The sequence below is a fragment of the Eschrichtius robustus genome, chromosome 19, assembly GCF_028021215.1.
Source record: "Eschrichtius robustus isolate mEscRob2 chromosome 19, mEscRob2.pri, whole genome shotgun sequence".
Lineage (NCBI taxonomy): Eukaryota > Metazoa > Chordata > Mammalia > Artiodactyla > Eschrichtiidae > Eschrichtius > Eschrichtius robustus.
The window spans coordinates 5,142,281-5,280,660 of NC_090842.1; the positions used below are offsets into that span (position 1 = coordinate 5,142,281).

Below are 138,380 nucleotides of genomic sequence, written 5' to 3' on the forward strand. Positions count from 1 at the left end.
AATTTTTCTGCTTGTTTGAAAAATGTCATAATAAAAAGCTACAGGCACCTGGAGGGTGGCGGGAGCTGAGCCCCTAGCATGTGTTCCGCTCTGTAATCCCCCAACCAGAATATAAAACATCTGATCTCCTTGGAGGGCGATTCCTCCTCCAATAGAAAGGACTCAGCTGCCTGGCATTCAGAAGCAATGGCACATGCCTCCTTTGAAGCAGAGGCTTGTCCCTGACAATCCACAACTTCTGCAAACTGCCTGAGGACAGCCTCGCTTTCAGGAAGAGCTTGCATCTTTCACTGGGGATAATTACATCTTGAGCAATATTTTTAAACAGAAAGCTGAAGCAGCTGTCATTGGTCCAGCCATCTCTCTCCTTCCTTCCAGAAAAGGAAGGTGGAAAGGAGGTAGGAGGTGAGAGGGCAAACCTCCACTGGTGGTAGAGTTTTCTCTAGGACATCAGAATTCCAGGAGGATGCGAGGGAGGGAAGGCAGGCCCATGTAGAGACGGAGCTGGGCGTAACTGCAGGATTCACGGGTGACTGACAAAAAATTAGAGGTTCCGGGGCTGGAGTAGCTTTGAAAGCCTAGCCACTTCAAAGCCATTCACTGTGACAATCTAGTCCTGACTGGGGAGCCCAAGACTGAATCCAGCCCACTGACATGGCTTATTTGGTCCTCCACGTCAGTGGTAGTTTTAAAAAAACAACCCACTTCCAAAGATTAAACACAACATACATACTAAGGTACACACATCACTTGCACGGATTTAAAACACTGTGTAATCAGCCTCCAGAACCCTCTACGCCCCCACAGAGGCAATCGCTTTCCAGGCTTTTATCACCGTGGGTTAGTTTTTCCTGTTTCTGAATGTTCTGTCGATGGAATCACGCTGTATCTGCTCTTTTACGTCCGGCTCCATGCACTTACCATACTGGCTATGAGATGCTTTTGTGTTGTTGCACGTGGTTGTAGTGTGTACATCCTTGTTGCTGTACGGTATTCCGCTGTGGGGACACACGTGACTTATTTACCCACTCTCCTATTAGTGGGTGTTCCAGTTTGCCCCTGTTATAACAGCGCGGTGACAAGCGTCCTAACCCATGCCTTCTGGTGGACACCTGTGCGCGTTTCTCATGGGTATACACCTAGGAGAGGAATTGCTAGGTCAGCAGATGGGCACATGTTCAGCTCCACGGCGCTTTATAAATTTCTCATTAGTTGGCAACATTTAGAATTTGACAGATGTAGCATACAAATCAGGCTTACAGCTCTCCTTTCAAACTGTAAAGGTCCCACAATATGGCACCCACATTCCCTCTCTGTGAGCTGGGGTTTGGCTTCCCCCACCACCCCTGCCCAGCCTGCCTGATGCCATCCTCCTGGCTCCTGGAGGCACCTTGACTTTGGGACTCTTCAGTGGGAAACGATCCGAGTGTGCTTTTACTGCAAGTCCATGATGAAGATTACTGGGCTGCCTCGGTTTCAGCCGTGAGGTCATGCTGAGTGACCCCAGTGGTCCAAGGACCTTGATCAGGTCACTGCAGTGAGGGTGCTGATAAATGATCTCCTTCTTCCCAGATGGCGCCTCCTCCCGCCCTGGCACCAAGATGCCTTTTAAGTTAACTTTAAAAAGAAGTTTTTCAATCAATACATGTCCATGGTTTTTAGAAATAAAATAGTACACAATGATAGAGAGAAAAGGAAATTTCCCTCTTCTTCCACCTCTTCCCCAAACTCCTGGGTTTCCCTCCCCAGAGGCAACCCCAATTTCTAGATTTTACCCATTTTCAGAAATAACTGTTCTCTGCACACACACACACACACACACACACACACACACACACACACACACCTCTTGTCTATTTTCAAACAAACTAGTGCTTTCAGGGTCATCTGTTCCGCACCCTGAACTTTATGCACTGTGCTGGTCCTTCCACGTCAGTACATACAGATTCTCCTGGTTCTTTTTAACAGCGGAGTTAAAGCAAGAGTTTTCTCTTGCCTTTATGACTACCATTTATTTAGTCATAAATAAATGACCAGCCCCCTAATGAGGGCTATTTCAGTCATTTCCAATCTACTGTTATCCCAGACTATGCTGCAATGAATATCTTTATACAATTGTCTTTGCATACATATACAAGCATATCTGCCAAATAAATTCTTAGGCATGTGATTGTGGGTCAGAGGGCACCCACATTTCTTGTTTTGGTCAATAGTGCCAAATTGCCATTTAAAAGGGTGGTACCAGGGGAGTGGTCCAGTGGTCAGGACTCCGAGCTTCCACTGCAGGGGGCACGGGTTTGATCCCTGGTTGGGGAGCTAAGATCCCGCAAGCCATGCAGCCAAAAAAACAAAACAAAAAAACAAAAAGGATCGTGCCAATTTACACCGCTTCCAGCAGTATCCGAGTGAGTTACAGTGGGCTCTGAAAAACGCATATAATTTATCAGATTTCACTGATCTGGATGTGGCCCAGTCGCTGGGGTTTTTTGTAAGCTCCCCAGGGTGATGCTAGAATGTTCCAGGGTGGAGAGCTGCAGCTTTCATCACCAAAGGCTCCCCCAGGCCAGCGTAAAGTCTGTAGCCCTCGGCAAGGTAGAGAAGCACATCGTTTTTGATTCCCACCTGCCTCTCTGCCCTCTTGCATCACATACTTGCTGCCTGCCCATCGAGGCTTAACGGGGGGGGTCCTGCTTGGGGAGTGTTACCCTGGTCGCCTGGTGAACTGCGTGTGCTGTGATACACGGAGCCGAGGGGCACGGGCTTGCAAGAGCCGAGATGTTTTGTTGTCAGCACGAAGTCTAGTGATAGGAGTATTTACACCACAGTAATTGGCAAATGCTACAAATCAGCATTCCCCCCCCCCCCAGAAAGCCAGTTATTATCATTTAACAGCCCACCACCGTTTATTTGCCTCCTCTGCTCACTCATAACACGTTGGGATCTGCTCTTCTCATGCTCTGTTATCAGGAGGCTTGAGCTCCTGTAATAATACACGACAGTGACGATGAAAATAATAATTTCTTATGGAGCATTTCCTATGTGCCAGGCTCTGAAGTCGTGCTTCCGTGCATTTACTCACTCATGCCTTATACTAACCCTGTGAGGTAAGGACTATCATTACCCCATCTCTCCCGAGGCACAGAGAGGAAAGGTGACTTGCCCAAAGTCACACAGCCAGTGAGCGACAGCTGCAGCAGAGTAGATCTCAGTAAGTACTTGTTGCATGGATGGATGGATCTTAACTTCTGGAAGCAGGTGCTGGCAGGCCTGGCTGTGCAGACAAGGCAGGACCTCCTCCTCGACAAATTGCAAGTCTCTCTGATGACTGGTTTGTGACCTGCCTGCCCCTCCCCCAGTCAGGGTTTCTATTAGTTCGCTCTTGCTACTGTAGTAAATGCCACCAAATTAACAGCTTGAAATGGCACACATTTATTATTTCACAGTTCTGGAGGTCAAAAGTCCAAAATGGGTCTCACCGGGCCTAAAGATATCTACATCTTAATCTCCGGGACCTGCAAATATGTTACTGATGGGGCAAAAGGAACTCTGCAGATGTGATTAAGTTAAGGGTCTTAAAATTCAAAGAGTATCCTGGATTATCCAGCAGGCTCAATGTAATCACAAGGGTCCTTATAAGAGGGAGGCAGGAGAGTCAGGGAAGGAGATGTGAGGACAGAAGCAGAGGTCAGAGCAATGCAGCCACCAGCCAAGGAGTGTGGGCAGTCCCTAGGAACTGGAAACAGAGTCTCTCTCCAAGAGTCTCCAGCAGGAGTGCAGCCCTGACAAGGCATTGATTTTAGCCCCTAAGATCCACTTGGCACTTCTGGCCTCCAGAACTACAAGATAATACATGTGTTCTTTTAAGCCACTACATTTGTGTGTTTTGTTACAGCAGCCCTAGGAGACTCATTCATGGTCACAGGCCATCCCTTTATCAGAAAAATATGGCAGGTGGCAGTCTTTCAGAAGAGAACGAGGACGGGCTGGCGTAGGCTGTCCTGTATCCCAGACTTAGAAGAGGCTAGAAAGGGATGGGGGCCTGGCTACATTCTCTGATTAGCTGAGGTCAAGTGTACACAGCGGGGGAAATATTGTGGGCAGGAAGGCAGTGGCATTAAGTTAAAAGGGGATTAGGACTTTACCAAGCCCTGTGGAAGGACTCAGTTGAATGCCCTGGGCGAGGACACCAGGCTAAAGTCATAGGACCTATGCCTGGACAAAGTGACAGCGCTGATAGAAGGCACTGAGGCTGTGGAAAGCGCACTGGCCTGCCATTGGCTGGCCCTGCGAGCTCAGACTCTTTCCTTCCTTTTCTGGGTCTCTTGTGGGTGACTTGTTAAGATAATAATCATAATAACAGCAAGCACTTAAATGGGAATTGCTTGGCCCCAGACACTCTTCTTCTTCTTGCTTGCCTTATAAATGTAAATTGACATGTTCAATACCCATAACAAACCAATAGGTAGGTTCTATCATCTTTATTTCACAGATGAGGGAATCGAGGCACAGAGAGGTTAAGAAACTTGCTGAAGGTCACCCAGCAGGGACGTGGTAAATTCTTGATTGGAATCCATGCACTCCAGATCCAAAGAGAACTGAGAGGTAGGGGAACAGGTTGGGGGAGATTTGGCCAGAGATGTTAAATCGAGATAAGTAGTAAAGAGCTGGGGGAGGTGGGGAGACAGAGAGAGAGAGGAGGGGAAAAAGCCAGCAGGAGCTGGAAAGGTGATTTTGGTATCTCGTGTATGAGAGGTGCTGGAGCAGCTGTGAGGTCTGAGAGAGCTGGGGAGTCAGGTGAAGGGGGCAGAGCGTCTCCATCACTAACAGGCGTCCTGGGGTCTCTCGGAGTGGGCGGAGTGTGGTGACTGCGCCTTGCGGGGCCACAGCCATTATTTGGGTTACACTTATAGACGCACTATGGGAAACCGATCTGATTGAAGCTGCCATGGTGAGGCAGAATCTCATCCTTCCCTGCCCTCTTCTTTGTCATCCCCCCCCGCCGCCCCATTCCAGCCCCCTTGATCATTTGTGCAGGACCCTCAGGTTTCGGGCAATACCCTTGCAAAAGTGCCACCCTAGACCGGCTCCATTCCATCAGCTCCTCTGCTCCTGCCTGGATTCCTCCCACTGCCCGGGCTGCAGAAAGCCCACGGAGGTCCCCCAGCTCCTGCCACCCGCCTCCAGGTAGCTTCGGAAGACTCAGGCTTGGACTTCCTCACTTCCAGATCCTTGCACCAGAACCCGAAGTCTCTGTTAAGGGCACATTCCAACCAGCAAGGTGACTTGAGCAAGCCTCTTCCCTAGACCTCCAGGCCTCATCTGCAGAATGTAGCCGATAATAATGACCCCATTTTGGAAGCCAAGAGATTGGGCCTCAGAACCTCTTAAGAAAATCAGATAGAGCCAGTGAACACTGAGCGCCTACTTGAGAAGATGCTTTTGCAATTTTAGCCGTCGCCGCTTCCACTGTCCTCATTTGACCGGGGAGAAAACTGAGGCCCAGAGAGGTGAAGTGACTGCCCAAGGACACACAGCAAGGCAGTGCGGAGCTGAAGCCAGGACGCAGGCCCTAGAACTGGGCCTCTTCCTCTTTATCCCGACCATGCTGTCAAACCCACAGAAGGAGGCTGCCCTGTGCCTTCTGGCGTGACTCTCCCCAAACGCCCTCTCCTTCTCATATATTTTACAAACAAGGAAACTGAGGCTCAGAGGCACAAAGTCACCTGTCCAAGGCCACCCATCCACTTACATGGGAGCCAGAGATCCAGGTGTGTATGACTCCAAGCTCACACCCCTTCCCGGTCCATCACGCAGCCTCCGGGACTCCCACCCAGCGCTCGGATGCTGGGTTTCTCTGCACCTGTCCCAGGCCTGGGCTAGTTAAAAGCAGTTCCTCCTGCAGCCTCAACCTGAGCACCCCCCCATCATCAGCACATCCCGAGGAGCTTCCGGGATGCCACGGAGAGGTAGCTGCAGATGCCCCAGCCCTAAGTTGCCCTCCGCTCCTTCCGAGTTTTGCTCCTCCTTGGAAGGGAGGGCGGACAGCTGTCCTTGCCTTCCAGGCGGTTGGCAGAGCAGCGGCTGCTCCTGCCTGCTGCCTGGCTGATGGAGAGATTATTTCTAAGCCCTTCCCATCCCCCCACCCCCTCCTCTTGCAGGACCACGCTGGCTTTCCCGGTGGGACTTAGAGTGCAGAGTCCACCGCTGAAGCAGGACGGCTGGCCCGGCTCCCTCCCAGCACGAACCCCTCAGACCCTCACCTCTCATGGGGAAAAGGGATTCTGGGAAAGGGGATTGGAAAAAAACCCACCCCACTCCTCCTGGGCTTTTCTGCAGCTGCTGGAGAGAGAGCTGCAGCATGAACGGACTTCTGGTTTCTGAAGGAGGCAAGGAAAGGAAGGTTGAAAACTAACTCTTGCCAGAAACTGCTGTGTTCAGGCTTTTTCTTCTCTCCCCCTTCATCTTCACCACAAACCTGTCTCTTCCCTGGGCATCGAGACATGGGCTCCCCTTGCCCGGCAGAGAAACAGCTGGAAAGAGGCTCCCTGAGACAGGAGGGTGAGTTAAACTTCGGGGGAAGAAGTTAGTGCTTGCTGCAGTGGCGGGGGGCGCGGATTGCAGGGTGCCCTTAAACGTCCTTTGTCAAAGCACTGTTTTGAGTGAACACCTCTGGAAGGTTTGTGTGCTGGCTATTTCTGGGGGGCAGTGGGTTACAAAGTAGGGTTTGTGCAGTGAATTCAGAAAGAGCAGTTTGGGGGGTTCTAGAAAGAGCCCCCGGCTGGGAGACAGAGTCCCTGGTTGCATTGGGACTCGCTGTGTGACCTTGGATGAGTCACTTCAGCTCTCTGGCTCTGCGTCTTTTCACTTGGAAAACAAGAACGCTTGGGAAGCGGCTCCCCTGATTTCAAAATACTCTTCTTTCTGCAGGCTGCTCATCGTTCTCTGGCCGTACATTGTAAACGAAGTAATGCACGCAGAATAACAGACTATTGTGTGGTGAGCAAGTGTGAAATGCATCGGCTGTGATTCAACTCTTCGCTGTCTGCTGGAACCCAACTGGCTCTGAAATTGAGAGGAACTTTTATTTCCATTCAGCTGCTGAGTTTTTCTCTTGATTGGAGTGCATCTTGGAATGTAAGGTTATGGATGCTTTGGAAACAGCTCTGGCTAGAATGAATAGCACAGGAAACAGTTGTGGGAGGCTGAGGATGAGAAATATTGTGTATTGTGGCGATGATTTTTTTTAATGCATGGGCTAAATCTAAAACCTTTCCTGTAAGTCAAGCATCCCAAATAGGTCTGAAATGGAGAGAGCATTAGAGGCCCCTTCATTTCACAGATAACAAGACCGAAGCCCAGAGAGGGGGAGTAACTGACTCAAGGTCACACAGCAAGGTGGCTGAGGCAAGCACCCAATGAACACGGAGGAGTGCTCTCATTGATAGCAAAGTCCTCTAAGTGGGAAAGCAAATAAGAGGGCTCAGGTGATCGTTGTGGAGCTTCTCCTGGGAGTCAGACGCTGTGCCACATACAGTTCCTTGATACTTAACTTTTCTGGGCCTCAATTTCCTCATCTGCAGAATGGATGTACTAATGTCTACCTCATGGGGTTGTTGAGATGAGTTAACATAGGAGAGGCATGTGGGTCAGTGCCTGGCATGTCAGAAGCATCTAGAAGTGTTCTTAATATACACTTCACGTGTATTACTGCACATAACCCTCGCTGTGCCCAGTGGGGTGGGTACTCAAACTACCCCAGCTGTGCAGATGAAGCAAAGGGCTCAGAGAGGCTGAGAAACCTACCTGGGGTGGCAGTCCGTAAGGGATCGCAACCTGGCAGTGAACTTGACAAAGTTTTACCCTAAGCTCTATTTTCAACAACTGTACTTTGCAAAGTTGGGACAAGTCTTGTCATTGCCATAACAATGCTGAGATCAGAGAGGTTAAGCTACATGCCCAAGACCACACAGCCTGAAAGTGACACAGCTGTTCCAGGGAGATTCTTCTGAGATATAAATAAACGCTCCATCAGGGAAGGGATGTCATCATCATCTCTTTTTGTTCACTGAGATCCCAAGCGCATAGTAGGTGCTCAGTAAATCTGTGTTGGATGGAAGATTAAAAGAATAAATGATGCAGATGCAGTTGCAGGAAAGCAGACATGAGGAGATACTGTCTAGGACTCTGCCCTGAGGCTGATGTCTCCCCCGTTCTCTTGCTCTTGTCCCTTTCGGGCGCCAGGACGTCTTCGGTGATAGCCATGCCTTCCAGAGACAGGGGCCTGCATCCCGGCCACCATCACCTCGGCTCCTGCGGCCCTTTGAGTCAGTTCTTGCCACGCCCCGTGGAGCCCCCGTCCATCAAGGGCATTTACTACCGCAGGGCCCGGAAGCTGGGAGCGCAGGACGCCTCCTGGACGGCGGACCTGAAGAAGGAGATGCTGGTCAACGTAGGGGGCAAGCGGTACCTCCTTCCGTGGAGCACGCTGGACGAGTTTCCACTGAGCCGCCTGAGCAAACTCCGCTTCTGCCGGAGCCACGAGGAGATCGCGCAGCTCTGCGACGATTACGACGAGGGTAACCAAGAGTTCTTCTTTGACCGGAGCCCCAGCGCTTTCGGGGTGATCGTGAGCTTCCTGGCGGCAGGCAAGCTGGTCCTCCTCCAGGAGATGTGTGTGCTGTCCTTCCAGGAGGAGCTGACCTACTGGGGGATCGAAGAAGCCAACCTGGAGACGTGCTGCCTGCAGACACTGCTGAGGAAGCTGGACGAGGTGGCCGAGCTGCGCACGGAGGAGACGCTGCAGCGTCGGGCAGCCGGCCGCCCCGCCGTGCACACGTCCCGCGGGGCGCTCTTCAGGAACCGGCTGCGGGAGATGGTGGAGAACCCGCAGTCGGGGCTCCCCGGAAAGGTCTTTGCTTGTCTGTCCATCCTCTTCGTGGCCACCATGGCCGTCAGCCTGTGCGTTAGCACCATGCCGGACCTGAGGGCGGAGGAGGGCAAGGTGAGTGTTCCATCTCTCTACCGGGCATGGTGCCCGGGACCCGCGGCACTGAGGGCCCACGAAAACGTTTAATATCGTTGCAAACAACAAGGAAAGAGGGACTTCCCTGGCGATCCAGTGGTTAAGACTCTGCCCTTCCAATGCAGGGGGTGTGGGTTCGATCCCTGGTCAGGGAACTAAGATCCCACACTCCACACAACCGGAAAAGAAAGAAATATGATCCAGTGTGAATTGAGCTCGTTTTCAGACCAATGCAGTGGTAAAAGATAGTTTTATACATTTTTTTTTGAAGAAGGAAGCACATAAAGGGCACCCGTGAAAGTCATCAGGGGCCCTGCCTCTGATAGAGAGCGCCAGGCATTGACAAAGCCACCGTGGTCTTAGTGGGCTGAGCTGGCCCAGCCCGGCCTCTCCTGGCTCTGTGACCACTGGCGAATTGCTCCACCTCTCTGAGCCTCAGTTTCCTCTTCCGTAAGACAGCTGACATCACTATGAAGGTGTACACAGTCCATGCACCCATCGCATGTTAACTGAGCAGCTACTCTGTGCCAGGCACTAGACCAGGACCAGATTCCCTACCTCCTTAAGCCAACCTTCTCGTGGGCATCTCAGCTCCATTTGTCAGATGAATAAACTGAGGTTCAGGGCACTTAGCTTCCTTGGAGTAACCGAGTGAAGATGCCGATGATGGCAGAGACTCTCGGCCCTTGTTCCCGAGCCTCCCAATCAGTCCCACCAGATGGGGAGCTCACAGATGAGTTGATGTGGAAGTGACCCTGCCCCAGGAGGCCAGAGCAGAAACGTTTGCTTGCCCACTCCTGCCCTCTCTGTCCGGGAAGCTGTGGGAGACCGCCCACACCCCCCAGGGGGCCAGATGGTCTGAGAAATGAGATAAGAATCTAACATTTTGTTGGGAAGGTTATTGGAGAGCTTCAAACTGAGAACTGGATTGTTTCCTAAGTTAAAATGTTGCTCTATAGTCCTACATGGCTCCCCATCACCTAGCTTATGGAGCTTACGTTATAGCAGAGAGAGAGCCAATAAATAAAACATATACATAAGGCAGTGCAGGCTGTGTATGGTTTATAACTGGTGTCAGTTGACTTAAGTTCCCTTCTCTTAAACATATATCCCAGGGAGGATCAGAGAACTTTCCAGATAGAGAGGACTTAGATGGAGAACCAGCCATTGCTTCACACCCGGAGTAGGCCCTCAATAAATATTTGCTGACTAAAGTGTATCTTGTTCAACCTATTAGTATTTTGTCCTAAAGAAAACCACCCAAAATGTTTTGACTTTCAAACAGCTTTTTTCCGCATAGAGAGGGCTATAGCTCTAATTGTAGGCATTTTTTTTTCATTCTTTAGCACGAAATCATGTAATTTAATAGCCTGCTTGTTCACAGAAATATTTACATGTGGACTCTGCAGTAAAAAGATTAGGACAAAGTAAGGGGCCTCCGTCCCCTGTCCCCTAAGGGTGCCCTTGATCCCCTTTGCTGAGGAAGGACCCCTGGATTTTTCACAAGCCTGTTCCTCTTAGGGATGGATTTTCAGGGAGCCAGGATTTAGACTGTGCAGAGGGACAAGCTCTTTTCAAAGCCTAATGCTTTGAAAATTACCCAGGGTATGAACACAGGTTGGTGTGACAGGGACTTGGAAAATTAAATCAGAGGTGGGTAAGAGGCCCGCAGAACCGGGGAATCAGGCAGCCATTTCTCCTCGTGGGACGAGGGAGGTGATGCCCCCGGTCCAGTTGCAACCTCTGTGCAACTGTGAAGCCCCCCCTGGGTGTTCTGCCCAGAGAGGGGCTGGGAGATGCAGCCCTCCAAAAAAATGTGTGTCTATTTCGATGGTAATTGAGAGAGCCTGGAGGCCGAGGACCAGGCGGGCTTTGTTCTTTCAAACTGCGCCCTTACATTTACATAAAAAGACGATGTTCTTTCCCGGCCACACGTGCCTGGTATTTCGTATTTATCAGTCTGAAAGCAGCGATTCAGCACCGACTGCAAAGCTGGGCAGCTACTTCTGGGGACAGGAAGTGCCCAAGAGGCGTGAGGGTTCAAGTCATCCTGAGGGGATGTGCCTTGCAGAACACCTCCATCAGACACGGAAGAGGTGGCACGCAGGGTTGGAGAATTAGCACACCTGTGAAGAAAGTATTTTGCTTGCCCTTAATTCTTCTAGCTTCTTACAACAACATCCCTTGAGTAAACTTGGCAGTTGGGGTGCAAGGTCTGTGCCCGAGATTACAAATTAAAATGGAGGAGGCAGGAGGCATTGTGGACAGGAAAGACCAAACCAAGTGCCTAAGCACCTCCAGAAGCATTCAGACTCTGCTGGGTTCCCTGGGGGAGCTCAGCCCAGAAGGGATGAGAGAACTGATGCTTATTAAGTGCCCTTCAGGAGGCTGGCATTTGACAGGATGGACTTAATCCTTGTAACAGCTTTGGGAAGTGAATACCACTTCTACTCCCATTTTACAGATGAGGAAACTGAGGCTCAGGGAAGTTTTTTTATCACTTTCCTAAGCTCAAAGTTAGTAAGTGGCGGAGCCAAGATTTGAGCTCACCTCTGCCTGGCTCTAAAACCTGACCCCTTGCACCCCTTCTTCCAATGCTCGGCCCTCTACCTGTAGGCTAGACCCTCAGCCTCAGTGGCACTTAGCATTTCTAAGGCATCTGGACTTTGTGAAGTGCTTCTCTGTCTAGGGTAATGGTTCTGAGTGCCGACGCTCTGGGTTTGAATCTTGGCCTCACCCCTCATGAACTCAATGATCTCAGAAAAGTCACTTAACTTCTTTGAGCCTCAGTTTCCTTACCTGTAAAATGGGGATGCTATTAGCCCTTTCCTCAGGGGGTTATGGTGAGGATTAAAAGAGTAATTCATGTAAAGTGATTGGAACAAAGCCAACACACAGGAAGTGCTCAGAAAATGTTAGTCATCATCATTATTCACTTATCAGGTACTAGTTAACAGGAAGTCACCACAATCCTTTTATTCATTCATCAACAGTCACTGAGTGCCTACTAAGTCTATTCTTCTAGATGCTGCAGATAAGACAAATTTCTCACTTTCTTGGAGCTTATATCCTGAGCATCCCAGCTCCATTTTTTAAATTGAGGTGGAATTCACATAACATAAAATTAACCATCTTAGAGTGAACAATTCAGTGGCATTTAGCACGTTCTTAAGGTTGTGCAGCCAACACCCCTATCGAGTTCCAGTACATTTCCAAAAGAAAACCCTGGACCAATCAGGCAGCCGCTCCCCACCCCCACCCTCAGCCCCTGGCAACCACCAGTCTGCTTTCCGTCTCTGCGTCCCTATTCCAGACACTTCATATAATGGAATCACACAACATGTGGCCTTTTGTTTCTGGCTTCATTCACTCCACATAACGTGTTCAACGTTCATCTGTGTTGTAGCCTATGTCAGTACTACATTCCTTTTTAGGGCTGAGTAATATTCCACTGTCTGTAAATGCCACAATGTGTTTATCCATCCATCCAGTGGTGGATTCATCAGGTTCTTTGCTTCCCTCCGCCCGAGTCCTCTACCAGGGCTGTCACCCCTGCCATTTAGCCCTAGCACCCTTTCCTTGTAGCCCTTGCCTGGCCTCTCTGCTGGTCAGAGCACCTTGTCCCCCCTCTGGGGGAGTCAGAAGGTCACCAGGCAGCTACAGCTGAACACATGGTCCTTTTCTCTTGACCTTTTTCTTCCTCCTTACTGCTGCTACCTGGCTCTGCCCTCGGACGAGTCACTCTGTTTCTCTATGCCTCTATTTCCTCACCTATAAATGAGGATAATGACAGCACCTGCTCAGAGGGAGGCAACAGGACTGACGGTCTATTTATGATGTGCCGGCACAGAGCCAGCACTGGCTATTTTTACCCAACTTTGGGATTCGCTCATGCCCCTCCCACCTGCACATCTGCTTTGTTCCTCAAACTCTCTCCCAGGTCCGTGGGACCCCTGGGGACAAGCACAGGCACATGCTCTCACGTCGCCTCCTGTTCTAGCTTCTACTTCTGCCCAGAGGTTTGCTTGGGACTTCGGGGATGTTGCGAAGGGACACACTCTGGATCGCATCTGTGCAAAGTGCACTGGATGGGAGCAGAGCCTCGGTGACGGTTGGGGGTGGGATGGCGGGGCTCTGCTTCACCCATCCCCTTGTGCCCTGTGCTGTGCTTTCCGCGTCTCGCTGGGATGGGGAAGGAAGGAAGGCACAAAGAGATTTTTTTTTTTTTTACAGAGAGATTTTTAAAGACCAGGTGGAACCACTGGGGGCCCTTGATGGAACAATTCCCTCCTGGTGCGGGTGCAGCCCACCTTTGGGGCTGCAATTCCCTCCCACTCCTCCCCGCCTTTGATAAAAAGTCTCGTGCTGGAGCCAGTGTCTCCTCCTACCTGGCCCTTTCTTGGATCATGGATCAGCTCCATAGAGAACTGCCCGCTCTGTAGCTTCTCTGCGTTCAGTGACATTTGGTAATGGCTTTATGGAATTCTTCTTAACCTGTTTTGGGAGTTTGGTGGTGGTGGTGGGGGGGGGGGGTTCCCTGCCCCCTGCTGAGTCTCCCTATATCCCAGCCAACAAGCACTGTTCCCCATTTCCTGGATGGGCCCCCCTTTCCTGAGTATACATACTTCATGCTGTCCCTCCTGCCTCACCACACTGCCCTGGTCTCTGTGCGTCCAATTCCTAGCGCCCCCCTCAGAGCCCCCATGTGCCAGGGTTGGAGAGTCGGGGCGGCTAGGAAGAGGGAGCCAAGGGTAGGGGCGTGGCTGGGGAGGAGGGACGGCGGCTCAAGGCGAGGGGGACAAGGGAGAGGACCGTGGAAGCGGCCTGAAGGAGGGGAGGATGGTAGAGAGACCTGGCTCTCGGGGAGAGGCATGAGTCTGCACCACCAGGCACCGGGAGGGGGAGGACCGCGGCCAGCGCCAGAGGCACAAATGATGGATTTCACAGCCAGGAGGAAGGAGAGGGAGGGAGGTGGGTGGAACTGATGAATGGGGCAGTGGGACCAGCACTGAGCTAAGCGGGTAAGACGTGGCCGATTCCGGCCTCATTCCCAAAGAGGGAGGTGGCAGGCATTGCTGTGAGAGAGACAGAGGGTGCAAGGGAGACTCCAAGGTCAAGACTTTGGCCCCGAGTCCCTCCCAGATGGAACTTCTAGAACTGGCCCTCGCTGCACCTGCAGCCCATCTGCTGGACAGCCTGTCCGGATGGACCCTCAGGGACAATGGCTTTGTCCTCAGAGAGCCCTGGCCTCCCTCTGACCCCAGAGCCCTTCAGAGCAGCTCTGCTTTGGAGCTTCAGGAAAGGATGGGGCGAGGCTGTGGACCTCACTCCCTGCCTCACCCAGGCTGACTTGGCCACTCAGACTCAAACTCGAGTTTCTTTTTTATTAAGATATAATTCATACCCTCAAATTCAAGTGCACAAATCAGTGATTTTTAGTATACAGTAATGCAACCATCCCCACTAATTCCATAACATTTTCATCACCCTAAAAAGCAACACTGCACAAACTTCCAATTATTCCCCATCCCCCACCCCCATCCCACCAGCCCCAGGCAACTGCGAACATACTTTCTATCTTCATGAATTTGCCTTTTCTGGGCATTTTATAGATATGGAATCATACAATATATGGTCTTTATGTTGGCTTCTTTCACTGAGCATAAGGTTTTCAAGGCTCATCTGCTTTGTAGCACGTGTCAGGACTTCCTTTTTACGGCTGAATAATATTCCATCATATGGAGAGATCATATTTTGTTTATTCATTCATCCGTTGATGGGCATTTAGCTTGTTTCCACTTGTTGGCTGTTATCAATCACACTGCTGTGGACCTTCATGGACAAGTTTTTGTGTGGATGTGTGCTTTCAGTTCCTTCGGGTATATACCTAGGAGCGGAATTGCTTGGTCATATAGCAAATGTATGTTTAAGTTTTCTGAGGGACCACCCACCTGTTTTCCACAGCGGCTATACCACTTTACATTCCCACCAGCAATGTCTGGGAGGTTCCAAATTCTCCACATCCTCACCAACACTTGTTTTTCTTACTGTTGGTTTAATATATCATATTAGTTTCAGGTATACAACAGAGTGATTCAATATTTTTGTATCTTATACTCTATTTAAAGATATTATAAAATACTGGCTGTATTCCCTGTGCTGTACATTACATCCTTGTATCTTATTTATTCTATACCTAGTAGTCTGTACCACTTAATCCCCTTTTCCTAACACTTATTTTTTGTCCTTATAATCACAGCCATCCTAGTGAGTGTGGAGTGGTATCTCATTGTGGTGTTCATTTCCAACTCTGATATAAAAAAAATAAATAAAAACTTTCCCGGATGGAAAATTTGGGGCATTTACAAAGTAAATAGAATAATCTAATGAACCCCCAGTAAGTACCCATGTCTCAGCTTTCACAATTGTCCACAGTCTGCCATTCTGGTTCTCTCTCTCTCTCCACCCCCTCCCACCCGCAATCATTTAGCACCATGATCATTCATTTTATTTTTATTTTACAGTTTTATGGGTGAAATTTACATACACTGAAATGCACAAGTCTTAGCTGTCCAATGTAACAAATGGGGCACACCCACAGCCCTGTTTAATATGGAATATTCCCATCACCCCAGAATGTTCTTTCAGGTCCGTTTGTGGTCTTCCCTACCCCATCCAGAGGCAGCCACTCTTTTGGTGATTCTGTCCACCTCAGGTGAGTTTTGCCTGCTCTCGGACTTCACCTGGATGGAAACATCGCCCCACATCCGTCTGTGACGTTCGTCCATGCTCTCACGGCATTCACCCCTCCGGCCTTCCTGGGGCTGGTCACGTTCCTCTGCATTGCAGGAAGGAATCAGAGCACGCCTCATTCGCGGTGACAAGCCCCCCAGCGGGGCGACCAAGCATCCCGGTTTGCCCAGGACTGAGGGGAAGTTCTGGTGACCTGGGACTGTCTGTTGCTCAACCTGGAAAGTTCTGGGCAAACCAGGATGAGTCGTTCATCCTACCTACAGAATACAACCAGGAACTTCCTCAGAGAGAGAGTGACTTTTTTCTTTCCTTCCATTCTAGTTTTCTTCAAATATTGCCTGGCCTGGGAATTATTTTCTCAGCTCGAACCCCATAAACCCCTGCCATTCCAATGCCGGCCGCTAACAGGGCATTCCTCTGAGGACCAGTGCTGGGAGGTTGGTTTAGGATGCAGAGCGGAGCAGCAATGCAGGGGGTAACTCGGCAGAGCCCTTGTTGCCGGGCAGGGAGGTGGCCGGTGGGAGGTGGGTGGTGCGTGCCTGGAACATCCAAAAGCCAGCACCAGAGGCAAAGGGACGAAGGGCCCACAGAGCCTCCTCTGCCTCCCAGGAGTCACCTTCCTGAGCTATTGGGTCGCTGGTCTGGGAAGACTATTCCCAGGCCACACAAGGCTCTTACACCAAAGAAAAAACTCCCAGAATGTCAGTGATGAAAGAGGCCTTATCAAGAGAATCTGGCCCAGAGGCTGAAAAACTTCCAGGTGCCTCTGAGTCAACAGGAGGCCTTGCCAAAATGCAGATTCCTGGGCCTCACTCCAGGGCTTTCGTTTTGTGATGGGGGCCCCAGAATCCACATTTGTAATAAGCACTCTGGGGCACTCTGATGCAGGGCTTATGAATCAGCTTTGAGAAATACTGATTCTGTTCCACCCTCTTCATCAGAAACTAAAGCACAGAGAGCGGCAGTGACCACGGAAAAGTCACACAGCAAGTTTGTAGCAGGACTGGGGAATCAGGATCCAAAACTCCTGAGCCTTCCAGAATCCTGAAGCAAACCCCAGGCAGTCATGGCAAAGACCTCCAGTGTGTTGGAGAATTTCCTCAGCCTCCTGTAAAATCCAGGATAGGAGAAGGATAGTTACCCTTAAACAGACCAGGCAGGCTATGTCTGCAACCAGTGAATCATCTCATACGGGTAGCTACGATGTTTCATGTACCTGCAGATGCAGCAGCCTGCTAACTTCTTTACCTGCGTCATTTCCGTTTGTCTCAACCCTCCCGAGGCAGAGAACCAAGGGAGAGAGCTACCCAGCACTGCACCGGCAAATAGAGATCAGGATGGTCCAGCCTGTTTCTTTCTTCAAAGGCCAGACAAAAAGAATATTTCAGTTTAGTATTCCTGTGAGCCCAGGCACTGGAAATAATTTCTTTTTCCACGTCAGAGGTTTTTAATCCAAAGAAAACTGCGCTTGTCAACATCTTGCTTTTCACTCAATCAACTGGCTTTGGTCATTGGTTCACTCATCCGTCATAGATACAGATGATAGAGATATAGACACAGATGGAGACAATATAGAGATAGATGCAGATACAGATGAAGATGTAGATGTAATATTTAGAGTCAGGGTCTCAAATCTAGCTCCATATGAGAATCATTGATGGGGCTTCTGGAAAATTCTACCGCTCAGGCTAAAACCTAGATCAAGTAAATTAGAATCTCTGGTATCCCGACCTGGACATCAGGATTTTTCAAAGCCCCCCCAGGTGATTCTAACACGTGCAGTCAAGGCTGAGAACCACTGCACTAGACCAGAGCTTCTCCAACCTTATTGTGCACACAAATCATTGTTAAAATGCAGATTCTGGCTCCGCAGGGATGCCGTGGAGCCCAAGATTGCGTGTTTCTAACAAGCTCCCAGGGGAGTCTGATGCTTTAGGGTCCAGGGCACACTTTGAGTAGCAGAGGGGAAGTCTCTGTTGGGGGCAGGGGCAGGGGTGTGAATGACACAGTGAGGAACCCACTGGAGCCCCACCTGGCTGGGATCTCAGGAGGGAAATAGTTGCAATCTGCATCATAGGGTTGCCGGTGTCCTCCCGGCCTGCCCCAGGCTCCAAGCCCCCAGAAACCACGTCTGCTTCTCTAGTCCTTTACCTCCGGAGTCTAGCATGGGACCTGACACAAGGTGAGTCCTCCATGTAATTTTGTTGGATGAATGAATGCAGGATGGCGAGCAAAATAGTTACAAAACAGCGCATAATCTCTGGTAGACCATCTACTATGAATGTGAGCTCAGGCAAGTTATCTCAGTGCTCGGGACCATTTCCTGGGCCGTAAATGAAGCCGGGCTGCCTGCTCATGGCATCACTGTGGGGCTTAAGTGACAGCACCAGAGCAGTGCCTGGTACCCAAGAGGTGCTTATGTCATAAAGGAGAAACCTGGCTGCTCTAACCAAGAGGCCTCACGACAGAACAGCTTTCAACACAATAGAAGCTGGTTTCTCTCATAAAGAGGGAGCGAGGCGAGTGGGCAGCTCTCATTCTGACACCCAGATTTTTCCCACCATGATGCTCATCCTTCCCAGGGCGTTGGTCCGATCTGCTGGTTCCCAGCTGGGGCGCAGGGCCATCTGGGTTGTCCTGGCTCACAGGAAGGGGGGAAAGAGTGTGCAGGAACTCACGCCAACACTAAACTCCTGGAACTGGAGGTGGCATGCATCACCTCTGTTTATATTCTGTGGGTGGGGGCTTGGTTATGCGGCCATGCTTAGCTGCAAGGGAGGCTGGAAAAGTGGTCTCTGATCTAGCTGACTGGCCATGCGCACAGCCACTACTTGAGAACTATGTAAAAAGGGGGTTTTGGCAGATGACTAAGAGTCTACGACAGGGCTCTATCGATGTATAGATAAATGATAGATAGATAGATAGTATATAGAATATAGAGACCATATACTATACAAAGAATATATAGAGAATATATATTTAATGTTTAATATATGCTATACTTAATATATCAGTATATTGTGGTATGTATTATATAATATATATTACAGTAATATATTATGTGTATTATAAATATTAATATATTATATATTAGTACGTGTTGATATATTATTAATATATATTTAATATATAAAATATAGAGAGAATATATCTTTAGTACAGAGACTCTGCATATGGAATCGATATCGGTATCATTACAGATCGACGGCATTGCTTTTCAGTGTGCTTATTTCGCCATTTCCCACGCTGCTGCCCGGCCCCTCCCTACCCTGCGTTTTGTCGCCTCTCCAGGGGGAGTGCTCGCGTAAGTGTTACTCCATTTTCGTCGTGGAGACCGTCTGCGTGGCCTGGTTTTCCCTGGAGTTCTGCTTGCGGTTTGTCCAGGCCCAGAACAAGTGCCAGTTCTTCCAAGGGCCCCTGAACATCATCGACATCCTGGCCCTCTCCCCCTACTACGTGTCCCTCGCGGTGTCCGACGAGCCCCAGGCGGACGGCGCGAGGCCGAGGCGCAGCTCGTACCTGGAGAAGGCGGGACTGGCGCTGCGCGTGCTGCGGGCACTGCGCATTCTCTACGTGATGCGCCTCGCCCGCCACTCGCTGGGGCTGCAGACGCTGGGCCTCACGGTGCGCCGCTGCACGCGCGAGCTCGGCCTGCTCCTCCTCTTCCTCTGCGTAGCCATCACCCTCTTCGCTCCTCTGGTCTACGTGGCCGAGAATGAGTCCGGGCGAGCTCTGGAGTTCACCAGCATCCCGGCCTCCTATTGGTGGGCCGTCATCTCCATGACGACGGTGGGCTACGGAGACATGGTCCCGAGCAGCGTGCCGGGCCAGATGGTGGCCCTCAGCAGCATCCTGAGCGGCATCCTCATCATGGCCTTCCCGGCCACGTCCATCTTTCACATTTTCTCGCACTCCTACCTGGAGCTCAAGAAGGAGCAGGAGAGGCTGGAGGCTCGCTTCCGCCGCCTGCAGAACGCGGCCACGGCCAGTGAACGCGAACTCTTAAACGACGTCCAAGACCTGATCCTGGAGGGCCCTGCCTTGCCCATCGCATACATGTAACTCAAAATCCCCCCTGAATAGTCCAGATCTTCAGCCCATCGCCCTCGGCTTACACGAACTGGAGAACACCAGCACCTACATCATCCAGTGGTGTGTTTCTAGAGCTTGGGGGTCACTCCCAGAGCTAGGAGGGGCTTGAGGCCAAAGACGTTTGGTTGGGTGATTCTTGACCCTCCTGGCCACGACGTCCACGTCACTTGCCGTCTCCTCTCTCCCTGCCCCTCGCTGAGCACAAGCAAGTTCGCTTGCTGGGTTAGGTCTGTCTCCCTTTAATCTCGTTTCCTTCCCTGCAGAGTCTTCAACAACCCAGGCTAGGTTCCAGACACCTAGAGGACCAAGCCTACAGAATTCCATTCCTCCCCGAAGACCCTCTTTCCTGGGCCAACCCACCGCCAGGAACTGGAGGTTTCAGTCACTGCAAACCCTTCTGATCAGGTCTCTCCACCCAGCTCTACTGGGGGTTCTAGCCGGGGTCAGTTCTCCTACCGCTTACACCACCAATGGCATTTTTCTAATGCAGCTGCCTCCCCCCAGCTCTGGAAGCTCTTAGCCGAGAAGGCAGAGCTGGCCTCCACGTTAAGCCCCACAGTGGGGGATGGTGGCCTGCCACCCCTCCTGACGCACTTGGGACCTGGACAGGAGCGGCACTTGTCAGCACAGCAGGTCCTCCCTGGCCACGTGGGCTCTTGGTGAGACATCGTCCAATTATCCGGTCCTTGGCCTTGGCAGAGGCTACCTCTCACAGGGCACTGCATTGTCCCTTGAGAGAACCATTCCTGCAGCTGGTTCCTCCAGCACTGCGGGGACCTCGGCTTTCCACTCTCAGCTAAGCCACCACAGATGCAGCGTAGAAACGAGGGCAGACTTAGGATCTGCCCCTTGCCTGCTCCCCCCTCCCCCCCCGACCCCTTGATGCCAGAGAAGAGACGTCCTTGGCTGATATTTAAATGAATTCATTTGCTCATCCATTCATTCATTAACAGACCCGGCCCTTTGCATCCAGAGTAGGAGGCAGAGGTAGGACCAAGTCATTAGACATAAAAGCAGTGCATCCTGAGCAGAGGGGAAAGAGCGGTGCCTTCTGGGCAGTCGGCTCACGGACGGCTTCACAGAGACACAGGAAGGGGTTGAATGCGGAGGGCTGTTTGGGCTGTTTTGGGAGATGAAGCTGGAAAGGTGGGCTGGGATGAGATGCTGTGTAGTGGACTGGGACATTTCGGTAGATGGAGAGGAGATATCGCAGATGCTGGAGAAAGGGGTGATGTGAACGGACTGCAGGTGTGAATGATCATGATGGTGGGATGGGTTGCAGGAGGACCAGCTGGGAACAGGGAACAGTCGAGCAGTTCAGGCAAGCCATGAGGGCCTGCCTCCTCCACGTCATTAATCGTACAAGGTGGTGGCAGCCCTGGAGTCTCATCTTTTGTTCCCCAGCTGAGCACACCTGGGAGAGGCCTCGATGGCACCTCCCACCAGTGATTCGGCCGTGCACAGCTGCACACCGTCGGCTGTAAATCCGCTAAGAGCACGGGGTTGCAAATGGATGATGGAGAGAAGATCGTGGACCTGTGGATCTGATGTAGTTCACGTGTAAGCGGGTTAGCATTTCATCAGTGGGGACAACTTAACGTGCTGTTCATTCATTCCACTAGTATTTAGTGCAGGCCTACTATGTGCTGGGCACACGCCTTCCCCTGCCCTCAGTGCCAGGGTCAGTGTGGCCTCGGGCTCTGGCACAGGGGGCACCCACATCAGCATCTAGCTTCAAGCTGGCCTCGATCTCGTGGGGAGCCCTCGTTCCCTTTGACTTCTCTGGGTGCCCTCCCAGCTGACAGACACCCATGTCCCCGTCCCTCTAACCCCCCAAAAGTCAGCAGGGCACCCCCCAGTCCTTCCCATGCTATTCCACCAAATAGGCGCTTTGCATAGTGGCAAGGTGGCCAGTGTCACAAGGAAAAGCCCTACCCCCTAGAAAAGCCTCCTGTGACTTTAGCCCCTCTCTGTCAGTTTCAGGCATTGGGCTAGGTCTGTGGTTTTCCAGCTGGGGTCTCACGAAGACCCTCAGGGCTGCTGTGTGAGTGGAGACCTCTGAATCCCAAGGTGCAGCACTTGCAAATAATGATTTTTTTAAAAATGTGCAAATTTCTAGATACCCTCCCCCGTTTCAGTCATGTCCCCCACTGGGGGCGAGCTCACCCCAGATCAGGGAAGGCCTGGGACCCACATCAGGCCCCATATCGGTCCTTCTTCTTCTGATTGGAGACTTTTCTGTGCTGCGTGCCTGAGGCAATAACTCCCCACTCTGGCTCAGCCCATCCTGTGACTGGCTCCCACCCAGGCCTCTCCGTTTTCCTCTGTTTCCCATACCAGTCATCTGAACAAAATGTGCCAGGACTAAAAGAAAAATAGGTGAGCCCATCACCAACATTATGAGGCTCTATAACGTCTCAGTACATGCCCGGTGGAAATCCTTTACCAAGTTAGAAGTGGAAAATTGGAATTGATCGCTCACATGTGGGGCTTAATTAAAGCCTCTATTTTTTTCCTCCCTGCGACGTCCCGGGGGATGGGCCTCCTTGTGTTTAGCCTGGCAGAGCAGCCTTTCCTTCATGCTGATTGGGTGGGATGGGGATGACCAGCGAGTTGCTAGGCGGTCTCTTCATCCCCATTGGCTGAAAGGAGTCTTGCGAGTCCCAGAAGGGCTTGTTTTTCTCGGAGGCCAATGGGCATGACTGCAGCCAAAAGTCAAAATTTTCCAGCTGAAGGCAAAAGAGCAAAGGCCCCTTTACTTCAAGCTTATTTTCATGCGGCTCCCAGAGGCAACTTTAAAATGTTGGTTCAACACCTCTCTAGCCAGAGTTGAGCCCAAGTGAATTGAGGATGGATGGGTTAATTCTTCAACACAATGCAAGTGGGGCTCGACCCACTGACTCTATTTTCATAGCTTTTAGGACTGGAGAAATTGACACCTGGAAGGCCCATCAGAAGACAGCCGAAGCGGGTGGTTTCCATGAGGTGTCCATGAACGTCTGGAGATTATGTGTGTCTCAAAATGCACAGCTTTGAGAAAGGGTTCAATGATTTTATCAACCCTCAGGGAATCCATGACCCCTGAAAAAGGACAAGAAGTTAAGTAAATCAACTTCTGCATTTTAAGATGGAGCGACCAAGGCTCAGAGAGGGAAAGCCACCTACCCAAGGCCACACAGCATGTTCATTTAGTTAGATCCGAGCAGCCTGATTCCCAGCAGGACACTCTTTCTAGTATATTAGCTCTTAGGTTCATCTGAAACAGTGCCCAAGACCTCAAAGAAAATATTCAAGACAAGATTCTAACACTTTGCCATGCCACCCTGAACAGAGTAAGGAGGGTGGTCTTGGGGTCCCTGAATACCAACACTTAACCCTTTGTATAACATGGGCATGGAAATTGATTTCACTGGGCCTTCCTTTTCTCATTGATCCCGTGGAGAAGGTGGATGAGATGGTTGTTAAATTCCCTCCCAGCGTGGACAGTCTGGGATTCTGGAAGTTCATTGCTACAACTTATACGATGGAGAGAGAGGGGCAGGTAAGAAACGGGGAGAGAGGTGAGAAAGAAAAGCTGACCACAGTTCCTGACAATCCACAGAATTGCTCCCATAGCAAAAATCAGCAAGTAGTTCAAGTTTGAATAGGAGTTCATGAAGATCTCTGTGCACCTGCTGCCCGCCACCTGCCTACCCATCCACCTGGGTGCCTCACCCCAGTGCCTGGCTGCACGGCTCTACATGCCCCCTGCCCACCTCCCTCCAGTGGCGTTAAACTCCCTCCCTCCCGTTCTTCTTGTCGAAATGCTCATGATGGGCATCACTTGTTGAATGATTACTAGGCACCCCGCAATTGATTTTTTAACATTTTATTTGGGAAACATGTCAAACTGACCAGAAGTTGCAAAGAACAAAAACAGTACATAGACAACTCCAATACGCCTTTTAAGAAACATTTGGCCCCATTTGTTTTATCATTTGCTCTCTCTATTTTTTTATTATCTATATAGTATGCTTTTCTGGACCATTTGAGAATAGATGACTATATCATGGCACTTTGCTTTCAGAACTTTAGAAGGTAGTAACTGGAAAGCCTATCAGAAGACCATCGGTCCAAGGATTCCCAGCCAAGAGTTTCCACAAGGGGTTTGGGAATCTCTGGAGATGACACGAAACAAAGCACGTGTACGTTATGTGCATTTCAGAGTGCAGTGTTCAATGATTTCATCAGGTTCTCAAAGGAATCTATGACTCCTCCCCCAAGTAAAAGAATAGAAGCTCTAAGGTAAACCAACTCCATTTTAAGATGGAGAGCCCAAGGAGACCGGAAATACTTTGGTACGTAGATCCTAAGAATAAGGATATTCTCTTACAAAGCCATAATGCAGTTACCAATGTCAGCACATTTAACCCGGATGCAATATTTTAATCTAATCTACTGCCTGGTCCACTTTTGTCAGCTGACCTAATAATATCCTTTATAGACTTTCCCGTCTGGGACAGGGTCCAGCATAGGCTTGGAGGTTGCATTTCCTTGTCTTATCTCTTTAGCCTCCTGTGATCTGGATCTTTCCACAGCCTTTCTTCGACATAGATGACATGGAAATTTGGGGTGAGTATAGACCTCTCCTTATTTAGTAAAACATACCTCATTTTGTGCCCATCCCCTCTCCTTTTGCTTAGACTGAGGTTGTGCTTTCCTGGCCACACGCTATATCCGTGAGGTTGTGTCCCTCTCAGGGTATCACATCTGGGGGCGCCATCACCGGTGACATAGAAGCCCTTTATTTGGGAGGTGACCCCAGGAAGTGCTGGCAAGGGAGTGGAGAGTGAGAAAGAGAAAGAGAGCAGGAGAGTGGTGGCCGGGCCCAAGCATTCAAATAAGAAACAAAATTAACCCCTGCTCCCATGCAGGCCGGATAGAACATGCCAGATGGCCGGCAGTGCATGGACCCTTGGCACCTCGGTGAGGAGGAGAGAGGGTCCGCCTGGCAGGTGACCCCATCCCCGAGGCTCAGAGCAGGTCCTCACTCTCCAGCTGCCACGAGAAGGGGACAGTCCCTTGCCCTCCTGACCCTGCCAGCCTGGGAACCAACCGCCTGCCTCACAGATTCTCAGAGCTAAACGGTCCTTATGGTCACTGGGCCCAACCTGCCCCTTTTACGGGTGTGGACCCGGAGGCCCAGGAAGGGGACGTGATGGGGCAGGTCACACGGTCAGAGGCGGCAAAGCCAGGGCTGGCAGGCAGCACCCACAGCTCTGAGCCTCCTGACCCTCGCACAGCGCTGGGCTCATCCATCATTTGACATCTAACCAAGGGGCACCTCCGGGAACACAGTGTCAGTTAAAAATAAAACAAAGGGACGCCGCTGTCCCCACCAGCCCTGTGGCTCTGGGGCCGTCCGGAACAGCCTGGCTGAGGCTGCATGAGCCCAGCCTCCCTGGCCGCCAGCTCCAGGTGACGCGCAGAGAAGGCACATGACTTCCATAAATCACCTTTCCTGCAAGGGGGACAAAGGGAAAAAAGCATGAAATTGGGCGCCCTGAGCTGAAATTAGCCAATCTTGCTGTTCCAAAGGCTTCCATTGTACTCGGTCAATGACTGGCTTGAAATAAGATCCCCTGGGAAACTCAGCAATTTCACCTGGCGCCTTCCTAACTAAGCTTTCTGGGGCTCCCCCCCACCCCTTGCAACCCCTAGAGAAACATTAAACTGTACTAAGAAGCGATAAGTGGCTGCTCTGGTGTATTGGGGCAGGTCTAGCCTCGGAGACTGCTGGGGCTGACCTAGGGATGTCGGAGGAGGTCGGAGGGTCCCCCAGGTGATGGGTGGCAGGGGTCAGGGCTCACCAACCCCTGGGCTGTGGCCAAATCGGAAGTTGGAAGGGCAATGGTTAGTTTCTGGGGCAGTGTTTCTTAAATGCCTGCCATGTGCCAGGCATTGTTCTGTCAGCAAGGCAGATGCTCCTGTAGACCTGCGTAGAGGGGAAGAGTGGGGTAGAGAGGATAAGTCAAGAAGGAAATAAATAGGACAAGCAGAGCCTGTGATAAGTCCTAGAAGGGAAGAGGGCAGAGTGGCGATGGGACTAACCATACGTGGCACCAGCCCTGAGGAGGTCTTCCCTGGTTCTCCCAGATGTTTGGGTTCCCCCATAAGCAGACCCCGAGGCAAGGATTTACATGCAGGCAGTTTATCTGGGAGATGAACTGAGCCAACACTATACATTTTTAGGACACACCCACAAATATCACTTAGAAATATTTTGTTTCCAAGGACAGGAATCTCTAATCAGACTTCATTAAATAAGCAGACAAACAAAAGGAGACTTATTGGTTCTTATAACTGACAATACACAAGGAGTTCAGGTGGGGTTTAATCCACATTCTCTAGGTCTTTCTGAATGCTTCTACAGGTCAGCAAAAAAGAGCTCACAATAAAATGGAAATTTTCAAAATGTCTTCTAGAGCCGTATTTTAGAAAAGGGTTTCTGTTCTTTCCCTCTAACCCACTCCTGTAAAGAGAAGATACTATCATTCATTCATTTTACATTCAACGCTTGTTTGTTGGGCATGTTCTATGCGGGAGACCTCAAGGAGGGGATGGAGAGAAACAGACAACAGGCTGACCTCCGGGAGCTGGGAGCGGCCAGGCCCTATGACAGCCACCAACGATGACTGCTAACGTTGGGAACAGTGCTCGGCACACTTCTCAGTTCATCCCACCATGACCCTGCAGGCCACGCGTTTGTGACCGATTTCCCAGGTGGGGAAACTGAGGCTTGGAAAGGTGGAGTAGCCCCTCGGCCGCTGGGTCCACACCTGTGCTCAGCAGTGAAGACCACACACGGGGAGGGGCAGCACCGTGCAGGGGTCCAGGGCAGACCCCCGGAGCTTGGAGCTGCAGGGAAGGGAAGGTGGGCATGATGGCAAAGGCGTCGTGGAGGAAGCGGCATTTGAGCTGTGCCCGGCTGGGTTACGTCACCTCCCTGCTCAAATATGCTGTTGTTGGCAAAACTTCACCCAGAGGGGATAGGGCCAAGAAGACATTAACAGGCTCTCCGTTTCAGAAGCAGCCTTCATCGTCACCCTGCAATCATAAATAAGCTGAGTCAAAGGAACTGAGCGAATATTGTGTAATAGGGACTGTCCTGGGAGGGGAGGATTGGCCAGGCAGATTTATGCAACGTGGGGACAAATATTACTTACTGGGCAGAACACAGCAGAGTTAATGTCATTCTGAACAACTTGTTTACCCACTGATTATGTGATTAATGAATATCAAAAGGCTCGTTGCAGAGAACTGCCGTTTGGAATGGCTGGTATATTTCTGGATGTAGTCACCATCGCAGGACAAAAAGGAAATCAATTTAAATGCCCTCCAGGGGGGAAAAAATGTGTAATAAATGTGCTAATTAATAGGCTTGGCTGTTTTAAAAATCCTCTCCATCCCTGAAAAAAATAACCATGAGAGATCATTACTTCAAAGCTGGCCTAAGTTTGTTTTCTTTTAAATAACAACACTGGTGAATAACCTCGCTGTTTTCTCAGTTAAAGAAGAAGAAGAAGAAGAAAGAAACATCAGCGCTTACCTGGCTTTGGAGACCCTCCATCCGGATCCAAACTTCCCTCTGCCCTTCCTTTGCACATGCACATTCCTGGACACCTGTCCTGCCTTTGGCAGCCACTCCCACCTCCCCCAGCCCCTTTCCCGCCCTCTCCCAAGCCCGCCAGCCCGCAGCTCTTTCTCTCGATGGCAGAGGCTGCATCTCCCACCCTCGTGGCCGTTAGGAAAGAGCAGAGGAGAGATGGTCGGAGCCAGGAGGGAGCTCCTGGAACCATACGGTCCAGTCACGGTATAAAAGAGGTCGGGGGTTCTGTCCAAGGTCACAGAAGCAACTCCAGTGGCAGCCCAGGCGGTGAGTGGGATTGAGGGGCTTGGAAGTCAGGTGCCTGGACAGGCACCGCGGCTGCATCCTGACCCCGCGTGCTCTTCTGGAGGCTACCCAGCTTCACCTTGGGAGTTTTCTCACCAGTAAGCGGGGCAGCGATAGCATCTACCTCTTCGACATGACAGCATCTGTAAAGCCTCGGGTGCAGGGCCTCCAGAGCCTCTAGCCTGTCAGCTATTTCCTCTGCCACCACGTCCCTCCCACGTCCCCTCGTTGACAGCGGCACTGGTTGAAAGGGAGAGAGCACGGGCCCAGCGGACAGGCAGAGGGAAAGTCCAGTCTGAGGCCGGATGGGCTGGAGGAGAACAGGCCACCTGGGCTGGCCTTCCAGTTATTTCTCCAGATGAGTCGACCTGAGTGCACCGAGGTTAAGCGGCAGCCGAGGCCACACACACCCGGGGCCGGGAGGTGGCTTGCAGGGAGGGGATGCTATCTCAGGGCTCCATCACCTGCTCCGGCCTGGCCCAGCTTCCCAGCCCACCGGGGAGAGCAGTCTGTAGTTGTGAACCCTGAAACTGCTGGGGGAGCAGGGAGCGTCCGGCCACGGGGTGTGGGGCTGGGGGCTGGCGTGGTCCTCAAGCCCCCCCTGGCCCCAGGTCCCCAGACTTCAAAGCTGCCTGTACTCCTGCTCAGCGGGCCCTGCCCAGGCTGGGGTGGCGCCCAGGCCTGCAGGCCCGTGCGTGGGTGTGTGTGCACGTGCGCATGTGTGCACGTGTGCAGTGTACAGCATCTTCCCTCCACACCCAAGGTCCCGGGAGAGCCCGGTAGTCCCCACACACTCACTGCAGCCCCCCGAGGAGAAGGAAGGAGACCCGCCCACCTGGCCTGAGAGGCAGGCTAGGCAGCCCCCATCCGGCGGGCACAGGGGCTCGGGCGGTCACAGCCTCAGCCGGTGTGACAGCTGGGGCGGCCCGGAGAAAGCCTGGGCTCAGCTCTGCGTGAGCCTCCTGCTGGCGCCCAGCGCTACCCCACCCACTCGCGGGAACCCGGAGGACGTGGAGGGCAGGATCTGGGGCTGCCACCCGCCCGGGGCCCACCTCTCCTCCCAAAGCCACCCTTCCCGGCAGCGGCTGGGCCGACCCAGCTGCCTCTACGGGCCTCGTGGCTGCCACCTCCGGCCAGGTGGCACCCTTCTCCCCCTGCCCTGCCAGGCGAGCCCTGGGAAAGGAAGGAGACCAGGGAGGACACGCTCCCACACCCGCCGCCCGAGACACCACACCGCCGCCCCCAGGCGCGCAGGCTGGGCGACGACGCGGTGATTCTGTGAGGAGGGCTCCAGCCGAGCCCTGGCCACCACAGGGGCTTCTCCCTTCACAAACCGAGGGGCTACGGCTCCCCTCTTCCCCGCCAGAAAGCCGACAACACACGGAACCGCCAGAAACAGCTTCTTTATTCAAGCCCGAATATGCAGCCGCCCCACCTCTCCAGCACGCCAGGCCCTCCCTGCACCCCCAGCTTCACCCTGTGCCCCCGGGCGCCACCCTCCCCCGCCCCGCGCCCCCGCCCAGAAACGGCCCTCCTCCAGCGGGCTCCGCCTGGGCTCAGGGACCTCGGGCCCGGACGTCTGTTTCAGTCTCTGAACGTGCCCACCAGTGGCTTCGAGGGCCAGGCCCCCAGGCCCTGCTGGTCCAGGAGGACAGACAGCTGCTGGCGCGCCTCCTGGTAGGGCCCAGCCTAGGGCGGGAGATGAGCCGGTGGAGAGAGGATGCCTGCTGGGGGTGCAGGAGAAAGGGGGGCTGCGGGGCAGGGAAGCGGCTCACCTTGGCTGCCTCGTAGGTCTTCAAGGCCAGGAGGTGGGACTTCCCGAGAGCACGGGCAGTCTGGCGGAAGGCCCAGAGAAAGGCAGCCTTGCAGAGGCGGGACGGAGGCCCCAGGGCAGCACTGGGGATGGAGAGAAAGGGACCGAAGTTCGGGGGAGGGCAAGGGAGGACAAAACTAACAGGCCCGCTCCACGCCCCTCACACCACCTCCACGCCGTGACAATCCGGGGGGGTCACGGGGTGGGTCACATTACCGGTAAGAGGCTGGCGGCTAGATGCTCCCTCTTTCCCCATGGGCAGGGGGCCGGGGACCCCCACCGCCAGGCGCCCCTCCCGCCTCCCCTGGGCCCCGCTCACTAGGCCTTCACACGCCCGGTGGCCACATCCACCACCTCGACGTCAGGGTCCCCCAGGCTCCAGTTGAGGCTCAGGCCCTGGCAGGTGTTGGAGGGGGGGTCGGAGGGGGCCACTGAGGGCCCCTCAAACAGGTGCAGCGTGGTCCGGGTGTAGGGGGGCGGCAGGCACGGCCCCAAGGCCCTGTCGAGGCCGGGCCGGGCGTGGATGACCCTGTCCAGAGCCGGGGTGTTCTGGCAGGGGTCGGCTGCGGGGGCAGAAGGCCCAGGACGAGGCCTGAGTCTCCGCCACGCTCCCCGCCCTGCCCCAGCCCGCCTCAGCCCTCCCGCCCTCGGGCCTCACCCACGACCAGGCTGCTGGCGTAGACGGGGGGCAGGAAGTGGGCCAGCAGCGCACCGCCCAGCCCCAGGACGGCCCAGCGTGCCAGCTTGTCGCTGGCCGAGAGGCAGGCCACGTGGGTGTCGCGGAGCGCAGGGGCCACGTAGCAGACGGGCTTCAGCCGCCCCTGGATGTGGGCCTGCAGGCGGAGCAGGCGGCTGTGCGGGAGGCCGCCCTCCGAGGCTGGCGGGAGGCTGCAGAGGACGCGGGGCTCAGGGCCGCTCTCCCCACCCGCGCCCACACGGCCCTCCCCGGGCACGCCACGTACCAGATGTCGTGGGCAGCTCCCTTGGGGGTGTTGCTGATGTACAGGTGCAGGAAGATCCGGGGCTTGAGGGCGAAGGGGGGCCCGGACCCCGGCTGGGCGACCACCACAGACTGCTCCTTGCCCTTGGGGCCCCCCTGCGTGGCCAGCAGGAGCTGCCGGAACAGGAACCTGGGGGTGGAGGGAGCGGCAGCTGGGGTGGCCCGGCCCGCCCGGGGCGGCCGCAGAGGGTCCCCCCGACCCCTCACCTCAGCAGGGCCCGGCGGGCCACCACCAGCCCGTGGCAGTCGTGGAGCTGTCGGCCCGAGAAGTCCAGCCACCTGGCACAGCTGCCACTGCCGGTGCCGAGCGCCACCAGCTGGTAGATCTCCTTGGCGTGGCCCTGGGCGCCCGGGACCTCTGCGGGGAAGGGAGCAGAGATGACTAGACTGAAGCGAGAGGCCCAGGGGCCTTCCGAGGTGAGGGGCAGGGCAGCCCTACCTCTCTCCAGGATGACCGCGGCCACAGTCCCCTTGCAGGCCCAGTACCGCGAGCTCGCGTCCACCAGGCGGTCAAAGCCGGCGCTGACCACGGCCGCGCAGCGCTGCTCGTGGGTCAGGATGTTCTCTGCGGGTGAGGGAGACGGCGGAGGTGGGGGGCCCACAGGCCACGCCCCTCCCGTGCCAGGGGTCAGGTCAATGGGGGCCCACCTACCGATGCTCAGGGGGGCGAGTGGAGGCCGGCTGGGGGTCTTTGGGGTCTCTGGAAGACAGACAAGGGGCAGGCTGCCGTAGGGGCTGGGGTCTGCCCTCCTGTCCTGTGCCCTTCAGGAATCCAAGAAGTCCCACTGGCAAGCGGTGTATGTGTGTGTGTGGGGGGGGTCATCCTCCAGAAGCCGAAAGTTCCTGGGCTGCCCCCAGCAGTCCCTGTCCCCAGGGACTGCTAACGTCCTTCAAAGGACGTTAGGGCCGGGGTCAGCTCACACCGCCCCCCCCCCACCGCCCCAGCTCCCTGCGGACCGGGTCCTGATGCCCAGATGGTCTCCGCAGCGACTCACCCCTCCCCACACACATGCACCCGCCCCCGCCGGGGCTCAGGGCCCTGGGTCACCTGCCCCTGTACCTGGGCTCTCCAGCCGACGCTGGATGTAGTGGAGGGCAGACAGAGCTGCCTGCTGCTTGGCCTCTGGCTTATTGTAGGCGGTGCCCGCAGGGCAGACCACCCCATCCAGCTCCACGGACACAGAGAAGGGCAAGCAGGGGTCTGGGGAAGGAGGGGCTGAGAAGTAGCACCATGCACCTTATCCTCATCGTGGGCCCTTTCTAGAAGGGCCATGACACCTGCCAGTGAGGACGACAAGGAGACAGGCCTGCTGACCTCCACCCAGGCCACGCCCACTCAGAGTCCTCACTAGCCCCTCTGTAATAGGTCCCTATGACCCCACTTTACAGAGGGGGCACACAAAGGGCAGGTAGTGTGCCCAGGTGGTGCCAGGACCCACATCCAGGGCTACACTGTTCCCAGGATGAAGGTCCCCTGTCTTTCCCCAAACACATAGCTCTATTTCTTTTCTACATTTGAAAGGGTCATCTTCCAAACACTACCACTTCAGGTGTTACTTATGACACAACAGAGACAGATGAAAATCCTAGAACTGGGATCACTTGGTCAAAGGGCATAAATTTATTTCCGTTCGCGGTATTTACTGGCACCTGCTGCTAAACTGGTTGCCCAAAGGTCTCCCTTTTAGAAGAGAACCCACATTTCAGTACCCCTCCCTAGCACGGAGATTCACCTACTTTAAAAGGGCATCAAAAATGCCAACTAGGAGATGCAGAAGGAAGGCTAGCATCAGGAATCCACGGCAGCCAGCAGGGTGACAATTAAATCTGGCAACAATCATCAAAGGATGCTAGAACCACGAGGTGACGATGTTCTGGAGAGCAGGATAGTCACACCATCTGGAGATGCCCCCCTCGGATGACCGATGACACACCCAGGGGGAAGTGAAGACACCTGGCGGGCTCCACCCTAGTCAGGCCCTCCCATCTGACATCCCAGGGGTAGGACAAACAGATCTCAGGTCTGCTGGTGGGATGCACAGCCAGGGGCACGAGGTTTCTACAGGCGCTCCTGCTGGTTACGCATCACCTGAACCCAATCCTGAGGAAACAGACCCAAGCGAATGGAATTTCTACAGAACAACTGGCCCTTACTTTTCAAAGACATCAATGTCCTGAAGCCAGAGACACTCCGAGGAATGGTTCAGATGAAAGGAGATTAAAGCGGTGTAAGAGCTAATGTGGTAGGTCATGCTGGGTTGGGAAAAAATGGCCATTATTGTGACCAGTGGCAAAATTTGAATGTGAATGGTAATTAGCTAATAGGATCATATCAATGTTCAACTTCCAGAATTCGATCATTGTACTGCAATTATATAAGCCGATGTCCTTGTTCTTAGGAAATATATACTGAAGTGTTTAAGGAACAGTAAATCAGTGTTCAGATTGTGCACGACAAATTAACATGGATATTTATATATAAATATATACAAGGGAGGGAGACAGAGAGACATACACAAAGTAAGTGTGGCAAATGTGAACTGCAGAATCTGGGTGAAGAGTTTAGGGGAGCTCTTTTATACTATCCTTTGAAATTTTACCAAAATAAAAAATAAAAATGACTGAAAATATGCCTACGCATGTAAACAGTGGAAAGGGGGACCTTAGGCAGAAGGGAGGGGCAGTATTACCCAGTGGTTCAGCACAGGCTCTGAAAGCAGACTGCCCCCTCTCGGCTACGGCCTCTCTGGCCTCAGTCTCCCCATGTGTGAAGTGCTGGTAACGGTATTGTGCTCCCTCGAGGAATACTTGTGAGGACTCAGTGAGTTACTGTCTGAAGGCTTTCAAACAACACCTGGCCCATCATCCAGAACTCATGAACTTTAGCTAGCATCATTGCTGTTGAATCGATTGCCTTATTTCTGTATTCCTGATGCTCTGGCACTTGGGGATTTGATCCTGGAGAGACCGACCCTCCCAGGGCTAGCTAATTCCTGGACATAGCAAATGAGTCCCCTGCAAGCACGCCCTTTCATATAGAAACCAACGAATCCAGAGCTCACACCCCAACCACCAAACTCTCACACAAGCCAACACTCCCCATACCCTAAATCACCCCCCAGGTCAGGGACTAGACAACTAGGAACCAACCCCTAACCCCTAAACTTACTGTCTTGCCTTCCTCAATCCTAAACTTACTCTGCATTCCTACCCTGCCTCAACCATTCTGTCCCAAGAAAACCCCAATAAAGGCTCTGGGTTGTGCTCTCCCCTCTCCTCTACCTCCTGACCACCCCCATCCTTTCCCACATGGTCCGGCATGGCAAGCTGTGCCTCCTGTTTCTAGGGATCTGTATTTACTTCTTCCTTCACGGCAGTCATTCTCACGACTGCTGTCTTACCATACCTGATTAAAACAAATCCCGGGTAGATTTTTAATACATTATCTCTTTTTGAGCTGTTCCGTTGGGGTTCTCCTAGGAGGTTTTACAAATGCTCCCAAAAGCTTAAGGGATGATTCTCTTGCTGCCTCATGAGAAGCAGGGAATGTGCTGGCTTAAAGTTGGGAACCTGAATTTAGGACCTGGTGTATTGCTCTTGGGGAGGGCAGGGGGAGGATTGTAATGATTACATCTCTTTGCAGTGTTGCCATCATCAAGCTGTGTTTGATAATGTCTTTGACTTTGGGGCTGGCCCTCACTCAGGTATCTCCTCTCCAGTGCTGGCATGGCAACTCTAACTGTATGTAACTGGCCCTCAAAAAAGCCTGCTGAAAGGCTGGGGTAGCTTGAGGCAGGTCCTTTAACCAACCCAAGCTTCAGATGTGGCCATGACCTGCCAGTTAGAAATCTGATGTACCTGGTGCTCCTGGCACCACGCTGCTCACAGCAGGGCCTACCCTCGGGCACCAGGCTCAGGCCCAACTCACAGATCTCCTGCTTCATTTGGGGTCGGCCCAGGGCACACGGCCGTCCCAGCCTCCTGGGCCTCACCTGCTGTTTGGTCCTCTCGGAAGATCAGGGACACTCCCAGACTGGCCGCGCACTGAGTAAGCAAGGCCACGGCCCGGCCCGGTGGCGGGTCTTTGAGCTGCAGGCCCAGCTGTCTGGCCGCTGTCGGGAATTCCCCGGCGGGCCCTGCGGACGGAAAGGAGACCTTCGGGGACCCCCCCATCCTTCCCCTCGAGTCTTCCCGTGCCCGGGCTGCCCCCAGTTCCCGGGCACAGGCCCCCACCCCGGGCCCACCATGCCCCGTCGCCGAGGCCTGGAGCTGCCCGCCCTGCTCGGCGTCGTCCGAGTTGGGAGCGGGCGCGGTCTCCCAGGGGTCTTGGCCCAGGCTGGCCGAAGGCCTCCTGGGGCTGGGCCCGGGGCTGATCTGCAATGACGCCGCCAGGCGGGGCTTCCTGCGGGCCCCGGTGTCCGCGCTCAGGGCTGCGCTGGCCTGTGAAGCCATGGCCGGATGCGAGGACCCGAGAGGACAGTGGGCACGTTCCCACGTCACCCGCGCCCTTTTACACGCTACAGCGAGCTGGCGCGTGGGGAGCACGTGGCACGACAGACAGCGCATGGAGAGCTCCGCCTCCTACCTCGCTCCTAGCCAATGAGAGCCCATAAAGCTGTGGCCGACAGTGTGCCCAGCCAATGGGAAGGCCAGTCTCCCAGACCGTTGGATGTGGACTGAGTGGCCACCTGGCCAACAGCCTACCTCCGGGGGGCGGGGCTTCAGGTGGGAGGTGGGGATGGGGCACTGTGCACTCCCATTAGCTTCTTCTCGGCCCTTGCCTGGTACTGGGGAGGCAAAGATCAGGGGAGGGGTCTGGGGACCCAAGTCCAGCACCTCACCCCTGCTCCCGTCCTAGGATGCCTCCCAAATCACGCCACGTCATGCCAGCCTGCCCCCAGCTGCTTAACTGAGCCTGGCGGGGCCGTAGGGGCGGGGGCGTAGGGGCAGGGGGCGGAGGGGCAGGGGGCAGGGGGCGGAGGGGCAGGGGGAGGCGGAAAGTCGGTCCTCTTTCGATAAATGAAGGTGTTTTCAATTGCAGCAGCCCCACAGAATCTTTAGGACCTACATTTAAGAACTGTTCGCCGTAGGCCTTCCTGAAACCCACTGTAAGTGCTCCATGTGTGCTCTAGCTAAAATTACTCATTTGGTACCGTCCACCCATCCACCCCCCGATTTTTTTTTTTTTTTTCCCAGAAGGGATTTTGGGTTGGTTCCTAAAAATATCGCAAGACAACAATTCGTTAAGATGAGGGACTAGGGATGAAGGAGAGATAACAAAAATAAAACGAAGTTAGGGATGAAGACGAGTTACACATGGCCTGCTACGACGCAACACAGTTGCTTGAAGGGGTTGGAAATTTTCACAGTCTTGGAGCCAGTGAATGGGAAAAGGTGACCAATTTTTCAGTTTACAGTCTGTAAGCTTTGTCACTCTTTCTGCTGCTGCTGATTGCTACCTTTGGGTCTGAGAACACTAGCCAGGATTGGGGCAGTGTGGATACGGAGGCATAGGAGCAGCAGCTGGTAGAACCAGTAACATTTGACTCGGGAAGAGCAGCTGAGGGGAGCGGCATAGATTCAAACTCCCAAACGTTTCAAGGATTGGCATCAGGAATTATGGGGTTTTTTTCGTGTGTAGCCCAGAGAGCAGAATTATACCTAGTAGAGGGACAGCATAGCAGGTGTTCAGTAGTGGAATGATGGCTACACAAATCCACAAAGACTTCACCAGAGTCACCAAACCCAGAAACGTCACCAGCAGGAAACTGCACAAACAAATGGTGATATATTCAGACAATAGACTATTACTCAGTAATATTTTTTTTTAAATAAACAAGCTACTTTTGTGCTCACAATCACATATGTGTGTTGAGTGAAAGAAGCCAGACTAAAAAGACTATCTTTCACATGATGCTATTTATATAAAGTTCTGGAGCTGGCAAAATTAATCTGTGGTGATGAGTCAGAATCATGGTAATTTCTTCAAGGAGGTATTGACTGGCAAGTGGCACCAGGGAATTTTCTGGAGTGATGGAAATGTTCTCTGTCGTGATCTGGGTGGTGGTTATGTGGGTTTATATGTATGTAAGAACTTGATGAGTGTACACTTAAGACTTGTACACTTTACTGCATGTGAAGTATATATCAGTAACAAGAGGAAACCTGACAGCTTGTTTATAGAAAGGAAAGAAGGAAGGAGGAAATGGAATTGGCCTCCCCAAGCAGAAGCTGGATGGGTGATGTGAATAGTGATGTGGGAGGCAAAATAATGGTACCCCCAAGATGTCCACATCCTGATCGCCTCAGCCTATGACTATGTTACATCATATGGCAAGGGGAAATTACGGTTGCAGATGGAATTAAGGCTTCTAATCAGCTGAGTTTAAGAGAGGGAGATTATCTTGGATTATCTGGGTGGGCCCAATGTAATCACAAGGGTCCTTAAACCAGAAAGAGACTGAAGAGTCAAAATCAGAGAGATGGCCTTGTGAGAAAGATTCAACTGGCCATTGCTGCCTTTGAAGATGGAAGGGGGCCATGAGCCAAGGTGTGTAGGCAGCTTTCAGAGCTGAAAAAGGCAAAAAAAAAAAAAAAGAAGCCTCCCCACAGCCTTCAGAAAGGAACACGGCCCTACTGACACCCTGATTTTAGCCCAATGAGACCCATTTCAGGCTTCTGACCTCCAGAACTGTATGATGTTTTGTTGTCTAAAGCCACTAAGTTTGTGGTAATTTGTTACAACAGCAATAGGAAACTAGTATAAAAGGCCTTCAATTTTTTTGGCATACATACCCCTAAAATAATTTTGAAAGACTATGTATCCCCCAATTATTTAGTCACACGGAGTTACGAAAGGTGCAATTTCTAGTTTATTATATATTATAATCATCTTTCCAATATGTTTTCACCAAAACCGTGGAGATGCAGACTTAGCTTATTCCATTTATGAAAAACACTCTCCAAATGATTTAATCGTCAAAGCTTACTCTCATAGACAAAGCACTCAGCTAAAATGGAGTTACTTCTCATCAGAAACAGGCTGACTTAGCTTTTTCAATGTAAGTAAATGTGTTGATACTTTCTCAGAAGAGCCATCTCATTCATTACCTCTTCCATTGATTCAAATATGCATGAAGCATCTTCTAGCTGTTTGGGATAAGTCAGTGACCAACACAGACAGAAGAATCCCTGCCCTCGTAGAGGGACTTCTGGATTCTGTTTCTAAGGTAGCTGAGAAGGCTGACCTAGAGGTTGAAGTCTCAGTAACATCAAGTGTCACAGCCAGCAGTTTTCTTCCTTTTTCCTTTTCTTTTTAAAAAAGATTCTTTACTGAAGTATAACATACACGCAGAAAAGCGCACGGATCATTCAATGAATTTCCACACACGGCACAGAGCCATGTAACCAGCACTCAGATGAACGAACACAATACTGTCAGCCCCTGGGACTTCCCCGGCGGTCCAGCGGTGAAGACTCTGCTTCCACTACAGGGGGCATGGGTTCGATCCCTGGTTGGGGAACTAAGATCCCGCATGCCACGCAGCCAAAAATAATAATAACAATAATAAAAATAATAAAGAAAGAATTGAAAAAATATATAAACGGCCCCTCTCCTGAACCCTTCCATCACTACTTCTTACTGAGCCTGCTTTTCTTAGTCTTACGGGAACTTTCTCCTGCAGGGACTCTGCTTTTTGGAATAGCCCCCTTGTTCGGCACTCATCTCAGGCAACACTCCACAGAGGAGCAAAAAGCTCGAACCATCCGAAGCCAAGCACCTCCCAGATAAAATCTATATGGATGGAAGCCAAGAATTTGGAAATTGACTCTAATTTAAAGTAATGGTTCTCAAAGTGTGGTGCCTGGGCCAGCAACATCAGCCTCACTGGAAACTCATTAGAAATGCAAATTTGAGGGGGGGAGGGGAGGGTGGGACGAATTGGGAGATTAGGTTTGACATAAATACACTACCATGTGTAAAACAGGTAGCTAGTGGGAACCTGCTGTATATAGCACGGGGACCGCAGGTCGGTGCTCTGTGAAGACCTAGATGGGTGGGACGGGGGTGGGGGTGGGAGGGAGGTCCAAGAGAGAGAGGATATAGGTACACATATAGCTGATTCACTTCATTGTACAGCAGAAGCTAACACAACGTTGTAAAGCAATTTTACTCCAATTTAAAAAAAAAAGGAATTAAATTTAAAATAAGTAATATGTGGAATTCTAAAAAAAAAAAAAGCAGCATAAAGTTTGTAAGGAGAAAGTTTTTTTTCTGGGACTAAATTCTAAGAGGAATTCATTTAAATGAAAAAAAAGTTGAATAAAAAAAAAAAAGAAATGCAAATTCTTGGATCACATCCCAGACCTACTGAACCTGAAAACGCTGGGGGTGTGGTCCAGCAAATGGTTATAACAAGCCCTCCAGGGGATTCTGATGCACGCTCAGGTCTGAGAACTACTGGGCTGGATAAGGGTAATGTTTATGATCGCACAGTAGCTCTTAAAGATTGGCCCCCAGACAAGCAGTATCAGCGTCACCTGGGAACTCAGGAATACAAATTATCAGGCCCCACCCCGGACTCACTGCATCAGAAACTCTGTTTTAACACACCCTCCAGTTGATGCTGATGCATGCTAGAATCTGGGAACCAGTGCCTAAAGCTGTATTTGCCTGACTACTGGGAAAGCCTCATGCATTCCCAGCAGTACCTGTACTCCTATTTGGAAAGCCTGCTTCACAGGATATAAAGACAGTCAGTAGGATTCCTACTGACTAATAAAGTGCCTGGCTTATAGTAGGTGCTCAGTGTTTGTTGAGTGAATTAATGCAACAATCCTGTAAAGTAGGAAGTTAGTTAAGCAGAGGTGAGGTTCGCACGCCCGTCAACCTGGACTTCACTATTGGGATTTGAAGGCATTTGATTTCTACTGCCCACAGCGCCGCCTGCACTCGAATTCCCCCTCCGCCCGGGAGGTGGCGCTCTGGAGCGCCCGTGAGTCCAGGCTGGGAGGCGGGACTTCCTGCTTTCCAGGGAGCACTTCCGGCCCAGCCCAAGAGACGGGTAAACGCCGTTGTGGGGCGGTCCTGTCGAGGGCGCCGGAGCTAGGTTGCTCGGGCTACCTCGTGGCACGAGGGTCAGGCGAGCGTCACGCGGAGGTTCATTTCCCAGACGAGCACGGCACGGCCGGGGCCACGTAAGTGCGCGCGCCGCCCGGACGGGACAGAGAGGCAGGTCCCTCTGCTCAAGTCCACGGGCCCCAAGCTTTGTGGCTTTGGGACAAGTCGCCCAGGCTTTACAAAGTGGGTTATTGGCAGCCGCTGGCTCATGGAGTGGGGAGCGTCCCACCGATGTAAAGCGTGGTAGCAACAGCTGTCTGGCACACTGCGCTTGATGCGAGACCTCTGCTGTTGTTGTTGGGTTGAAATTCTGGGGCCTGGAGGTGGAGTGGGAAGAGGTGGATAGGGAGGGAGTGGGCGAGTAGATGTCTGAGGGGAAGGGCCGCCCGGATCCCCTCTCCCATCCCATTGCAGGCGCACTTTTTGTCGTGCCCGGCCTGGCATGAATGCAGACCCGACTGACTCTGCAGGCTTGGCGGTCTAAACGGGCCGGGAGAGCCCAGGGCGAGGGCGGGAAGTCGAGGCTGTCTTGTCTCGGGGCTTCTGTGAGGTTGTGGGCTCCACCAGTGCCTTCAGCCTGCCTGCGTTTGTTTGAGGCTGTTTGGTTCCTTTTTCCTCTCCTTCATTCATTCCTGGATTTGTTCCTTCAGTTTTTGTTTTTTTTGTTTTTAAAAAAAATTTTTAGATGTATTTATTCATTTATTTAATCTTTGGCTGCATTGGGTCTTCGTTGCTGCGCGCGGGTTTTTCTCTAGTTGTGGCGAGCGGGGGCTGCTCTTCGTTGCGGTGCGCGGGCTTCTCATTGCGGTGGCTTCTCTTGTTGCGGAGCACGGGCTCTAGGCGCGCGGGTTTCAGTAGTTGTGGCGCACGGGCTTCAGTAGTTGTGGCTCACGGGCTCTAGAGCACGGGCTCAGTAGTTGTGGCCCACGGGCTTAGTTACTCCATGGCATGTGGGATCTTCCCGGACCAGGGCTTGAACCCGTGTCCCATGCATTGGCAGGCGGACGCTTAACCACTGCGCCACCAGGGAAGCCCTGTTCCTTCAGTTTTTATGTACTGATTGTTACCACGTAGTAAGTACCAAGGCACTGGGGATAAAGTCTCTTCCCCATGGGGACTCTTAGAGCAGTTTGGAATTAAATAGCTTTGCCTTTAAATATCTAATCACGCATTGCAATGTGTGCTCTGGAGGAGGGATGCAGGGTGTTGTGGGATAGGATTGGGAGAACTGGGAGAGGCTTCCTGACTGAAAATCTGGAGGATGAGAAGGATTTTGTAGGTGGGTAGGAAGGGCAATGGTGTTCCTTTTAAGTGGAGAGATAGTGTGAAAGGGTCCTGCAGTGAAAAGACGCATTCCCGCCACTGTCCTCTCCTGCTACGGAAGAGAATGACAGCAACAGCCAGATGCCAGGAACTCAGAAATGAATCGGATACAGTTCCTGCTCCTGGAGAGCAGTCTCGAAGAAGAAATAAGGCTGTACCCATAAATCACAATTAGAATGAGGCTGACACATGCCCCAAGAAACACACATTCATTCAGTTGGCAAGTATTTACCGGCATTTACTGTGTGGTGGGCACTTTGCCAGGTGCCGAGGGTACATAGATGTCCGGAGGTTACAAACTGAATGGATACAATGCAGCTGCAGTTCCGAGGGGGAAAGTTTTTGCTTACTGAGACTCTAAGGCTGGTGTTTGCTTCTGGATGCATGGGAGAGTAGTGGTTCAGAACTTGGATTTTGAATCAGGGCAGGGATCAGGCTGTTGGCCTCCGACAAGTTGCTCTTTCCCGAGGCTCGGTTTTCTGAACTCCATAATCGGGGCAGAAGAATAAAACACATAGTGCCGTGTCTGGCAGATGCTGGCGCTCGGTAACTGAGCACTGCTCTTATTTTTGCAGGTAATAAAAAAGAGGGATGATATGGCTGTTTATTCTTCTGGAGCACTTTGTACTTACCAAAGCCCTTTGACATAAGTTTATTATTATTCAACACACAGTCAGTTCCTTTTTTTGGAAGGTACTGTACTTGACAGTGGGAAGGCAGACAGATAAGACTCGCCTCTGGCTTTGGGGAACTTGAGTTTGTCTTGGGAGCGTAGCGTAGAGTGTGGGGTGTGTAGTCTATGAACGTGTAATTATAATGTAATACATACGAGCATGCTGGAAGTGGACCCCTCGCCACCTGTCTGACTTCGGCCCGTTACTCACCTCCTAGTTCGTTCCATGGCTACCCAGTTGTTTCTCCCATACTTCCTGCCCCAGAACTTCTGCACTTGCTGTACCCTCTTCCCAGCAGCCTTGTCATTAGCTCAGGGTATGCCGAGCGCCACCTTCTTAACCGATGCTAAGACCACACCCCTCGGCCACCGCCATCCCCTCCCTCCTGGCTGGTTGGTTGGTTGGTTTTAACGTAGCACTTATTACTGTCAGGCATTAGGCGACATAGTCATTTGTTCTTTGTTATCTGCTTCCCCAAAGAAATTGTTCTCCTCTTAGGGCACTCTTCACCCTCCCAGGAGCCCCGGAAGTGGCTATCAGGTTCAGGTCTCTGAGGAAGGCCAGGGTGGCTCCTGTTTTCCAGGATGGACTTCCCCAGCTCCCTCCCTCCCTCGTTGTTTACGACTGGCCCCCTTGGTCTGAGCGATGTCCCTGACGTGTCCTTCATGTGCAGCTGGAGAGACGCGCTGACCCTGCCGGAGTCCCTGCCCCAAGGTCCTGAGGTGAGGATGGCAGGGAGAGCCTTGGTGGCTGCAGGGTGGGTGCTGTCCCTTGGCCCCCCTATCCTAGCATTCACACCAGTTGGCAGGAGTGCAGGGTTGGGTGGCATTGGCACAAATCTGCTAAGACACAGGCTGAGCCAGAATCCCCTCCTTTGGGGACCTAGGATGCCCTGCCAACCGCAGAGGATTTACTGAGCAGGAGCTGTTGGCCCCCGTCTTTTCTTCCTCTATTTGTTCAACAGATACTCACTGAACAGCCCCTACTATGTGCCAGGTGCCTTACCAGGCCCTGGGAATCCAGAGTGAGTAAGTCGGATGCGCTCCCTGCCCCATGGAACAGAGTTAGGTTGAGTGAGAATAGACAGTGAATAGACCAAAGGATAAAATCATTACAAAGTGAGAACAGCTCTGAGCGAAACCGAAAGGATGCCGAAACCGTACAGTAGGGGTGGGGTGAGGTGGGGAGGGGAGGGGAGATCTCCTGGGACACGAAGGACGCCGGCTCTTTCCCTGGAAGCCTAAGCCGTCTGGCTGCCACTTGGAGACAGGCTGGCTAAGGATTACGCCCCGGCAGAGGCAAGTGGGCGAGAAATTTAAAAGAGACACTGGCGTTGGGCGGGAGGGGCTCCCTTGACAAGGAAGGGCTTACATCAGACCTGCCCCTGCGGGAGCCTCGCTCCTCCGTCCCCAGGTGTGGAGCTGAGCTGTCTCAGGCCAGCCCCGCAGTGGGATGGAGCAGCCTGTGGGTGTCCCAAGTAAGTGACCACAAGGTCTCCTGAGTGTAAGTGAGGCTCAAAGGCCAGGGGCTCCTGCGAGAGCCTGTGCAGCCTGGAGGTCGAGAGCACAGACTGAAGTCAGACTGCCTGGGTTCACATCCCAGCCCTTCTCTTTAGTGGCTGCTGCCTGGGACAAGGGACGGCCTCGCTGTGCCTCCATTTTCTTCATCGTTAAAGTGACGATGACCGTCGTACCAGTTTGGCCGGTGCCTTGGGAGGATTGACTGAGTTAATAAAAGACAAGAGTGGGTGGCAGCGCCTGGCCCGGCGCACACTCACTGTTCTGTTGTGGCCACGGTTGTGTTTCCTCAGAACGCGGCGCCGCACGTGGCCAAGGGCCTGCTCTGGGAGCCGGACACCCCTGGGCCGCTGCCCTTGCTGCCTCCTGGTCCCGGTAAGGATCTCGGCCTTGGGGCCCCCTCCCAAGCTGCTCCCCGCTGCTCCTCTCCCCCAGCTCCCGCGCGAGGCCTTTCCTCTCCCTGGTGATTCTGCCCTACAGGGCCCTTGGCACCTCCAGGCACCTAGGACACCTGGTTCCATTTCCGGGCCCTTCCGCAGCCTCACTCTTCCCTCAGATCCCTGGGACCCCGGCGTGACTGCCCAGGATCTGCTTTTCCGGGGAGGTTACCAGTTCCGTAGACAGCCCCAAGCCGTGCTGGACGTTACTGAGCAGGTAAGCGGCCCCACGGTGCGCAGTGCCACGCGGCCGGGGCTGTGCCTAGTGACCTGGCCTCCTTTCCTCCTGCAGCTCAGCCGGTTCTTGTGGGACCATGGGGACGTAGCCTTTGCACCCCTGGGGAAGCTGATGCTGGAGAATTTCAAACTGGAGGGAGCACGGGTGAGTAACCCCTCGCCAGCCGGGAGAGGGGGCGCCCCACTTCCCGTCGGGGTAAGCCCTAGGGCACGTGAGCTTGACGAGGCCTCTCCACACAGGGCCGCTCTAAGAAGAAGACAGTGGTCAGCGTGAAGAGGCTGCTGCAGGACCTCGGTGGACACCAGCCCTGGGGGCAAGTGGCTAGTGAGACAGGACGGGATGGGTATGCCTAGCTGGTGGTGGGGCTGTGGAGGGAACCAGGGCCTGGATGCTGGTTTCCATCAAATTGCTTCCACACGCCCCGTGCAGTCACGAGCCACGCTGCCCCGTGCAGAGCTCCCAGCTGCACAGGCCGCATGAGGGAGAAAAGAACGGAAGCTCATGCACTACAGGCACGGCTGCATCCAGCTGTTCAGGTGTTAATAGGGCTTTTCATTTTCTCATCCTCTTGCCTCTGCTCGGCTTAATTCCTAGACAGGCTGCTTCCAGGTGGCAGCAAGGTGGTTTATGATTCCAGGGAAAGGGCTAGTGTCCTTCCTGAGGCGCCAGCACAAGTCCCGGGAGCGGTGTGGTCGGCTTGGCTGGGCTTGGGTGTCATGCCCATCGTGAGCCGATCCCTGTGGCTGGGCGATGGCGGACTCCACGTGGCCAGGCCTGGATCGTGTGACTGCAGCACAGGAATAGGGTGGGCTGGTTTCCCAGAGGAGGAAGTTCTAGGGTGATGAAGAATGCGTCTGCTACGCCTGGCCTCCCTCGGGATGGCACCCAGCCCTCCTCCCCATCAGCCACAGCCTGACCCTCCTCCTCCCGCCCCCAGCTGTCCCTGGGCTTACCTCAGCCACCGCCAGCGCCGGTTCTCCATCCTTGGGGGCCCGATCCTCAGCACGTCGGTGGCGAGCCTCCTGGGGGAGCTGCTGCACGAGGAGCTGGCCCTGCGGTGGGAGCAGCTGCTCCTGGACGACGCCTTCACTGGGGGCGCGCTGGCCTGGGTGCCCGGCAGGACGCCCAGGGCTGGGCAGCTGGTCTACCCCGCAGGAGGCGCCCTGGACAGGCTGTGTATCCTCCCTCGCTGGGCATGCTCTAGGGACAGGCGGGAAGTTGGGAGCCTTGAGTGGCCATAACGCGTGAACTTATCCTTAGCGAGATGCCCAGACTTCCAGAAGGTCAGCCTGACCCCAGGCAGTGAGCCCCGGGTTCTCGGAGGCCCTGGCCATATCCGGCTCCGGGGACCTGTCCGGCAGGTGGTGACCCGCACCGTGCAGGGAGAAGGTAAGGCCCATAGACACATCCCCCGTCCACTCACTGACCTGTTGCCTGACTCTGACCCTGACCCTGACCCTCTCCATCCCTCAGCTCTGCTGGCTGTCCGCTCTGACTACCACTGTGCCTTGTGGAAGGTCAGTAAGCAGGGGCAGCCGGCCCCTCTCCAGGTGTTGCAGGTCGAGAAGGGGGCCACAGGGATCAGCCTCAGGTGAGGGGCTCACTGAGGCTGGTCTGCGTGGAGATGGGCGTGGGAGAAGGGGGTGGCCTGGCATTCATCACGTGTGTGCCCTGTAGCCCTCACCTGCCTGGAGAGCTGGCCATCTGCAGCCGTTCCGGAGCCATCTGTCTGTGGACTCCCCAGGACGGGTAACGCCCCTTCCCCATAAAAACCCTCCACCCCAACCAGCGGCTCCCGCAGAACCCGGCCCATGTCCTGGACCCCAGGCCAGGTCACCCCAGTCTCCCCCCATCAGCCGGTCTCCCCACCATGGCTGGCCTGTCTCCCCAAGGCTGCAGCAAATCTACAAGGACCCCGAGACCCTTGTGTTCCGGGACCCCTCTCCCTGGCGTTGGGCAGACTTCACCGCCCACCCTCGAGTGCTGACTGTGGGTGATCGCACCGGAGTGAAGATGGTGGACACTCAGGTGAGGGGGCAGGGCAGGTCCATGGAGGGGATGGGATGGGGGGCCTCCCCCGAGCGGGCGTGATGAGCTGCAGGGCCAGCGAGCCCCGGGCCAGCTGCAGCAGGTGGCACCACAGATGGCGGACCGTGGGCTGGCTGACCTGGCCGTGTCCCCCAGGGCCCGCCGGGCTGTGGTCTGCTGCTTTTTCGTGGAGGGGCAGAAGCATCGTGCCAGAAAGGGGAGCGGGTCCTGCTCACCCAGTACCTGGGGGAGTGCAGCCCCGAGTGCCTGCACCCCACGCTCCACCTCATCTGCACCCAGGTGAGCGACACCTTCCCCTCCTCTCCGTCCTGCACCGTCTCAGGCGGTCACTGGAGACGGTCCTGGACAGCTGCTGGGGAAGGGGGAAGGGCATGGGCGTGGGGGGCAGTGGCCAGAGCTGGACAGTCCCCCCGTGTCCGGAAGGGGAGAGGAGGTCTGGCTCCACCCCGCCCCCTCAGGACCTTGGGTGTTAGTGGGTGTGTCTCGGGCGTATGTGCCAGGGTCAGGTGAGGTTGGGGGAGGCTGGGTGAAAGCCTCTCTCTCGAGAGCCCTTCTCCCAGCAAGGCCATCAGGACAGGGGACGGTGCCACCTGCTCGGGGGTGCCTCCTGTGCGGGGCTGGGCAGCTGAAGCTGGAGAGGCGGTCAGGGCCGGTCCCGGAGTGCTGAGACTTACCCTGAGAGCCACATGGGGCCCCGGAGGGGGCCACCCAGGGGGACCTGTCCCGTCCCTCTCTCCAACGCCTCAGTCACGTCCCCTCTGTCTTCTTCCTGGGCCCCCAGTTCTCGCTCTACCTGGTGGATGAGCGCCTCCCCTTGGTGCCCCTGCTGAAGTGGAACCACGGCCTCCCCTCCGCGCCCCTGCTGGCCCGGCTGCTGCCCCCGCCCCGCACAGGCCTCCCGCGGCCGCTGCTCCTGGCGGGCCAGGGTGGGGAGCTGCAGCTGCTGCACGTCGCAGGTGAGGGGCGGCTCGGGTGGGAGGCGGGCAGGAGGGCAGGCGGGGCCGGGCCCAGGCAGGGCCTCAGCTGTCTGTCCCTCCTCCAGGAGAGGGGGCCTCCACGCCCCGGCTGGCAGGGCCCCCCCAGTCTCTCCCTTCCAGGAGCGACTCCCTCTCTGCCTTCCCCCTGCTGGAGCCCAAGAGTCAGTGGCGGCTGCAGGAACGTCTGAAAGCACCAGCCATAGGTGCGCTGGGGCAGGGGAGTGGGTTTGAGGAGCCGCACCCGCACCAGGCTGTGGGGTCACGGTCCTTCCACCTCCAGGTCTGGCCGCCGCCATCCCACCCTCCGCTTCCACGCCGGTGCTGTCGCTCTTCCAACTTTCGGCGGCTGGAGACGTCTTCCACCAGCGCCTCCACCTCCAGGGAGAGCCCGGGCCTGACTCTCCTGCCCCCACGGCTTCCTGGACCCCCCAGGCCACTGCCTCCTGCAGCCGGTGGCTGAAGGCCCTGCTGGAGGTGCCCCCGGCTCCCCCCGTGTGGGCTGCACCCACCTTCTCCCACCGCCGCCTGCTGGGCTGCTTTGAGCCTCAGAAGGCAGAGGGCAAAGCGCCAGAGGGTCTTCGCACGGCCATGGCCAAAGGGCGTCTCCTGCAGCCGAGGGACCTGGGCTTGCTCCCCACGGAAGAGCGGGCCCCCGCCCCCGAGCCAGGCCCCGAGGACGAGCTCAGCGAGCGTTTGGAGGCAGCCTGGGAGGGCCAGGCGGCGGCCTGGTGGGAGAGGCAGCGGGGCAGCGGCTCGGGGCCCGGCAAACAGCCCAAGCGGCACAAGCGCCGGACTCAACTGTCCAGCACCTTCTCCTCACTCAGCGGCCGCTTAGACCTCTCAGACGCCGCCAGCCCCCCTCCCAGCCCAGAGCGGACACTGCCCGAGGCCAGGCCTCAGCCCCCAGTGACCCCGCCCTCCCAGGAGTCCACCCAGGAGCTGTGGGCCCGGGGCGTCCCCTCGGAGCGGCAGCAGACCCTCCGGGACTACATGGCTGAGCTGCCGCTCCGAGGGGACGCCCCGGGGGCTGCCTCTGTGCCTTCCTCGCAGACCTCCAGCGTCCGGGCCACCCCCTCCCGGCAGCGTGCAGCCGTCCGCTCCGGCCCTCAGCCGCACTGGAAGAAGCCCCGCATGGGCTTCTGACGCCCGGGGAAGCTGCCCCCCACCTCCAGGGAGCCCTTTGTCCTGGATAAGCTGTGCCTTTTGTGGTTGAAACGGGCTAGGGTGCAGACCTTCCTGCTTTTTGAAGGCCTTCGTGACTGCGGGAGACATTCAGAAGCGATTTGAGTCCACGTTGGAGGAAGGAGGACAAGGTAGTCGTTTCTCCTGTAGCTCGTGCTCCCAGGGGCACGTTGAGAAGTCCTGGGAGCCCCGTCCTGAAGGTCAGTGTCGCCAGGATCCCCTCCAGCCGACAGTGTCGTGCTGGAAAGCGGGGGCTCCAGGCGGCCGAGGGCTCCGCCACGCACGGGCCGCCGGGGGGGACGTGGCGAGTGACGGTGAAGTGAGCTGCCCAGCCTGCCGGTGCTCCGCTGCTGGGTGTTAGGTGTGTGCGTGTGTGAAGCGGTTTCTAGCACCATCTAACGTTTTGTAGAGGGAGGCACTTTGGACCCACGTTTAGGGGTTGAATAAACTTGTCACCTGAGCCTGGTTTTGAACGATCAAGTTTCTCAGGCTAGGCTGCGTCCCCTTACTTGGCTTTCGACGTTCAGCGCGTCAGGTTCGCTTCCTCCGCAGCTCTGTGGCTCCGGTGAAGAGTCTGCCCTCTTGCAGGGAAAACACCCCCTGGGAATGACACAGGGCCCTGGGGCGGGACCTAGGTTTCTGATCACACGTGAAGAGAGGAATGGTCCTTGTCTCGGGTACCTGATGAAGTGAATCACGTGTGACTCACCCACCGGACATCAAATAAGCCAATAACGTGGGGACTTGCGTGGGTGCTAGAATGTTTACAGTGCTCAAGGGAGACATTTACAGTTACATGGTTTATTCTGCAAATAACCAGGGGTTGTGTTAGGCTTTGAGAGCAGGGAGCACAGAGCCATCCACGTCCGGGGCCCTGCACGCCCTCAGTAACCGCAGCTCTTTGAAGGGAAGGGGAGCCCAGCCAAGGGGGTGACCTGCCCCTGCTGGGGGGTCAGGCGGGGGCCTGTCCCTGTTAGTCCAAGAGCAGAGGGGCTGCCTTGGGCTCAGTCCAGGCCAAATTCAACGTCGCCCCAGTCTTCTCTGGCCTTGGGCTCCGGGCACTCCTCAGGCTCCGTCTCAGACTGGACTTCATCCTTTTCAGGGCTGTTCCCTAAAGAGCCAGGAAATGGGTAACTCGGTGTTCTTGGGAAGTGCGGCCAGCCCTCACCCCTTCCCGCGTGCGGGCCTCGGGGCAGCCATGCAGGCTGGTGTTCAGCAAGAAGCCTGGCTGCCATCCGGTGTGGATTACAGCGGGCGTTGTCTGCGTTCAACAGCTCCGGAGTTGGATACCCGGAGGCACAAAGCTGAACACAGAGCTACCCCCAGTGCGCTTGTGACCAGCAAGCACTAGCCAGCTTCCCCCAAAGTGCCTCTCCCTGGTCATGGGCACAGGCCCCAGCGCCAGGCCGGCGGGCATGTCAGGGTGTGGCTTTACCGGTCCCACCCAGCCGGGCACTGTGGGCACCGTCTCCCCGCCTGCTGAAGCTCCCTTCCCGGCCAGCACCATCTCACAGTCATTCATCCTGGTCCTGGGCCTTCACGTGGAAGACCCACACCCTCCGGCCAGCTGTCACCCTTGTTTTGTCCCATATTCCCAGCTGCGGTATCACCGGTCCCCTCCTTCCCTCAGCAGCCTTGGTCTGGAAGGGCCAAGGATGGGGAAGGTCGGGGAGGGGGTCGGTCTGGCAGCTCGTTGGCCCCGGCCGACGACTTAGGAACGTGCTCTAGCGATTTCCGTGGTCTCTGGAGAGGTCGTGAGTGACCCCTCTGAGAACCCGGGTATTCCTAGGGCAAAGGCCCAGGTGGCCACCCGCTCTGGGTTTGGGTGGTCCACAGTCCATTTCCCCCTGAGAAGCTTTTGGCCCCTGTAGCCTTGAAAGTTAGTTGGGTGACACTACCTGGAGGGGAGGCCAGAAGCAGGTCCTCATCCCTGTCCTCGCTGCACGGGGCTGGCGCGGCTTCCCTTTCGCAGGCTGGGGGCCAGGGTGGTCGCCCTGAAGGCTCATCGTCGTCCAGCTCCTGGATCAGTGGGCGAGGGGCCTTGGTGTCTCTCCTGTGGGTTTCCAAGTCCCTCTCTGCTGCTGCTTTAAATATGCCTGTAAAGGGCGTCTCCGTCTCGGCCTTCCTGCAGGTGTCCTTGGAGACTGCGAATATATTGGAAAGGGTGTCTGTGGATGTGTTTTCCAGCACTGGGGGTGAGGTGTAGTCTAGTTCAGGGTCACTGTCGTCACTCAGGCTCGAGATGGCTGTAATCTTTGGAGAGCACATCTTCTGTTAAAAGAGAAAAGATGTATTTGAACATTTCTGTTTTCACCATAGTCTCTAAAATGCACAATGCTAATTCGGCTTTTTTATTCCATCACGCTGTGGGCCCGAGGGAGCACAGCACTCGCTGCTTGAAAATCCGGCCTCAGGATGGACACTCCTTGGCAGCCGTCTGTGAGCCCTGGAGACCACGGTGAGCTCTGCAGCCAGGTCTCCACTCCCTCCGGCCCTCGTCAGGTCTCCGTGTGGTACGGCCCTCGCCCACTCTGTTCCTGCTGCACCAACACCCTCCTGGGTCCCTGAACGGTTCATCTGTGAGCCTTGGCTTCTGACGGGCTCCGCCTTCACCCGGCCGCCTAGTCGTGCTTTGGAGGTCAGGCCCCCACGGAACTGTGGTCTCCTGTGTCTGTGTCCCTCCTTCGATGACGAGCTCCTGCCCTGAGATTACACCTTAGGCTTCCCTCTCCTTGGGCCCCCCGGGGATGGCCCACACTGGCTCTCAGTACCGCCAGAGGGAGGAGGGTCGGGTCACCTTGGGAGAGGTCCCTATAGGGCCTTCTATGCTCTCCTCCCTCCCTTCCCCTGCCCGTGTGTCGCTGTGGTGCGGACATTCACTAGATGAACATACGGATACATCAAAAGGATAGAAAAAATGTTCAGATAATTATGTGTACAGAACATGATTATTAAAAATCAGTGATAAAAGATCTGTTCAAAAAAACCAAAGCGGCTAGTGGTGAAGCCTCAGCAAGGGGAGCAACAGTAAACAGCCGCATTTCCTTAGGTGAGGCGAGAAGGCTTCAAGCACCAAGCACAAAGGGCTCGCAGCTTCCCGAGATACCGGGTCAGTGACGGGGCTGGAAGGGAAGGTGGGACTGGGGGGACGTGTGAGAGGTCACCTTGTGCTGGTCTCCCGGAGATCCGCCCGCATCCACGTCTTCCAAGTCAGGCAGGTCCTGGAAGAGAAGACGACCCCCGTCAGCAGGAGGGCACGCTCCCAGCGCCCGGTCCACGGGCCAGACGCGGCCGCACAGCCAACCAAGCCTGCGCTACGTGCTCCGAGTGTGGAGGGGCCCGCGGAGTGACCCAGGCCACTCAGGCCACGTGCACGCTCGAAACACACGCAGAGGCAACACCAGGCACCTGGATCTGATCGGTGAAAGAGATTTGCAAGGTGTGACATCTTTCAAAAATTTCCACCTCTTTCTCCACTTCACTTTGGTGTTACTCACCCAGTTCATCTGGGGGGAAACGTACCTCCTATACACAGATTTGTCTTAGGACTCTATGTGGCATAAAGCGAGTCTATTTTGGACCTCCCCCAAAGTAGGGGGGGCTTTTCTGTTTTGTGCTGTGTTTGGGGGTATCTTCATCTATAGCACCCCGTCCAGCGTGTGAGGCAGGCACAGTGTGTGGTTAGATGCCTGGGCTCTGGAGCCACACTGCCTGCGTTGCTACTCCTGCTCCATCGTTGCCTGTCTGTGTAGCCTTGGGCAAGTTGCTTAACCTCTCTGTTCTCAATTTCCTCATCTGTAAAATGGGGATGACAATGGTACCTACGTCTTAGAGTTATTGGAAGGGTTAAATCAGTCGATAACAAGATGTGTTTAAAATAGTGCCGGACAAAGAGGAAGAACAGTCAGTACTAGCTTAGCGTTGGGGTCCTGTATACGGTCAGTTATCAAATGTTAGGGAAGAATTGCCCACTTTTGTTCGTCATATGTATATGCAGGCCCAGAAAACCAGAAACCCACTCTGAATATTGGCTGTACTCAGTTGAACACTTGTTGAGCCACGTGAAATTGTGAGGTTGGGAATGAAACACCCGTGCGGGAGTTTATGGAAGAAGCGGGCGGGGGCAGGCGAAGCTGCGCGCACGGCTCGAACAGAAGGAGCTCACTCGTGGGCAGAGAGGCGGGCCGTCCTCCGGGCGAGCAGGGTGTGAGGCTACAGGTGGGGGGCACCGGCCCCCACCCCTCGCCCCACCAAAGCACCGTTCCCGGGGGTCATGGCAAAGTGTGTACGTCCCCGGAGACCCACTCCTGTGGGCACAGCATGTCAAACTGTTATCAGAGCGGAAGGGCTTCAGGGAGGAGGGCCATGCTCCGGGCCGTGATCAGTCCCAAGGTCAGGCGGCCCCTCACTGAACAAGCCCCAGGGGACGGGCCGCTGGACAGCCAGGCCAGGCCAGGGTGCAGGAGCAGCGAGAAGCCAGGAGGACGGGCAGCTGCCCACAGAGGATGAGGCTCTGACGATCAAGGGCAGCTTTCGCAACAGTTGTGTATACGGCCAGCCAGGCAGAGCTGCTTTCAGTGTAGCTTCTTTGGGGAAAACACGTCAAGAGTTTCGTAGACGTAGTTCAAGGGGACTCATCTGGGCCATCACTTCTCAGTCTTGAAGGTGCACAGGCACGGACCCCCCTGGGGGAGGGCTTATTAACTGCAGGTTCTGAGCAGTGGGTCTGGGGTGGGGCCCGGGGTTCTGCCTCCTAAGCAGCCCTCAGGGGAGACCATGCCTGCTGGCCCAAGGGCCACACTCTGGGCAGCGAGGATTTGGAAGTTTTGTGTCTGATCTGATACCGGCTGTACCGCAGGTACTTCTCTGCAGATGCACCAATTACGTACGTCGATGAAGAGCTTCTCCTTCGTCTCCAGTCGGATGGCTTCCAAGTCTTCAGCTCCACAGAGCTCTGTACCTGATGCACTTTCAGTGGCCACAGTCTGGGGAGCTGATTCTAAGGAACAACAAAGAGTTATATTAATCTTGGAGTTAGTTTCATACACGGTGGACAGACGGGCAAACCCGAGGTTAAGGCGATTCCAAGAGGAAGGACAAAACCCTCGGGTCTGAAAGCCTCCAGCCCCTGTGACAGGAGCTGCAAGAATCCCAGGTTAGGACAAGATTATGTCTGAAAGGAAAGGGAGACAGCTGCCCCCTTCCTGGAGCCTGGAGATGGAAGCACCAGCCAGGAATCCGTGAAGAATACGCAGGAACCTTGGAAAAGGCATGATTGATGGGCCAGGAGATGAAGAAAGAAAGGCCGTGGTGCCAAAGGCCAAGTTTCACAGCCCCTCCTGCTGCACGAGCGTCAGGGAGACCTGTGAAGTCACCGCAGGGTTGCCTGTGGAACGTGGAGTCCAGACGGGGCTTGTCTTCCTCCCCCAGGCCCCTCCTGTCCTGCCCTCTGCTTCCTCTCCAGTCTCCATGACTAGAGATGAATAGCCCCGCTCTGCTCATGACACGCTGGTCCGCTGTCTGCCCTGAGGACTGGCCGTGCCCAGTTTGACTCGAGAGCCACACTGGGGCACCCGTTTAGAATGAAACAAGGGGGACTTCCCTGGTGGCGCAGCGGTTAAGAATCCACCTGCCAGTGCAGGGGACACGGGTTCAATCCTTGGTCCGGGAAGATCCCACATGTCGCAGAGCAGCTAAGCCCGTGCACCACAACTACTGACCCTGCTCTCTAGAGCCCGCGAGCCGCAGCTACTGAACCCGCGTGCCGCAAGTACTGAAGCCCGCGCGCCTAGAGCCCATGCTCCGCAACAAGAGAAGCCACCGCAATGAGAAGCCCGTGCACCGCAACGAAGAGTAGCCCCCGCTCGCCACAACTGGAGAAAGCCCGCACGCAGCAACGAAGACCCAAAGCAGCCAAAAATCAATAAATAAAATAAAATAGGCAAAGTAGATAAATAGATGTTTAAAAAAAGAATGATATAAGGACGTGGGCAGGGGCTTCCGGGGCTGCTGTGGACGATCCCAGGCCCACCTCCCAGGCCCGGTTTGTCGTGGTCTCTTCCACTTGGCTGTGCCCATGGCTTCGCAGCTTCTAATTACGACAGCAGTCTGCTTCCCCTCCAACGAGCCCTTCCCCCGGACCCCTGTGTCCTGCTCGTGGCACCGTGGCGTCCAGCTTCCCAGCCAGCAGAAGCTTTAGTCCAGGCAGCTGCCAAGTCCCTTTGTTTCCTAAAACCTACCTGCTTAGGCTTTGTGTGCCGGGAAAAGGCGAGGCAGGGAAGAGACTACAGTTGTTGGGCGTGTTCCTTACGTTGCCTCATGTGATCCGTGGCAGAGACTGTTCCCACTTCGCAGGGGCTAGAACGGGCTCCGAGAGGTTTTGTGGCTTGCCTGAGGTGTCTCTGCTGGTTACGGGGCTGGACTTGGGTCTGACCTCAGGGTGTCTGTCTACCAAATTCGCTGCCTCACCTGTTCACGGTGTTTTAATGAAATACATGTGTCATTCTCTGTACCATTTTGGTGACCACTGGAAGGAAGCTAAGGCTCCTCTAGACAGAGTGTCATCAGATAGAGGTGGGACACGTGTGTCTCCGTGACGGTATGCGCTCCTATCACGTTTCCCCTGGTCCTGATACTTAGACTCAACATCGGGATGGGGAGCTATTCAAGCCTCCGAGCCCTGACTCGGTCCCCAGGCAGCCTTCCCTGGTTCCTGACTCCATGATGAGAGAGGATGAGCCCAGGAAACGCAGCAGAGCTGCTCGTACCGTTTATCTCCTAATTTCCTGCATCCTTCACTAGGCCTCGTGACTTGTAAGGAAAGACTGTGTGCCATGCAAGAAAGGTAAATGGAAAAGTGATTTTTTTTAAACAGATGGCTTTTATATTTAAATTTGCTTTCCTTGGGGTTGAGTAACTTGCGTGGAAGAGGGACCTCCTTGTTCTGACAGCCCAGCTCCCCTCTTGGGACTCAGGACACCCAGAGGGTTTAGCTCAGTAGGGAGGGGACTATGGGGGAGGGGTGGGCAGCAAAGGCCCTGGGGGCTTAAAAGCAGGGAGGATGGCAGTGAATCGAGGTAGAGACCAGCTTGGTCTCTGTGGGCAGATCTGGCTTCAGTTCTGCCCCCACTATCACGTGCTCTGTGACGTGGAGCAGGTTACGTCACCTCTCTGAGCCCCAGTTGCCAACTCAGTAACATGGGTTCATGGTGAGAGCACCTGATCGTGGGACTTTGGGGAGGCTGAGCTGGAAGTCATGGCCTTGGCTGACATGTTAGATAAACATCTGGCTGTGCCTCCCTCTTCTGACCTGCCGCAGGTTGCCAGCTCCTTGTTAAATGTGCCCCTCGTTCAGGAAGGCAATTGCTGGTTTCACTCACAGGAAACTGCTTCTAGGCTAGGTGCGGTTTCAAGGCAAAAAACTTACCGGAGGGGGAGTGAGGATGCAGGCAAAACCTTGTATCTGGATCTCAGGATACACGTGCCAACACCTACATCAGTAGTTCAGAGGATGCCCTTTTCCCCGTGTGTTTAATACATGATTAGTGTCCCTTTTAAATAATAAAACCTGTAACATCGCCATCTGTGGGAAGCTTGAGGAAAAACGTGACCCTTGTCTAGTAGAAATTCTCTTCCAGAAACCAAGGAGTGACCAGGCCTTGGAGGGTCTACAATCCCATCCAGCAAAGTGGTGCCAGGAGCCATAGAAAGCAGGGCTTCAGTGCCTCCCAAGGGAAATTAAATCAAGACAAGTCACGCTTCTCATAGATGCATTCCAGCCGCACGCAGTCTCATGGCAAAGTCAGAAGAGGAGCTGCGGCAGCCACCTGACAAGTATGAGTTGGGCATCAGAGGGATGCGCGGGGCATGTCCCCCTCCCCGGGAGCCTGTTCTCTCTGTGACTATGGCTGTTTAGATCCCACGCACTTTCCTGCTCCTTCCCTGCTCTCCGCCCACTGCTCCTGCCTCACCTGCTGGAACCCCGGGGGACTTCATGAGCTCCAGCATCCCTGATGGGGGCCAGGGCCATGGATGTCAGCACAGTCACAGGTCACCTCACTCCCTACACCACGCCTCCTTTCTAAGGTGCGTTTCTATTTCCCACAGACGTCTTGTTAAAGACTCTAGGCTACAAGATAAATTTTTCAGATGTTACTGAACAAAAGAGGGGTGGGTAGAAAATCCCAGTGAATAATGAAGCACTGATTGTTTGGGGGTATGGAGTGGCCAGTAAGGTTTTGAAAAGAGTAATTAAAATAGAGCTCAGTTGAGTTAATCTTTTGAGGATAGTCTGCCCTGCCATTATCTTCAGCTGGAAAGATAATTCACCCATCTCTGGTGCCCTGGGGTGTGGCCTTTGCCCCCTTGGCAGTCTAGAGACTAGGGTTACTTCGAGGTCTCTCCCAGACAGTGGGGGCCAGACCAGCTGACCTCCCCAGATGGACCTCAAATCCTGCTCAGGCTGGGAACAGAAGGTTCGGGTCTCCCAGGGCTGCACAGACACAGCAGTAATGGGCAGTGTCCAGGGCCGAGTCCTGGGTTTATCTGTTAGTCAGCAGGACCCCAGGAACTTGGGAGAACCTGCCAGTGGGCTGCCCTTCTAGATCAGCATCATCCACTGTGGTAGCTATGGCCGTGTACCTGCAATGTGGCCAGTACTCCTGAGGGGCTGGATTTTAAATTTTATTTAATTGTATCTACTTTTAATTCATTTCAACTGAAAAACTGAAGCAGCCCAAAACAACTTGCTTCTTTTCATAGAGCTGCATTTCACCTTAACCATTCAAAAGTGAGCATGTGAATTGAGATGTGCTATAAGTGGCATATACAGGCTGGATTTTGAAGACTTAGTGTCAAAAGAGGGAAAGTATCTCATGAATAATTTTATGATGATATAAATTATTATATTTTAGATGTACTGGGTTAGATAAAATACACTGTTAGCGTCTCACCCATTTCTTTGCACCCTGTTGAAACTGATACTAGAAATGCAGTCCTGGCTCCCCTTGGGGTTCTAGATAACTCGCAGACCCAGCAGTAAGAAGTGGAAACCCGAGGCCCCCAGATGGGTGCTGGCCCAGCGGCACCCCTGTTGTTCGCAACCACCTACCTTCCCAGGCAGCTCCGGGGCTCGGTGGCGGGGCCTCGGCAGGGCGCGCCCCTCCCGGCTCCCCGTCAGTATCCACAGGCAGCTCCTCCGGGAGACGCGACTCTTCTGACTTTTCTGGGAATAGCTCGTCCTTGGCCTCGAAGCTCTCCTTGACAGACAGCTCCGTCTTCTGCCACCTTTCTCTGTCCTCTGCAGGCGCTTCCTCCCCTTCCACACTGGCGCCCAGGTCCCCGGCACTGTCTGGCGTGAGCACCTCCCCTGAACAGAAGTCCACAGTGAGCTGAGAACATCCTGGGAGGACAAGGGGGACCTGCGGCGAACTGCCGGGATGGTCATCAGAGCGCTGTTTAGGTGCTAACTACACGGGCTGGAAGTCCACCGGGCGATGCCTAGCGCGTGCACTGCCGGCACAGGACACAGCCACCAGAAAGCTGTGCAGGGGGCTCTTAGGAGACGCAGGCTGAGGTATTCGGGGTTAAGGGCCACGATGTCTGCCTTTGCTTTCAAATGGCTCAGCAGAACAGGAAAGACTGTGTGCGTGTGTGCCCGTGTGTGCCAAAATATGAACGACCATCTGATCTAAACAGACAATTCAGCTGTTCATTTTAACTATTCTTTAAGCTTTTCTTAAAACTTGAAAAATATCAAAAGTAAAAGTTGGGAAAAGGGACATAAAACCATGCTACAGGGGAACATCTATTTTATGGGACTATACTATTATGCTGATTCAAAAGAGTAGGCAAAAAGCAATATAGCTATGCCAGGGGCTTCCCTGGTGGCACAGTGGTTAAGAATCCGCCTGCCAATGCAGGGGACACGGGTTTGAGCCCTGGTCTGGGAAGATCCCACATGCCGCAGAGCAACAAAGCCTGTGCGCCACAGCTAATGAGCCTGCGCTCTAGAGCCTGCGAGCCACAACTACTGAGCCCACGCACCACAACTACTGAGCCCGTGCGCCTAGAGCCTGTGCTCCACAACAAGAGAAGCCACCACAATGAGAAGCCAGCGCACTGCAAAGAAGAGTAGCTCCCGCTCACCGCAACTAGAGAAAGCCTGCGTGCAGCAACGAAGACCCAGTGTGGCCAAAAATAAATACACTAAATAAATAAATTTATATATATAAAAAAGAAAGCAATACAGCTATGCCATTTTTTTCCTATTAAAAAAAATACATAAGTGTTACATGCATGGAGAAAAGCCAGGAAATACCCGCACTGAATACGGAGCGGTTCTTGCTATGATACTGTTATTACTCTTGCCTTTCTATGTTTTCTATGTGTAGCGTATTCACATTTTGTAATTAGGTGAAAAACACTAAATGTCATTTAAAAGCACACATAGAGACTCTGGCTCTTCTACTGGGTGTAAGAGGAGGAAGGGGGTTCCTACTTAATAAGGTGCCCTGAGCACCATCCTTGCATGAGGTCAAGGGCAGATGGATCTGCAGGTACATGAACAAATGGTCCCCACCCCCCACCCCCAGTCCCCGAGATGAAAGACTGTGAGTTCAACAGCCCAGATTTTTAATCTAAACGGAGCTCGGGGTCCTCCTTGTGTCTCAAGCATGCACCTTGCGCTTGGCTTGCTTTCTGCCGTTTCCTCTCCTCAGCCCGGCGCTTGATTGCGGCTAAGGCCTCAATGCTGTCTGTGATCTTCTTCCGCTCTCTGCTCTCCCACTGCTGTCTCTCCTCCTTCTCAGCTGTGTACCCTCCTCGTGCCCAGGCCTCTGCACAAGCTCTGTTTAGGAGTATTAAAAACAAAGAAACAAGAACACCCCAGAAATCGGGGAGGTTTGAATTGTCACAGGTTCGAAGTAAATCCAAAACATATACTATCTGACCAAACGTGCTCATTTTCCCCAAAATCAAACTAAAGGCACAGGACATATGACTGCAAGGATACATATTAACACGTGCACATTTTAATCTTTAAAGCCTAATGGTTTGCAAAGCCTTCCAGATATGAGGCCGAGAGCACAAGTGACAAAAGGAAAAAATAGAGAAATTGGACTCCACCAAAGTTAAAAATGTGTGTCATGCAAAGAATACCATAAATAAAAGACAACCCACAGAATGGGTATGCAAATCATACACCTGATCAGGGGGTTGTATCTAGAACATATAAAGACCTATTGCAACTCATTAATACAAAGATGACTTAAAAATGGGAAGAGGTTAAAAGAATGAGAAGACAAACTGCACTGGGAGAAAATATTTGCAAGAAAGATAACTGAAAAATGGCTTGTATCCAAAACATACAAAGAACTATTAAAACTCAAAAATGAAAAAGCACACACATTTTAAAAAGTGGGCAAAAGAGCTGGACACCTCACCAAAGAAGACAGGCAGGTGGCAAACAAGCTCATCATCATAGGACGTCAGGAAAGTGCAAATTAAACCAATGAGATGCCACTTGACACTCAACAGAACGGCTAAAATCCAGAACACTGACAACACCAAATGCCGGGAAGGATGTGCAGCGACAGGAATGCTCCTTCGTTGCTGGTGGGAATGCAAAATGGCGCAGCCCCTTGGAAGACAGCCTGGCAATTACAAAGCAAACATAATCTTACATATAATCCAGCAATCGTGCTCCTAAGTATGTACTCAAATGAACTGAAAACAAATGTCCACACACAAAACCCTGCACACGAACACTGATAGCAGCACTGTTCACGACAGCCAAAAAGTGGAAGCAACCCAAATGTCCATCAACTGACAGATAAAGAAAATGTGGGCTGAGATAGCCTCATCCACCAGAGGGCAGACAGCAGAAGCAAGAAGAACTACAATCCTGCAGCCTGTGGAACAAAAACCACATTCACAGAAAGATAGACAAGATGGAAAGGCAGAGGGCTATATCCCAGATGAAGGAACAAGAAAAAACCCCAGAAAAACAACTAAATGAAGTGGAGATAGGCAACCTTCCAGAAAAAGAATTCAGAATAATGATAGTGAAGATGGTCCAGGACCTCAGAAAAAGAATGGAGGCAAAGATCGAGAAGATGCAAGAAATGTTTAACAAAGACCTAGAAGAATTAAAGAACAAATACCTAAAATACTTAAAGAACAAACAAACTAAGATGAACAATACAATAACTGAAATGAAAAATAGAGTAGAAGGAATGAATAGCAGAATAACTGAGGCAGAAGAACGGATAAGTGACCTGGAAGACAGAATGGTGGAATTCACTGTCGCAGAACACAGTAAAGAAAAAAGAATGAAATGAAGACAGCCTAAGAGACCTCTGGGACAACATTAAATGCACCAACATTCACAATATAGGGGTCCCAGAAGGAGAAGAGAGAGAGAAAGGACCCAAGAAAATATCTGAAGAGATTATAGTCGAAAACGTCCCTAACATGGGAAAGGAAATAGCCACCCAAGTCCAGGAAGTGCAGAGAGTCCCAGGCAGGATAAACCCAAGGAGAAACATACTGAGACACACAGTAATCAAACTGACAAAAATTAAAGACAAAGAAAAATTATTAGAAGCAACAAGGGAAAAATGACAAATAACATACAAGGGAACTCCCATAAGGTTAACAGCTGATTTTGCAGCAGAAACTCTACAAGCCAGAAGGGAGTGGCATGATATACTTAAAGTGATGAAAGGGAAGAACCTACAACCAAGATTACTCTACCCAGGAAGCATCTCATTCAGATTCGATGGAGAAATCAAAAGCTTTACAGACAAGCAAAAGCTAAGAGAAGTCAGCCCCACCAAACCAGCTCTACAACAAATGGTAAAGGAACTTCTCTAAGTGGGAAACACAACAGAAGAAAAGAACCTATAAAAACAAACCCAAAACAATTAAGAAAATGGTCATAGGAACATACATATCGATAATTACCTTAAATGTGAATGGATTAAATGCTTCAGCCAAAAGACACAGGCTTGCTGAATGGATACAAAAACAAGACCCATATATTTGCTGTCTACAAGAGACCCATTTCAGACCTAGGGACACATACAGACTGAAAATGAGGGGATGGAAAAAGATAGTACATGCAAATGGAAATCAAGAGAAGGCTGGAGTAGCAATACTCATTTCAGATAAAACAGACTTTAAAGAACGTTACAAGAGACAAGGAAGGACACTATATAGTGATCAAGGGATCAACGCAAGAAGAAGATACAACAATTATATATGCACCCAACATAGGAGCACCTCAATGCATAAGGCAACTGCTAACAGCTTTAAAAGAGGAAATCGACAGTAACACACTAATAGTGGGGGACTTTAACACCTCACTTACACCAATGGACAGATCATCCTGACAGAAAATTAATAAGGAAACACAAGCTTTAAAAGACACAATAGACCAGATAGGTTTAACTGACATTTACAGGACATTCCATCGGAAAACAGCAGATTACACTTTCTTCTCAAGTGCACATGGAACATTCTCCAGGATAGATCACATCTTGGGTCACAAATCAAGCCTCAGTAAATTTAAGAAAATTGAAATCATATCAAGCATCTTTTCTGACCACAATGCTATGAGATTAGAAATGAATCACAGGGAAAAAAATGTAAAAAACACAAACACATGGAGGCTAAACGATACGTTACTAAATAACCAAGAGATCACTGAAGAAATCAAAGAGGAAATCAAAAAATACCTACAAACAAATGACAATGAAAACACGATGATCCAAAACCTATGGGATGCAGCAAAAGCAGTTCTAAGAGGGAAGTTTATAGCTATACAGGCCTACCTCAAGAAACAAGAAAAATCTCAAACAATCTAACCTTATCCCTAAAGGAACTAGAGAAAGAACAAACAAACCCCATAGTTACTAGAAGGAAAGAAATCATACAGATCAGAGCAGAAATAAATGAAATAGAAACAAAGAAAACAATAGCAAAGATCAATGAAACGAAAAGCTGGTTCTTTGAGAAGATAAACAAAATTGATAAACCATTAGACAGACTCATCAAGAAAAAGAAGGAGAGGACTCAAATCAATAAAATCAGAAATGAAAAAGGAGAAGTTACAACAGACACCGCAGAAATACAAAGCATCCTAAGAGACTACTACAAGCAACTGTATGCCAATAAAATGGACAGCCTGGAAGAAATGGACAAACTCTTAGAAAGGCATAACCTTCCAAGACTGAACCAGGAAGAAACAGAAAATATGAACAGACCAATCACAAGTAATGAAATTGAAACTGTGATTAAAAATCTTCCAACAAACAAAAGTCCAGGACCAGATGGCTTCACAGGTGAATTCTATCAAACATTTAGAGAAGAGCTAACACCCATCCTTCTCAAACTCTTCCAAAAAATTGCAGAGGAAGGAACACTCCCAAACTCATTCTATGAGGCCACCATCACCCTGAAACCAAAACCAGACAAAGATACCACAAAAAAAGAAAATTGCAGACCAATATCACTGATGAATATAGATGCAAAAATCCTCAACAAAACACTAGCAAACAGAACCCAACAACACATTAAAAGGATCATACACCACGATCAAATGGGATTTATCCCAGGGATGCAAGGATTCTTCAATATATGCAAATCAATCAATGTGATACACCATATTAACAAACTGAAGAATAGAAACCATATGATCATCTCAATAGATGCAGAAAAAGCTTTTGACAAAATTCAACACCCATTTCTGATAAAAACTCTCCAGAAAGTGGGCACAGAGGGAACCTACCTCAACATAATAAAGGCCATATACGACAAACCCACAGCAAACATCATTCTCAATGGTGAAAAACTGGAAGCATTTCCTCTAAGATCAGGAACGAGACAAGGATGTCCACTCTCACCACTGTTATTCAACATAGTTTTGGAAGTCCTAGCCACGGCAATCAGAGAAGAAAAAGAAATAAAAGGAATACAAATTGGAAAAGAAGAAGTAAAGCTGTCACTGTTTGCAGATGACATGATACTATACATAGAGAATCCGAAAGATGCCACCAGAAAACTACTAGAGCTAATCAATGAATTTGGTAACGTTGCAGGATACAAAATTAATGCACAGAAATCTCTTGCATTCCTATACACTAATGATGAAAAATCTGAAAGAGAAATTAAGGAAACACTCCCATTTACCACTGCAACAAAAAGAATAAAATACCTAGGAATAAACCTACCTAGGGAGACAAAAGCCCTGTATGCAGAAAACTATAAGACACTGATGAAAGAAATTAAAGATGATACCAACAGATGGAGAGATATACCATGTTCTTGGATTGGAAGAATCAATATTGTGAAAACGACTATACTACCCAAAGCAATCTACAGATTCAATGCAATCCCTATCAAATTACCAATGGCATTTTTTACAGAACTAGAACAAAAAATCTTAAAATTTGTATGGAGACATAAAAGATCCCAAATAGCCAAAGCAGTCTTGAGGGAAAAAAACGGAGCTGGAGGAATCAGACTACCTGACTTCAGACTATACTACAAAGCTACAGTAATCAAGACAATATGGTACTGGCACAAAAACAGAAATATAGATCAATGGAACAAGATAGAAAGCCCATAGATAAACCCATGCACCTATGGTCAACTAATCTATGACAAAGGAGGCAAGGATACACAGTGGAGAAAAGACAGTCTCTTCAATAAGTGGTGCTGGGAAAACTGGACAGCTACATGGAAAAGAATGAAATTAGAACACTCCCTAACACCACACACAAAAATAAACTCAAAATGGATTCGAGACCTAAATGTAAGACCAGACACTGTAAAACTCTTAGAGGAAAACACAGGAAGAACACTCTTTGACATAAATCACAGCAAGATCTTTTTTGATCCACCTCCTAGAGTAATGGAAATAAAAACAAAAATAAACAAATGGGACCTAATGAAACTTAAAAGCTTTTGCACAGCAAAGGAAACTATAAACAAGACGAAAAGACAATCCTCCAGAATGGGAGAAAACATTTGCAAACGAATCAACGGACAAAGGATTAACCTCCAAAATATATAAACAGCTCATGCAGCTCAATATTAAAAAAACAAACAACCCAATCTAAAGATGGGCAGAAGACCTTAATAGGCATTTCTCCAAAGAAGACATAGAGATGGCCAAGAAGCACATGAAAAGCTGCTCAACATCACTACTTATTAGAGAAATGCAAATCAAAAGTACAATGAGGTATCACCTCACACCAGTTAGAATGGGCTTCATCAGAAAATCTACAAACAACAAATGCTGGAGAAGGTGTGGAGAAAAGGGAACCCTCTTGCACTGTTGGTGGGAATGTAAATTGATACAGCCACTATGGAGAACAGTATGGAGGTGCCTTAAAAAACTAAAAATAGGGCTTCCCTGGTGGCGCAGTGGTTGAGAATCTGCCTGCCAATGCAGGGGACACGGGTTCGAGCCCTGGTCTGGGAAGATCCCACATGCCGCGGAGCAACTGGGCCCGTGAGCCACAGTTACTGAGCCTGCGCGTCTGGAGTCCGTGCCCCGCAACAAGAGAGGCCACGATAGTGAGAGGCCCGCGCACCGCGATGAAGAGTGGCCCCCGCTTGCCACAACTGGAGAAAGCCCTCGCACAGAAACGAAGACCCAACACAACCAAAAATAAATAAATAAATAAATAATTAAAAAAAAAAAAAACCAAAAAACTAAAAAGAGTTACCATATGATCCAGCAATCCCACTACTGGGCATATACCCAGAGAAAACCACAATTCAAAAAGACACATGCACCCCAATGTTCATTGCAGCACTATTTACAATAGCCAGGTCATGGAAGCAACCTAAATGCCCATCGACAGACGAATGGATAAAGAAGTTGTGGTACATATATACAATGGAATATGACTCAGCCATAAAAAGGAATGAAATTGGGTTATTGGTTGAGACGTGGATGGAGCTAGAGGCTGTCATACAGAGTGAAGTCAGTCAGAAAGAGAAAAACAAATATCGTGTATTAACGCATATATGTGGAATCTAGAAAAACGGTACAGATGAACCGGTTTGCAAAGCAGAAATAGAGACACAGATGTAGAGAACAAACATATGGACACCAAGGGGGGAAAGCCAGGGGGTGGTGGTGGCGTGATGAATTGGGAGATTGGGATTGACATATACACACTAATGTGTATAAAATGGATAAGTAATAAGAGCCTGCTGTATGAAAAAAAAACAAAAAAAATGTGGGCTTTCCAAATGGAATATTATTTCACAGCATTATTTTGGAAGTCTTTACTGACACAGGCTGCAGTGTGGGTGAACCTTTAAAATATGCTCAGTGAAAGAAGCCATTCACAAAAGACCACATAGCGTATGACTCCATTTATAGGAAATGCCCAGAATAGGCAAATCCAGAGAGATAGAGAGTAGATTTGTGATTGCCAGGGGCTGGCAGAGCGGGGTTGCGGAGTGACTGCTAATAAGTAAGGGTTACTTTTTGAGGTGATAAAAATATTCTAAAATTGATTGTGGGGTGTGGTTGGACAACTCTATGAACATACTGAAAAAACCACTGAATTGTACACTTGAAATGGGTGAACTGTTCTAAAGGCTGGGGATACAGCAGGTAACATAAGAGATGACATCGCTTGCTCTGTTAGAGCTGCCCTTTTATGGGGAAACAAGTATGTCAGAGGTGGATGTGTCTTGAGAAATCAGGCTGAAGAGACAGCAGGTGGAAGTGGCAAAGGTGCTACTTAGATAGGTGGTCACACTCATGGAGCTCTTCAGAAGATGACAGGTGAGCAGACACCTGCAAACACCTGTGAAGAGCATCCCAGGTGGAGAGAACATCAAGGGCCCAGTGTGGAACAGCTAGAGAGTGCTGGAATGAGGCTTCAAACCCAGGTGAACCCAACTCCTGAAGAGAAGTCATGCTGCACCGTCCAGGGCGGGGGTCTCCCTGCTGAGGGCCCAGCTCAGGTCCCTGTTTACACTTTCCTGCTGGGCGGCACTGCTGCAGTGTGGGGACTCACAATCCTCCGGGACAGCCCCTCCCGCTGGTTCCCTCCTCCTACCAGCTGGTACCTGCTTAAGTCCCACGTGATACTAACGGATACTCACAAGGACCCCGCGGTCGGTATTGTCCCCACTTTCCGGATGAGGAACCTGAAGCTGGGGAGGTTGGCGCTCAGCCATGGGCACAGGACCCACAGCTGCAGAGCTGGGCTTGGAGGTCCGCCCGCAGGCCCTGCCCTCCCGCCATCCCCCTGAACACCCAGGGCTCGGTGCTGGGGAAACGGATGCATCTCGGCCTGACTGCCCAAAAGCAGGGATCCTGGTTCTCTTACCTGGTCCAAGTGGAGGCTCTCCCTTCCGACTGAAATCTGTGTTAGTTTGACTAAAATCTGTGAGTCCAAAAACACACTACCAGCTACGTTTCCTTTTAAGTGTTGGAAAATTCAGATATGCACTTCCCTTCAGGCCATCCCAGTTACTGAGGTTTTATTCTAAGCTGGAATGAATGAATAGTGACCTCAATCAAAAGGTAAATTAAGGGAATTTCCTGGAAGTCCAGTGGTTAGGACTCTGTGCTTTCACTGCCGAGGGCGAGGGTTTGATCTCTGGTCGGGGAACTAAGATCCCACAAGCCACGAGGCGCAGCCAAAAAGAAAAAAAAAGGTAAATTAAAAACCCAGATAAAAGCAGTGATGATACACATGGCAGTCCCGGGTTCAATATTCTCGATATGCAAAGAGCTCTTATGAATCAGTAAGAAAAAGCATCCCCCCAAAAGGAAACTGGGAAGAAATCATGAATGCAATACTCATAGAGAAGGAAACATAAATGCCCAACAAAGGTAGTAAAAATGACCAACTTCATCAGTTACCCAAAAATGCAAATTTAAAACGAGGTACTGGGACTTCCCTGGTGGCACAGTGGTTAAGAATCTGCCTGCCAATGCAGTGGACATGGGTTCGAGCCCTGGACCGGGAAGATCCCACATGCCGCGGAGCAACTCCCACATGCCGCGGAGCAACTAAGCCCATGCGCCACAACTACCGAGCCTGCGCTCTAGAGCCCGCGAGCCACAACTACTGAGCCCATGTGCCACAACTACTGAAGCCTTTGTGCCCTAGAGCCTGTGCTCTGCAACAAGAGAAGCCACCGCGATGAGAAGCCCGCACACTGCAATGAAGAGTAGCCCCTGCTCACCGCAACTAGAGAAAGCCCGCGTGCAGCAACAAAGACCCAATGCAGCCAAAAAAATAAATAAATGAATAAAAATTAAATAAATAAAACGAGGTCCCACCTTCACTCATCAATTGGCCTGGCAATGGTTTTTGTTTTTTTTTTTTACATGGCTGTGTCTGGGGAAGTTATAAGTTGATACAAACATTCTAGAAAACAATTAGAAAATATTTTTAAACACCTTTTAAAAGTCTCAAACCACAGTCTTTAATCCAATAATACAACTCAGGGTTCCATCCTAAGGAAATAACCGGCCACGAGATCAGAGACTTATATAGAAGGATAATTATCAAAGGATTATGAAAAATCTATGAATAAGTGCTCAAAGACGGAATTTCCTATTATAAACAATCATGTAAGCCATTAAACCTATTTCACTGGAATATTTAATGATGTGTGGAAATGCTCAAAAATCAGAAATTTTTAAAAGTTTAATATTGAGCATGCTCAACTATTACCTGTTAAGTATGATCAAAAGGCGTTTCGTTTCCTTACCTGTCCTTTGGAAAAACTGGTCTATCATCCAGGTATGTTAAATGTTTTAGTCGAACAGTGACTGTCCTTCGATAATTAGGGATGTTCCTAGTCACTGGGTTTCCCATCAAATTCAGTACACGCTGGAAGCACACAGGCAGAACCACGTTAATCACTGAAAAATGGATGCGATTAAAACAGTTAATATGTGCAGTGCTCTGAAAATAAATAAACAGGGAGTGTCAACATCAAATCATGAAGACGGTATCAGAGAAGGCAGAGGCTGTCTTTGTTTCTCCGCCATCAGAACTGTCCCGAGAATTGGGCAGCCCTTTCTTCTATTACACTTGAACTTCAGATCCTAACCCTCATCGTCCTTCCAGAACAATATTGGAAAACACTTCCTGAGGCCTTTGCCCAAGGGCGGTGATTGCATTAGTTTTGCTCGCCCAATCTCTTTTACTGAAATTAATCTCCAGTTGATCGTTTTCTGTCCTTCCCAGCCAGGACCCATTTTAAGAAAATGTACACAGCAGCTAGACAGATAAGAAGTGGTGACTGAGGGGATAGGATGCAAAGTGCCTGCTTATCTACTGCCAGGCTTACAGGTCTCCCGGATGTCAAGTTGGGACCAGGAAAGGGAAAGTGACACAGCAGTGCCAGTGCGCCGTCCTCCCCCCCTCTTTAAATACTGTCACCTCCCCTCCTGCCGATGAAACTCAAGAAGGTGAATGGTCAAGGTGACATGTGGGTGAAACATTTAACATCGGTTTGCCTGAACTGGTGAAATGTTTTTCATATCTAAAGTGATTTTTCGTGTTCAGGAAAATAAATACACTGGTTCAAGTGACCTGTTCTGTGGGGCTGAGTGGGGGGAGCAATGTGCCCCAGGGACAGGGGCTAAAGGGCTGCGTGTGTATGGAGAATGTAAAAGCCATCACAAAACAACCATGAGGCAGACTGTTCTTGTTATGGATTGAATTGCACCCCCCCAGCAAGCTCATATGCTGAAGTCCTAACCCCCAGCGCCTCAGAATGTGACTGTATGTGGAGACAGGGTCTTTGAAGAGGTGATTAAGATTAAATGATGTCATTAGGGTGGGGCATGATCCAATAGGTCCTTGTAAGAAGAGGAGATTAGGACACAGAGACACACACCGAGAAGGCCATGTGAGGACCCAGGGAGAAGACGGCCGTCGACATGCCAAGGAGAGAGGTCTCAGGAGAAATCAAGCCTGCTGACACCTTGACCTCGGACTTCTAGCCTCCAGAATCATGAGAAAATAAATTTCTGTTGTTTAAGCCACTCAGTCTGGTACTTTGTTATGGCAGCCAGGCCAAAAAAAGGTATTATAATACAGCTTTATATTATCACCATATACTGGTGATAATATAAATTCTAAATTAGTCTTTGGTGACAGTCTGCTCTACAGATTGTTCTTGAACTATGATTTGCTTACTGTTTTTCTTTAAATGGACTCACTTTTTCCTTCTTATCCACACCCTAAGCAGTAAACAGTGAACTCAAGTTTTTTGTGTGCTACTCGGAATATTTTTTCCTAGTTCACATGACAACACATATACACTAAAAAGCAAGGAAGTCGTCAAAGGCTGCTGGAGTTGAGTCCAGAGGACACAGGAGCCGCCTGGAGGGGCTGCCACAGGCCAGAAGATGGGACCATTCAATCACCCCAAATTAAAATGACAGCACGGGTGAAGTCATGTCAAATACTGTATCTGTAAATCTTTGTGTTCGCGATGAAAACGTGAACCTTTAGAGGTTCAACCTCATTGTCACCTTTAGAGGTTCCTACGTTCTTGACTCATTTCTCTGAAAAGGAATACATAAAAAGAAAAAAAACCGACAAGCGTTTATCCTAGCTTTTTCTTTCTTTTTTAAAAAATATTTATTTATTTATTTGGTTGCACTGGGTCTTAGTTGTGGCAGGTGGGCTCCTTAGTTGCGGCTCACGGGCTCCTTAGTTGCAGCTCACTGGCTCCTTAGCTGTGGCGTGTGCACTCTTAGTTGCGGCATGCATGTGGGATCCAGTTCCCTGACCAGGGATCGAACCCAGGCCCCCTGCATTGGGAGCACGGAGTCTTACCCACTGCGCCACCAGGGAAGTCCCTATCCCAGCCTTTTCTATATGCACTTTATATTAGGGAGGCATGAATTGATGAGCAAAACTGCTCTTTGTGGAAGCATTCCAGCTAATAGGTGCAGAAGGAATAAGACACTTAGAATATGGTCACTGGGTGACCCCTAACGAAATCACACATGGAGGCAACGTGCATCGGGAGCTGCAGGAACAATCAGGGGAAGGGTTGATGAGGGACTTCATGAAGGCTGGGTCTGATTGACAGCAGCCAAAGCCACGAGTCAAGCTTAAAGTTACAAAAAGAGAGGCAACCAGACTTACAGGTGCCCTGATTGATGCAACAGCAAACCTCAAAGTTATATTCTGAGCCTGGATCTGATCAGGTCTCTGGCTCCATCATCATCATTTTACAAGAGATACTGGGGACAGCAGAACACGTTAAACCACACCATGAGGGTGCAGTCAACTGAATCCAGGAAGTGGCTGGCAGCCAGAGGAGGGACCTGGTTTCCTCAACAGATTTATGGGGGTGGGGGAAAACAGCCAAGGGGAGACTGTGATAGATCGAGAGATTTGAGAGGTGCATAATCCAAATACGATGTGTGGATCTGGTTTGGATTTGCAAAACCCAACAGTCAAAGCGCATTTTTGAGACAAGTGGGGAACACTGAATATGGACTGGTTATTAACTGTCATTCTGATAATGTTTTAGATATAATAGCAGTATTGCGATGGTGCTTTGAAAAAGTCCTTGTCTGTCAAGAATACACCCTGAAATATTCATGGGTGAAACGATAGCGGCACCTGGCACTTCAAACACTCCAGCTAGAAATACAGAGAGGGAAAAAGAACGTGTGATGCGTGTTAAGAAAGCAGGGGGAGAGGAAGGGGGAGGGGAGGGAGGGGAAAGAGAAGACAGATTTGCTGTCTGCAGAACACAAGGTAACGCAAGTTGCGTGCGTGTGTGTGTTTTACCAAGTCGGGCATGCTCTCGAGGATGCTCAGGATCTCCGGGTCACTCAGCTTGTTGTGGGAAAGGTCAAGGACACAGAGCTTCAAACACTCCTTGAGATGCTGAGCGTCTTCCACGGTCTCTAAGTGGTTGTGGGCCATCTGGAGCGTGTTGAGGACCGGCAGGCAGGCTGGAAGGGGAGGTCGGCAGGGGGTAAGTGACACGGGTGGAGAAGGGTGTTACGAACCTCCGCTAGGAAACGGTGGTGGACGCGGGGGCCTAGAGAACGCCCACCCCCGCCCCGCCCCGCCCCGCCACGGCGGGGCCTTCGTACAGAGGTTTTCAATGGTCTTGATGTAATTGTTGCTGACGTTGAGAGCATCCAGTTTCTGCAGAGGTTCTAGGTTCTCGACCTTACAGAGCAAGTTCACTTGCAAGAAGAGGCATCGCAGTTCCGTTTGGGCCTCTAGGTTCTCGATTTTCCGTATTCCGTTGCACTCCAGCCAGAGACAACGCAGCCCTGTGTACTCTTCCAAGTTCTCGATGCGGCCAAAGCCTAGTGGGGAGGAAGGGGCAGTTGGTTACGCTTCCACGCGCTCAGAGGCACAGGGGCCACCCTCTTGTTTGCCTACCTGCCCAGCATCCACACCTCCTTCCTCACTCACACCACGGCCTCTTCGGAGGGACATCCCTGTCCTGATACTACCCCTTGGCTCTCTGCAGGGAGCTGGTCACGCTTAGCCAAGTGGAGCCAACCTTCATGAATCCTGGGGAGCTTTGCTGGCTCCACTGGAGAGCGGTAACTCTCTGCGAGAATTGCCGGCCTGGTAGGGTAGAGCCCAACACTGGAGCAGCCACCTTCCCTTCTCGCCCGGGAGTGGGGGGAAGTGAGGGGTGACCTGTCTGAAATGAATGAGCACCAGGGAAAGCAGGGCCAAGGAAAGGGGAGAAACAGCCTCGTGAAGATACGTGGTGAGCACCAGGATCCAGCTGTACCTGAAGCCCGTCCAAACTTCGGGTCTGGTTTTACGGTATTTTTCAGTTTCATGAGCCACATTTAAGGTGAGGAAAACAAACATTTTTGTTTCCTCGAGTGACTCATTATAGATTTGTAATTCACGGCGCACCTGCTAGTACCAAAACTTTTTCAAAGCCATTTGTTTTGTTGCCTGAAAAGTTTTAACCAAAAGTTTTTATTAAAAAAGGGTAATAGCAACGGTGAGGGCAGAACCACCCAGCTAAGTCATTTCCCAGATTCCTGACCCTCAGAAACAGTATCAGATAAAAATAATAATAATTTTTTTAAGTTGGTAAGTTTGGGGATAATTTGTTTGGCAGCAGTAGATAATATAGGCATATCTCTCTCCTAATTCTTCCACCTCTCCGACTCTTTCTACTTGGTCTAACCCACTGGGTCTTCTTCTTCTTCCCACCTCTTAAATATTGGTCCTCTGGGGTCTGCCCTCCTAAGTCATCTTATCACTGTTACACCTAGACGTTGGGTGGAGGGTTTTGGAGGGGGCAACGTGGAGGTGAGGAGACCAGTTAGGGGTCGTTCCACACCTTTAAAGTAGTTGTGCTGCTGGAGCCCTCTGTGAATCTCCCTGAACCTTCTCACAGTGGCCGCCCTATCCCCCAAGACGCCAAAAGCACCTTTACCATACCCGTCTCTGTATCTTCAGCACTTGCCGGGCACACAGAAGGCTCTCAGTAAACATTTACTGAACAAATGAACATAAAGATGGTCCGATGAAGCAGGGTGGCCATCCCAAACTCAGCACAGGGTTGGGAGTTATCATTCTGCTTCCTCATTGCTGGAATAGCCCCGTCTATGAACCTGAACTTAAGTTTATGTGTGATACTGGACACCGACACAGTCCTTCACAACGTAACCCTCCCAAGCCCAAAGTATTTACAAGTAGCTACTGGTTCGAAAGAGTATGAGTCCTTTAGCAAATATAAATAAAAGATACCAATGTGTTTCCCTTGAACCCATATTAACTCCAGTCACGTTAAGACTTTTTCTTCAAAGGAATATTATTGCTTTTCCATGCGTCTCCACTAAGCTCTGAAATTTCTACTTAAATGTAAGTTAAGAACACCAGATGATCCCTGCGAGTAATTCTTAACACCACTAGAGTCTTTCCACCTGACATGAGGTAGCTCCTCCACCGGACCCTTACCTTTATAGTGTAAATACAGCGTATCGTTCAGTGCTGGGGTAATATAAAGCTTGTGCTTCTTGCACAGTTTTTGTAGAAAATTTTTAGTCATTCTGTTGAATGAAAAACGTGAACAAGAAATTTATTTCAATTTGTCAGCTGTAAAATACATCCCATAAATTCTTTGCCACACCCATTCCGTCCACAAATTCCACAATATTCTATATGCCCAATGACTTTGTTTATAGCTTTCAAGGCCTCATCCAATATTGTGACTTTCAGCCTTCTCAAAAACTGCAAAGTGTGTTCTAATAGAAATACCTTTGTGTCATCAAGAACTACTCATGTTTCTCTCTCTCCAGGTCCAGTATTAACGTTGTATAGATCGTGGTTAGTTATGCCAGAGAGCAACGCCATCCTGACTCTGAGACTAATCCTCAGACATGGGGCCGACTATTTAATCTCTATGAGCCTCAAGTTCCTCATCTGGACAAAGGGGTGATTATCACATCCACCTTAAGAGGGTAAAAGCGTGCTGTGAGTGGCAACAGCACACCCACGTACCTGGGGCCACGATCTTCTTTGTCGTCTCTTTGGTGTGCTAAGCGACCATCTGACCAGCTATCACCACTGTGTTTCTGCTCGCTGAGGTAGGAAGTGTCCGAAGGACCCACGTGTGTTTCCTTAGGATCATTAATTTCTGTAAAATAAGAGACTGGTTCTATAGAGATCGAGAAATGTATAAAAAATGTCCCCCAATTTCAACCTGATGAATAACTGTCCGCTTTTAGCATGGAACCGGTACTCTTTAAATGTATCACAGTGATTTTTAAAGCACTGATAAGGACTATGAAAATTTCACTTCTAGGCAGATCTTTGATACAACCTCTTGTACAGCTGGACACGGAGACGTGTGCAAAGATATTCACTTCTGCGTTACTTGTAACAGCCAAAACCTATTAACAATGCAAATGTTCATCCATAGGGACTGGTTAAATAAAGCAACAGATTATTATTCTGCCTTGGAATAGAATGCACTGGAGCTACGTCAATCAATATGGATAATTCGCAGAAACACATATGGAGTGAAAAAAGCAAGTTTCATAATAAGCACAGGATATCATTTACATAAATCAAACCCACACAAACCTATGCTACGCATTGTTTAAGGATAGATAGATCGATAGGGAGATAGATAGGGAGAGAGACAGACGAGATTGAAAGAACCCACACAAAATTCTGGAGGCGGGGAGAAGGTAATGGGACTAGGAATAGAGGTGGGGTAGGGCAAAAAAACATCAAGTTTATCTGAAATGTTTTATTTCTTTAAAAAAAGACTTCAGGTACATGTGATTAAAATGCTAATCATTTTCAATTCTCGGTGGCGATACACGGGTGTTTGTTATAATGTTCTCTGTTCTTTTTAAAAAGTTCTCAAAAAAGGAGGGAGGACCAAGATAGAGGTAGGGGATTAAGAAATATAAACTGCCCTCTATAAAATAAATAAGCTACAAGGATGTATTGTACAGCATAGGGAATACAGCCAATATTTTATAGTAACTGTAAATGGCATATAATCTATAAAAATTTTGAATCATTATGTTGTACACCTAAACTAATATAATATTATAAGTCAACTATACTTCAATTTTAAAAAAAGCTCTCAAAAAACACACAAGAAGAAACAAAAATGATGGGAATATCTTTGGTAGAAAGAAAATGAACACGTTCAAATGCACTTATTTTTCTTTAAAGGTCAATCAAAATTGGCTGATTCAAATGCACTTAATCTTAAGGGCTGTTTGCTGCTGCTCTCTGGGTGTCCCTGTGGACTACCGAATGAGATTCAACACTCCGTGTGTGGGACTGTATCTTATAATTTCCCATTTCCCACTGCATACAATGCCCAGCCACAAGAGGCACGAGATACAGGTTTGTGGAAGAAAGACTAGGTGCTCAATATACATAATAATTGATTGGTTATATTAATAGCAAGAACTACCATTTATTACTGGCCCAACGTATGCCAGACACTCTAATTACAGCTATCTCGCTTGCAAAACAGGAGAGTGCCCCATGGAGAGCTTAAGCTCTGGGCAAACAGCCATAAAGCCGGCAAGTTGCAGAGGGGTAGTGTGAACCCAGCAGGAGGGGCCTCAAACCTGTGTCTGTGCACAGAGCAACATGGCTTCCCTACAGCAACTCTTACAGGGCTTGCCTGGACAGTCAATGCTCAAGATATATTTGTTGGCTGGGTTCAGAAAATGAGACACAAATCAAGTAGCTTCTTTACCAGTCCCTAAAAAGTTTCCCTTACAGTCCAAGCCAAGCAGGAGCGGAGGCTGTTTTCTAAGCCCATTCCGGAAAACTTTGTTGAGGAGTCACGTCAGAAGCACCAGCTTGTCATTCACTCTGTCTACCACAGATCAGGCACTGGACCGGCCACTGCCAGTTCAATCAGGATGTCCTGCCCTGACATAGCTTGCCGTCTAGAGGGGGAGAGAGCCTTTGATCTTACATGGTGCCGGCAATAAAGGGAAACATTCAAAACATTAAAAAGTTGGGCGGTGGGGAGAATGGTGTGTTCAGTGAGGGCTTGGGCTCTGGAGTCAGACTGTCCAGGCGTGAGTCTGTTCTGTCATTGACTGGCTGAGGGTAATCTGTTTGGAGCAAGTTCTATAACCTCTTTAAGTTCCAGGTTCCTCATCTGTATGAAACGGGGAGAGGAGTGCCTACCGCAGAGCGAGGGCGTATGGCTCGAAGGCAGTGAGCGCACGGCACGCATCGTTTAGTAAGTGTGGGTCGCCATTATTATTATTATTATTACTGCTGGCTGTGAAGACTAGGTGTGTGGTGCTGGGGCGCAGCCCGTCGCCCCCCTCGCCTCCCTGGGGCGGCTGTCGGCACCTTCCTTGCGGCCCCCTTGGCCTGCGTTCCCGTGGTCACCCGCCGACTCCTCCATGGCTGGCTCCAAGCCCGGCTCCCGCGCGCAGTCCTGCTCCGCTCCCCCGTCCGCCACGGGCTGCGAGGCCTCGCGGTGCACGTTTATTCCGGAAACACGGAACACCCCGTAGCAGTGGGGACGCCCGGTTGTGTGGGATCACTATGTCCTCCAGCCCGCCAGGCCACTCTGCGTCTGCGTCTGCGTCGTTGGCAGCCCTACGCTTCCCTGGTCCCCCCGGCAACCGCTGCGCACTCGCACTCGGGACGCCGGGGGCGGGTCCCGTAACGGCCCCGCCCCCAGCGCGTGCGCGGGTCACGTGGGGGCGCGGCCCGCGGTAGCTGCGGCGGCGGTGACGGGGGCGGTGGCCGAGCGTCTTTGGTGGGACCGGCTCCGAGACTGCGTCGCCTCTGCAGGTACCGCGCCCCCCACGCCGGGCCCTGGGCCCCGGACCCTCCTGGTCTCCCTCGGCGCCCACTGGGACTTCGGCCCGGCCCCTCCTTCTGCGCCCCACCACGCCCCCCTGGACTAGTGCCCTCAGCGCCGAGACACCCAGGCCTCCCGGACCCTTTCGTCCCTCCCTTCCCTCGGACCCCGCCCCCAGCGTCCTTCCTTCCAGAGTGTGCCCCCAGAGCGCCCCTTCCACAGCTCCGTCCCGGCGTTGCACCCACACGGGACTCCCTTTTCTGGGCCCGCCCCTCCCCCAGGACCCGGCTGACCTGGGGCCCCAGCCACCCCGAGCGCGGGCCCCACTCTTTCCCAGACCTGACCCAGGTGCTCCGCACGAGGCTCTGAAGATCACCCCTTTGTGCTTCTTTATTGTCGTTTCCAAAGGACTTGGTCTGAGTGGGATTGGTTGTCGTCGTCTTTGTTCTGAAGTAGAAGTAATTCACAATAAGGGAGCTCTTGGAGAAAGGGCCCCACCAGTTCCCCAGCGGCGGTCGTTTGTTCGGCCCTGCCCGGTGCTGGAGGGGAAGGGTTCTGGAGACCAGTGAGGCTGTCGCTGTTCCAAAGGAACGTGCAGTCCAGACACAGACCGGCGCTTGAAGCCAAACCCAGCGGCCCTCTCGGTTATGCTAGCAGGATGCCTGCCTGGGGGTCTTACAGTGGGCGTCGCCAGCCAGGGCTCAGGACTTTCGTAGACCTTGATCTGAATGCCCACAGCCCATTTCTTCACTTTACCTCGGTAAGCCTCAGTTTCCCTGTCTGTAAACTGGGAACGATTAAAACTCTGCCTCGTAAGGTTGATGAGAGGGCAAGTCCGATGATAGGAATAAAGCACTTAGCGGAGTCTCTTGCATAAAGCCAGCTCTCCGTTTTAACCCTGAGCACTGCAAATAGACAAGCGTTAACGTTGAACCCTGAATTACAGTGGCTAATAGCCAAGGTTTATGGAGCAGTTATGTTCTGGGCTCTGTGCTGAGTGCTTTTTACATATGATCTACTTTAATTCTCATTATAATCTTAGGCAGGAACTGTTAGCCCCATGTTTACAGGTGATGTAAGGTGAAGTAATGTCACCTTCACCCAAGACACACAGCTCTGACATGGGGAGCGTGGATTCGAATCCAGGATGTCTATTTTCAGAGTCTGTGGTTATAATCGCTACAGTAATGTTCCAGGGGTATAGAGTTCAACAAATTGGTATTTTTTTAGCAGATTTTTTCTTTTTGAGATAAAATTCACATAACGTAAAATTCACCATTTTAGCCATTTAAAGATGTACTGCTCATAGCAGCATATTCACGGTGTACAGTCCTCACCACTAGTTAATTCCAGAACATTCTTATCGTCCCCCAAAGAAATCCCACCCCATTAGCAGTCGCTCCCCATTTCCCACTCCCCCTGTCCTGTGGCAGCCCTCATCTACTTTCTGTCTCTGGATTTGCCTTTTCTGGACAGTTCATATCCATAGAATCCTATGATGTGTCGCCTTTTGTGTCTGGCTTCTTTCGCTCAGCATACTGTTCGCAAGGTTTGTCCGTGGCATAGCATGTATCCATACTTCATTCTTTTTATTGCTGAATAGTGTTCCATTATGTGGGTAGACCACATTTTGTTTATCCATTCCTCTGTTGTTGGACATTTGGGTTGTTTCCACTTTTTAGCTAGTGAATAATGCTGCTATGAACACAGCTGTACAAGTTTTTGTGTGAGCCTAAGTCTTCGGTTATCTTGGGTCTATATCTAGGAGTGGATGCTATCATTATTTTAATTCCCGCTGCACAAAGGGAGACCTGAAGCTGAGGGCTGTCGGATCTTGGATGAGAACTCCCGTGCTCTGCTCTTTGCATGCACTTCAGGGTAGTGGCATACTGCAGCTTGGCAAAGGAAGGTAAGGAAGTTCCAGAAAGTCATGATACACCCATAATAACTTCGTCAAAGTGCTGATGCAAAGTTTGAGAAGCTTCTCAAGTTTTCTCTCCCCGAGAGGGAAGTTTGAACTTTGAACACAAAGCATTATTTTCTTCTATTTACTAAATAAATATCATATACTTAGCACCATGCCAGGTGCTGAGGAGGAATAGTAAAGATGGATGTGATCCCAGCCTCACACCATCACAAGGCTGTGGGAGGATTGAAGAATTAAATCTGAAAAACAAAACTGTAAAAAAAATTTTGGAAAATAATATGGGAAAATATCTTTATGACTTGGGACTAGGATGGGATTTGTGAAATAAAACATGACAAGCCCAAACCATGCAGGGAAAAGATAGATAAGTTTGACTACATTAATATGAAGACATTCAGTTCATCAAAAGCACTATAAAGAGACAAAGCGTACAGAGAACTAGTATCTACAATATGGAAAGAATTCCTATAACTCTGAAAGAAAAAGAAGACAACACGTCAAAAGCTAGGAACAGGCATTTCATAGATGAGAAGACACAAACAGCACATAAACATCCAAAGAGTGCCAGTCAACCATATTAGTAGTCAGGAAATGCCAATGAAAACCGTGGTGAGATCCCATTTCACAGCCAGCCTTTGGCAGGAGGTGAACTGCTGGATGTTGCCAGCCATCGAGAGGAGGCAGCATGAGCTCACACTTGCTGCTGGTGGGCGTGTAAATTGGTGCAGCCGCTTTGGCAGCTTCTCGTTGTACGCGTGGATGCCCTGTGGCCCAGCAGTTCGACTCATAGGCCCATCCCTTCGAGAAACTCTTGTACACGTGCCCAGGAGACATGCACGAGAAGGTTCATGGCAGTGCCGTTCATAATTGTAAAGTCACAACCAACGAGAACAACCCATCAGCAATAGAATGGTTATGTGAATTGTGTGTCTGTACCGGGAGGCAGCGCGGCAGTGAGAGTATACGGCCCACAGCTGCGGAGGCGTGGGTGAGCCTCAAAAACAACGCTGAGTGAAAGAAACAAGTCACCAAAGGATACTTGGAGTTTGATTCCTTTATGTAAAGGTCAGAACCAGGGAAAACGGAATATTTCAGAATCCGTGCTGCAGTAATAGTACAACTGTTAAAAAAAAAAAAAGAAGCAAGGGAATATTACATCAGAATTTAGGAGATTGATTACCACCCCCCCCCCCCCCACCACCGGGTGGCAGAAGGGGATGTGACCAGGGAGGAAGCATCGGGGCTTCTAAGACTCTGCTTTGATTTGTGAAGTAGGGTGTCTGTGGGGGTGTTTTGTTCATTACTCTTTGAACTGTGCATAATAGGTTTTACAACTTTTGTGTACATTTTCCAATTTTCTTAAATTACAGAAAAATTAGTTTTAGATCTATTTCCTGCCCTCAAGAGGCCTTTGTTCTAGTTGAGGAACCAAGATAGAGTCCAGATACTGCACTGCTCCGCATTCTGTTTAAGTGTCACGTGGGGGAGAGAGACGGAGGGGAACTCATGCTGGTGGGTGTGGAGACCTGGGAAGGGAAGGGGAGAGGGGCGTGGGCCTCCCGTCCATCGGTCCATCCCCAGGGCTGGCGTGTCGTGGTGCTTGTCAGCGAGTCCTGGGACTGAGCTGGGGAGAAGGGGTGGGACTTGAGCTGGTCTTGTGAGGAGAGACAGGACGGGAGTGCTGAGAGCAAGGGTCTGAGTGAAGTGAGATTTCTATTAAAAAAAAAAGTTTAAAGTCCTAACCCTGCAGCCTTACTGAAAAGTTGGACAGTGCCGGCTGTTGACGAGGGTGGTGAGGACCACCTCAGCCAGTCGAAGATCTGAGGAGCCTCTGGGGATACTTTCTGGTTCCTGAACACACTGGAAGGTTTTGGTTTGAGGGATGTTTCAGGATTTGCAACTTGTCTCTATACTGTCTTAAAAACTAGACTGACAGTCTGTCCGTCCCTCCATCTTAATTTCCTGTGACTGCTGTAACAAATTGCTACAAGCCCAGTGGCTTAAAACAAGACATAGTTATTCTCTTACAGTTCTGGAGGTCAGAAGTCTCATGTCAGTCCCACTGGACTAAAGCCGGGGTGTCAGCACGGTTGTGTCACTTGGGGAGGCTCTGGGGAGAATCCGTATCCTGGCCTTTGCCAGATTCTGGAGGTGCCTGCCTTCCTTGACCTGTGACCCCTCTCTGCATCTTCAATCCAGTAGCCTCTGGTCTTTAAATCTCCCTGGCACGCTCTGACCTCTGCTTCTTGGTCACAGCTCCTTCTCTGACTCTGACCCTTCTGCCTCCGTCTAATAAGGACACGTGTGATCACGTTGGACCCACCTGGACAATGCAGGGTCATCTCCCCATCTCAAGATCCTTAATCTCCAAAGTCCCCTTGCTACGTGAGGTGACGTATTTACGAGGTTTGAGGATTAGGATGTGGGCATATTGGAGGGCCATTATCTACCGACCCCACTACCTTTTGTTTGGTGGTGTTTTAATTGTCTTTTTTCTATCATACTTGCTTTATTTTCTTTGAAAACATTTTGGACAATCTGTCTTATGTTCTTGTAGCACCACCCCCAGGTAGCATTCATTTGGATAGCCTGGGGATGCCTGTGTTTCAGCCAAGACACTGCTCCCAGAGCTCTTTGATTCCCGAAGGGTTTTGCATTAGGTCTGATCGCCTTTTTCACGGTGAAGTTGAGTCAGCTAAACTGTAGGTCGGGATAATGTTACAGGCACAGCAGCCGTGCTTTGAAGACGTGACTTTGCTCCTTGGAGTCTTGACCATAGTTTTCCCATGATGCCTTCATAGTTGTGAGGTTACCTCAAAGGGGTTTTTTTAGGCTTTTTTGGAGCAGTTTTGGGTTTATGATAAAATCGATAGGAAGGTACGGAGACCCCACATGCCGCCTACTCCGGCACGTGCAGAGCCTCCCGTGTATCAGCGTCACTCACCAGAGCGGTGCCGTTTCTACTGAGGGTGAGTCTACCCTGACACGTCATAATCACTCAAATTCCGTAGTTTACCTAAGGGTCCTTTAGCCCTGATGAATATTGCCCTGGAGAAGTAGAAAATGCCTAGAAGACAGTAGGGAATTGCACTGCTTTTCCTATTCCGGGGACAGTTCTGACTGTTTGCCTCTGTTGTTCACTGATGTTTTAGTTTCCGTAGAGGCAAGAAAACAAAGCTTTATAATAACTTGTACGGGTAGGGTGTAGAGGGACCAGGATTTTACTGTGTTTCAGTGTTGCTTTCTAAGTAATGGATTTCTCTAAGTTTTAGACTAGTACCTATGCACAGAACAATGAACTAGTCGAACCCCCAAAGCAAGTTAAAAGCTGCCTGCTATCTGTGCGTACCTTGGTAGGCTTCTCGACCTAAATGTGTAGTAAACCCCTTTAAAACTGCTTCCGTGAGCTTTCCTAGAACTGAATGGCTTTGGGGGGGGAGTCCTGATTTCTTCTTCCATTAGAAAGACATTATTTTCCATCAGCTACTTACGGATGAGGAGGGGATTAAGAGGATGTCGGGCGTGTAGAACTTCCAATCCTTTGCCATTTATGGTCCATCGAGGTGCGAGCAAATGGGTGAAAATGTCTGGCGTGTCTGAGGAGCGGCAGGGAGTCGGTCACAAAGCCGTGTGCTCTCCGTCTGGCTTTGCTTCGTCCCCGTCTGGATGGACCAGGGCCCAGGCCGCCTGACTTCCTGCCCGCGAGGCCACTGCCCCTCCACCGCCCCCAGCTGCCTTCTGCGCTAAACCTGATGAGCTCCTGCCTTTGGCCCAACGTTTCTGTGTGGCGTAAAGGCATCTCACAGCCTGGGCTCCCCTCCCGGCCCCGTTTCCACCCCAGGGTGCACATCCCGCGCTGTGAGCTCGTTGCTGCTGTCACCGTTTCCCCGCAGGCCGGGCTGTGCCTCCTCTCTGCCCAGGCACGTCTCGCCCCCGCCCTCCTCCCTGGGGAATCGCTCTGTTGAGAGACCCAGCACGGGTACTCGGCGTCCGACACTTACTCCTTTCTTCATTGCTGTCCTAGTAGTTTGGCTTTCCACGTAGACTTTCCTACAGCCTAGTGACCGTGTGTGTTTAGGCTTCTTGGCTGCATCGTTTATTATTCATAACTAAATTGGCGTTTGAATTTATCAGTCTTTTGTGAGTTTGGTTGGCGTGAGTCAGGTCTGTCCACGTTGAGCTGCCTCTGGGGAACGATGAGATGCATCTCAGACCGAGAATGCCGTCAGCCCTCTGATGATCCGCGATTAAAAAAAAGAATCCAGCAACGATAATCAACGTGTAAGGTAGCTGTCTGGGACGGAATTGCAATTTAAAATATCGTGACGGTCCCCCCTGACTGGTGGTGCAGGGGATCCAGTGGGTGGAGTTGAGAAGCGGGGTTGGAGGCCCTGGCACCGCTGGTCTCTGCTCCCCTCCGATGCCTGCACATCTCCTGCTGGGCCTGCGCAGGATGACCCCGGGGGCCTTGCCCACGAGGGGTTTCTTTTTGTAAAGGATCGCAGGTGTTGGTTTGGTGGTCCCCTCCCCGCGGGAGGGGACTGAGAGCTGAGCTAGGCTGGGTGGTGCGATTTCATGCAGCAGCTGATCTGGGAGTTCCTGCTCCGTCCGCGCCAGGGGTTGTGTGAGGTGCTGGAGGAGTATGTGTGTGGGGAGATCTGGCCCCCCAGGGAACGCAGCCTTGGGTGGGGGGTTTCAAAACGGAAACAGGCACCAGGCGGTGTCTAGGGTGGAGGGAGAGGGGAGAGGTGGCCCTGGCGTTTCCTTCCATCTCCTCATCCTTAAGCCCCCGGCCCCAGGCAGGCTGGAAGGGGCCATCCCTCCCTGCCGCTGGCGCCAGCCCAGGACCCACGTGCTCAGGTGGGCAGCCCGGATCAGCCGGGAGTGTGGAACAGGTGCTGCGGCCGGGCGGAGGGTCTAGTGCTCTGTGGCTGGAGCGCAGCACAGTGGTTTGCAGAGAGAAGGGTGAGGCCCGGGGAAGCCCAGCAGATGCCCGGGACACGTCGGGGGCAGGGTGTCTGCTCGCCGTCCTGGGTCTCCCTCCAAGCGGTCTGGACAGATTTTGTCCAGTGTGACGAAATGTTCCTTAAGGAACAAGGTGCGGGAGCCGGGTGCCTCCCAGCCCAGCCTTCCACCGGACGGGCCCTGGCGGCGCCTGCCGTCTTCCCAGACCAGGTGATGCGTCGCTGCCTGTGCAGGGAATCACGGCACGGGGGTGGTTCCGTTTCCTTAACTTTTAAAACGCTTCGGTCGTAGTTTTATATAAAACTTATCCCAGCTGAGCTGTGAAGGAGAGGCATTTGTGTCCTGTTGGTTTTTGTTCACAGCTTGTCCTGCAGAGAAGACAGAGCAGTGTATTCCTGAAGGCCCAGGGCTGGCAGAGGAGGTAAGAGGAAACCACGGGTACTTAATGACTTGAGCAGAAAAATCGGGGAACTCGGTCGCAGTCAGGCTTCTTTTGCTGAAGTTTTTCCTTCTGAGATGTTCGATTCTTGAAAAAAATGGTGTTTGAGAGGGTCGAAGTTCCCTTTACACAGCTTCCCCTTGGGGTGAGGTCATTCCCTGAGGCATACCTGACCTTTTTAGCTGGAACCCTATTACAGACGCTCCTGCAGTTCATTTTCCCACAAGTATTTCTTTGGCTGCGATCCATTAGTCCTTGATACGTGGTTTTCAGTTTTTCATTGAAAACACTGTTTTAACGTTTTAGATGTACGCCCACCTGTTATTTTGAAGAATAGATTTAATGTTCCAAGTATCTAGTTTTTTTGGTCATAGTTTTGTTATTTCGAATTTTATCACATTTTGTTTGAAAAGTTCTGGTGCATGCAAGTATTATGTTTCGCATTTGCTTTCCTCATGGCCTGGTATTTGATTAATTATGACAAAAGGCACGTGTCCACTTTAAAAAATTATTTCAGGAACTCCTAACTTAGGATGGTTGGACTTGGATTCTCAGTTTTTATGTTCTTCCTTGTAAGAAGCTAATGTTTGGGTTGTTTCTCTGGGAATCTTGAATTAGCACCATTCGGGGACGGCAGCCAATGTGAGCGCTCAGTGCCCGGCAGGGGCCTCTCCAGCCAGCACCTGCCTCCTCAGGATGTGGCTGTGTACTGAGATGGGACAGCAGGGGGGACCCTTGGAGAGGGTGACACGTCACTGCCTCATCGCTAGCATCCGGAAGCTTTGAGAGGCGCTCATGCGTAGCAGAAAAGGGGTGAACACATTTGAGGTGGATGGCCGTGACTCTGAACGTCTTTCAGAGGATTTGGAGCAGCGCCCAGAGTGTACTGCCTTAGTGGGGCGGACTGACCCGTAAAAGAAAAGCGTCTTCAGCCCAGACTGCACTGATCTTGATAGTTCATGTTTTAGGGAATCTCAGCCAGTGAGGTCCATGAAGAAGCATTACCCCAGGGGAGCATGTAATTGTTGTTATCTTGTTAAGTAATTGGTTTGTGTGCTTGACAAAGTTTATAATGTTTTCTTTTCTTGACCAATTTTGGCATCCTTATCATAGGAGGTAAGTTTCTCTGAACAGAACCCCAAAGTGTACAGCACTTTACTTACTGGAAGTAAGGTGGCCCCTTCAGTCATTTCCTGTATTGCTATTTGAGAAGGACGTTTCTTTAACTTACTTAGTGCCACACCAGCTTAGAGTTACGGTAGGAGTGGAAATTTTAACATTTGAGGGGTTATATCCTCATTGTGAGGCATTTAGGAATCCTACTGCCTGTTTCTTTCAGTTTTCTGTCATATTTCTTTTGTATGTTTTGTTGGTTTGTAATTTGGACTGCACACTCATGTGCATACTCGAGACACAGATACGTATAGATATATACGTATTTATATTCAGTAGTTTTTTTGTTATTTTATGTGCCTGTTACCACAGTGTGGTATCATTCTTACAGTGTGTTCCATTCCAGGGGTTAATTTGTTTTCTCCACTACGCAAACCTTGGTTGAGCTCAAATTGCATTGCGGTGGAGCGGGAAGGAATTCACTTATTCTTCCTTAAGCTTATGCCAATTTTTGCTGCTATCGTCGGGGATTTTTCTTAGTTCCAGGATTTATTTTTTTCCTATTCTAATGCAGTTTCTATGAAAGGGGCCACTTCCAGAAGTTTTACATAAATGTTTGTTTGGCTTAAATCTATTTTCTTTTATTAATATATAATAAATGCTGTATCCTTGTGTTTGTGCATATCTGAGCTCCCTGTAATTTCATTGTGGTCTGTTCTGGCCTTTCTGATGTTTGACCCTCACTTGATAGCACACAGTTGGCTCAGGCCTCAGTGGCTCCCCGGGTCAAGTCCAGGATGAAGTTCATCAGCCTTGGTCGTGCCCGGCCTTTCTCTGCCTTTCTGAGCACAGGCATACATACCCCAGTTCGTATGGCATTTAAAGTTGTTTTGTTAAATGTTCGTCTCTTCTTCTAGGTAGTTATTTACTTCATCTTTGAGTCCTTAGCGTCTGTCACGGTACATGGCACATAATAGGTGCATCGCGATGCTTGCTGTGTGAATACTTACAAGAATTGAACTGGGCTTTTCTTTCCCCAAACGTTAAGGGGCCAGGCAAAGGTAATGGTGCGCCAGTGACATCAGCAAGATGGAACGTGCTTATAAACTATCATTTGAGAAAACCATTTCCTCAAGTTTGGGGAGTATCTCTTTTTAAATATACATTTATGAATATTATTTATGCATAATCTAATTTATGTTTATTTGATGTTAAAGTTTATTAGAGCTTAGTTTTGTCTCAAATGGGTTGTAAGGTCTTTGAGGCCAAGGCCCTGTCTTAATATTGCCTCTGTTTCTTCTACTTTGTCTCTCCAGGGATTGTAGGCCCTCTGCGCTTGCCGGTTTTGAATAAATGTAAATTCAATAAAAGAAAGAAACATACCTCTCAGCTGTTATGTGAATTAAAAGGTCTGTGTCTGTCAGTGTGCTGGACCAGGAGCTTTTTTTGGCATAGGGCGTATTGTGTTCATCTCCGTAGCCACAACATTTAGCGCAGTGCCTGGATTTTAGTAGGAATTTGGTAACTCTTGATAACTATGTTGACTAATCTTCTTGGAAGGAAAGAACTTTATAAGCTACAGATGTTAAATAATGAGATCATAAATTGTCTGGATCCATGGGCTATGTGCATCTGAACAGTTACTGTTATTTGAATGCAAAATTGTTAAGCTCTGATGTCCTCAGATGCCTTCCTTCCCCCGCACTGTGCGTGTTCCTTTGACTTACTAAGCAAAGGCCACCTCTCTCTCGCTGCCCTCCCTTGCAGGCTGCCATGGCTGCCGTCGACAGCTTCTACCTCTTGTACAGGGAAATCGCCAGGTCCTGCAACTGCTACATGGAAGCCCTCGCCTTGGTTGGAGCCTGGTACACGGCCAGGAAAAGCATCACCGTCGTCTGTGACTTCTACAGCCTGGTCAGGCTGCATTTCGTCCCGCGCCTGGTGAGCAGAGCAGACCTGATCAAGCAGTATGGAAGATGGGCAGTCGTGAGTGGTAAGAGAGGAGTTTTCAGTTCTTGCCTAATCTAAAAATGAAATCATCTTTCCTGCTTAATCTGTGTTTTAAGTCGGATGCATCATTCCTGGAGTTACTGAATTTGATGTAATGTTTTCATGGGATAAAAAAATAAGACTCACTCTTATGATTATGTGCGCATTTCTTACCGCCCTCGTCTTGGAAGAATTTCCCTGTGATTCCTGTGCTTCTTATTCTGCCCCCTCCTGTTGCCAGCCCTGCTCCAGCCCCCGCTTCCTACCCTTTGCTTTTCCTTCTTGCTCTCTGTTTTGAAAGTGTCCTTACAAACTGGTACCACTTTCAGAAACACTTCCCTTATTTTAAATTGCATTTTAATTTACCATTGTTTCCCAGGAAAGTACCTCCTGGCACTCATTGAAGCCAGATGGGAGCTTGAAAACAGTTTCCCACTGTGTCTCACGGTCAACTTGGTGAATGTAAAACAACTCTTCCTCTGCCTGTCAGAGTGTCTGGGCGAGTATTTGACTAGCTTGTGTCCTGGATTTGACCTTGTGCTTGACTGACCACTTGCAGAACTCGGTTTATTCCTAGTGTGAATCCTTCTCTGATTAAACCCGGACACAGGGTATTTAAAGTCCATTTTAAAGGTCACACTGAGAAACGAGTTTGCTCACTTTTCCCGGCTTGTACTGTAGGCGCAACAGATGGGATTGGAAGGGCCTACGCAGAGGAGTTGGCCAGCCGTGGGCTCAGCATCGTCCTGATCAGTCGGAACCAAGAGAAGCTGCAGACGGTCGCTAAAGACATAGCCGACACCTACAAAGTGGAGACTGACGTCATTGTCGCGGACTTCAGCAACGGCCGCGAGATCTACGGCCTGATTCGGGAAGCCCTGAAGGACAGAGACGTTGGCATCCTGGTGAACAACGTGGGCGTGTTCTACCCCTACCCGCAGTACTTCACGCAGGTCTCGGAGGACACGCTCTGGGACATCGTCAACGTGAACATTGCCGCCGCCAGTCTGATGGTCCACATAGTGTTACCCGGGATGGTGGAGAGGAAGAAAGGGGCCATCGTCACCATCTCCTCCGGCTCCTGCTGCAAACCAACCCCCCAGCTGGCGGCGTTTTCCGCGTCTAAGGTAATGCGTTCCCAGTTGGAAAGTGAAATCATCATGCAGGAGAACGTTTATCACAGTGGTTTGGTCCAGTTTGTTGAGCTCTTTGTCAGCAGCTCATGTTTGCTTATGCTGTATATTTTTTCCCTGAAATGACCATTAAGTCTTTTTTTCCTCCTGAATTTCTTCCGAGTTCCTGAAAAATTAAGTCTTTTCCCCTCCTGTTTTAACAGGCTTACTTAGACCACTTCAGCAGAGCATTGCAGTATGAATATGCTTCCAAAGGAATCTTCGTACAGAGTCTAATCCCGTTCTACGTAGCTACCAACGTGTCCACCCCTGGCAGCTTTCTGCACAAGTGCCCGTGGTTGGTGCCTTCGCCACAAGTGTACGCCCATCATGCTGTTTCTACCCTTGGCATTTCAAAAAGGACCACAGGATACTGGTCCCATTCCATTCAGGTAACAGTGTGCGCTCAGCTCTTGTAATTAGGTTAATGCATCCTAAACCTTTTTTAAATGATACATGGGAATCTGATTGAAGCGTGATGCTGAAAGATGAGGATTGTAAATCCTGATTCTCAAACCTTAGAGTGCTCCAGTTTAAGGATCCAGCTCACGTTCTTTGAGTTCTTTTCCGTCTTCCCCATTCCCATTTGTTTCTTACCTTTTTAAGTCCCGCCTGTCTCAGTCTCTTGGGAACGCATGGCATGTGTATTTTAAGCGCTGTGCACTTTTCTGACAAGCTGGATGTGTACCCTCGCTGTGGACGTCCTCCCCTCTGCTCATTGTTCCCAAGTCCTACTGAGCTGGGTCCCCGCGGGGGCCACTCTGTGTCACATTGGTCAGGAGCAGGCCTGGACACACGGGTCAGGATCCCCGAAGGCGCCCAGAGCCTTGCAGAACCCGAACCCCCCCCCCCCCCCCGCCGGCTTTTCCACAGTTCCCAGTGCCTGGAGACTTGGCACCCCTTTCCTGTTACTGCTATTATCTCAACAGGCCGATGAGTCAGCCTCCGGAGTTGATCCGTCAGTACCCAGAGGATGAAATTCTCTCCTTTTCCATTAGCTCTTTCCCTCCCACTGCCCAGGGTACTGAACCTCCCTGGGACAAGCCAGGGAGTCTCTGCCTGCCCCTCCTTAGGAAACAGGCAGAATCCATCTTGATGCTGGTCCCCCTGTAGTGGGCAAGTGGTCATGAGAGGAGATTTAAAACAAACAGATTTTTCGATGCTGCTTCCATCTCCACTCAGTAAATACTGAAAATAAAATGCCCTTTGGAGGGGGATCTGATTACCTAGCCTATGTCAGGCGCCCCCATGTTTCAATGTGACCCTCCTTACAGAGTCCTCCTGAGGGACCGTATATTGCCTTCTTTCATCTCCTTGGATTTAGAGCCTTCTGCTTTAGGACAGTGGCCCCAAGGAGGAGTATTTGGATATTTTTCCCATGAAATCCTGACTCTTCAGAGAGGTCCAAAGAGACCTTGGTCATTTTCACAGGTAGTTACTTATGGCTCCAGGCCAAACACGGGACCCCTGTCTCCAAGGTGGCTAAGCCGAAGCTTCTGTGGAACCTGCTGGGAACAGCTGCAACTCTGGGACCCTCACCCCACAGTTCATCGTGCTGGGACCCCCTCCTTGTTCACTGTGGTTCCTGGAATAGCAGAGTGACCTGGGTCTGTTTCTTAAGGAGAATGTGGAGTGACCTGTATTACTACACCTCTGGTCAAGGCTAGAACATCAGCACCTGCCAGGGGCCCGTCCATCTCCCCTCCTTCACACACAAGGTGTTAAACTTTCGCTCAGTCTCGGACAGATCCGTCAGTGTTGCGCAGGGCTTCTCCACCTGGGCACTAATGGCATAGAGGTTGGCTCATTCCTTGTTGTGGGACCTTCCTGTGCACTGTACGATGTTCACAGCGTCCTGGACCTCTGCCCACTAGATGCCAGTAGCACCACCACCCCACTTGTGACAGCTAATACTGTTTCTGGACCTTGCCGAATGTCCCCTGGGGGGACGTGGCCCTGGAGACCCCCTGGAGCAGAGCAGCGTCAGTGGACGTCCTCCCTGTGTCCCCAAGCCTTCCTCGTCGCACCTCAAGACACTCTCTCAGGGTCCTGGTGTTTTGGACTCAGTGCTTTTGTTTAACTTAGCACCACTCTGCCCCTCAATCCCCAGTTTTCTCACGCAGTACTAAGCACGTATGCAGTTTTCTCTTTCATCTGCCTTTTATTCCTGGGCTGATTTGTAATTCTTATCCACATTCCATGCTATTCATGTCACGTTAAGTAAGGATGAAATCGTATCACTGCATGTAGGTCTGTCCCGCCTCATTAGAGAAAGGGGGCGGGTGGGCGGTGATCACATTTCTGTTCCCCAGAGAGTCTAGCATAGGGTCTTATACAGAAGTAGGTGCTCAGTGCAGTAGCACCTAAGGTTTTTTCCTTTTTTGTATTTAATGGGATTGGTGATGTTTGTTGGTTTAAATGATTGCTGATCTGTGCATTTTGTTGTCGATGACTTTGGGTTCTAACCTTAAAATCTTTTTCATTTTTAGTTTCTTTTTGCACAGTATATGCCTGAATGGCTCTGGGTGTGGGGAGCAAATATTCTCAATCGTTCCCTACGTAAGGAGGCCTTATCCTGCAAAGCGTGAAGCTGGCTGATGGTTGGGAAGTGTTGCCAACTTGGGGAACCTGCAGCATTCTACATTTGGAAGAACACATGTAATTTATCTTCTGCATTTTCTTTCATTACTGATCATTTAGCATACTGTTGACTCATCATTTGCAAAACAAACATAACGCTTTTAAGAATGCTGTGGAAAAGCCTCAAGGGCCACTTGGATGGCACAGAGTAAATAACAACCACCACAAAAGAACTGATGAGGAAACCTAAATTTTGATGCTTTTTTTTTTTTTAAGCTGTTCAAGAGTTGTGTGATTTCTGTTGTTCTAAGACCTACTAGCAATCTGATATTGAAATATGATATGACTTGTCAGCTCTTACAATTTCATGTGTTGTTTCTTAAGGGAAATTATTTCAGTAGATGAATTATAGTATTGGTTTTCAAATGTTCATCAGGAAAAACTATTTAAAAGTGTTATTTTCTAGGTAAGATTGCTGGTATAATTAGTGGAAATCTGTATTGTGTAACTCTAGTTGTTTGGCTGTCTGTGTATGAAATGCTGCTCTTCAACTGATACTTCGTTAGAGAACCATATATGTATGTATGTTGTGTGCATCTAGGCAACTTTATTTATGCGTAAGTTACTTTAAAAAAGATTTCTCGTCAAGACGGCTTAATGTGGAACCTTAAGGGTATTAAAATTCTAGATTTTTCCTTTTCATACTAAACAAGGCTACCCAATTTCGTGCTATAGATTTGCCAAGTATAATATTACTTACGACATTCTGTTTTTTTTTAATCTACTAAGGAATTAATTCATTCCTAGATTTGGACATGTAATAATTGACCCTCAGTCATCTTCTGATTTATAATTACTGTGGATAAGTAATGATTTCGCAGCCTATGACCCATTTTATAACAAATTTAGCCCTTTAGAGCTTGTTATACCTCGTTGTCAAACACTTTTCTATGTAACATTATTCCATTCCAGTGGCATTATGGGTGTAAACATCAAATATTTATAGAATAGTAGTTAAAATATGGACAGATTATGTGTGTGTGATATGACATATTGTATCTGTTGAAATAAGTTAGAAGCTCATTCTTGGTTCGTGTAATGGATTTCTGCGTTATAGTGAATACATTTATTGGTATGAAGATAATTATGCACAACCCACCACAATATGGGTTTGCACTGAAACCTACTGTGAAGTCTTTTTGGTTCAGGTCCTATAAAGCCAAACATTTTTGAGAACCACATACGTAGTGCTTTGACAATTGTAAATCACTATACGAATATGACCGTATGTGCAAATTTGAAATTCACAGTTTAATATTGCAACATTGATTCAGAAACCGGTAAATTGAAATCAGGACTTTTATGAAATTGCTTTCTCCTGAGATAATATTCCATTACGAGTAGGCCTAAGCATGCGTTTATGTTATGCCCACAATTTTGCCAGTGACATTGCCTTAGTATTTCCAGATCTGACTTGGACTCAAGATCAGAAGTTAAGTTCAGAGCTCTTCTACTTACAGATCAGGCCTTCATCATCACATAAGAGGAAGAACTTCAGGTGTGAAAATTTACACACTAGTGATACTACGTAGAACTGACCGTTCTACGATACTACGTAGAACTGACCGTTTTGCTTCCAAGTTGGCTTGGAAGCCTTTATTTTGTCATATTTGGCATTTCCCCACCTGACAGTTTATGGTCATTAAGACTAGAGAAAATTTGACGTCATGCCACAGTGACTTGAACTTTAATTGACATAAGAAGCAGCAACTTGATGTAAAAATACCGTATTTATATCTAAGGTGTTATGTAGTACAGCAGTGTCTTATATTTATAGATTAGGTGTCGGATCATTGTTATATGATGAGACTAAGTAAACCATGTCAGTGATGTTTTAAAGTTCTCTCCTTGGCATGACATATGTAAATATGCTGATTGGTGCAAAGTTCATGAAAGATCAAAACCAAGAATCTTCCTTCGGTTTTACCTTTCCCAGAGCTCATTTGAGAGTCATAATCAGACCACTGTAGATGGGGTTTCTTATTAAGAATGTGGGAAATAAGAACCTTTGAAACAATCTGTGGCCTGAAAACTTAACAATAAAAGCAGTTGCTTCTGCTTCCTTTGGAAGAGGTTTTGCTCCATATGTTTGTAAATTGGTTGTTTGGAAAGAGAGATACCTTTTTTTCCCGTAGGAACAATTATTTAAAAGTTACAAAAAATTAATCTCTGAACACCTGTGATAGTAACTCATTAAAAGCTGGTAAGAAAATTGTGCGTAACCACGTGTCTCATAAATCTTTTGAAACTACAGAGTTGATTTCTTGCTCTCATTCTCCTGATAGGCTGAATAAGATGAAAGCTGATTTTGATCACTGACATCGGCGATGTGGAGGTCACTGGTGGTTTTGTCATGATCCATTTTCATCGAGTGGTGGGGATGAAAGTGGTGGGGATGAAAAGTAGTGGGTTCAAGAAAGAGTGGGAAGAAAAAGGGAGTCGGTGAGCAGAGACAGCTCTTTGGAGGAGTCCGTTTTGCTTTAACCTCAGTTACTGAAAATCTTGGCACATTTGGGAACCGGAGGGTTAAGTGGTGTCCTCAGCGTTGACATTGTTTGCCCTCGGAAACTAGTCTCTCTGTGTGTCTGTCTCAGTATTGGCTCAGGCCGTTACTCTTTAAAATAGCACTCAGTGTTAATAAAGATTTACCTTCCCATGGAATTGTGAATGCTTCATTATATACGTGAAGGGTTAGTTTAGGAAGTTATTAGAACCTGGAGTGGTGGAAAACCGGTAGACCAGGATTCTGGGGCTCTCAGCCTTCCTTGGTCAATTTCCAGGCCACCTCCTGTCATGCCCCAGGCCCCCTGCAGTTTCTAGGATTCTCAGGAGCTGGCAGCAGTCTCTCTTCCCCGGCTTCCGGCTTCACTATCACGTGACAAGGATGTTTGCAATTCATCAGCCTACCTCTGTTCCTAACAGTTGGGCTTTGTATTCAATGGCATAGTGACCTAAAGGGCTGTTAAAAGAACCCTGAGTAGAACAACACAGTTAAGTTCAAGATCAGGTACCTTACGTGGTGGCAGCAGGGAGTGCTTAATTTTGAGGATTTGCGAATGGAAGGGTCAAGAACTCTCTGAAAGTTCCTAACATTGATGTGATCTGGGGCGGGGCAGGGGTGGGGGGAGAACTTAATCAGGTGTGGGTTGATCTAGTGTAACCACCACATTTATTGAATGTGTGTCAAGCTCTGTTATGTGTAGGTTTCATTTAACCCTCATCCTATTAGGTAGGTATTCATATCTCTTTTTTGGATGAGGAAGGTGAGGTACAAAAGAGCTGAGGTACAACTTGCCGAAGATCACAAAGCCAGTAGGGGATTCTGTATTTAGCCACTATATCAAATCAGTTTGGTTAAATATTCTTAAAGGGAAGATGCAGTGCTGTGGTTTCTAATATTGGGGCCATGCAGTATCTTCATGGTGCCGTGGAAAGTTCAAACAAGATGCAAGCAGTTTTGTCTCACTATATAAGCACATCGTTTGTCATCAGCATTACGTAAAACAGGCTTTCAGTCCCCCAGTTGTGTCCAATGTCAAGTGTGGACCAGCTCAACATTTAGACACAAAACAGCCCGTGATCTCAATCACCCAGACATTTTCGGCGGGGGGGGGGGCGCACTTCTACAGTTCAACACATTAATCCTTGTTTCTTCAAAAGGGGTAGCCGCTTGGCGTCCGTGCTCCAGGCGAGGCCGCGAGGGGTTAGGAGTGGAGCGGACCGGACTTGGGGCAGGGGTCTCGCCGGTCAGGGTGGGAGTCAGGGGAGGACTCGCATCCTCACGCCCTGAGCAAGCACTTCACCCGCCCGCGTCCCAGCTGCCGCGCGGGTAAAACGGGTAGCGGTTTGCAGGGGGTGCGCGCTGAACCCGGCTCTCGCTCCGGACACCTAAAGGCCCCAGGAGGAGAGCGCTGGAGTAGAAGCTTTCAGGGGCCGTTTCGCCACGGCTGTCCTCTGCAGGACCGAGCCCGGCCCGGGCCAGTGCAGGTTCCGTGAGCTCCTGCCCTAACTCCCTACGCATCCCTCGCCGGCCCATTCCAACAGTCCTTTCCCCGGACTCCGACCCGGTCCCACCCCAGGGCCGCAAACTTCGCGAGACCTTCGTCTGTCCTCCCAGCCCGGGCCCCGCGGCCCCCGGCGTCCAGAGCGCGCACGCAGGGCACGCACGGCCGGCGGGGCCGGCGCTCCAGGCCGTCGGTCTCCCCGCCCGGATCGCGCAGTATCGCGAGCGTTGGGAGTAAACACCCCGCATGGAGATCCGAGGCGTGTTCGCCGCGGAGGCGCCGTTATCCCGGGCCGGGCGGACCCGAGCGTGAGGCCGCCGCAGGTACGTCAGGCGGCCCGCTCCCCGGAGCCGCCGCCTCTCCGTACCCGCGCGGCCGCCCGCGCTCTCCGGCGTGCCCGGCGTGCTCGAGGCCCCGCGGGCGGGGGTCTGCGCTGGCGGTGGCGGCGGGCGGCGGCGGGGCCTCGTTGCGCCCCGGGAACCGCGGGGCGCCGACTGGGCGGTGCGAGGGCGACGGTGCGGGGCGCGGGGAGGACGGGCGGCTTGACGCTCCGGTGCACTGCATGCCTGCCCGTGGGAGCCTCGCGGTCCCCTCCGCTCGCCCCAGACCGGCCCGGCTCCCGGCTGGTGTCCCCGCCTGGCCCTCTCTGCGTGTTGACACGCTTCGGTAGCTTGCTCCATTTCCCCGTTTTCTTTATCTGAAATACACTGTAACGGAGTCAAACCATATGCCTGGCCCTGGCCCTGGCCCTGGCCCTGGCCCTCCGCCTCCGAACAGACCGCAGTTCTCGGTCTGCTCCCCATAGGGAGCTGGTATCAGATCTTAAGGGACCTCGGTTCTCTGCCCCGTCTCGGTCTGTACGCACTGCTGCACTGATTTTTCAAAAATGCGGGGTAAGAAGCTCGTCGGCAAGTTGGGTCCCGGAGGCTCTGGTTGACTCTCAGAACCAGAATGCCTTTCAGACCTGTAGGATCTTAAAATCTTGCCTTGCCCTGTCCGGAATGGGCTGCCTGCGACTGTTACACACCGTCTACATATGTTCATTAAGATGTGTACCCCTTGTTTGGGTTAGAGCCCCTGAGACTTTTGGCCTGTTTGCCTATGCAGATGAAGTTAAATATTTACAAGTTACTTTAGATTCTGAAGGACACTTCCAAGTGTCCTTTGAGAGTGGCTTAAGATTTGAGTTGAACTGGAGAATTTCGTTTCCTGTGGCCCTTTAGTCTTGATTGTGCTGGTAAGTGGCGCTCTCACTTAAAGGTCTCAGTTTGCCTGAGTATAAAAATGAGGGGTTTGGAGAACAGTGACTCTTCCCAACCTTTAATCTGCAGCACCCATTTTATATATATATATTTTTTAACGTGAGAGCTTTGTTAAGGTCAAGTTACATACCATAAAATTCACCTGCTTTAAGTGTACTTATTCAGTATTTGTTGGTAGTTGTTGTTTTAGTAAATTTGCAGAGTTCTGCAACCACCATAACCCATTTTAAGATGACATCCCCAAAAGATGGCTGGTGCCCATCTGCAGTTAACTGCCTGTTTCTAACCCCAGCTCCAGGCAACCACTAATCTGTTTTCTGTCTCCTTAGATTTGTCTTTTCTGAATATTTCGTGTATTCAGGTGAGATCGTATGTGACCATTGTGTCTGGCTTCTTTTGTTTCGCATACTCTTTTCAAAGTTCGTGTACATTGTACCCTGTATCAGTAAGTCATTCCTTTTTTTTTTAATTGAAGTAGAGTTGATTTACAATGTTGTATTAGTTTCAGGTGCACAGCAGAGTGATTCATTTATACATAAGTATTCTTTTTCAGATTCTTTTCCATTACAGGTTATTCCAAGATATTGAATATAGTTCCCTGTGCTATACAATGGGTCCTTGTTTATCTATTTTATGTATAGTAGAGTGTATCTGATAATCCTAAACTCCTAGTTTGTGCCTTCCCCCAATACTTCATTCCTTCTTATGGCCCAGTAATATCCCAGTGTATGGATATAAAACATTTTGTTTATCCATTCATGCAGGACACTTTTTTTTGGGGGGTGGGGGCGGTGGGGCTGTGTGGCATGTGGGATCTTAGTTCCCCGACCAGGGATCTTACCCGAGACCCGTGCAGCGGAAGCACGGAGTCTTAACCACTGGACGGCCAGGGCAGTCCCCTGGACACTTTTCTCAAATAAAATGTTACGTTTCCATGTATGATGCAGATGGCCAGAGCCCTTTTTGTTAGAGGTGGTGGCAGGGGTGGTGGGTGGGACCCTTGCCCATAAGCTGTCTCCGTTGTGCTCCCCAAGTATCCCTTATATCCCTTATATTATAAGGCTTATAATCAAGAGTTGGTTGCGCCTATAAATAAAGAAATTCTAGTTCAGTGCTTGCAGAGCCTTAGAAGCACCTAGGGTCCTATGAGATCAAGCGGGCTCTCTTCTGAAGTGTCAGGGGGTTTTAGCGTTCCCTTCCCATCCATGTGTTGTTTGATCGCATTTTCTGTCGGTCTGGTGGTAGATAGTTCTTGCCCCGCCTGCTGCCTCTTTCATTTGTGTGGCAGCCACAGTAAGTGCTACAGATAATGAGAGGCCGCAGGCCTGGGCAGACTACACATGGCTCCTAGCGTAGTGCTTTAAGTGGAGCTGGGGTGGGCGTGTATTTGCATCTGCCCGCTGACACGAGGGGAGAGTTGAGGTACTGGTTATATTTTGGAAAAACTTGGCAACTCCAGCCCTCGGTGACTTGAAATATTAAGAACGGGAGGCTGGACCTTGGTTTCTCAGTGTTTGGCCTGAGTCAGGTTAGGGAGACTGATTTCCTCCTCCCTGTGGCCTAATCGGTTTTGACACGCTGAGAAATCTGTTAACTTGGTTTATTAATATTGAGGATGTCTTTTTGCTTAAGAAAATGAGTTTAAAGTGAAATGAGGAAAGTACTAGCCTTATATGGGGCTGGCCAGTACTGGATGGCTGAAGGGTCAAGAGAATAAGGAGACAGGAGGCACATCTGAGAAAGAATAGGCAATAAAAACAGTGTAGACCATGGTCCTTAACTTTGGCACTCTTGACTCTAGGGGCTGAATTACTTGTGTTTTTGCCCCCTACAAAACCTACTAATGGACAGAATGTGCCAGAATGAGTGCTTCAGTCAGGCTTAAGAATACACCTTTGTTTTAAGATAGTGTGGTCTGGCATCTCTTAAACGTTAGCCTGCTAAACAATGGTAATACAGTCAAGTATGCAGTTAGTTACAAAAGTGGTATTTTTACAGTCAAATTTTAATTGAACTGAGTGGTATCCTTCCATGGCCTAAATAGTTCAATTTTCTCTGGATCTATTTCAGTAAAGGGTCATTAAAAAGCAAGGCACATCTTCATAATTAGACGACTATCAGGTGATACAAGTCATTTCCTCTCATCTGAATTGTGTTCTTTAATTATTTGCAAAGAAATCCTTTTGGATGTACTTTAGCTATACCTAGCATCATAATCCTAGTGGTGCTCTTTTATAACGCAAAGTAGAAGATTCTCAGAGCTGTAAGGAATGATAGCTGTCACTTGCCCGAGTAATACATCTCCTCTACCTTGTCTCCCTTTTATACACGTCTCATTAAATATTATTCCTGGCATTGTATTTTTTGAGCTGTTTATTTTACATTTAGTATTTAATGTCAAATATTTTTTGATTGTACCTTTATTGGAGGCATAATTATACTTATTTATGGAAAATCCATAATTTTGTAAATACCATCTTTTAGGGTGTACCTTTGTATGGAAAGATAACCAGGTCTTCTACAGTGAGAATTTATAGAAATTAAATCCAGTAAACACTTAGTGGATCCAGTAATAGCCCTAACCAGGCCTTATGAGTGAGTGATATTACAGATGATAAACCTGTTCAGAATGTACTAGCTAAAAGCATAGCCTTAAGCTAGAAGGTAGACACAGAGAGATTTTTGAAAACAATTCCTAGGAAATAGATCCCTTTTAAGCTCTGCTATATGTACAAATAAAATTACATTTTTAACGTATTTTGACTTTGTGCCACTGTCTTACCAGAAAATTGGTTTTTCTATAAAATTTATTTTAAAAGATTTATTAAAGTATTTAAATAACATGTTTTATCTAATTTAAAAGTGTAACATGTGCTCTTTGTGAAAAGGTATGAATAGAATTAAGAAAATAACTACCTGTAATCATAATATCGAAAGGTAATAGAATCATTGGTACCATTTTGGTGGATATTTTTTCATGTTCTTTTTTCCTTGTGCATATAGATACATATTTAAAAAATCAAGATTTGGATCACACTGTACATGAACTGTTTTACTTAATATTTCATTAGCATTTCCCCCATATTCTTTGGGAAATATATTAGTTTCCTATGGCTGCTGTATCAAATTTCTATAAACTTGGTGGCTTAAAACAACACACATTTATTCTCTTGCAGTTCTGGAGGTCGGTAGTCTGAAGTCAGTCTCACGGGGCTGAAGTCAAGGTGTCAGCTTCATTCTTTCTGGAAGTTCCAGGGAAGAATGTGTTTCCTTCCCTTTTCCAGCCTCCAGAGGCCCCTGCATTCTTTGGCTCCTGACCTCCTCCTATATCACTTCGGCCTCATGTTTCCATCATCAGTTCCCTGCCTCCCTCTTATAAAGACTCTTGTAATTACATTGGACCCACCTGGATCATCCAGGACACTAGACGTCCTTAGTTTAGTTACACCTGCAAAGTCCCTTTGGCCATATAAAGTAACATTTATAGGTTCTGGGGATGAGAATGTGGACATCTTTTGGGGACCATTATTCAGCCTTCCAAAGGAGCATAGTTTGAAATTGCTGCATTGCATTCCATAGTATGGGTGAACTAATTATTTAGCTAGTCCCCTGTTGCATTTAGGTGGTCTCTGATTTTTCCCAGTTAAAATCCTTGGACATAAATTATTGTATGCTTTCAGGTTTATACTTCTATGGATTTTAGGAAAGCAGGGTAACCTACCTCTTAAGAGTGTGGCCTCTGGAGCCAGACCACCCAAGTTCCCAGCCCAGCTTCCCCACTTACTGGCGGGGTGACTCCAGGCAAGGTGCTGAGCCACCCTGGGCCTCAGTTTTCTCATCTGAAAATGGGGGGATGGGTAGGAATAGGTTGTCGTGGGATTAAGTGAGTTAATACATGCACACTACTAGGATAACGCCTGCCACATGATAAATGCTCAGTAAGTGTTAGTTGTTGTTATTACTGAAGTTATTAGACTAAAAGTTTTTTACGTCCATATTTTGGCAAATTACTCTAAAAGGTCATAAGAGTTTTTTACATTCACTAGCAACCTATGAGAGTACTCATTTTATTGGGTTGAATTCTTAAACGTGATTTTATTTTACACTCAATTTTTGTCTCAATTTTTGTCAAAATGTTACTTGATTTTTATAATGTAGATTATAGAGACACTGGGGTTAATTTTACCAGCTGTTTACTATCTCATTTCTGTAATTCCTTAGAATGAGAAATACTTTTAATTTCTCTTTGACTAGCTCAGTCCATCTCTTGGTGTGTTCAGATATCATTCTGTGTGACAGGTGATGGGTGTAAACCTATCTGACAAGGTCCATGGTCTGGTTGTGCACACATGGGTCTGTGCAGACTGAGTCTCACAGAAGAGGCTTAAAGTTGCCCGCACTCCTCCACCACATTTTCTTTTTTTAAATTATTTTATTTATTTATTTATTTTTGGCCGTGTTGGGTCTTCGTTGCTGCACGCGGGCTTTCTCTAGTTGTGGCGAGCGGGGGCTACTCTTCGTTGCAGTGTGCGGGCTTCTCATCGCAGTGGCTTCTCTTGTTGCGGAGCACGGGCTCTAGGCGCGCGGGCTTCAGTAGTTGTGGCACGTGGACTTCAGTAGTTGTGGCTCGTGGGCTTTAGAGCGCAGGCTCAGTAGTTGTGGCTCGCGGGCTCTAGAGCGCAGGCTCAGTAGTTGTGGTGCACGGGCTTAGCTGCTCCGCGGCATGTGGGATCTTCCTGGACCAGGGCTTGAACCCGTGTCCCCTGCATTGGCAGGCGGATTGTTAACCACTGCACTTCCAGGGAAGCCCTCCACCACATTTTCAAATTCATACTCCCACCCTCCTGAGGGCAGCCCTAGCAACTGAGACTAAATGTAGGACCTTTTTTTTTTTTTTTTTTTTTTTGCATATTTTGGAAACCATTCAACCTGCCAGAAAGGGTCCAAGAACAATACAAGCCCTTTTTTCCCCTCTGAACCATTTGAAAGTAAGTTGCAGACCTGATGTCCATTATCCCTGGATACTTTAGTGGGCATTTCCTGCAAGCAAGGACCTTTTTATGCAGTCATAGCACAGCCTTCAAAATCCAGAAGTTAGTCTTGATACGCCACTGCTAGCTAATCACAGGTTGGCCCCATTCAGGTTTTGCCAGTTGTTCATTCCAGTAATGTACTTACAGTAAAGGGATCCAGTTCAGAGTCTTGAGTTGCAGTTAGTGGTCATGTCTCTTGAGTCACCTTCAATCTCAGCCACTCCTTGACTTTCATTACCTCAGTACTTATGGAAATTCTATGCGAGTTGTGTTGAAAAATGTCCCTCGATTTGGGTCCTGATGTTTCCTTAGGATCTGATTCAGGTTGTGCGTCTTTGGCAGGGGCCCCTCAGGTGATGCCAGTCTCTTCCAGTGCGTCTGCCTGGCGGACCTGGGTCCATTTGTCCCATCTCTGGTTAACTTGATGAAGCGTCTCCATTGTAGGGTTACCCTGTTTCCTTTCGTAAATCAGGATTTTGCTGGGAGGCATTCTGAGACCATGTAAATAACTTATTCCTCTTCACAGTTTAAGTTTATTTTACGTATATATGCTACAGTGGACTCATGTTTTCCTGTTGTATTCAGTGGGTCAGGATCTGTTACTTTCATTATTTACTTTGATGCTCAGATTGTCATCCCATGCTGGCCTCTGTGTCCCTTTGACACGTGCCCACCATTCTTTGAGCTTTTCCTTACTTTCTGGCACAAGAAGATGTTCCAGACTCATCTCTGTTTACCCTGCCCAGCCTGGAACTAGCTCTCTCTCCAAGGAGCCTGGTTTCTTTTAATGGAGAATAGTTATTTAGAAAACCAGTTCTGGGTTCCCTCCTGTTGGGATGTCACTGCCCCTGTGTCCTTTCAGCAGACAGAGCTAGGAAATACATGTATGTGTGTTTGTGTGAATGTATTTTTCTACATCTGTCTGTATATTGAAAACCTTGAGTTCACACCAGTACTTCGAGTTTTATTTATTAAATTTATTATTTTGTTCTGCATGGTTCATTCCAGTTTTCCCCTTTCATATTTGAGACTTCCTTCTCTGTCAGTGAGAAATCTGCCTCCCATTATCCACAAAATATTTATTTGATCAAATCAGTGTCCCTTTGTCACTGCCGGCGCCTCACGCAGGCGCTGACACCCCTCGCCAGGGCCTCTCCCCCCGCAGCCTCCATCACTGCACGCCAGGCCGCTGCAGCGCTCCCACCAACGCCTTCTTCTTGTCCTCGGCCCGTTAGTTTTATAAGAAGTGTTTTCTTTTCCTGTGGTGTCTGTGCTCACCTTACGCCTGTTGCTGCGTATGTGTTTGCCACTAGATGCTGAGCCTGCCTTGGGGACACACTCTCCAGGTCTGCACTGTGGAGTGAGAGCAGGAGGGAGCCGTTGTGGACACGGTTGAGGGGTGCCTTCAGAGCCCTGTGGAGGAGTCGGGGGAGCCGTAGCTTTAAAACGAACAGGCCAAGGGCGCAGAGGCCGGTAGACAGTGGCCGGTCTTCCGTCCCCAGTGCCCACGCCATCACTCACCAGCCTCTAGATCCCCCGTGGCGTTTTTCTTTTCCTCGGTGCAAATTTATGTTTTGAAGCTCTCTCTTTCTGGGATTGGGAAACCGTAGAAACCTCCATATCTGTTGTCACTCTTTAAAAGGAGTGTCTTCCTAGAACCCAGATTTTAGTTCATCTTTAAAGAACAGAAGCAGGTCAACCAGATCCATAGAGGGAGTGTCTCCTTGTTCCTGTCCTTCCCGGCCTTCTCGTTCCTCCCCCTCCATGGGAATTTTCCTCGTGAGGGTGTCTTCTTTCCAGCCCCTGTGGTTTGGAGACTTCACTAGTGTGGCCCTTTGGTGAGAGGTTCAGTGACCTTTCAATTACTAAACCAGTGACCGCTGTGCATTATGGAAATTTTTCCCCTAATTTGGGGGTTTTGACTTCCCTCTTCCCCTCCGCCCTGAGCCGGGCCCCCCAGCTCTCACGCTCACCCGAGAGGACTCAGGTCCTGCCCGTGCTTCCTGAGCCGGCTTTTCCTGCAGCCTCCGCCATCCCGTTTGGGGCAGACGCCCTGGGTGTTGGGCCGGAGGCCTTGGTGCTGTCCCTGCCTCTGCACGTGCACGCCCCACATCTGGTCGTCAGCAGGGTCTGTCCGCTCTGCCTTCGCCTCCCCTGCCCCTCCGTGGCCCAAGCCACCCTCTTCACAGGGGCCTTCCAGGGGTCCCCCGCTTCCGCCTGTGTCCGCTCCACGCGGAGGCTGGAGCGAGCCGGCCGGCGAGGCTCCTTTGCTCCGCTCACGCTTTCCCTGCCCGTTCAGCGCTAGGGCACCGGCCTCTCACCTCCCCTTCCGAGGTCCCCTTCCCTGGCCCCTGGCCTCCGCTTCTCCTGACACACGCCAAGCGTGTTCTTGCTCGGGCTCCTGCCCTTGTCTCCCCAGCGCCCGCGGCACCCTTCCCCAGGTGGCTTGGCGAGCGCCCCGCTTCCATCGGGTCTTCACTCAAAAGTCCCCTTCCAGAAGCTTCTGCAGCACTCTGTCTCACCTTCACCCCTCCCCCTGACTTGTCGCATCCTCCTTCTTTCTTTTTTCTGCTTTCAAAATACAGGATTTATCACCAGCTAAATGCCACGTCTTCTCCTCATCGTGCGTGTTACCTGTCTCCCCGTGAAAGGGCCGCTCCACGAGGCAGAGATTTCGGTTGTCTTGTGCTCATTGCTCTGCGGGGCCGGCCGGAGCAGTGCCTGGCTCTGGCGCTCCCGGGGAAATGGGTCGGATCGGACGAGGGAACCAAGCCGCTGGGCCCCCGCCCCCCCCCCCCCCCCCGGCCCCGCGGGGTTCTAGTTCTGCGCGGCGCTCCGCTGGCTCTGAGCGGCTGTGTTTCCGCTTGTCCGCTGGCCCTGCTGCTCAGCCCCGTGCCTGCCTCAGCGTCCAGCCTGGCACCGATGACTGGCCGCTCCTACGCGCACCCTGCATTTCCTCGCCGGGATGTAGCTCTGCTCAGGATGCCCCGCTTCTCCTTCCGTATCTCCACGCTTCCAGCTCTGCCGGGGTAGAGTCCGCCAGAGCCAGCTGCCAGCCGCCTCTCCGGAAGGCTCCTCCTTCCGTCCCACGTCCCCGGCGCTGGCCCTGTGCCTCTCCTTTGCTGTCGTCCTTTCCTGCGCTTGGCTTAGCCGTTGGCGTTTGTGCTTGGCCTCCTTGCAGGATCCCACCTGGAGGGCTGCGTCCCTCACCTACTAACGACACGTGTTTCCTCTGTAACCCCTGGCAATGTCTGCAACTTGGTTAGCACTTCATAAATTTGTATGATGTAGTGAGTAAATTAAGGTAGACTGTCTTACGATCGTACAGTGTCCTGTTTTCCGAAGACCTAAGAAGTTTCCTGTTTCTATTTGGAAGAGAACTGATTAGGCATTTTAAAATTTCAGAATCCCTAACCTTTTCTTTCCATTTCTCTTTCTTTTAAAGTCAGGCTCCTGCCTCAGCTGTAAGAGAACATCAGCCATCTCCCCCCCAGGCTGATTGTAAGTTCACTGTCTTTACCTGTGTGTGAATTATTTTGGAACAGGTTTAATTGAAGTTGATCTAACCCAACGTGTTAGGTCTAATATTTGCTCACTAGTATGGATCACTAATATTTGTGTTATGTCCAGTCCAAACGTGTCATAGATTCTTTAGCATTCTGTTTTTATTTTATTTTTTTAATTGCCTTAATTGAGGCCCATTTAAATCTTTTCACTGTAAGTTCATTTCCTATTAACATAAGAGCTCTTATCACCAGTGATTAGCTTTCTCTTCTTTGACCCGTAATACTATAATTAGGTCAGCTATATGCTTCAGATAGTTGTTTTCTGTGATACTGCTGCAGGTATCAAGGATGAACAAAAACTTGGGCCTCACTCCCAAGCGGCTTGCTATAAAATAGGTTGGAGTGACTGTTGGTGTCCCCTGTTGCTTTTCTTCCATCCTTCTGTTCTGGTCTTTGTTTTGAGTTTCTTTGTTTATATGACTGGCATTCTCATTGTTCTTCATGTTGCTATGGAAATAACTTTTAATATTTCATTTCTATCTGATTAACTCTGTTCCACCAACCTTGGTCTCCAGTTGCAGAGATAGGCCTGCTTTTCAGGATCATTTGTTATTATAACAATGACTGTCCTAATTATTGAACTTCAAAGATTGTTCAGATACTCTTAACCCCTTACTTTTCTTTTCCCTTAATAAATTTATTTATTTTATTTGTTTATCTTTGGCTGCGTTGGCTCTTTGTTGCTGCGCACGGGCTACTCTTCGTTGCGGTGCGCGGGCTTCTCACTGCGGTGGCTTCTCTTGTTGCGGAGCGTGGGCTCTAGGCACGTGGGTTGCAGTGGTTGTGGCACGTGGGCTCAGTAGTTGTGGCTCACGGGCTCTAGAGCGCGTGCTCAGTAGTTGTGGCGCACGGGCTTGGCTGCTCTGCGGCATGTGGGATCTTCCCGGACCAGGGCTCGAACCCGTGTGCCCTGCATTGGCGGGCAGATTCTTAACCACTGCGCCACCAGGGAAGCCCAAACCCTTACTTTCCTTTATCAGTGCTTTCCTGTTTATAGAAGCACACATGAATGGTTCCAGAAACCACAGACTCCTTGTTGCTCTCAGGTAGCAGTTTCTGCCGGAAGAATGGGTTTATTAACACCTTGACACTCCTCTCTTGAAAGGGGGCTAACTCCTTGTCCTACGTGTTTTCTTTTTAGAAATAAGTAGCGATGGAAGGCCCTGTCTGTCTCATTGGTCTGTCTTCCCCCTGCTGGATTATTTATGTTTCTGGTGTGAGCTGTGCAACGGATTTTTCTGGGCGTGCTGCAGCCTGTGTTGTTGTTTTATCACTGCTCTGTTCTTCATTGTGAAGAATTATGATTTTCCTGACCATTCAGATATTTTGAAAGGTATTCGTGCTCACGTGCAGTTTAATACTCAGCAGTTTTCTTTGGCAACAGCTTTTACCTCACAGACTGTCCTCTCATGTCACTTCCAGTGAAGAGGTAATTTGATTTTATAACATATTCAGCAGGTTGAAAATCTTTAAGTTGAGGCTTCAGGTAAAATACACTTAGTGACAATAAAAACTCTTCTGTGCTCTCTTCATAGCATTGGCATAAAGTATTTCAAAACCTGAAGAGGCATAGTTTGAGTAATTTTAGACCATTTATGTCGTCTCTTAAAGAAGGTGGTAAGTACATGACTTGCATGGAAATTAGTTTGCTCTTAGGTGTTAATTCTACAGCAGAAAGTAAGGGTGTATACCAAACTTTTGCCTGAAAAATTGGTGAAATTTATGGGGAATTAAAGTGCTGACTGGGGAAGTACCCTGGAGATGAAGAGCTGCAAATGATAGGAAAGTACGGCATCTGAAATAGAGGCGTAGTAAGGACCACAGGCGAAGGGTCATGGTTCCTCCTCCCCCGTGGTGCTGGGGTGCTCAGGGCCAGTGTGCTTAATATTCCTGGGGTTATTTGTCATCCTTATTTTTCTCATTTATTTTATCCTATTTTATTTTTGAAGCTGTCTTAAAACTTTTTTTCCCCTGAAAGAAGTGAGTAACTAGAGTGGAATAATAAGATGTTCCATGGTTTTATTCTGTCTTGTAGCTGGTGTGTCTTTTTGACCCTCTTATCTAAATTGCAGGGATCACTAACCCTCGCCGGCTCTGTCGGTGCGCTGCTGATGTCTCTGCACTTGCTTTGTTTTGTAGGCTGGCTCACGGAGTGATCACTCATCCCCGTTGGACTTTGGTTCTGTGGTGCAGATGGAGCGTAGGACTCAGGTGTCTGGGCCAGAGTGAGCGAAGCCTGAGGCCCAAGATGGAGAAGAAACGAAGAAAGAAATGAAAGCCTCTTTTCAGGCCAAACCACAAAAGGCCATGAAATTTAACTTTTATTTACCTTGGACAAGACTATAAAATGGCTGATCAGTAATGTTTCAGCTTTTAGCTGAAACAAAAATTAACTTATAATCAAGGAAGAAAAAAGTGCGATTTGAATTTATGCGATTTTATGACCATATTCACTCATGACCATGAAGCTTGTCCACATCTGGCTGCTTCTGCTGGTGGTTTTTCTCTGTGGGAAGAAACATCTGGGTGACAGACTGGAAAAGAAGTCTTTTGAAAAGGCCCCGTGCCCTGGCTGTTCCCACCTGACCTTGAAGGTGGAGTTCTCCTCAACAGTTGTGGAATATGGTAATGATATTATTTTAAAGGTTAGGGACTTCCCCCCACCCCCAATGCGGTTTTTTTCAGATTTATTGTAAGCTTTAGCTTTTGCCAAAAACAATAAATTTCGAATGGGCTGAGTGCATAGTGTTTGGATGTTAATTCTGCTGAATTTTGTTTTTCCAGTATAATTAGCTTATATGAAGCAAGGAAATTGACATTCTGAATTATTTCCCTAAAACTGGATTCCATGCAACAGATGTCATTGTAGCTGGTGAGGGTGGGGACTTCGGAGGGGCTGAAAGTTTATGTGACCAGTTGTGGATAACTAAGCAATTAGTGTTATATAATCTGCTCTACATTTTGTTACTGTTTTCGGTAAAATAAAACTCAGCCTTCGCTTCTCTGAATTCCTTCTTCCTGTTTGAAAAACTTGCATGCATTTCTCTGCCATACACTCAAATTTCTGTTAATGTTTGGTTTTTGAAAAATAGCTCAGGTATCTGATTCTAAGTGATGTGTCCTGTGATCAGTGGGGTTCATCCACATTGTTTTAACTCAAAGCTCTGGAAACTGCCATCCAGGGTGTTTAAACTAGTCTGTTTGTTTACTCCTCTTTCTACTAGGTTTTATGATAATGTAAGTTTTCTTTTACCAGGGAAGTTTTAGATTAAGTATAATCTTATGTCATAATATAGGTACGTAAAGTCTCACTTTTATTTTGTGGTCATTGATTGCAGAGTATATCGTGGCTTTCAATGGATACTTTACAGCCAAAGCTAGAAATTCCTTTATTTCAAGCGCCCTGAAGAGCAGTGCAATCGACAACTGGAGAATTATACCTCGAAACAATCCATCCAGTGACTACCCTAGTGATTTTGAGGTGATTCAGATAAAAGAAAAACAGAAAGCGGGGCTGCTAACACTTGAAGATCATCCAAACATCAAACGGGTAACACCCCAACGGAAAGTCTTCCGTTCCCTCAAGTATACGGAGTGTGAGTACCGTGCCCTTGGGCTGGTCTGTATCCGTTTCTGCTGCGCTGGGAATAGCGGGAGGATGTGCATATTCCCACGTGGCAGAATTTGAAAAGCAGTACAGTGAATACTCCTGTCCCTCCGTCCGGTTTCGTCAGTCGTGAACATTTTCCTGGCAGGAATTTAAAAAACCAAAAAGAGACTTTGTGCTTCTTTCTGATAGAAACAAATAATGAAAGTTTGCAGTAGAGGGTGATAGTGATCTTTGTCGTGTGGGAAGTGATTTTCACCAGGTTCCTCTCAAAGCGTTCAGGCTTTGAGGCCCTGACGCCCCTTCACGCTCTGAAACGAAGACGGTGTCTTTGAGTCTCCTTTTTATTTGCATTTTGCTTCTTTCAGCGCCTGTTTTTATTTTTGAAGGCATCTTGCAAAACACCTCTTCCTTGGGTTTCATTTTGCTTTTCTCAGACCCTCGCGACCGCGCACCGTCACGCCTCCGCTGGGCTTGTTTAAGCTGGGAAGCTGGGCAGGTGCAGGGACGGAAGGAATTTGCTGAGTTCCTTTCAGCCCCAGGGCTTACTTTCCTAGTCCTTACAACTCGGGCCTGTCGAGATAAGTTTATCCTCAGATACCAAGTTGCACATTATTGCATAATATTTTCCAAAGCAAATGTATTACCAAAGGAAAGGTTTTTTTTTCCCCATTTGACATAAACTGGGGCAACAGATTGCTAGTTCCATTACCGTTTATTGTCATTTCTTTCATTAGATGGAAAAAGAAATACAATTTTGCTTTTCTTTTTTTGTCTGTCATATACTAGGCCTGAGAGCCTCTGAGGTTTCAAAAAACACCCAGGGGACAAGCCTGACTAATTTGCATGCTGTGACAGCCAGTTCGAGCGTCAGCTGTGGAATTCAGGTGTCTGACTTCGCAGAGCTCTCTGCTAGCCCACGTTTCGTGGTGCTTTTTCTCTTTGAAAAGCAGTAACCTCAGAGCAATCCAGGAAGATAAAAGCAAACCAAAACTTGTACAGTTGGCCAAATATATAAATTGTGCCTTTTTTATTTTTTAATCTTATCTTAAAGAGCTGCAGAATATTTTAGGAAACATGGAAGGGCTGATTTTAGGACAGGAAGCGTAGGGGCTCATGGTTGGGGTTCCCTTCCGTATCCTGTCCACCATGGTTGTCAGCTGCTGTGCTCGACAGCCCGTAAGGAAATAGTATGTATCTCCCTCTTGTTAGCTGTGACCTTCTGTGGTAAGCAACTCAAAGATTCTTTAAGCTTCAGCGCTTCTCATCCAGAAAATGGAGATAATACTACCTTCCTCAGAGTTCTTACAAAGGTAAAAGGAAGTAGTGCGTGTGAAGAGAGCTTAGCAGATTTCTTAGGCTGTTGTGAGCAGACATTAAATGTTCATTTTTTGGGACTTCCCTGGCGGTCCAGTGGTTAGGACTCTGTACTTTCACTGCTGGGGCCCGGGTTCAATCCCTGGTCGGGGCACTAAGATCCCAAATACCACGTGTCACGGCCAAAAAAAAAAAAAAGTTCATTTTTTTCTGTGGCTCTGTTGTTTGAAGGCTTTGCTTTATTTTGGGTTGGAATCTGTCACACTCTGGATCCCATCCCGGGTCTCTCCATGGGCCATAAGACAGAGCTAACCTGAGTTCCACAAGACAGCACTGCAGGACTGCAGGGTATTTCAAGGCTATCCTGGTGTCCCCCTTAACAGTTCCTTCTCTCCAGGATAATAAAAATACCCAGTTCCTTCAGGGGTTACTAATGCGACCTGGCGTCAAGTCCCCTTCTTCGAACGCTTCCTGTTTTCCCTTAACGAGTGAAGCCAGAGTTGAATGCAGTCCTTTGGTTGCGGCCCAGTCTGCTGAAGGGAGAGCACAGCAGAGCCGTCCTTTGTTCGAATATTGTCCTTCAATTAGTGCCCAGGCTGTTGACCGAAGGAACAGAATCAACATGGGAGGTTCAGTATAGAATAATTTCAGTTGCACTGTGCAAATAATTACTTAATGGAATTGACATGACTGTATATTTTTCCCGGTCCCTGTACTTTCATGGGTGTAGCCTGGTGAGACCAGAAGGAAAGCTAAAGTAATTGGCTTTAGAAACAGAACCTCAGTGGTATTACAGATTTGCCCTTTAGAAACGGATTTGAAATATGGTTTTTTCTTCATTATAGCATGGTTTTTGAAAGGTAAAGGGACAGCCCTTGTGGTATTTCTTCTACTTTTTTCTTCCACTAAAAAAAAAAAAAAAAGTATTTACAGATAGTAAAATCCATGCTTTTTAAAAAGTGCACAGTTTGGCGAGTCTTGGTAAAAGTGTGCAGTCAGGTGCCCACCAGCAAAATCAAGATACAAGACAGTTCCATCACCCCCAGCAATCCCCCGAGTCCTCTGTTTTGCTGTTTGAAGGGTGACGTTCTAGCAGATACGCACGCTGAGGACGTTGAGCGGGTCACAGTAGGAGAAGGCCAGAGCGAGGTGTCCTGGGATCACACGGCTTTTTCCTGCCCCAGGGATCACACTGTAAACGGTGACGCTTCACCATCGCTTAGTGGACATTTTCTTACGCTCCGCCCTCCCCACCCAGCACACACACACTTGTGGTTCACTGGGAATAAGTGGCTGATGAAAAACCAGGCATTTCTTCAGTTTTAGTATCACAGTTGACTTTATTTCTTCAGAAGTGATTATCTTATCAGTCTTTCCCTGCCTTACATTGGTTAGAAAATTCCAGGTAAAGAACTATTTGGGAATAACGTGATGGCTAAATAATATCCTCTGACTATAACCGCACGGGAGAAGCCCCTTCTAGCAGAGGGGAGAGAATATCACCCCCCTGCAGAAGGGATTCCAGAAGGGAGTCATTGCACTGGGGGAGTGACTGTTTCCCTGACAGGTACGTGTCCCCTGCGTTTCTGATCTTTCTCTCCCGTGGCTGCAGCTGACCCCGCCGCCGTGCCCTGCAACGAGACCCGCTGGAGCCAGAAGTGGCAGTCGTCCCGCCCCCTGCGCAGGGCCAGCCTCTCCCTGGGCTCGGGTTTCTGGCACGCCACCGGGAGACACTCGAGTAGACGGCTGCTCAGGGCCATCCCGCGCCAGGTCGCCCAGACGCTGCAGGCCGACGTGCTGTGGCAGATGGGCTACACAGGTGGGCCTTTCAGCCCCGGGGCGGCCTCCCCTCCAGGGCCTCACGGGTCTGTCCTTCTGCGGGTTGAGCTGGACGCCCCTCGTCTCTGGCTCCTGTTGTGCTGGGCATCTGTTTCTGTGGCTTTTCTAATTCTTCAGTCCTGTTCACTTTTTGTGTCTTATTTTCCTGTACTGTTTCTGAGGTTACAAGGAGTAGATTGTGGAGTGTTTCTTTCCTGTTGACACACGTGAACAGACACGGCACTGCCCCTGCCAGAGCTGACTGGCAGTCCAGCAGAGTTCTGTAATTTCCCAGGGAACGAGGTCAAATCCAGAGATAGTTACCTTGATTTGGGCAGTCCCGTGAAATTGAGCGTATCCCTCCTGTGTGGTGCCCTGTGTGCAGCATGGCTAAGTGATTGACTGTCGAGGTTGTTACCTTTTGTTTCGGAACAGGAAACAATAGTAACGACCATATCCTGGGAAATACAACTCACAACCCATCAGATTTTTTTTCTTGCCGATACATCATGGCAGAAAATTCCTGTTTTAACTAATATGGAGGTTTGGACCCTAAATATCAGCCCATGTCTCTGGCTCCTCATACATCACAGTTTGTCTCAGTGTCTTTCCATTTCTCCTTGGCTTAGAGACCCTTACCTTAGAGAACCAAAGACCTTCCCTTACCGCGCCTCAGACTTAACACCCGGGGGGCTGACATTTTATTAAATTATTGTCTCTTCTTGGTTTATCTTTTTAGGGGGAAAACTTCACAAAACAGAAATTCTCTAATCATCAGAAAAGCATTTTTCATTCCCCCCAAACCAGCTGGTTTCCAGTATTGTGTCTGCATTTTTAAAAAGTAAACAATACACTTTGTTGGTTATCTCAGTGTAGTTGATTATTTAACGTAGTATTGATACATAAGTACAACCCTCATACCAAAAAGACATGACCTGTGTTACGTCCGTTAGCCTTTCAGTGAGTATCTTGTATTTTTTTCTACGTGTTTTCTAGAATTCCTTGGTCTCACAGCATGAGTCATGTTTTCCATCGGAACAGATGGCTTTTGGCCAGTATCTGAAGTAGACTTGTTATCATAGAGAAGTGTGCAATCCAGTGGTTTTCCTTAGAGTGTGGTTTTCGCTGTGTGTGGTGGGCAGCCCCTCTCTGCAGCACTGAGTCCTTGTCGGGAGTAGAAGCGGCCCCGCCCTCCCGTAAGTGAGTGCTTTGTGGTGCCCTTCGCCCCACGGGCCTCTCTAAGGAGATGAGGAGATGGCGACTTGGAGAAAATGGCCCAGAGGGGAAAATCAGTCATTGGTGGAGGATCGGGAGAGGTGGTTCCACCCCTGAGAGCTGGTGGCGTTGAGGGGCGTCCAGAGGGACTTTCTGCGTGGCCTCAGGTCTTATTTAGCGGCAGGTGACGGTACTCCCCTGCTGTCCCCTCCTCTCCTTAGCACCTGGCCTGCTGTGTGCCCTCTGGGCAGGCTTTGGCCCTGGATCACCTGTCATTCTCTCTGGGTCCCAAAGAGGGGTGTATTTCATAAACGATGATTTCTCAAACACGATTGTGCTTTCTTTTTGGAATAAGGTGCTAACGTAAGGGTTGCCGTTTTTGACACCGGGCTGAGTGAGAAGCATCCCCACTTCAAAAACGTGAAGGAGAGGACCAACTGGACCAACGAGCGAACCCTGGACGACGGTGGGTGGCCGATGTCCTGAGAGCCCGAGGGGGTGTTTTCTGGTCACAGGCGGGCCTTGCATCACTCCCATCCTCCGTTTTGTCAGCTGAGAGGGTATTTTTCTGTGTAAATGCTTAAACAGTCCGTGCACAACAGCTATTCAGACAGACCCAAGCTGTTTTGTGCCTGTCGGCGGAAGCTTTTCAGAGTAGGTCGGGAGGTGAGTGAGGAGGGAGGGACGCCTGGTGGAGGGGAGCCTCCTTGTTGGGGGGAGGGCCGGAGCGGCTGGACCCAGAGGTGGGGCTGGCGAGGCCTGGGCTCTGCGTGGAGGCACCGGAGAGGTGCCGGGGAGTCTGTGTCTCGGGCTCGGACAATGAGCTCGTTTGAAATGCTGCATCTTGGCACACGTCGTACCAGCTGTGTTTCGTGCCTTCTTCCTTTTGGACAACAGGGCTGGGCCACGGCACGTTCGTGGCAGGTGTGATAGCCAGCATGCGGGAATGCCAGGGATTTGCTCCAGATGCAGAACTTCACATTTTCAGGGTCTTTACCAACAACCAGGTAGGTGTTTTGAGGACCCCTGAGACGTGAAGGGTTGATGTTAAACTGTGAAAAGTCAAAACTCTAGAAAACGTGCTGGTTTAAAAGCAGCACACGGCTGCGGTGCTGAGCTGCAGCTGGCGTCCCCCGTGTGCCGTGCTGTCCCTCGCGCCCCTCCGCGGGGCGGCTTTGCCCTGCTCCCAGCGCCCCTCTGTCGGCCTCACTGGAACCCCAAAGACCCTGCTCCAAGGGGATGCCTTGACCTCCCGTTTCTCCTGTCCCGCCGGCCGGCCCAGGGTTCCTGCCCACCACGTCTCGGCACACTTCTTGTGCTTGAGAGAACAGCCCCGTGTTTGTGTGTTTGCTGCCCCTGCTGGACTGACCGCCTTGAGGGTAGCCTCTGTGCCCAGCACCCAGCGTCGTGTTGGGTAACGTGGATTTAGAAGCTTGTTCCCTCACTCTGCATTCGGAAACGTTACTGAAAAGAGGGAGGGTCCTAGTATTTATTAACTGTTAAAATTTCATTTTTGCGTAGGTAATACATAGTTCCAAAACATCGAAAGGCAGCACAGGGATACTTCTCCCAACCCTGTCCCCGTCCGACAGGTTCTCACCGTGCTTCCCCGTGTTCCCTATGTGGTGGTTTCTTTTTTCCTCATGCCCACCCCTCCTAGAATTTCTTTTGCACATTCAAGCAAGTATAAATATATTGTTTTATTTTTAAAAGCCTTTAAAAAACATAATTCTTAATCATAATGTGGATTCTTTTTCCACTGTAAGGTGTTTTTTTTTTCTTTTAACATTTTGTATTTATTCACATGTTTTCAATTTCCAGTGCTCTTTATTTCTACCTGTAGATCTAAGTTTCCGTATCACGTAATTTCTTTTCAGCATGCATGAAAAGATGCTTTTAGTGTTGCTTGTAATGCAGTCTAGTAGCTATGATTTCTCTCAGCTTTAGTTATCTGAAAATATCTTTATTTCATCTTTATTCTCAAAAAATTATTTTCACTGAATATAGAATTCTGGATTGAAAGGCTTTTCATTCCCTCCAGTGCTTATTTTATTGTTTTCTGTCATCCATTGTTTTCTACTCTAAGTTTAATTTTGTATCTTATAAAACACGTGAATGGCGATACACAAAGTAATTTAACTTTTGTAGGGAAACTATGAGAGAAATAATAACTATCAGAAGTAATTCTGTGAAGTACCTTTCACAGATACCATTTATTCTTCAGTCTATTTAGAAATAAAGAATATTAGACAAAGACATTAAACTATTTGGAAACAGTTAACTGAATAGACGTGTCTTAGGACAAGTCCTTTTATAAGAGGGGCAGCTAGAAGTTTGAGGTCTTCCCTGGGCAGGCAGGCTGTAAGGTCAGGAAGGCGCTGGATGTGAGACCGGGCGGGACAGGACCCTGGGAACCTTGCCTCTCCCCAGAGTCCAGCCCCAAGGATTGGAAGCTCCGGGTGTAGTAGTTTACATCGCAGAGCATTTGTCGTTCTTGGTATCTGTTTCTGAAGTTTAAGTGAATACTTCATGCTGCTGAGAATCTAGCACTTGGAGACTTCCACTGAAACACCTAAAGGACTGTTTTAAAAATGGGCCAGGTCTCCTACACGTCCTGGTTCCTGGACGCCTTCAACTACGCCATCCTGAAGAAGATTGACGTGCTGAACCTGAGCATCGGGGGCCCCGACTTCATGGACCACCCGTTCGTCGACAAGGTTGGTTCTGCCACTGTGCGACGGACGAGGCGTTTGGCGACGACTCCTGCTCTGCCTCGCGCCCTGCTTTGCTTCGTGTCTAGTGTGCTAGTGGCTAGTCCCCCACATGGTGACCGCTCGGTGAGGATGTGAGCCATGGTGACTTGTGTGGGAAGCAGCACAGGGTGCTGTGTTGCTTCCTCTCACCTGAGCACGTGGCCGGTCTTTTCTGGGCGTGCCTGGAAAGCCCGGGTCTGCTCTGTGCGCGTGGATCTGTGTCCTGGAGTCTGTCGTCTCTGGACATTCTGACTGCCAGCCATACTACGTCTGTACTGGCCTGGTGTTGTGCTTTCAGGGGGATCCCTTCTTTTTTTAGTTCTGTTTTGGGAAGTTGTGGTTATTTTCGAACAATTATATGTTGATTGTTTAAAAGTGGTATACTTTCATAAATAAATGCTTGTTAATTTTGTAGGTGTGGGAGTTAACAGCTAACAACGTCATCATGGTTTCTGCTATTGGCAATGATGGGCCTCTTTATGGGTAAGTACCCCTGATAGGAATAACCTTAGAGGTATTTTTTTCCTTGAAATAACTGAAAACCTGTTGTTTGTCTGTCTCTGTATCTTGCTATACCTGTTTATACCTGTCTAAAACTTTGTATTGTGGATATTTTCAACACATACAAAAAAGACTTTGTAATGACTCTCATGTGCCCACTCACTCCAGCAGTTGCCAACTCAAGGCCGATTTTGTTTTTGTTCAATTTTTTTTTTTTTTTAACTTTGCTGGAAATAGCAATTTGGAGGCCTGAAGTTTTTATTCTACTCTTTTTACCCCCAAAATCAATCGGGAAAGTAAATCTGTTAGAAATAAATGGATTCCACAGTATTTATTGAGACCCACTGTACACAAGGCACAGGGGTAAAGAGGTGAATAAGTTGAGGTGCCTGCCTTTTTAGGAAAAATAAGGTACAGATACAATGAGACTAATATGAGGAGAAAGTGCAGGGTGGCATAACAGACACAGTGTTTGGGGGACTGAGGAGAAGGGTCGGATTGGGAGGGACCAGAGAACAGTGTCACAGAAATGTCCCTTTGTGCCGGGTTATGGTGTATTAAAGTGGCTTGAAATGCGGGACATCAGTCACTGAATCACAGGCGGTAGTAAGCTTTTGTCTGGTTAGTGATCCCAATTTTCTTTCTGCTTACAGCTCCGGTTTTTATTCTGTAGATAATGTATATAAATAACCTCTTGTGCTGAAACGCTTCTGCGGTGGGATGTCTGTCACCCCCCTTTACCAGGCTCCCGGGACGTGTGAGGTTCGGTGCCGTGGCAGAGGGCTTAAAGTAACTGCAGGGGAAGGAGAGAACATACAGAGCCTGCCTCGGCGTGCCCTGATCCAGAAGGAGAGCCGCCTGGCATGGCTGTTTGCTCGTGCCTTCAGGAGCACACGCTCTGTCCTCAGGGACATCCTGGCCGTGCTGCTGGGGCAGAGCAGGCCGTCTTGAGCGCTGACTGAGCTCATCCAGGGTGGGGATTAGGCTGGACTCTGTGAAATTAGTGATTCTATAGGTCAAAACCCCTGCACATTCGCAGTCATGGGTCCAGCCTAAGAGCTGTTCTGTCAGCGATCCCATCTCCTTGTAGGGCTCCAAGGTTAGGGATCTGGCTGGGTCCTCAGTCGTGTATGTTGTGACTCACAGGCGTGAGTGGCGTAAACACGTCCCAACTGTAGTTCTGCCACGAAAAGCACCAGTTACTTCGTAATCTCACCCAGTTTCCATGTCTTCTCTTTCTAACGCTTCTCCATTTGTCCCTCCCCCCACTTCTGATGTCCCCGCTCCAGGCCAGCCCTCGGCAGCTCAGCCTCCCCAGGTTACCTGTCAGTTCCCCAGCCCACCCTCCTGCCTCGTCTTCCCCAGCGCAGCTCTCCCTGCACGGGGGACGTGGGGTGGCGGGGAGGGTGCGGGGATGGAGCCAGGCAAGTTTGACCTGCCCTTGGGCTGTGGGGCCTTGGCTTCTCTGAGCCCTGACCCCCTCGCCTGGCTCTGGAGGGCACGAGACCCGCCCCGGTTGGTGGCCGTGAGGATGAAATGAGACAGCCGAGGGAAAGCACCATGAACACTGAGGCTCTGTGAGTGGTAGCTGTTCCTTTCTCTTCCTTTTTTCTGTGTTTCTGTTGTTAAAACATAGTCCAGCAGTTTCTTTAACTAAGGATCTGCAGTGGATCATTATTGCCTGATCAGATCTAAACTTTTCTCCTTGGTTTTCAAGGTCTTCAGTAGTCTGGCCTGGAGTTGGCAAACGTTTTCTGTAAGAGATCAGATAGTAACTAGTTGAGTCTTTGTGGGCCACATGGTATGTTGCACCTACTCGCCTGCCCTTGTAGTGTGAAGGCAGCATGGATGTGTAGACGAATGGGCGTGGCTGTGTCCCGGTAACACCTTATGGACGAGAACAGGGGGCCTGGTTCTGCAGCCGTAGCCTCATTTCCCCCCCCCCCCGCCCCCCCCGCCACGCCCCGTGCGCGTCTCCCTCCAAGCGGGCTCCTCCTCGGGTCTCCCTGGGGAAACCGTGTTTCTCTCGCTCTCCATCACCTGATCCTGCTGCTGACCACCCCCCCTCCCCCAAGCTTGCCTTTCTTTCCGTTCACCCCGGCTCTTCCACATGCCATCCTGACTGCTTTGCACACACTGGTCACTCTTCTGAAATCCTGTGATTTCTGTGGGCGGCCACACGTGAGGGCTTCTAATCAAAGAGCTGCTCGTGCGTAGTGTGTCGGGGATCCCGGGAGAGGAAGCCCCGGTGTCAGACGCGTGTCTGCCCCCAGAGCCTCACAGCATCTGGCGTCCGCCAGCTGCTGGGTGGGCTGGGGGTGGCACGCGGTCACCGTGGCACAGCCTGAACGGGTGTGGCTTACTGCTGGGCCTCGGGTAGGGCTGGTCAGGTGACAGTAATGCACTTGAAGAGCCCGCTTATTTATCGGAGGCGTGGCGCTGCCCGACACGTCCCCACGGGTACCCCTTCTGGGAGCTCTCTGGGGTCCGGCACCCTTGGTGCTTAGATTTCATGGTGCCAGGGAGTCTGCAGCTACACTTCCCCCTTTTCAGCACCAACAAAGATTTTCTGATGCCTTCCCCTGATATTAAGGGTGTAAAGTATAGGGATTGGCAGGTAGAGGCAGGGTGGGAAGGTGGTATTTTTTGGTATCAGCTTCAGTGGGAAATTCTGCCAGTGACTTCTGTTCTAATCTCTGCTCTTTGATGTCATAGAAATTTGTAAACTTTTACTGTCAGCCAATTAACAGATCACTCTTGGTGCTTCTGAACAACCAGCTGGTAGCGTGGTGGTGGTGGGTAAGCTAAGGGGGTGATGCTAGCGTCGACTCCGTGTGGTTTAAACAGTAGTATCTTGCTGCTAATATCGCTTCAGCTGCTCGGAATCAGTTGTGGTTCAGGAGTTCATTTTGTGGTGGTGGAGTGGAAATAGATAAAGCTTGGAAGTGCAGTTCCGTAACTGGTTGTTTTATACTTTCAAGTAGTTCATCTTGACTTCCGTCTTGACTCCGTAGTTGAAACGTTTGTGTCATTGCGGATCTAGTGCCCTTGAAGTGCTGGGGAGAACCGCATGCTTTTTCACGCGCATCCGTGTCTTCCCGCTGAGGAGCCCAGGGTTACAGAGAGATGAGTGGTCCCCACGGTTCCCTTGAGGAAGGGGGACACCTGCCCGAGACCAGGGGAGAACTTTCACTTTCTGACGGTGGCAGGTGCACATGTGTGGCTGCAGTTCCTTCCCAGAGGAGCCGGGGGCCGAGCTGGGGGTGCTGCGCTCGCAGCAGTTGGGAGGTGGTGTACGGACGTGTACGCAGGTGACGGTTCTGGTAGTGGTCAGTCTTGGGAAGCTCGGAGGAAGGGGTCTCCTGCACGCCTGGCACTAGTGAGGGGAGAAGAGAGTCTTGGGCCGGAGGGCGATAAGTTGACAGGAGAGAGGGAGAGCAGGAGAGGGCGTCCCACGTGTGAGGAGACCACTGAGCCGGCAGAGGTGGCGGCGACGGGCCCGCCCCTCACAGCCGCACATGCCTCGCCACGGAAGAGCCTGCCGCGGTCTCTGACCGTTCTGGGGGTGCTTGCCCTTGTTTGAATCTTTCATTTATAGTGGTTCCTCTCCCCCGCCTTTTGTGTCTTTTTCTTGCCTCGATGCAGCACTCTGAATAACCCTGCTGACCAGATGGATGTGATCGGAGTGGGCGGCATTGACTTTGAGGACAACATCGCCCGCTTCTCATCGCGAGGAATGACCACCTGGGTAGGCGCTGCTCCTTCAGTCCGGCGTGCCCGCGGGAGCCGCGTGTGAGGGCCTCGGGGCTGCCTGTGAGCACGGAGAGAAAAGCAGCCTGGAGGCAGCCCGCCATGAGGACGCGCTCTGGCGCCTTCTGTGTCTGCTGTGTCCCCGTGGCCCAACGGGCAGGTGCCGGTTCTCACTGTGTTTCCCGGCTCCACTTCTTTTTAACTTGTTTCTGAGTAACTCGTCATTTAGGTCAGTTGGATTCATGTGCACTGGCCCTGACTGGTAGGGGGAGGGCCGGCAGTCCTCCGTGCTGGGTGGGGTGATTTTTTTTGGCCTTGGGAAGCGGGAGAAGCCAGTGAGCATGGCTTAATTTCAGCTCCGCTGACATGGGCATGATTGTATTTAGCTGGACAAAATTGAAATGACTCTAGCAAGGTAATTAGTTCAGCTGCATGAGCTTTAATTACGCGGCCGACTCCTCCTCCCATCTGAGCAGAGCTGCGGTCGCCGGTGCTCCCTCGGGCGGCACTTGGGGACCCTGACCTGCCCTCGGCGTCCCCCTGCTGCTCCAGCCCCCCTGCCATGTCCTTGGCCTTTATCGAGGCCTGTGTTTTGACGGCATTTTGAGAAGCGTTCCTGAATAATCTGTGGAGCTGCAGGTGAAGACGCCTTTGCTCAGTGTCCCACACGGGAGGATCCAGAGTCCATTTATGCTCGATTGCCGGGAAGGATTTTTTCACTTCAAATTGGTGTACTTCTTTCTTACAGAATATAACTCCTGTTGTAATTCTCATTTTGCCCCAGTTTCTGGGAAGCTTAAGAGAGTTCTCAGTTAAACTCTTATCCCAGGTTACTTGTACGGTTATATACTCACTGTTCTGAGTCATTCTTTCCCCTCTGGTGCCAGATTGAAATATCCAGTCATATCACGTACTTTTTCCTTGTAAAGGAAAATGTTCCTTTTTTTCCCCTAATTTTTAATTTTAATTTTCTGATTTTTCTAGCATATTTTTAATTTTTAAATTATCTAGAAATAAATCAGTTTTCAGCCTTGCACGTTAGCAAAATTTAAAATACTCACTTTTAAAATGCTTTGTGGCATTACTGTCATGCTGGTCGTTACAAAACGCACCAAAAATAATTTTATTTTGTATACTGTCATTTAAGCTTCTTCTGAATTGCAGTGAATTTCAGATGAAAACCAGCATCGTACTAAGGTTACAGTGTGTTTAGCTGACCCACGTTTCTGTTCTGGTTTTATTCACTCATAACTGCACGTGGCCGTGTGCCAGTGTGTGTGCCGTGGTAGAGACCACACTGCTTTTGCTTACAGGAGCTGCCAGGAGGCTATGGCCGCATGAAGCCTGACATTGTCACCTACGGCGCTGGAGTGAGGGGCTCCGGCGTGAAAGGCGGGTGCCGGGCGCTCTCGGGGACCAGCGTGGCTTCCCCAGTGGTGGCGGGCGCTGTCACCTTGCTGGTGAGGTGAGTGTGGCTCGGCTGGGAGGAGGTGGCGTCAGGGGACCAGGAGCTGAGTCTCGCTTGTCACCAGTTTGGCTGGATGTAGAGCACATCCCGGGGCCTCACCCTGTCTCTGCAGAAGAGGCAGGAGTCCGTTCTTTCTTAGGTGGTTCTTGTGGGCGTTAATGAGCCCGTCAAGCCTCCTGCTGTCAGAGGAGTGAGGAGGGGGGGGCCGTTGTGTCTTCCGTGCCCAGCCCAGTGGCTTCCCTACGTACAGATGTTTTCAGTGGGGAGGAAGCCTTTGCTTTCCTCATCTCCCTGCAGCAGGTAAGATGCCTCTGTGGTGGGTCAGGAGTGCTTTCGTGGTGTGAGAAGGAGCTCATAACAGATGCCGAGCGGCAGAGAAGCGCTTCTTCGTTTCCAGCCTCAGAGCCCGGCGAAGAGCCAGAGCCTGCGCCTGGTCTTGCGCTGTCGGCGGGAGGGGCCTTGTCAATCTGTGGCTGAGCTGTGAGCAATTCTTTTTTCCTGCCAGTAAGACTTGATGCCGCTTTCCTCCCCTCGCTTCTCCTTAGGTCAGATTTCCCATCTAGACCTATTAGAAAAGGTCCACCTACACTCCACGACCACCCATCATCGTCGAAAAATATTTAGCAGCTTAGTAGAGTCAGTTTTTCCTTACTGTTTACTGGATTTTCTCCCCTGCATTTAGGGGCTTGAAATTTACTTGTACTTACAACATGTAGATACACAAAAGTGCGTTTTAATGCTGGTGTTCTAAAGCAAGTGAGAATGGCTGGGCGCCGCTGCCCGAGTCCAGCTGCGTTCCGACGATGAACCCTCTACCAGGCCTGACCCACCAGGGTGACGCGTCACACACGGGCCTCCAAACAAAACAAGCACGTGGACGCAGCGGGCCTCACTCCGAGGCCGGGCCTCTTGGCCACGCTGCATCGAGTCCCCGCAGGACCCACCTCCACCCTTCCCTTCTCCCGGCCGGGCTGCGTCCACGTGTCCGGAGCCTGTAACTCCTAGCTGTTCTTGTCTCCTGCAACCTCTGAGGTCGACTGTTAAGTTAGTGGGAAGATGTGTTTTCCTGTTCAATTTAGTAAAAACGGGCGCTAGCCCAAGAGTCCATGTTCTCACAAGCCACGCGCAAGGCTGATGAGTGGTCAGTCCCTAGGCAGGTGCAGAAACGAGCACGTTCGTTCGCATCTTGCACGAGTTTTACCGAAGAAGCTCCTGTTAGATACAGATCAAGATGGGAGGTCACATGACTGCGCACGTACAGGGTAGGGATAGTCTGGTTTTCATTCTGTTGCTGAGAGAAAATGAGCAAATATGTTATTTTCCCCCAGCACAGTCCAGAGACGGGAGCTGGTGAATCCGGCCAGCATGAAGCAGGCCCTGATTGCAGCAGCCCGGAGGCTGCCCGGCGTGAATATGTTTGAACAAGGCCACGGCAAGCTGGACCTCCTCAGAGCCTACCAGGTCCTCAGCAGCTACAAGCCACAGGCCAGGTCGGTGTGCTTTCCTCTTGAACAGGCCTTTCTTCTCTGCACCGGGCTCCTCGGCACAGAGTAGTAGCCTCCAGACGGAACCAGCCCCCATCACACAATGCTCGGGGGCCTCAGGGAGAGCTCTGCAGTGCTGCTTCTGGGGTGCTGCCGACAGGATTGCTCCCCACTTCCTCATGTTCTGCTGTTTGTAACATCAGGGGTCTAAGGTAGTGATTTCCTATTTCTTTTTCTTTGTAAAACTTTCCTTTGAAATAATCTTAGGTTTACAGAAATCTGCAAAAATGGTATGGACATTCTCATATACCCTTTCCTCGGCTTCCCCTCAGGCCAGCACCTCGGTAGTCCGTGATTCCTCTGCTAGAGCTAACAGGTGCACCCTGATGCTGTGCTGGGGTTAGTCTGCAGACAGATGCGCAGTGGCCGGCTCCCCTCGTGTTCTTTGGTCCAGGGCCCAGGCCCCACGTTGCGTGCAGTTGCCATGTCTCCCTGGTCTCCCCGGACCCCTGACAGTTCATCTGTCTTGTCATTCATGACTCTGAGTCCTCTGATGCTTTCTCGTGATTAGTGAGGTTCTGTATTTTTGGCAAGAATTCTTTTTCACTTTTTATTTTGAAATGATTTTAGATTTACAACAAAGTTTTAAAAATTGGTGCACGGGGACTCATAAACCCTTCACTAGCTTTCCCTGATGTTAGCAACTTACATAACCATAGTAGAAGCCTCAGAGCCTGGAAGTTGGCACTGATACGTTACCATCTACTAACCTGCAGACTGTATTTGGGTTTCACCCCGATTTTCCCCACCCCTGTCCTTGGCCTGGTCCAGGATCCAGGCCAGCATCCGCGTTGCATTCAGTCGTCGCGTGTCCTTGGTCTCCTCCAGTTGGGACGGTTGGCTCAGTGTCCTTCCTTTTATTCTGGGTGGTGCTCACCTGCATCATGAAGTTTAGGTGATGTGTCAGGCTGGACCCTCCAGGAGGCAGATGCCAACGTGGACTTAGACGGCCAAGAGACCTCCTGGGGGAGGGGGCCTATGAAGGATGAAGGGGGCGAGGAGGGAGGAGTGGGAGGAGGACCCTCACACCCAGCGCAGGTCTGAAACCTTTCCCCATCACGGAGATTCCCTGAGCCACAATCGCCTGTTAGAGGCACCTGTGTCCCCCAGGGCGGGGCCTGCCCTGGTGCCCTCTGCGCTCAGTCCTTGGCACAGATGTAGTGGAGGGTCCACCGGTGTCCGTCAGCTGGGCTCCGCAGCAGGAGATCTGGTGCCGGGGGTGGCTCTGCCAGGCATCCACTGCAGTGACTGTCCCTTTGTGACTGCGAAGTGTCTTGTGGGGACGCCCTTGAAGATGATCTTGTTTCTTATGGCACAGGGAACTCTACTCAGTGGTCTGTGGTGACCTAAATGGGAAGGAAATCCAAAAAAGGGGGGAATGTATGTATACGTATAGCTGATTCACTTTGCTGTGCAGTAGAAACTAACACAACATTGTAAAGCAGCTATGCTCCAATAAAAATTAAAAAAAAAACCAAACAAACAGATGATCTTGTTTCTTAACATACTTTCCATCACTAAGTTTAGCGTCCTTTGATGGTTCCTCCCTGTAACAGTTCTTACTGTAGAGATTGTCCCATGGTGACTTTCTGTTTCTCTCACTCCCTCCTGCATTTATTGAATGAAATTCTGCTGTAAGGAAGAGCTGTCCTCCTCTCGTATTTATTCAGTTATATCAGCGTGGACACATAGGTACCTATTTTACTCTGTGGGTTATAATCCATTCGTGTCGTTGTTTATTTTATTGCTCATGTTGTCCCAGGTTTGGCTCTCTAGGGCTCCCGCTGGTTGGCTCCCGTGTCTTTTCAGCACGTCTCCGTCAGTTGCGGGGCACTTCCTCACTTTTTGGCAGCATTTCCGTGCCCAGTGTCGGTATCAGTTCTTTGCCCGAGCAGCCCTGGTCCTTTAATTGGAGAGTGGGTTTAGAAACGGACGCCTGGGCACCAGGTGTGCTCTTGGCAGCTGTGCTCATAGTGGTTTCTAGGCCCTTTGAGCAGACAGAGCTGGCGAGTGTCTGTACACACACACACCTGTACCTGTTTCTGTGTCTGTCCATGCAGTCATCTGTCTCCTGATCCCACCTAACATCACGACCCTCATCTTGAGTCTTCCTTCTTGCTGGTTATCCTTCTCCAGCAGCCAGAAGCCTGGCTCTCACTCGCCACGATGTTTATCTGCTCAGTCCTGGTACACACTTGTGGACAAGTTTTAGAACTGCTAGCTCGAACCGTGCTGAGAAGAGATATACTAACTAGAGGATTGTGTTCGTGTGTAGTTCTTTTTATCTTTAGCTTTATAGCATGTATAGCATCTCCTGTTTGCCAGAGTGATTTAGGTTAATATCTTCCTCCCCACCACACCCCTTTCAGTCTGGTTTTGCTGTTTATTTTCATTGCAGTTGAGTTCATTTGTTAGCATTTCTATTTCTTTTCGGATTCCCCCCACATCCTGGTTGATTTCAACTAGTTACGTATCGGGTTGTGGCTCTAAGGTTGGAGCTGCACGCAGAGCGCACCTGGCCACGTGTTGCTCCCCTCAGCCCTTCTGTGCCGCTCCCCCTGCCCTTCCCTCCACCCCCATAGGTAACAACGCCATTAGTTTTTGCTTTATCCTTGCATTTCTTTTTTCACACACGAGCAGATACATACCTACCACCTGATATCCCCTTTCTTACGTGAAGGACAGCATTACTATAAGTATTCTCTTGTACTTTTTTCACCTAACAGTATCCTGGAAATCACTTTGTGTCGGTTCACAGACATCGTTCTCCTCCGTTTTTTTTACAGCTCCATAGTGTAGATACCTTTGTTTATTCAAGCACGTATCTATATCTATATATGGGTATTGAAACTGTTTCCAGTATTTTGTAATTTTAAGCTGCTTGTGCCTGTGCATTTTAGTTTTGTTGGAGGTGTGTCTCCAGGGAAGATTCCTAGAAGTGGGGTTGCTGGGTCCAAGCTGAGAACAGAGGGCACTCTGCCAGGTCTCTCCCTTCTCCTCCAGAAGGGCTGTGCCGTGGGAGCTTGCCTGTCTGCCCAGAGCCTCACCTGCAGTGTCCGGCCATGCTCTACCTTCTGCCAATCTGACACGTGAGAAGTGCTATCTCAGAGTTGTTCTAATTTGCCTTTCTCAGGTTATGAGTGAGTTTGAACACTTTGTCTAGAGTTAAGAGCCGTTTTTATATCTTTCTTGTGAAGTGTTTGTTCATTTCTTTCACCCATTTTTCTTTTCTGGGGTTTTTGTCCCTCGGTTTTTACGTGTTCTTATGTTAGGGTGAGTAACCCTTTATTACAAGTATTTCTCCCAGTTTGTTGGTTGCCTTTTGACTTTGTGAAAGTGTTTTTGGCCATGTGGTTTTTTTCTTTTTTAACAACCATATTTGTTAGTCTGTCGTTGCTGTTGCCCCTGGATTTTGAGGCACGGTTAAGCCTTTCCCTGCACTGAGGTTAAGGAGGGACTCGCCCATGTTTTCTTCTAATGCTTGTTGGCTTTCTTTTATTTACTTGAGAGTATCCGATCCATTTGGAGTTTATTCTTGTGTATGGTCTGAGGTGGGGATCTTAATTTTATCTTTCGCCGAATGGCCACCCATTCGTCCCCGCTCCAATTATTTAAAAATCCATCTTTGCCCCAGTGCCTTGAGACTGAGTCCTAGGTCTGCTCTGGGGCTGGTCACATACTCGTTCTCCGCCAGCCGCAGCCACCAGATTCCAGGCTCGCAGAGGGGAGAGGTGACGCCCACGCATTCCGCCGTGCTGCCGGCGAGGCAGGTTGGCCAGGAGGCCTCCCCAGCACGGGGCGTGTTCTGAAGCCAAGTTCCCAGACCTCAGCCGAGGGCAGCCCTGGAGGCAGGCCCTCCCGAGGCTCAGGCCCGCCCCGCTGATGCTTTCCAACGCCGTCTACTGTAACACTGGATTTTTTTGTTTCAGTTTGAGCCCCAGCTACATCGATCTGACCGAGTGTCCCTACATGTGGCCCTACTGCTCCCAGCCCATCTACTACGGAGGGATGCCGACGATCGTCAACGTCACCATCCTCAACGGCATGGGTGTCACAGGAAGAATCGTAGACAAGGTGAGACTGCCCTCCAGCCAGCGGCCAACTTAGACGTGGCCCAGATTTACTCCTGCAGTTAAAAGGGACAGGTCCTCCTCCTGTCCGGGTGCCGGGGGACTGGAAGGTAGTGGTTTGTTCTCCCCTGAGTGCTTTATGTATGTCAGGGATATAGTGATGAGGCCAGTTTGCTACTCTTTTACTTTGGCATCTTGAGTTTGACTCCTGAATCAGCTAATTGCATTTGAGTCTTCATTTTCACAGTTTCCTGCCTATAATTAAAGGCTCACTTATAATTATTTTATTGTTTAATGAGGACACACGGGCCTTCATGTTTAGAAGGCATGGTCTTGATTTGAATTTTGTGTTTATAATTTGTTTTACACTTACTGTATAAACATTGTCACAAAAATAAAGGGTCGGGAAAAAGAACAGAAAAACCACTTCAGCCCCACACAGTAATAGAGCCACTATTTGAAAAAAAAGTTCAAATCATATTTTCTAACGAATTGCTGTGGTTGTTTAAATAGGTGTATTTAAATTGATTCAGTGCCCACCAACACTTACTGTATTCATCCTTGCTTTTTCATTTCCGAGTCCCTCATTTCATCTGTTTCTTGATTGCAGGATTTCACTTTTCATGAAGCTATCACAGAAAGTACATTTCTTATGATTTTGTGAGATTAATAAAGTCAGTTGCCTGAAGAAAAAAAAAAAAAAAAAAAAAGAATCTTTTCCAGCCCTTATCTGAAATAGATATTTTTAGTTATCTTTGTGTGGTAGACAAAGTTAGTCTTTTTTTTTTTTTTTCAGCTCTCACGTTATAAACATTTTTAAATGTTACTATATATAAGCACCGATGTTCTTTCTAATGGTTGCTTAATACTATGTAGAATTGTTGCTTAATACTATGTAGAATCGTTGAATCGTAACGTGCTTACTATTTCTTCTTGCTTGAACAGTTAGGTGGTTTTCAACTGCAAACATCTCACTGAATATCTTTGTATATATGGTTTTCTTTTGTTCTGAATTATTTTCTTAACATAAACTCCCTGGATTAGAATCCCAAGTGAGAGGGCATGAACATTATTAATGGCTCTTGGTACGTAATACCAGATTCTTTTCAAAAGAGGTGCATCAGCTCAGACTGCCGCTGATGGTGTACAGAGGGGTAGTGTCTCTGCTCTGGTGGTACGTCCTTTTTTTCCCAGTTGCATGAGGTTTTAAAATATTGAGATAAAATTCACATGCCATAAAATGCACCCTTTTAAATTGTGCAGCTCAGTGGTTATTAGTATATTCACAAGTAGCGATGCAACCATCATACTGGATAATTCCAGAACATTTTCATCACTTGAAGGAGAAACCCCTGTTAACACTTCCCATTCCCCTTCCCCCAGGCCCTGGCATTTCCTAATCCCCTTCTGTCTCCATGGAGTTACCTTTTCTGGACATTTCCTATAAATGGAGTGGTATGTTATGTGGGCTTTGTGACTGGCCTCTTTCACTGAGCGTAATATCTTTAAAGAGGTTCATCTGCATTGCAGTGTGTATAGGGCTTCACTCCTTTTCATGGCTGAATAGTGGTTCATTGTATGGATAGACCCCGCTTTGTCAGTCGGTGGACATTTGGTTTGTTTCTGCGTGGTTCATCTTTTAACTTTAAGTCTACAGGGGGTAGTCGGTACCTTGTTTAATGATTTGTAAGGTGCGTATCTGCATGTTTGTTTACTGATTGTATTTCCTCTTGTGTGAATTCGTGTTTCATTTCTTTGGCCCATTTTTCACTAGAATTTAGGTTGTCCCTATCAATCTGAACAAGATCTTCATTTCATAGAGAGATTAGCCACCATTGTGTGTCATGCAAAAAGATTGCCCAGATTGTTGTTTTCTTGTCTCTTCAATATTAGAGGTGGTTTAAAAACTTGGGCGGTCGGGGGGTGGTTCTATAAAAGTTTCACTTTTTCATGTAGTTGAATTTTCATCTTTTGTGAGTTCTTCTGTTTCAAAAATTAGAAGCTTATCCCTCCAGAAATATAAGAAAAATCTCAATTTTATTTTCTACTCACTTTCCTCTTATGCTTGTTAAATTTTAATGTTTTCATCTGTGTTGAGTTAGCTTGATACGTGTTACAAGCGACGGATAAAAGTTAATTTTCTGCTCTGTTGTTAACCAGTGGTCTGAAAAGCACTTATTAAAAATCCCGGTCCTTTCTCATTGTTCGCGATGCTGTGCCCTACGAATATTCTCCTTCTTTCTCACAGTTCTCTTTAACGTGCTGACTCGCTTGCGGGCAGGATGTCGCGCTCTGGCTTGCGAGGGAAGTGAGTGGTTTAGGTTAGCTTGAACCGTTGGTTCGTTGTGAGAGCTGATGTACGTCTCCCGTCTCGTGCTTCCCTTTCGCCTTCCCTCAAGCCTGAGCGGCGGGCGGGCGGGCGGGCGGTCCCCTTCTCGGCCGGCGCGTCCCCTGGGCGCCGCGCGCACTCCGCCAGCCCCGTCGCTGGCCCAGGCCCTGACTGCTGGCAGCGTGCAGCCGTGTCCTTTTATTATGTTATTCCTTTCAAGTCATGTGATTCGTTAAGCATACAGCCAGTTGAGATCTAACCCCAAACCTGGGACTGTCCTTTTCTGTAAGTTCTCTGCAGATACAAGCTCTCCGTCAAACCGTGTGTGTCCGCACTCCCCGCCTCCTTGTAGGCTTGCGGGAAGCTTGTCTTTAAAGGTGGAGTTGGTCAGCGGCCGTGTCCCCAGGCTCCTCCGGTGGGTGACGGCCTGGCGCTGCACGGCGGCCTTGGGCACGGGCTGCTTGGTGCCGGCTGAGCGGGGGGGGGTGACCGGGACGGAGCTTCTCACCCGAGCCTCTGCCTCTTTCCTCCCGCAGCCCGAGTGGCAGCCCTACTTACCGCAGAACGGAGACAGCATCGAGGTGGCTTTCTCTTACTCCTCAGTGCTGTGGCCTTGGTCGGGCTACCTGGCCATTTCCATCTCCGTCACCAAGCAGGCCGCCTCCTGGGAAGGCGTCGCTCAGGGGCACGTCACGGTCACCGTGGCTTCCCCGGCAGAGGTGGACGTACGTGCACGCGGGGGGCTCGTGGGGAAGGGAGGCGGGCTGAGCGCCGGGCGCTGGGGTGTGAGGTGCCGTCCCCGGGGGTCCCGGCCCGGCGAGCAGTGGGGTCACAGCCCGCTTGGTGAACGGGGCGTGGGTGGGCTGTTCTGTGCCAAATTTCAGGCTTAAGATGATTGTAAAAAGTAGGGCTAATGCTATGCAGTCTAGTTGTTTTTAGGAACCAGGTGCCTTAAATTTGAATTCTGAAACCCTTAAAAGAAGAATTGCAATGTAATTAATTATGATACACGAATGTCCTCTCCTAGCGTTGTTGTGAGAAATTCTTGTGTTCTGTTTGGGTTAAATTGATAAATAGAAGTGAGGTTTCCAACCTGAAAACCTGAAAGTTTCTTCTGAGCCAAAGGGACATTTCAAATTTCTTTTATTTTTTTCAGTCAAACAGTGGTGCAGAACAGACTTCAACGGTGAAGCTCCCAATTAAGGTGAAGATAATCCCCGCTCCTCCTCGAAGCAAGAGGGTTCTCTGGGACCAGTACCACAACCTGCGCTACCCGCCCGGCTACTTCCCCAGGGACAACCTGAGGATGAAGAACGACCCTTTGGACTGGTAAGTGGCCGCCAGGCCCGGTCCGTCCCCGCTGCTGCCCCCGTCCTTCCTCGGCGGGGCTGGGACAGGAGGACAGGTGATCAGTGGCAGTGATGTGCGGTCACCCGTGTGTGACCACCCTGGTTCACTCCCAGCATGTCTGCGTCGCCAGGCTGAACTTGTCCAGTGCAGGTGGTTGCTGGCCTTTTACACCCATGCCACCGCTAGAGTGATGCTTCAGTGCCCTTTACGAAACACTTCTTTGGCCACCCCTTCTCGTCATCTTATCTCCTTCGTGCGTGTGCTGCGCAGGTCATTTCCTGTTATCACCCACTTTATGTGCAGCCCGGAGAGAGCTGGTCTGAAAGACTGACTTTCGTGCCAGTGGACTGGCTCCCAGGCCTCTGTGGGCGGTGGAGCTGCTCCTTCAGAAGGGCGCCCTGTGGCCACGTGGCTTTTATTCCGAGTAAGGACTGTTGGTTTTAGTACCGGGCTTCCTGTGTTTCAGGAATGGCGACCACATCCACACCAACTTCAGGGACATGTACCAGCACTTGAGAAGCATGGGCTACTTCGTCGAAGTCCTCGGCTCCCCCTTCACGTGCTTTGACGCTAATCAGTACGGTGAGGGACACGGAGGTGCTGGCCCGGTGGTCCCGCTCAGCTGGGGAAGGGTGGAGGCAGGTTAGGGTCTCCCGCTGCCAGTGGCGGCCAGGACCGGAGAGAGTGGCCCGTGTTCCTGACGTTCAGCTGAAATGAGAAGCTCTCAGAATCACTGGGGACAAGGACATTTGTACACTTCTGTTATATTATTTTTTTTAATTAAAAGAAACTCTAGCACAGAATTTTGCTTCTCTTCGGGTGAGTGAATATCCTTCACACAGAGCATCACCCGTGAAACAGGCCGCAGCTGGCTGGTGTCCGCGTGCTGTTGGGCCCTGATCCTTTCTCTTTCACCCCCTTCTAAAGCGGAGCAGGGCACAGACCAGAGTACGAGCAGCCAGTCACCGGAGTTGTCGAGGCCAGCGCAGCGCCGTGCTCCTGAAGCGGCGCGGTCCTGTGGGGGCGGCGGCCGTGCTCACCCCGGCGCTCTCTCCTGCAGGCACGTTGCTCATGGTGGATAGCGAGGAGGAGTACTTCCCCGAGGAGGCGGCCAAGCTCCGGAGGGACGTGGACAGCGGCCTCTCGCTCATCGTCTTCAGCGACTGGTACAACACGTCCGTGATGAGGAAGGTCAAGTTTTACGACGAGAACACGAGGTACTGATACGAATCGCTATTTGCATGAGAAATCTGACCTTCTGGGAATTAAATTCCCCCCAGCAAAGACGTAAAGTGATCGTTTGGCCTGTCGGTGGTCTTTTCGGCCGTCCCGGTTCCGACGCCTGGTGAGGGCAAGCTCTCTCTGCATTGGCGGACATGTTCTTGAAAGTTGCCTGTGAAGGAAGTAAACTGCTCATTGACCCAAGTTCTGACTGAAAGGGTTCCTTGTCCTTGTTGATCTTAGACGCTTCGGCTTTAAATTTCTGTTAAGTTCTTTTCCGCTCTCCCACCTCTCCTTTACCGAATCTGTATACATTTAAATGCACCAAGAAAACAGTTATTTTTAAAGAAACCTTCCAGTAGATTGGTTATCGATGAAGAATTCCCAGCGTGTTATGAGTATCTCATCCTTATGATGTATGTTCTTTCTTCAGCGTCTGTGGCTTGAACTTCATAAGCTGCTTTCTTCCTTTACTGATCCTCTCAAGGTCTAGGCTCTCTGTGCAGTGCGTTTATGTGAAATGTGGTGCGTTTCATGAAATAAATTGAGCTCTGATTTATTCTGCACACCGGCAGGAGCGTTTACGTTGTAATGTTAGTCAAGCCCAGGCAGTTAGGCTTGTTTTTAGCTGAAACCTAGCGTGGAGGGACTGGACGCTGGTGGGAGAAGTCGGCTTTGTGACAAAAATATCAAGCGTTTGTGGGACGCTTTAATCCTTCGCTAAGTCCCTCTCACTTTCACAGGCAGTGGTGGATGCCGGACACCGGAGGAGCCAACATCCCAGCCCTGAATGAGCTGCTGTCGGTCTGGAACATGGGATTCAGTGATGGCCTGTACGAGGGGGACTTTACCTTGGCAAACCATGACAGTAAGGTTTTGTGTTTGTTTTTAGTAGGGCTCATCATTCCCAGAGATGGGCAAGCAGAAGCCGTGCGTCTTTGAAGTCTAAGTTTCGGAGAGAGAGAGTGATGTGATATCACCTAAGTAAGCAGGGTCTGTGGAGAGAACTGTTCAGTGTCTTCACAAAGGACGCCTGTAACACTGGGTGTTAACCCTAGTTTTTGTCCAGATTTTTACAATGAAAATACTTCCTGCGAGCATTCCTAACTCTGGTACCACCTATAAGGTTCTTTGTGTCCTGTATGTTCCCAAATAGGTCATACCCCCCAGGCCCCTGATAATGTATAAATTCTGTTTATGAAATAATTGCATCTCTCATTTGAGAAGTCCCCCCCCCCCTTTCATTTTGGTGGCTAGTTTCTAAAACAATGTCTTGAACGTTATAGTCCCTATCTCTGCTTATCCTGACTTAGGTCGTCCCCAAGTCTGACAGCTCCAATTCCTAAAATCTACCCAGAAACCTTAGATTAATAGAATAATTCAGCTTGAATTTTGAGGTAATTCCCTGCAGTTTGTGCGACCAGGCAGTAACAGCAGCTCCTCTCTTAAGCTTAGAAACAGCTTTAGAAAATACACGATGTCTACAGATTGCATCTGCGGTAAGTGAGTAGCTGCTGATGAAAGCATTCAGTGTTTCTAGGTTGTAACTTCGAACGACTGTTTTCTAGTGTATTACGCGTCGGGGTGCAGCATTGCTAAATTTCCAGAAGATGGCATAGTGATAACACAGACATTTAAGGACCAAGGTAAGGAATGCTATTCGTATACTTTCTGGGTTCCCTTTTTCTTTCTTTCACATTTTTTAATCACAGTCTTATTACATGTATAATTCACCTACCGTAACATTCATCCTTTTAAAGTGTGCAGGTCAGTGATTTTTAGTGCTTTCACAAGTTGTGAGGTCGTCATCACCATCTAATTCCAGAACACTTTCATCACCAGAGAAGAAACCCCGTACCCATTAGCAGTTTGGATTTTTTAAAAATTCTTTGCAGTATGTGTATGGTACTTCAGGTGAGATGTCTTGTGTAATATGTTCTGGGGGATACACAGAAAGATAAGACAGTCTCTTGCTACTGATTGGAATATGTGTGTAGTGACCACTGCAAAATTAGTTGACTTTCCTACCGGAGAAGAGGGGCTTTTGAATATTTGTAGGGTTTTTTTTTGACACTATCTTCAAAGTTGCTTGAAAGTTTTGTTACTATCTATGAATTGTTCTGCTCTGTGATTGCCAGATTACTAAAATTTTAGAAAAATGTTGACTGTGCTTTGAACTTCTTAACTGTGTAAACATAAAGAATATTACAGTCATCTCCTAAAATTCCCTGAAGAATTAGAAGGGAAGAAAGGTCGTTACTTTCAGTTTTGCCTTTTTACTACAGACAGCCATCACCTAGGAAGGCAAACGATGCCACGTCCCCTGGCATCAGTACCTGTGACACTGCTGAGTGCGCTGAGGAAACCGGGGTGCGGGAGGAGCGGGGTGCCCCGGGCTGCCTCTGCCCTTCCCGAAGGCGGCCGCCGCCCCCGTCCTGCCCAGGGTGCTCTTCCCCCAGCCCCGCCCTCCAGAGCCAGGGTTCCGCACCATGTGTCCCTCTCGCCTGTACGAGGCTGTGAGAGAGTATTCCATGACCAATGTGATGGGCTCACGGAAACTTACAGGCTGGATCCAGTTCCTCGTGCAAGTTGATATTTTCTGTTTCAGAATGGAAGGCCCCCTTCCTTGTGAAGTTTGTCATTTTCTGTAATTGGAGGTCGGGGACAGTTTCCCTAGTTGAAAGTGACAAGAAGTCAGGATTTCTCACTCATCGGTTTGTGTCTACAAGGTAGAATTTACTTCTGTGTTGCCTGGAAGGGGCTCTTTCCTTCCAGTCAAGGCAGAGTCAGTCAGTAAGTAGTTCTGTGTTCATAAGGGTATATTTTAACTTTAAGAACGTAAATGATCCTGTCTTCCCAGCCCGCTGGCACAATTTACCGTGGGTTAGTAATTCTTTCTGAGATCCGTTGCTCACAGGGCAGTGTTGCTTCTGGAAACTCCCCTGGGGTGAAGGCCGTGGTCTCCTTGTCAACTTGTTGCCATCTGGTTGCTCCTTTTTTTGGGGGGGAGAGGAATCAAAAGTGGGTTTAAGGGTGCATACTTTATTTTGGTGTTCTGCTAGCCTGAAAATAAAAATTAATTACCTGGGAATCCTTTTTAAGGGACTTCTTATTTCCAAACAGGCTTTAAGTTGAGTAATCTTTTGGGTACAAAATAGGAATTTGAAAATCTGGGTTATGCTGGATCAAAAAGGACCCTATTGTCAGAAGCAAAACTCTGTCAAACCACGAGGCCAAGTGGCAATGCTGTGTGCACTTTCCCTACATCATCTGTTTTACTGTCGTGTCTCTCCCTCCCAACAAAGAAAATCCTGTTTTCCCTTCCACTCAGTTCCTAGTGGGATTATACGTAGAGAGCAGGAAGCGCTGCATTTTTAGAGCCACAGACATTTTAGATGTGACCAGCGCAGTCGATGCTGGATCCTGGTGCCAGACGTGTGTCGTCTCCAGTGTGCGGGATGCGTTTGCTTCAGGGGTGGAGACTTTGATTATGTGATAGTGTCACCAGCAGTTGCTGCCGTGGCATCTGCGCGCTGTTGGCTTCTTGATGTGGTCAGTGTTGTAAGTTGTGTTGTCTGTTTGGGCAGAGGTGAGAAGTCTCTGCTGTTGGAACGTTTGTACTGTATTTATGAGATTCCTGTAACAAATACCTTAAATCGAAACTGAAACTATGTGGGCGTATGTTCTAAAAATTAGTTCTGGTTGTCCTAGCTTTCAGTTATTAAGCATGAAGCCTGGGCACCAGTGTATATAACTGTGTCCACAGAGGTACCTGTGTGTTGAGCAGGAGCTGCCCCTTGTGTGTGTGGTCCGAAGACATAAGCCTCTCAGCATAATAAGAAGAGACAAAACTTTGGGTTTGGCGGATAAAAAGAGAGAAGCAACACCTCTAGGATTGTGAATACTATGTACCACCATTTCAAGTGAAAATGGAAAAGGAGAGTTATGGGAATATACGTATACACATATGTGAATTTTGCTACAGCCCAAATTAGTGGCACTTTATATGTTGTTTTCTTATCCTAAAAGTTGGCACTGTTGTGATTATTAGACTTTGCTGTGGGTTTTTTTTTTGCAGGGGGGTCATACGGACTGAATGTCAAGGTAAGGGGCAACTGGAAAATTGTTCATTGCTCCACAGAACTTCTCACTGCTGTTTCTGTTGTGTTGTTTCAGGATTGGAGGTCTTAAAGCAGGAAACAGCGGTTGTTGAAAACGTCCCCATTTTGGGGCTGTATCAGATCCCGGCTGAGGGTGGAGGCCGGATCGTGCTGTACGGAGACTCCAATTGCTTGGATGACAGTCACCGGCAGAAGGGTGAGAAGTGCTGGTGCGGCCGCAGCGGGTGGGCCTTGGTGGCTTTGAGGTTCCCGCCCCTTCTCCCCCTTGTCCCTGGACAGGCACCCATGAGATGCTGGTAAATAGAGGCTGCTCAGGTGAGCCAGGTGCTTGGGATGTTTTGATAGGCATCTCGGGCTGGGCGTGTTTAATAAGCAAAGCAAAAGCGCGCTTGCAGGCTGCGCTGCCTTCCCCTCCACGCTCGTTGTGCTGAGGCCGGCGGAGGCCAGGCCCTCCGTGTTTTGGTGGGGAGGCCAGTCTACCCGGTCTCTGCCCTCCCTGGCGTCCCTCTCTGGAGTCTGTGTCCCTGGCACTGCTGCGCAGGCCCCCTCTCAGGTCTGACCCACCCTCTTCCAGCACTTGGCCCTCATCCCAGACTCGGGAGTTTCGGCCCTCGTGAGGGGTGCTTGGTATCATCGCTGGGTGTGAGGTGGGGGCAGAGAGGGGCAGCTGGCCCTTAGCGCCCCTCCTCTTCCTCGGCATCTCTCGATGCACCTTCAGATCTGGGGGTTTGAGCTTGGCCAAAGACTTTCATTTTTCTCATTTTGTAAAGGAGGCATGGACGGGTGCAAGTGTTCCGTCTCTTGGCTGGTGAGATGATGACCAGACCAGGACCAGAACCTAGTCTTTCAGGTCCCTGAGGACGGGGGGCAGGAGGGGCTGGGGGAGTCGTGTCTTCATGTGCAGGCAGTGACCAGGCTTCACAGGAGGGGCCGAGGCGGCTTTGAGCGTGAGCTGGGCGTCTGCGCTGCGTCCGTCCCCCTCTCTCTCTCTCCCTCTCTCTCTTTCTGTGATGTGAAGGTTAAGTGACCACGTTCCTAGCATTTCACATAAATCCATAGAACGTTTTTTTTTAAAAAAACTCAAAAGTGAAGGTTAAAGTCATAGTTGAAAGAAGATTAATGTTTTATTTCTACAGAGATTGTCTTTTAAGACCTGAGATCTCTGGTGAGTCTTTATTAAAACTGTAAATGCCTGAGAGACTGTCCTGGTCCTTACACTTCCCTTGTCCGCCTGGAGGAGCTTTTGGGGCCGGGAGCACTTGACTGGGTGCTCCGTCGGGAGACAGGTGCGTCCTGCCGTCCCCTCTCTGCGACCCTCATCCCGTCTGCGCTGGTGTTGATGGGATGCGGGGCGGTGGCAGCTGGGGAGCAGCGGTCCCAGGTTTAAAGTCAGTGCAGCCCCTCATCTCCTGATAGGAGGGATCCGTCCGTGTGGCCCCGTGACGGGGGCTGTTGAGTGCAGCCCAGCACCTAGGCCCCCTGGGATGACCCCCGAAAATAACTGACCGTTTTCAGCTTTCCTACTTTGTGGTCGGGGCCCACTGACTCAGGGCGGCCCAGACTGCTAGACTTTGTACTTGCGTTGACCTTGAACCCACCTCCCTGGGGCGTGCACCCGGTGGTCCTGGCTCTACCCTCACCTGAAAATCTAGATCCCTCCCCCAGGACAGCCTGCGGGTGTTGGCGGGAGCGTTGGTGCCCGGTTCTCCCCTCCTCTCTCGCGGACCCCCGATCTCTGGGCGGTTCTGCTCTCTGTGGTGGCACGTGGTCCCACCGTCCCTGCAGGAGCCCCTTCCGTCCTTGTCGTGAGGAACCCAGAACCGAGGGGCGCCTGGGGGCTGGGAGTGGGGCCTGCGTGGGCTGCCGATGACCGTGAAGGACGCGAGTGTCCCATGACCAGGGCTGTACTGGGACCCGACCTTCTGCCGTCCTGTTTCCCCCTTGTTCGGGGGCCAGCTCTGATTTTCCTGTAGAGGTCGCTGTAAACAGATCTAGTTGCTAAGCAGCCTGTTGCTGAACCCGCAGACTGCTTCTGGCTCCTGGATGCGCTCCTGCAGTTCACGTCGTACGGGGTGATGCCCCCCAGCCTCAGCCACTCGGGGGCTCGGCAGCGCCCGCCCAGCGGGGCGCACTCGGTGGCTCCGGAGAGGATGGAAGGTGAGTGGCCGCGGGGGTGCCCGCCCCCGCCCGTGTCGTCCCACGAGACGGGCTCTTGGGAGGAGCGGCCGGCAGCTCTGAGCGCTCTCCAGGTACCAGGCGCCAGGCCGGGGCTGCTCACAGGGATTACTCTCTAAGCCCTCTCGGGACCCTTGAAAATAGGTACTTCTTTCCGGTTCACAGAAGAGACAGGGCCCCAGCTCGCCTGGCGGGTGACGGCCCCGTGGCCGCGCAGCCCGAGCCCCCTCCTCCCAGGCTGTCCCTGGACGCTCGGTGCGAGCCGCGGTTGGTTCTGAACTTCCCAGTAGCCGCGTTTAAGGACTAAAAAGGAACAGGTTAAGTTCATTGTGATAAAACTCTTTAGCCCCATTCACCAGAGCGCTGTTATTTAAACATGAGACACCCACCCTCTCAGTCGCTCAGTAGCCGCATGTGGGCCGTGGCTGCAGTAAAGGACGGCACAGATGTGAGAAGCAAAAAGAATTTTGAAAACGCAGATTTTCTTTTTGGCCTGAGCATTACACATTTGAGAAGAGAAAGCTGTTTCCACGAAGTGTATCTACAGGTTAGACTCCTCGAGTATAGCCTCGTGCGTGTAATTACG

At 50.2% G+C, this 138,380-nt stretch overlaps 6 protein-coding genes and 1 long non-coding RNA gene across 21 annotated transcripts in view; 5 read left to right on the forward strand and 2 right to left on the reverse strand.

Annotated features, from left to right (window-relative positions):
* The first annotated feature begins 8,161 nt into the window (after nucleotides 1–8,161).
* KCNG4 (potassium voltage-gated channel modifier subfamily G member 4) lies at nucleotides 8,162–19,837 on the forward strand. The gene is made up of 2 exons (XM_068528913.1): nucleotides 8,162–9,001; nucleotides 19,067–19,837. The coding sequence occupies exons 1-2, from the start codon at nucleotides 8,162–8,164 to the stop codon at nucleotides 19,835–19,837; spliced, it is 1,611 nt and encodes a 536-aa protein (XP_068385014.1).
* Nucleotides 19,838–29,384: 9,547 nt separating this feature from the next.
* ADAD2 (adenosine deaminase domain containing 2) lies at nucleotides 29,385–35,065 on the reverse strand. The gene is made up of 10 exons (XM_068528914.1): nucleotides 34,606–35,065; nucleotides 31,674–31,814; nucleotides 31,266–31,313; nucleotides 31,053–31,178; nucleotides 30,821–30,971; nucleotides 30,576–30,743; nucleotides 30,272–30,501; nucleotides 29,933–30,176; nucleotides 29,576–29,696; nucleotides 29,385–29,489 (listed from the first exon to the last, which is right to left on the reverse strand). Exons 1-10 carry the CDS (start codon nucleotides 35,063–35,065, stop codon nucleotides 29,385–29,387), a joined length of 1,794 nt encoding a protein of 597 aa, XP_068385015.1.
* Nucleotides 35,066–39,669: 4,604 nt separating this feature from the next.
* On the forward strand, nucleotides 39,670–48,607 carry TAF1C (TATA-box binding protein associated factor, RNA polymerase I subunit C). Of its 7 annotated transcripts, XM_068529119.1 has the most exons (15): nucleotides 39,670–39,811; nucleotides 42,230–42,453; nucleotides 43,542–43,623; nucleotides 43,805–43,902; nucleotides 43,978–44,067; nucleotides 44,163–44,236; nucleotides 44,861–45,099; nucleotides 45,196–45,312; nucleotides 45,397–45,514; nucleotides 45,601–45,672; nucleotides 45,816–45,951; nucleotides 46,108–46,251; nucleotides 46,754–46,928; nucleotides 47,015–47,152; nucleotides 47,230–48,607. In XM_068529119.1, exons 2-15 carry the CDS (start codon nucleotides 42,316–42,318, stop codon nucleotides 48,090–48,092), a joined length of 2,484 nt encoding a protein of 827 aa, XP_068385220.1. In that variant the 5' UTR covers nucleotides 39,670–39,811; nucleotides 42,230–42,315; the 3' UTR covers nucleotides 48,093–48,607. The 7 variants fall into 7 exon arrangements, with proteins under 7 accessions (XP_068385220.1, XP_068385219.1, XP_068385218.1 ...); XM_068529118.1 differs by having other exon boundaries at nucleotides 43,805–44,067; XM_068529117.1 differs by having other exon boundaries at nucleotides 45,196–45,514.
* Nucleotides 48,608–48,904: 297 nt separating this feature from the next.
* On the reverse strand, nucleotides 48,905–76,207 carry DNAAF1 (dynein axonemal assembly factor 1). Its single transcript, XM_068529121.1, has 12 exons — nucleotides 75,986–76,207; nucleotides 73,643–73,778; nucleotides 73,100–73,191; nucleotides 71,251–71,472; nucleotides 70,940–71,106; nucleotides 67,887–68,008; nucleotides 58,811–58,977; nucleotides 57,241–57,498; nucleotides 53,021–53,130; nucleotides 51,296–51,352; nucleotides 50,030–50,402; nucleotides 48,905–49,242 (listed from the first exon to the last, which is right to left on the reverse strand). Exons 1-12 carry the CDS (start codon nucleotides 76,038–76,040, stop codon nucleotides 49,136–49,138), a joined length of 1,866 nt encoding a protein of 621 aa, XP_068385222.1. The 5' UTR covers nucleotides 76,041–76,207; the 3' UTR covers nucleotides 48,905–49,135.
* LOC137753781 (uncharacterized) lies at nucleotides 52,400–58,372 on the forward strand. The gene is made up of 3 exons (XR_011071579.1): nucleotides 52,400–54,975; nucleotides 55,769–56,216; nucleotides 57,436–58,372. It is a non-coding gene; the product is annotated as an uncharacterized lncRNA (long non-coding RNA).
* Nucleotides 75,853–93,301, forward strand: HSDL1 (hydroxysteroid dehydrogenase like 1). 8 transcript variants are annotated; one of them, XM_068529124.1, is made up of 7 exons: nucleotides 76,358–76,435; nucleotides 82,507–82,658; nucleotides 83,700–83,758; nucleotides 86,657–86,882; nucleotides 87,560–88,005; nucleotides 88,215–88,442; nucleotides 90,540–93,300. In XM_068529124.1, exons 4-7 carry the CDS (start codon nucleotides 86,663–86,665, stop codon nucleotides 90,636–90,638), a joined length of 993 nt encoding a protein of 330 aa, XP_068385225.1. In that variant the 5' UTR covers nucleotides 76,358–76,435; nucleotides 82,507–82,658; nucleotides 83,700–83,758; nucleotides 86,657–86,662; the 3' UTR covers nucleotides 90,639–93,300. The 8 variants fall into 8 exon arrangements, with proteins under 8 accessions (XP_068385226.1, XP_068385227.1, XP_068385229.1 ...); XM_068529125.1 differs by lacking the exons at nucleotides 76,358–76,435; nucleotides 82,507–82,658 and adding an exon at nucleotides 75,853–75,869; XM_068529128.1 differs by lacking the exon at nucleotides 82,507–82,658 and having other exon boundaries at nucleotides 76,355–76,435; nucleotides 86,698–86,882; nucleotides 90,540–93,301.
* A 1,625-nt stretch (nucleotides 93,302–94,926) lies between these two features.
* Nucleotides 94,927–138,380, forward strand: part of MBTPS1 (membrane bound transcription factor peptidase, site 1) — a 49,174-nt gene continuing 5,720 nt past the window's right edge. Inside the window, exons 1-21 of one of the 2 annotated variants that reach the window (XM_068527383.1) lie at nucleotides 94,927–95,017; nucleotides 106,091–106,172; nucleotides 106,695–107,180; nucleotides 107,894–108,151; nucleotides 111,092–111,298; nucleotides 112,868–112,978; nucleotides 113,410–113,519; nucleotides 115,113–115,229; nucleotides 115,681–115,748; nucleotides 119,412–119,514; nucleotides 120,830–120,981; nucleotides 122,313–122,474; nucleotides 126,458–126,602; nucleotides 129,464–129,652; nucleotides 130,084–130,256; nucleotides 130,744–130,859; nucleotides 131,338–131,494; nucleotides 132,242–132,366; nucleotides 133,067–133,144; nucleotides 135,675–135,815; nucleotides 137,645–137,776. In XM_068527383.1, the coding sequence (XP_068383484.1) occupies nucleotides 107,012–107,180; nucleotides 107,894–108,151; nucleotides 111,092–111,298; nucleotides 112,868–112,978; nucleotides 113,410–113,519; nucleotides 115,113–115,229; nucleotides 115,681–115,748; nucleotides 119,412–119,514; nucleotides 120,830–120,981; nucleotides 122,313–122,474; nucleotides 126,458–126,602; nucleotides 129,464–129,652; nucleotides 130,084–130,256; nucleotides 130,744–130,859; nucleotides 131,338–131,494; nucleotides 132,242–132,366; nucleotides 133,067–133,144; nucleotides 135,675–135,815; nucleotides 137,645–137,776 (2,713 nt within the window). In that variant the 5' untranslated portion in view covers nucleotides 94,927–95,017; nucleotides 106,091–106,172; nucleotides 106,695–107,011. The remainder of the gene's footprint in view (nucleotides 95,018–106,090; nucleotides 106,173–106,694; nucleotides 107,181–107,893; nucleotides 108,152–111,091; nucleotides 111,299–112,867; nucleotides 112,979–113,409; nucleotides 113,520–115,112; nucleotides 115,230–115,680; nucleotides 115,749–119,411; nucleotides 119,515–120,829; nucleotides 120,982–122,312; nucleotides 122,475–126,457; nucleotides 126,603–129,463; nucleotides 129,653–130,083; nucleotides 130,257–130,743; nucleotides 130,860–131,337; nucleotides 131,495–132,241; nucleotides 132,367–133,066; nucleotides 133,145–135,674; nucleotides 135,816–137,644; nucleotides 137,777–138,380) is intronic. The other variant, XM_068527382.1, reaches the window with a different exon arrangement.

Excerpts from the sequence above, each read along its gene's own strand:
- DNAAF1 (XM_068529121.1), bottom strand. The coding sequence starts at position 76,040 with ATGGAGGAGTCGGCGGGTGACCACGGGAACGCAGGCCAAGGGGGCCGC. Across the intron at positions 73,779-75,985 it reads CCAAGGGGGCCGCAAGGAAG|AAATTAATGATCCTAAGGAA; the intron begins GTGCCGACAGCC and ends CTTATTTTACAG. Across the intron at positions 71,107-71,250 it reads CAAGACCATTGAAAACCTCT|CCTGCCTGCCGGTCCTCAAC; the intron begins GTACGAAGGCCC and ends CTCCCCTTCCAG.
- HSDL1 (XM_068529122.1), top strand. The coding sequence starts at position 78,312 with ATGCACTTCAGGGTAGTGGCATACTGCAGCTTGGCAAAGGAAG. Across the intron at positions 86,883-87,559 it reads AAGATGGGCAGTCGTGAGTG|GCGCAACAGATGGGATTGGA; the intron begins GTAAGAGAGGAG and ends CTTGTACTGTAG. Across the intron at positions 88,443-90,539 it reads ACTGGTCCCATTCCATTCAG|TTTCTTTTTGCACAGTATAT; the intron begins GTAACAGTGTGC and ends TTTCATTTTTAG.
- ADAD2 (XM_068528914.1), bottom strand. The coding sequence starts at position 35,065 with ATGGCTTCACAGGCCAGCGCAGCCCTGAGCGCGGACACCGGGGCCCGC. Across the intron at positions 30,177-30,271 it reads CGCCAGCAGCCTGGTCGTGG|CCGACCCCTGCCAGAACACC; the intron begins GTGAGGCCCGAG and ends CTGCCCCCGCAG. Across the intron at positions 29,490-29,575 it reads AGACCTACGAGGCAGCCAAG|GCTGGGCCCTACCAGGAGGC; the intron begins GTGAGCCGCTTC and ends CTCCCGCCCTAG.
- TAF1C (XM_068529114.1), top strand. The coding sequence starts at position 42,316 with ATGGACTTCCCCAGCTCCCTCCCTCCCTCGTTGTTTACGACTGGCCCC. Across the intron at positions 42,454-43,541 it reads CCCTGCCCCAAGGTCCTGAG|AACGCGGCGCCGCACGTGGC; the intron begins GTGAGGATGGCA and ends GTGTTTCCTCAG. Across the intron at positions 46,929-47,014 it reads GCAGCTGCTGCACGTCGCAG|GAGAGGGGGCCTCCACGCCC; the intron begins GTGAGGGGCGGC and ends TCCCTCCTCCAG.
- KCNG4 (XM_068528913.1), top strand. The coding sequence starts at position 8,162 with ATGAGGAGATACTGTCTAGGACTCTGCCCTGAGGCTGATGTCTCCCCC. Across the intron at positions 9,002-19,066 it reads TGAGGGCGGAGGAGGGCAAG|GGGGAGTGCTCGCGTAAGTG; the intron begins GTGAGTGTTCCA and ends TCGCCTCTCCAG.